General features: G+C 46.8%; 2 protein-coding genes, 1 long non-coding RNA gene and 1 pseudogene across 6 annotated transcripts; 3 read left to right on the forward strand and 1 right to left on the reverse strand.

The window, feature by feature from the left end:
* Positions 1 to 20,175: 20,175 nt before the first annotated feature.
* Positions 20,176 to 20,302, forward strand: LOC145540028 (small nucleolar RNA SNORA70; annotated as a pseudogene).
* Positions 20,303 to 29,430: 9,128 nt separating this feature from the next.
* ETS2 (ETS proto-oncogene 2, transcription factor) lies at positions 29,431 to 50,497 on the forward strand. Of its 4 annotated transcripts, none has more exons than XM_081559128.1 (10): positions 29,431 to 29,856; positions 35,504 to 35,575; positions 38,847 to 38,958; positions 40,183 to 40,302; positions 40,626 to 40,826; positions 42,646 to 42,729; positions 43,935 to 44,159; positions 45,151 to 45,414; positions 47,082 to 47,200; positions 48,280 to 50,497. In XM_081559128.1, the coding sequence occupies exons 2-10, from the start codon at positions 35,504 to 35,506 to the stop codon at positions 48,493 to 48,495; spliced, it is 1,413 nt and encodes a 470-aa protein (XP_081415254.1). In that variant the 5' UTR covers positions 29,431 to 29,856; the 3' UTR covers positions 48,496 to 50,497. The 4 variants fall into 4 exon arrangements, with proteins under 4 accessions (XP_081415254.1, XP_081415276.1, XP_081415246.1 ...); XM_081559120.1 differs by lacking the exon at positions 29,431 to 29,856 and adding an exon at positions 30,818 to 31,072; XM_081559150.1 differs by lacking the exon at positions 40,183 to 40,302 and having other exon boundaries at positions 29,452 to 29,856.
* Positions 50,498 to 52,609: 2,112 nt separating this feature from the next.
* Positions 52,610 to 56,741, reverse strand: LOC145532959 (uncharacterized). Its single transcript, XR_014073728.1, has 2 exons — positions 55,741 to 56,741; positions 52,610 to 54,879 (listed from the first exon to the last, which is right to left on the reverse strand). It is a non-coding gene; the product is annotated as an uncharacterized LOC145532959 (long non-coding RNA).
* On the forward strand, positions 55,751 to 81,474 carry LOC145532957 (melanoma inhibitory activity protein 2-like). The gene is made up of 3 exons (XM_081559165.1): positions 55,751 to 57,058; positions 64,836 to 64,921; positions 81,267 to 81,474. Exons 1-3 carry the CDS (start codon positions 55,835 to 55,837, stop codon positions 81,274 to 81,276), a joined length of 1,320 nt encoding a protein of 439 aa, XP_081415291.1. The 5' UTR covers positions 55,751 to 55,834; the 3' UTR covers positions 81,277 to 81,474.
* The last annotated feature ends 62,385 nt before the right edge of the window (positions 81,475 to 143,859 follow it).

Genomic DNA, 143,859 nt, shown 5'->3' on the forward strand with positions numbered 1-143,859 from the left:
CTTCACCTCTCCCCCCACTGCCCAGTAACCATGGATTGCTCTCTTTCTCTCTGCGTTCACCACTTCTAGACATTTCATAGGAATGAAATCATACAATATGTGACCTTTTGTGTCTGGCTTCTTTTTTAGAATAAAGTTAACCCTTGAAACAAAACGGGTTTGAACTGTGCAGGTCCAATTATACCAGAACTTTTTTTTTCAACCATAAATATTAGTGTGCAGATGATCCTCGGTCAGTTGAATCCATGGATATAGAAATGTGGGTAACAGGGAACCATAGATACAAATAACATCATATACAGAAGGTCAACTATAAATTACACATGAATTTTCAAGTCCATAGGAGGTCAGCACTCTTAACCTCCACATTGTTCAATAGTCAGCTGTATTTTCATCACCTCAGCAAAACTTGGTTCCTATTATTTATCACCTCATTATCCCTCCAGTCCCCCTAGTCTTAAGCAACCACTAGTCTATATTCTGCCTCTATACAATTGCATAAAATTCTCCAAGCCAGGCTTCAACAATACATGAACATGAACTTCCATATGCTCAAGCTGGTTTTAGAAAAGGCAGAGGAACCAGAGATCAAATTGCCAACATCCGATGGATCATCAAAAAGGCAAGAGAGTTCCAGAAAAACATCTATTTCTGCTTTATTGACTATGCCAAAGCATTTGACTGTGTGGATCACAATAAACTGTGGAAAATTCTGAAAGAGATGGACTACCAGACCATCTGACCTATCTCTTGAGAAACCTGTATGCAGGTCAGGAAGCAACAGTTAGAACTGGACATGGAACAACAAACTGGTTCCAAATAGGAAAAGGAGTATGTCAAGGCTGTATATTGTCACCCTGCTTATTTAACTTCTATGCAGAGTACATCATGAGAAACGCTGGGCTGGAAGAAACACAAGCTGGAATCAAGATTGCCGGGAGAAATATCAATAACCTCAGATATGCGGATGACACCACCCTTATGGCAGAAACCTAAGAAGAACTAAAGAGTCTCTTGATGAAAGTGAAAGAGGAGAGTGAAAAAGTTGGCTTAAAGCTCAACATTCAGAAAACTAAGTTCATGGCATCTGGTCCCATCACTTCATGGGAAATAGATGGGGAAACAGTGGAAACAGTGTCAGACTTTATTTTTGGGGGCTCCAAAATCACTGCTGATGGTATTGCAGCCATGAAATTAAAAGACACTTACTCCTTTGAAGGAAGGTTATGGCCAACCTAGATAGCATATTGAAAAGCAGAGACACTACTTTGCCAACAAAAGTCTGTCTAGTCAAAGCTATGGTTTTTCCATTGGTCATGTATGGATGTGAGAGTTGGACGGTGAAGAAAGCTGAGCGCCACAGAATTGATGCTTTTGAACTGTGGTGTTGGAGAAGACTCTTGAGAGTCCCTTGGACTGCAAGGAGATCCAATCAATCCATCCTAAAAGAGATCAGTCCTGGGTGTTCATTGGAAGGACTGATGTTGAAGCTGAGACTCCAATACTTTGGCTACCTCATGTGAAGAGTTGACTCATTGGAAAAGACCCTAATACTGGGAAGGATTGGGGGCGGGAGGAGAAGGGGACGACAGAGGATGAGATGGTTGGATGGCATCACCGCCTCGATGGACATGGGTTTGGGTAGACTCCGGGAGTTGGTGACGGACAGAGAGGCCTGGCGTGCTACAATTCATGGGGTTGCAAAGAGTCGGACACGACTGAGTGACTGAACTGAACTCAAACATATTCAGGATTTTGACTGGGTAGGAGCAGTGATGAACTGCTTTGTTCTTCTTGAGAATTAGGTCATAACAAGAGGGCTATACTACCTACCTTCTAGGAGGAAAAGTTGTGAATTCCTCAAATTAATGCCAGGAGAAGTTGTTATCTCTCCTTTCTGGCAATTCTGAAGGAAAATACAGTCAGCTATTTTTGTTGATATCCAACATGAAATCTAGCTTAGAACCGTGGTGCTCATTCTTCATAATAATAACTACTCCTTTGCTGTATTCAACTACAGCTCCCTTTAAAGACATAAGGAAGGATCTTCTATATACTTATATGTGTTAATCTAATTTAATCTTCTCAACATGTTTACATTTTGTTCTTACGATTGTACTTCTTATGAGAAACTTAAAGCTCAGAAAGGTTAAGTTCCTTATCAACCCTAAATATTCATTGCAAGGACTGATGTTGCAGCTGAAGCTCCAGTTCTTTGGCCACCTGATGCGAAGAGTCGACTCTTTGGAAAAGACCCTGATGCTGGGAAAGGCTGAGGGCAAGAGGAGAAGGGGACAACAGAGGATGAGATGGTTGGATGGCATCACCGACTCAGTGGACATGAGTCTGAGCAAACTCTGGGAGATGGTGGACAGGGAAGCCTGGCATGTTGCAGTTCGTGGGATTGCAGAGTCGGGCACAACTTAGTGACTGAACAATGGGGTCATCTGCCTATTAAGTGGTTGAGCAGAGGTGGAAGTCTAAGTCAGCTGAATAGGATGGCCAGTAGCAAAATCAAGTCTGGGTGCCTCAAGCAAAATAATACATATAGTAGTCAGGGTTTTCTGGAAAAACAAAACCAGTAAGATATATAGTTATAATAGATCTATTATGGGAATTGACTCACACAATTCTTATATTCCCAATTCATATGGGCTGAGAAATCCCACTATATATCATCTGCAAGCTGATAAGCCAGAAAAGCCTGTGGTATAATTTGGTCTGAAGTCCAGAAGTTCTGATGTCCAAGGGTAGGAGAGATGGATGTGCCAGCTCAAGAAAAGAGAGAATTCTGTGTTTGTTCTTTCTGTGTTTGTTCTATTAGGGCCCTTAGTGGATTGGATGATGCCTGCCCATATTGGTGAGGAAGAACCTCGATCACCCTACTGAATCAATGTTGATCTCTTCCAGAAACACCCTCACAGACACACTCAGAAATAATGTTTTATCAGCTATCTAGGCATTCCTTTGCCCAGTTAAGTTGACACACAAGATTATGTATATAAATAAAAGAAAATGTATATTGATAAAACTAACTGTCCAATGGAAGGCTGTAGGAAAGGATAAATTTTTGATATTTAAGCCACTGAGTTTGTGGTGAAAACCACAGCAGATAAGAACACCATCTTTGACCTTAGGGTTGTTATTCAGTCAGTCATGTTTGACCCTTTGTGACCCCAAGGACTGTAGTCCACCAGGCTCCTCTATCCATGGGATTTCCCAGGCAAGAATACTGGAGTGGGTTCCCCTTTCCTTCTCGAAAGGATCTTCCTGACCTAGGGAGGAAACCCAGGTCTCCTGCATTGCAGGCAAATTCTTTTCCATCTGAGGCACCTCTGGACATCTATAAATTATGTATAACTGTGTTTCTTCAACTCCAATCATGTGGGTTTTCTTCTAGTTCCCTTTTCATTGTCGATTTCTACTGTGGTCAGAAAATGTGGTCTGCAATTTAACAATCATTTGAAATTGGTTAAGGCTTTTAGCCTTATTTACATTGAGGTAAATATTCTGTGTGTGCTTGACAAAAACGTAAATCTATATAGTCATGGTTTTGAAACAGGAGGGAAGGGAGCAGGGCACAACATTTAAACAAATGGCATAGCCAGAGGACTCAGCATAAACTGATTAGAACCAAATGGGTCCGAGATGACGGACAAGTTTGACTTTCACTAGACCTTGAGCCTCAGTATATGCTCATCATAACATCAGCAAGCTAACTGACACTCCCACAAGTGCCATGACACTTCCAAGGCTGACCATCAAAGACCAAAAAGTGGGCAGTGGCCCAACTCTTGGAAATCTCTGACCCCTCCCCAATATAATTGGAGTAGTCCTCCCATTCATTCAGTTAGGTTCAGATCAGTCCAGTCGTCTCTGACACTGCGACCCCATGGACTGCAGCACACCAGGCCTCCCTGTCCATCACCAACTCCCAGAGTTTACTCAAACTCATGTCCATTGAGTTGGCAATGCCATCCAACCACTTCATCCTCTGTCATCCCCTTCTCCTCCTGTCCTCAATCTTTCCCAGGATCAGGATCTTTTCAAATGAATCAGTTCTTCCCATCAGGTGGCCAAAGTGTTGGAGTTGTTTTGGCTTCAGCATCAGTCCTTCCAATGAATATTCAGGACTGATTTCCTTTAGGATGGACTGGTTGGATCTCCTTGCAGTCCAAGGGGCTCTCAAGAGTCTTCTCCAACACCACAGTTCCAAAGCATCAATTCTTCGGCACTCAGCTTTCTTTATAGTCCAACTGTCACATCCATACATCACTACTGGAAAAGCCATAGCCTTGACTAGACCATAGACATTCATTAGCCTGTGAAATTATCCAGCCTGTAAACGCTAACCACGCCATATTTCAAGGCTGCACTTGCCTTCTGAGATGGCCCTTACTCTGTTTGTGGAGTGTGTCTCTGTCTAAATAAATCCACTTCTTACCTTCTTACACTTTGTGTCTCACTGAATTCTTTCTGTGACGAGACATCAAGAAACCAAGCTTCATTAAATCCTGAGACCAGGTGTGTGATCTCAGTTGGAAGACCATGAGTTTTGGCTGGGTTTGAGTCCCAGCACCATGGGTTCAAGTCCCAGTCTGAGGGGAATGGTTTCAGGTTTGTGATCCTTCTATACCTGTTGGGCCAGGCAAAGAGACTCAAGAGAGGCCAACTTCCTTGCTACTGCCAGCTAGAAATAGTCTTTGCTTTTCTCACTTCGACAGTCTTTGTTTATTTCCACACACGTTTAGCTGTTTTGGTTATTTTAATCACCACTTTCAGTTGTCTTTTTAACATGTAATGTAGTCTGCTATTTCTCAGTTGATGGTTTTTTTCCTCACTGATTTCCACAATTAAGAATTCACTCCCAACATGGACTCAGCAAAGTCTCTTTGCATCTCCATCCCCCTTACCTCACAGCCTTCTTTTAACCTGGCCTCATGGCAACAGGCATCCTCCCTTCACCTGTTCTCTACACAGTGGCCACAAAGATGTTCCTAGAATGTGAATTTGCTCACCCCACTGCCTTGACCCACCACCTCCAGCCCAGTCCCCACCTCTGAACCTCTTACTGTGTACTTAGGAGATAACAGCTAAGTCTACATGAATTCCATTGTGTTGTGTATAAATCTGCATTAATTCTCAAGAGAAAAGTGAGAGCTTCATAAAGGGTGAAGTTAACAGGATCATGGCTATTTCTGAGTAACAGTTGATGGTACCATCTGAAGCCAGGAATGGAGCGCTGGGCCAAGTGCTAGGGTTCAGATCCACCTCCTTGGCTCCCAAAATCTGACGTGATGGGAACTGGAAGAAAGATGTCACAGTGTAACTGAAACCAGACCTCCCTGGAAGGGTGGCCTGTCAGTGGGCATTATTCATGCATTTGGGGAAAAGCCAGGATGAAGAATCTGCCTATAGGAAGAGGAACTAACATTCAGAACATGCTGGTACTACTTACAATGGTTAGCAGAGGAATGGGGATGGAGCAAGGTGACCTCGAAATTTGCGACAGTTCCTTTCTGCTGTTGTAGCTGCCCTGAGCATCTCTTTCACCACCCACTGCCAGAAGCCTTCCTGGGTCACTTTGCTCAGAATGGAACCTTGCCTGAGGTCAGAGGGCTTCCCAGCTGGCACCAGGTGTAAAGAACCTGCCTGCCAATGCAGGAGACATAAGAGATGAAGGTTTGGTCCTTTGGTCGGGAAGATCCCCTGGAGGAGGGCACAGCAAACCACTCCAGCATTCTTGTCTGGAGAATCCCATGGACAGAGGAGCCTGGTGGGCTACAGCCCATACAACAGCAGAAAATCAAAGATGCTGAGGTCAGGAAGGTCCTTCCTGTGAGGTGACATTAACAGTGAGACCTGCAGGAAGGGTCCTGGTTAGAAAGGAAAACTTATGTCCAGGATTTCCAGCTTTACTGACCAAATGGCTGCAGGGTTCTGGTCTACTACCTTATGTCTGAAATCGTAGATGATAGAAAACTTTTAAATGTAAGGGATTAATTTGGCATGTTAACTTGAATGTGCGTTAGGCAAATTTGGTTCTCCAGGAAAAAGAGAGAGGAACTCCTCTCTGGAAGTTATCAGCCCAGTCAAGTCCTTATCAGAGAGGAAGGCTTTCAGGACTGTAATTCATTTTCACCCCGTGGTTTACATTGGGCATGCCAGAAACATCACTCATTGCTAACCGAGCCGCAGGTTAAATCAAAATAGTTTCTATTTACACAACTTCAAGAATGCCTTCCGAGAAGGATGAAACAGGCTTTGTTCAAAATATTCGCTCCAGCCGGCTCTGAACAAACATTGTCTCATTAATCTTCCCCAGGACAGTAAAGGAAAGCTCAGAGTTTCTTTTTATAAGTAAGAAACAGGTTGAGTGCCCAAGTGGTTATCCACAGCCTGGGGGCTGTAATCTCTCATTTAAAACAGCAGGTTGATTCACACCATTGTCTAATACGATTAAACCGAACACTTAAAAAATCATTTCTGTGAAGGACAGAAGAAAGACCAGAAAAGAATACGTTATGGTTTCTTCTCAGTTTTTCATTTTTATTATGTCCTACTAGATTCTCAAATTTCTGTCAATCTAATAGGTTCTCAAATTAGAGAAGTAAACAGTCCTACAAAAGCATAAAATCACAATGAGGTATCACCTCTCTCAACAAGAAACACCATCATCAAAAAGTCTACAAATGATAAATGCTGGAAACTCTGTGGAGATAAAGGAGCCCTCCTACTATTGGTGGAAATTGTAAATTGGTGCAGCCACTACAGAGAATAGTATGGAAGTTCCTTAAAATACTAAAAGTAGGGTTACTGAATGATCCTACAATCACTGGACATATATCTGGAGAAAACCATAATTTGGAAAGATACATGTACCCCAATGTTCATTGCAGCATTATTTACAATACCCAGGACATGGAAGCAACCTAAATGTCCATCAACACATGAATGGATAAAGATGTGGTACATGTATACAATGGAATATTACTCAACCATAAAAAAGAATGAACTAATGCCTTTTTCAGCAACATGAATGGACCTAGAGATTATCAAAGTGAAGTGAGTCACACAGATGAAACTGAGCAAGACCCTCTGGGGCTCCCAGGCACAGAGCGTTCCTGTGTCTTCCATTCCTTGTTTGCAGGGAACGGACCTTTTCTGAGTTCTGAAGGGCAGATTTCAACAGCTGCTAATCAGGGAAGGGAGGGTGTGAAGAGACAAGGGAGAAGCCACCAAGAGTCAACAGTGCAGTCTCGGGGCAGGTCCTGGTCCTGCCCCACAGGACACACATGATGGTATCTTCGAGGTCTTCACATATCTAAAACCCCCAACAAATGGAAGATGCAGCATTCTTCGTTCCAGAGAGGAGCACCTGAAATCAGAGTAAAGGAAATAGAGAAACTCACCAAGGGATTATTTGAGGCCAGATTAAGGAGTGCAGGCCCAGCACACACCCTAATCTTATCAACACCCTTGAACGATTGCTGCAAAACTCAAAACTGGTCACCAAATTCTCCCAGATAGGACACACGGTTTAGAGGGGCACAAGCCTGCTGTATTTGTTCCCCTTTGCCTGCAAAACAACAAAGCTATTCTCCTCTACTTCACCTAACACTCTGTCTCCGAGATTCGATTTGGCACCAATGCACAGAGGCTGAGTTTTTAGCATCAAAGAGAAACACAAACCTCATATGATACTGCTTATATGTGGAATATTTTTTGAAAAAAATAGACAAATGGAATTATTTACAAAACAGAAAAAGGCTCATAGACATGGAATACAAACACAGTTACCAAAGGAGAAGGGTGAGGTTGGTGGGGGTAAATTAGGAGTTTGGGATTAATGTATACACACTTCTAGGTGTAAAACAGATAACCAACAAGAATGTACTGTATAGCACAAGGAAGTATACTCAATATTTTATAATAACCTACAAGTGGAAAGAGTCTGAAAAAAATAGCTGTTTCTATCAATATATTTATCACTGAATCACTGACACTAACACATCATAAATCAACTGTGTGTGTGTGTGTGTTAGTCACTCAGTCACGTTCGACTGTGACCCCAGTGACTGTAGTCCGCCAGGCTCCTCTGTCCATCGAATTCTCCAGGCAAGAATACTGGAGTGGGTTGCCATGCCCTCCTCCAGGGAATCTTCCCGACCCAGGGATCAAATCCAGGTCTCCCACATTGCAGGCAGACTCCTTACTATCTGAGCCACAAGGAACTCCCAACTATACTTCCATTAAAAAGAGAGAAAAACATAAAATTAAGTCATTTTTAGATGCAGTGTAGTCAATGAAAGCATTTGTGTTTCCTGCATAGATTATGCCAAAACACTGTAGCCTGGTCTATAGACTTGGTGACTGATAGGTAGGTGGATCGATGATGGATATCAATAAGCAGGGTGGCTAACCAACGCACACCGCACCACTGAGACAGGTGCTATGATCTCCATGTTACAGCTAAGACCCAGAGAGGGTCAGTACCCAGGCTAAGTTCACACAGTCAGGAAAAGACAGAGCTAAGATCTGGTCCACGGCAGATCTAATCCACGGTGTCCGGCTGCCTCTCAAGATGCCCCCAACACAGGACTCATGCTTTGTACCATGTGAACAGGCACTGGGTTGTTACCGAATTGAGCTACACTCTAGTGCATTGCAAACTAAAATATCCACTCTTAAAAAATAAATCAATAAATATTAAAAAATAAGCCAGGCTTTGGCGTATTAATCTAAAAGTGGCTGTTCTTGGGCCACAACTAGTTCTTTTAAAGCTGGATCCTAAAATTCAGTTTTTATAGGTTTCTAATCCCACAGTTTAAGCCTGTTCAATTAATGAATTAAATAAGGAGGCCATCAGCCTGATATAGCTTCATGGAAATGGCAGCTTCATAAGTAAACTAGAACCTCAGCCCGTAGATGCCTCAAGGTTCTGAAATCTAAAGCTAAGGACAACCAATCAGAAACAGCTTTGCCTCTCACTACAACCAACCAGTGATTCCCCATCTCTGCCTCCACAGGTACCCTCTACGTACGTATCTTTCTTCTCTGGGGCCTGTGGATGAAGGGCTCCTAACTGTTTTCAGTTTGGTCCTGCCCAATTTGAAAAGATTTTTGCTTAAGGAAACTCAAAAGAATTTAATGTGCCTTATTTCATCTTTCAACGGGCCCCAAAGGTACATGTTAAACAATGATTAAAGAGACAATTTTGGAGGAAGATGGGGAAGGAATTGGGAGATTGGGATTGACATATATACACTACTGATGCCCATGCTCAGTGGCTTCAGCCGTGTCTCTGTGCGACCCCATGGACTGTAGCCCACCAGGCTCCTCTGTCCGTGGGATTTCCTAGGCAAGAATACTGGAGTGGGTTGCCATTTCCTACTCCAGGGAGTCTTCCCCACCCAGGAATCGAACCGATGTCTCCTACGTTGGCAGGCAGGGTCTTTACAGGAAATCCAAAAAGAAGAGGGGATATATGTATGTACCTACAGCTGATTCACTTTGCTGTACAGCAGAAACTAACACAACATTGTAAAGTAGCTATACTCCTATGAAATTTTAAAAAGAAAGAGAGAAAAAGAAGATAACTTAGGTGATACAAACAAATTTCCTTAACCCTTGGTGAAGCGGACAGTCTCCATTAGGAAAATGACAAAATGGGGCAAAAGGCAGGAGGCTTGTACATAATAAGGAATAAAAACCAAGGACCTGAGTGTGGAAGCCAGTGTGGGCTTGGCTCTGGGGAGTGGCTGACTTGAGACGCCGTGTTTCTGGTCAGGCAGTGCATTTACAAGGCCACCAGCTTTATCTGTTTCCATGTGCTGACATGTCCCCCCAGGGCCGGAGCATCTCTGTTTGGGCCCTGGTCATTTCAACAATTCCGAAAGCCACAGAGTTCAGTGGTCAGCGTGGCCCTCCAGGTGAGGGGTTTGGAGGTTCCAGGGGGACTCATGTTATCTTTCCCTGTGAGGACCAAGCCAGATGCCTGGAAGCACAGTTGGGTCATAGTCTCTGCCTAACTTTCCTGAAGCTTTTCTTGAAATTCCTGCTTGTTTTGCATGTCCACCGCTAAGCTACCATTAAAAAAAGAAAAAAAAATTATCAAGATGGGTATTTTCTTATAAACTTTATGGTTTAATGACTTTGTAATACATTGATTTTTTTCTACTGCAATCTGTCCCTGACATTCATTGGGTAAATATTTATGTGTATGTATTTTTGTGCTCAGTCGCTCCATCTTTTCCCACTCTTTGTGGCCTAGTGGACTACAGCCTGCCAGGCTTCTCTGCCCGTGGAATTCTCCAGGCAAGAATACTGGAGTGGGTGGCCACTTGTTGCTGACCCAGATCTTCCTGATCCAGATATTGAACCCGTGTCTCTCCCATTTCTTGCATTGGCAGGCAGATTCTTTACCACTAGTGCTACCTGGGAAGCCCCAGAGTGAATACTTATTGACCATCTACTACCTGCTGTGGAGAAGGAAGTGACAACTCACTCCAATATTCTTGCCTGGAGAATCCCATGGACAGAGGAGCCTGGCGGGCTACAGTCCATGGGGTCACAAAGAGTCAGACAGGACTGAGTGACTGAAGGTAGTTTTTTCAGTTTAATCTTTTACAAGCAAAGTGTTGAAAATTTGAAAAGGGAAACATGAAAATGAGTTATTTTGTAGAGTACAGTGCGTTAAATGTCACCTTAAATTTACTCCAAAGTCTCAGTAAACATGGTAAATATTTAACAATTCAAATTTATGATGGCCGTAAAAGCCTTATCAACCAAATTATTTTGTGATATCAAAAAATGTCCAAAGAAAAACAAGGAACTCAAATCTTAAAATATAGGTCCTTTAGTCAAAGATGTTTGTTGAAAGAATAAACTTCAAATCTCTGGAGCTGCTCTTCCTAATTCTAATAACAACTCAATTCTTTCTCTTGCAGAGCCCCCTTCCCTCATCCCCAGAAGCCCCTGTACCTTGTCCCCATATGGCTGATTTTACGTTTTACAGTCTAAAAGGGGGACAGACCACCCTGAGAGATCAGAGAGATCATGGATGAACATAACAGGTCCTGTGCACAAGCTTAGAGATCCCCCCAAATTCCCTGGACCCCGTCAGCTGGTGCAGGGGCCAGGGGGCTGCGGGGACACCACCTCCACTCCAGGTGGTGAAGTCTTTGCTTGCACAATCCCTGGTGGGCTCATTGAGTGAAGGACAATCCCTGGCGGGCTCGATGAGTGAAGGACACCACATGGACTTTTCTGTTTCATTTCTGTTTGTGTTATCGGTCTTTGATGGGGTCCAGTGACTCACTCCCAACGCAGTCAGGACTTTCTACATCTTGATAACATCTAGATGACTCATGCCTACAACACCTGGGCAGCTCAGAGAAGGCACTATTTGTTCAGACCACACTCCCTCCAAGGGCCTGTCCTTCCAGGAATCGAAATCAAATGGTGACAATTAGCAGCTATGTCCCTACAGTCCCTGAATGAGAGGAGCTGATCCACTCACACTAGCTGGCTGTGATTAAGCCAACTTGGGGCCTCCTGGGACTGAAGTCAAGGTGTGTCAAATACACCTGTCACAGGACATAAGATGCTCTTCTAAGTGTGACCAGCTGACACAGAGCAGCTCATTACCTCTCCTCCTTCCATCAAGATTTGGCTTAAACCACCTCTGTTCCATTCATCAAGGGGGATAATTACTGTTAATATAACGACTCCTCTTACTGTACACAAGGCCACACCTAAAACACACAGACCTTTCAGAAAGCACAAAGGGACGTTGTGCAAACCGGAGCCCAGTGAGATGGATGGACTAGTAAACATGCCATTGACAGCTGTGCTCTGAGGACTTGTATGGCTTACCTTGGGCTGTGGGTGGTCATTGCTTTGGTACCGTATTTACTTTAAAAGTTGTGCCTTCACTTTGAGTGTGATTAAGTACCTAGACATTTACATTGCGTTAAAATGATCAGGCAGCAAATAAACCTTCTGCTGGGAGAGAACCTTGGGCTCAGGTAAGAAGTTGTGCATCCGGTCCTCAGTAAGAGCTACTGATCAGCTGTGAGACCTCAGAAACTCACATTGGGACCCTGTTTTCTCATTTGAAATGAGACTGAAATACACCTGAGTGGGAGTTCTCAAAGTGTGTTCCAGGGTGGCTATGGATCCCTGAGCCTTTTTCCCAGCATCTGTGAAGTCAAAAGTTACATAAATAATTGTTTATTTCACTCTCAATCTTTCACAATTGTCAGTAGAGCTTTTCAGAGGCTTCATGACATGTGCTATTATAAGGGATTGAATTCAGGATCAGACAAGAAAGTCCAACTGTCTTCTGTTAAGGCAGACATTGAGAAGATTCTCGAAAATGTAAAACAATTGCATGTTTCACACTAATTTTTTGTTGTTTTAGAACATAGAGTCACTTTTTATTAAGAAATATTATTCACACGATCATATAACAGGTTTATTGTCATTTTTAAATAAACAAATATTTTCAACACTTTTCTGCTTTGATTTTTGATATGGTAAAAATGTATAGGGGTCACATAAATGAGGAATTTTAGAGTGTACAAGGCATCGTGAGATAAGAGGATTTGACACCCACTGCACTAGATCTCAGCGGTCCTTTGTCACTCGTCATTCGGGTTTCCTTGCCTTGTTGTCCTGTCTTTTCTCTTTACCCATCATGCACTTATGGTCATTTTATTTATTTATATATTTTTGGCTGCCCCACATGCGGGATCTCAGTTCTCTGACCAGGGATCAAACCTGCGCCCCCCTGCACTGGAAGTGCAGAGTCTTAACCAGCAGACCATCAGGGAAGTCCTGCACTTGAGGTCATTTTAATTACTAAACACTTCACTTCCTTGTTATGCTTCTTATTTGTCATGTGTATTCCCTTGCTCTTACATAAACTTCATGAGGGCTGAGGTATTTGTCAATTTTGTTCATTAATGTATCCCAAGCTGGGGATCCCTAAACCTGGGGCTAGCACACGGCAGGCACCTGACAAACATCTCCGGGTGGGAGGAAGAGGGAGGGAAAGGAGACGGGGGAATAACCCAGCATCTGTGTAGCTGACGAGGCAGGTGGCACTATCTCTGTTTTATGGGAGAAACTCGGGCATCGGAAGTGAAGGGCCCCTATTTAAGATGCCATGGTGGTTGGCAAAGCCCGAACTTCTTTTCATCACTTCCTCTGTCCCAGGGCTCTATAATCTGACCCTGGAAAGCAGCTCCTTCCCCAGTAGAGCCCAGGGGTATTTGAGCCCCCTGGAATTGGTATTCACAGAGAGCCTGGGTCCCACTGACCCTGACAGATGCTCGGGTTCCCAGGAGAGAACTCAGCACCCTTTGGAAGAGCTCAGCAGGGAGGCTCGGATCCACGTGGTGTGAACAGATCCAGGCCCTGAAATCTACCGAGAGCCTTCAGAGTTCAGCGCAGTGACACCGGCCAGGCCCCATTCATCAGCCCTGGCTTGTTTCCAGTTATGCTGAATATGTCCTCTGAGGACCACCCGCGGCTTTGGTTCCTAGTAAGTCCGTGACTCAGTAACCACAGCCGTAGACCAGGCCTGGCTGCCTCTTCTGGAAACCTCTGGGAAAGAAGGGGTCGTCTTGCAACCAGCCAGCCAGGACCCTGATATCCACTGAACTGGTGGAGCCCATTTCAACCTCAGCCTCTCCAGCCTGCACATGCCTGCCTGCGACCCCTCTAAAAGATCCTGGTGCTCCCTTCACCCAAGGAGGCTTGGTGGAAGGGGACTCTCCGCGACGGTAAGGAAGTTTAATGTCTCTGGGGAGAAACAGGCAAAACTGACCATTACAGCCCAGAAATTAAGTTCCAGGAGTAGGCTCAGAGATCCAGTGAGGCTACTATATGGACTGTGTGCAAAATAGCAGAGGAGCAGAGTTCTCATGACCCAATTACCTCCTAAGTTCCCCACCTCCAAATACTGTCTCATGGGGGACTGGGTTATGAATCTGGGAGCCACACAAACACTCAGACCATAGCAATGATGATTCAGAAAGCCCTCAGTGCGTTTCAGCTGACTCCTCTCTGTCTTTCCCTACTCTTGGCTGGACCTTGAGGCTCATGGGGTAGGTGGGAGGGTTAGTGGGAGAGGAGGCTGGCAGTGCAAACAAAAGTCATGCCAAGCTGTTTAGGTTTCATTTCAAGAGCAGTGCTCCAACACTTTGGCCACCTAATGTGAAGAGCTGACTCATTGGAAAAGACTGGGAAAGACTGAGGGCAGAAGGAGAAGAGGCCAGCAAAGGATGAGATAGTTGGATGGCATCACCAACTCAACAGACATGAGTCTGAGCATACTCCAGGAGGTGGTGAAAGACAAGGCAAGGCTGGTGTGCTGCAGTCCATGGGGTTGAAAAGAGTCAGACACGACTTAGCAACCGAACAGCAACAAGAGCAGTGCATATCATATATTAGCTCACATATATGGAATCTAGGAAACTGGTATAGATTAACTTGTTTGCAAAGCAGAAATAGAGACACAGACATAGAAAACAAACGTCTGGCTCTCAAGAGGGTAGGGGCTTCCCTGGTGACTCAGTGGTAAAGAATCTGCCTGGAATGCAGGAGATGAGGGCTCAAGATGTGGGTTCGATCTCTGGGTCTGGAAGCTCCCCTGGAGAAGGAAAGGGCAACCCACTTCAGTATTCTTGCTTAGGAAATCCCAAGGGCAGAGAAGCCTTGGAGGCTACAGTCCATGGGGTCGCAAGAGTTGGACACGACTTAACTAACCCACCACCGCCAAGGGGGGAACATGGGGGAGGGAGGGATCGGGAGATCTGGATTGGCATGCATACCCTATGTATAAAGTAGATAGCTGATAAGAACTGAATGTAGAGCTCAGGGGACCTAAATGGGAAGGAGATGCAAAAAAAGGAAGGATATATGTATACGTACAACTGATTCACTTTGCTCTACAGAAAAAACTAAAACAACATTGGAAAGCAACTATACTAAAAAAAGAGAGAGAGAGAGAGCAGTGCAGAGCAGGGGAATAACATAATCAGACCAACAGGTGAGGAAGCACATTGGGCTGCCTGGCGTAGTACTGACTGAGAGGAAGGTATCAGAGAGAGGGCACCTGGTTGGAAATGATCTGGCTGATGCTATGGTGCTCATCCTTGTTAGATCAGTAAGAAGAGGAGGAGGAGACTGAGCGTTAGGGAAATTTCAGAGCTGGAATCCAGTTTTAGGTCCAGATTGATTTGGAGAGAGCAAGAGATAAAAGAGGTTGAGGAATACCCCTGAGCAGCTGGAAAATAGCCTGGGGGAGGGACATATCTCAGGGGTGGATTTATTGATAGTTGAGCCTAAGTCCCAACATCACTGAGCCACCAAAACTACCTCGGACCACGTTCCCTGAGTGTTTTGCCTGGAAAGAGTACATTGCTATCTCACTTTAACTCCTGTATTGGTTGTAATATGTTTCTGACACATTTAAGCATCCTCTTATGTGAAAGAAGAGAGTGAAAAAGCTGGCTGAAAACTCAACATTCAAAAACCTAAGATCATGACATCCAGTCCTATCACTTCATGGCAAATAGATGGGGAAACAATGGAAACAGTGACAGATTTTATTTTCCTGGGCTCCAAAATCACTGCAGATGGTGATTGCAGCCATGAAATTAAAAGACTTTTGCTCCTTGGAAGGAAAGCTATGGCAAACCTAGCCAGTATAATAAAGCAGAGACATTACTTTGCTGACAAAGGTTCTTATGGTCAAAGCTATGGCTTTTGCAGTAGTCATGTATGGATGTGAGAGTTGAACCGTAAAAAAGGGCTGAGCTCTGAAGAACTGATGTTTTCGAACTGTGGTGTTGGAGAAGACTCTTGAGAGTCCCTTGGACTGCAAGGAGATCAAACCAGTCAATCCTAAAAGAAATCAGTTCTGAATATTCATTGGAAGGACTGATGCTGAAGCTGAAGCTCCAATACTTACGCAACCTGATGCAAGGAGCCGACACATTTGAAAAGACCCTGATTCTGGGAAAGATTGAAGGCAGGAGGAGAAGGGGGCAACAGAGGATAAGATGGTTGGATGGCATCATTGACTCAAGGGACTTGAGTTTTGAGCAAACTCTGATGGATTCTTTACGACTGAGCTGCTACAATTTCATAAAAGCAGGTTACATTGGTGGGAACTGATGGGCTTACTCAATTCAGTTCAGTCGCTCAGTCGTGTCCGAGTCTTTGTGGACTGTAGCACACCAGGCACACCAGGCCTCCCTGTCCATCACCAACTCCTGGAGTTTACTCAAACTCATGTCCATTGAGTCAGTGATGCCATCCAACCATCTCAGTGTCGTCCCCTTCTCCTCCCACCTTCAACCCTTCCCAGCATCAAGTTCTTTTCCAATGAGCCAACTCTTTGCATGAGGTGGCCAAAGTATCGGAGTTTCAGCTTCAACATAAGTCCTTCCAATGAACACTCAGGACTGATCTCCTTTAGGATGGACTGGTTGGATCTCCTTGCAGTCCAGGGGACTCTCAAGAGTCTTCTCCAACAGCGCAGTTCAAAACCATCGATTCTTCAGCACTCAGCTTTCTTTAGAGTCCAACTCTCACATCCATACATGACCACTGGAAAAACCATAGCCTTGAATAGATGGACCATTGTTGGCTAAGTAATGTCTCTGCTTTTTAATATGCTGTCTAGATTGGTCATAACTTTCCTGCCAAGAAGTAAACATCTTTTAATTTCATGGCTGCAGCCACCATCTGCAGTGATTTTGGAGCCCCCCAAAAATAAAATCTGCCACTGTTTCCACTGTTTCCCCATCTATTTGCCATGAAGTGATGGGACCAGATGCCATGATCTTAGTTTTCTGAATGTTGAGCTTTAAGCCAACTTTTTCACTCTCCACTTTCACTTTCATCAAGAGGCTCTTTAGTTCTTCTTCACTTTCTGCCATAAGGGTGGTGTCATCTGCATATCTGAGGTTATTGATATTTCTCCTGACAATCTTGATTCCAGCTTACTGGAAAAGCAGAAAAGGCAAGTGTGACAGACGTTATTTGTTCTTCAGTAGGATATTTCACCCAATTCTTAGATCTTCCAGGGCAGTTATACAAAAAGAGTTAATCATCCCTAGGTTATTGTCACCCAGAGGGAGGGTCCTAGTGACATACTGACTGACTCTTAGTCACTATTTGTTCAAGGACTTCCTTATCAAGGTAATAGGTGACTCAATGTGGTTAGTAATGGAAGATACTTTGGATAGGAAAGCTTGGGAGTCATAAAGATCTGAGAGACGGGAATGGTGCCCTGAATTCAGCCAGATTCAGTCATTGGTTCATTCACTGATTTATTCATTCATTCAGTGAAGGCATATTCATCAATGCTTAGAACACATCAGATGTTGTTAAAGGTGCTGGGTCATAGCAATGAGCAAAACGGACAAGGGTCCTGCTCTCCCTGAGCTGTGTTTTAGTTTACAGCAGCAGCTCTGTCCTGGAGACCAGAGGCGAAGGAAGAAGGAGAGTCTGGTGCACAGAAGGACAGGGACCAGGGATTTCTCGGGACCCAGCAGTGACCCTGGTCAATCTCCACCAGGCCACGGGGCTCCCTGTTGGTGTATCTTTAGCTCCTGTCCCGAAATCTATGGGGCCAGACCAGTTCTCTTCCTGACTCAGGAACAGGGACTGGTTCAGATTCCAAAGCTGAGGGGCTCAGAGACCCCCAACAAGGAGAAACTAGGAACAGGAGAACCAAAGACAACCTTCTGTTTTTCTTCTAATCTTCGGGTCATTGACCCCCTCACAACATTATTAACTTGTAATTGACCTGAATTCTAAGCTCTTATTCTTTTTATCTTAATGATGTTTTTCACATGAATAGGAGATGGTGACTCACCTCTAAGATTACACTTGAGATTTCAACTTGTAGTTGTTACCATAAATGCACATTGGCTCCACTGGCTGTAGTGTTCAAGAAAGCAGTTTCATAAACCTCCTTTTCTCATTTTTCTGTAGAGAATGCCAAAGATCCAAGTCACTGCCTAATTCAACTTTTTACTCTTTATCCTATGTTTTCAATGTACTCAAAACTTCCTTACTCCTACTAAGATCCTTCACTTTCTTAGAAAGCTTCCCATCCCTTAACTTCATCCCTGGTGGCTTTTTTCTCTCCTTTCAGCATCTTGTCTCAGGAAAAAAGATTGCATGAATTTCCTGTGGCTTCTGTACCACAAACTCAGTAGCTTGAAAGAGTAGACATTAATTCTCTGACAGGTTTAGAGGCTGGAAGCCCAAGATCAAAGTGTTAGCAACTTCTGTGACTTGGAGCAAGTCATTTAAACTGGAAATAGTACTGCTATCCAAAATAAATAATTTCATAGAAGGTAAGCCTAGGAAAATCATAAACTACTATGTAAACACAAGGTCTGCCACTATTCTGGTTTTCATTGTTTCAGCAATGTACTATACATGACCGCTGAACAACTAAAGATTGAGCTAACAGATGACCCAACAATCCTGCTCCCAGGCATATACTGGACAAAATTCTAATTCAAAAAATACATGCACCCTAATGTTGATTGCAGCACTATTTACAATAGCCAAGACAAAGAAGCAGCCTAAATGTCCACCAATACAGGAATGGTTAAAGAAGACTGGTATATACATACAACGGAATACTACCCAGTCATAAAGAAGAATAAAATAATGCCATTTGCAGCAACAAGGATGAACCTAGAGATTACCATACTAAATGAAGTCAGACAGAGAAAGAAAACTATTTACTTCCTATGTGAAATCTTAAAAATGATATAAGTGAACTTATTTACATAACAGAGACAGACTTGGAGACTTCAAGAAGAAACTTACGGTTACCAACAGAGGAAAGATAGGGCATGGGAAGGATAAATTAGAAGTTTGGGATTAACACCTACACACTACTGTATTTACAATAGATAACCAACAACAGCCTACTGTATAGCACAGGAAACTCTACTCAATAATCTGTAATAATGTAAATGCTAAAAAAACCTGAAAAAGAACAGATGCATGTATATGTATTAATATCAGTATAAATGAATCACTTTGCTGTTATAACTGAAACTAACTCAACACTGTAAATCAACTAAACTCCAATATAAAATAAAATTTAAAAAAATGAAAGACTTCACATAATGTATTTATCTCTTTTTATTGGTAAAACTTTTAACAACTGCATCCATATGTACAAACTAACATTATACTTGTTCCTCAGAAAGGTGACAAAAATTCCTTGAAATTCATGAGTGTTGTTTACCCAACAAATATTTATTGAGTGCCATGTTAGGAATTGTTCTGCAGAAAAGTAGTGCCTGAAATGGATACAACTCCACCCTGCTGGAATAGAATTCATGCAGGAGAAAAACAAACAAACAAACAAACAAAAAGAATTCATGCAGGGGAGAAGAGCTGTTGTTCTGTTGCTCAGTCGTGTCTGACTCTTTGCGACCCCATGAACTGCAGCATGCCAGGCCTCCCTGTCCATCACCAGCTCCTGGAGCTTACTCAAACTCATGTCCATCAAGTCTGTGATGCCATCCAGCCATCTCATCCTCTGCCGTCCCCTTCTCCTCCTGCCCTCAATCTTTCCCAGCATCAGGGTCTTTTCCAATGAGTTGGCTCTTTGCATGAGGTGCCTAAAGTATTGGAGCTTCAGCTTCAGCATCAGTTCTTCCAATGAAGATTCAGGGAGAGTGAACAGGGTAAAAAAGTAAAATGTCAAAGGAAAATTACATAATGACAAGGGCTTTAGGGAAATAAACAAGTCAGGCTGTGTCAGATGAAAAATGGATTAAATTTTAGATGTGGGAAGAGGTTTCCCAGGAGAGGGAAGATCCTGTCTGGTGTTTGGGGGGGCCAGCTGGTGCCCTGAGGACCAGCAGGACTGGGGCAAGAGGAGAGATCTGAGAGATGGAGGCCTCAGAGCAGGGAGGGGATACCAGGGGGCCTCAAGCTCTTCTTCTGAGTCAACGTGGGCCACTGCAGGGCTTCAGCTGAGGAGAGAGGGTCTGACAGATGTTTTAACAGGATCCCTCTGGCTGCTGTTTTGAGAACAAATAGTGTTTAAAAGCCTTTAGAAATAAGTATTCAAATTTGAAAGTCACACTGACAAATCATTTTTAAAATGTCAAATTATATTTGCAGCCAATTAAGCCAACTGTGCTCCATTCCCCATGGGGGCTTGGTGTGCAGTGACTGCAAATGTCGGGTAGTATATGCAGCCTGTTGCCTGGGTGGGTTGCCCTAAGGGACCTTGGAAAGAGCCCTTTCCAGGGGACATTCATGACTGGCCTGCTGCCCTCAGTCCAGGCTGCAGACAGGTATGTGCGGTGCCTTTGGAAAGGCCCAGGGCACAGTGGCCAGGGTCCACACTGGCGAAGTCATAAAGTCCATCCACACCAAGCTGCAGAACAAGGAGCATATGACTGAGGCCCTCTGCAAGGCCAAGTTCAAGTTCCCTGGCTGCCAGAAGGTCCACATCTCCAGGAAGCAGGGATTTGCTAAGTTTAACATGGATGAATCTGAAAACATGGCGCCAGAAAAGCAGCTCATCCCAGATGGCTGAGGCGTCAAAGTGAAAAGTGAAGTAGCTCAGTCGTGTCCGACTCTTTGCGACCCCATGGACTGAACCCTGCCAGGCTCCTCCATCCATGGGGTTTTCCAGGCAAGAGTACTGGAGTGGGTTGCCATTTCCTTCTCCAGGGGATCTTCCCAACCCAGGGATTGAACCCGGGTCTACTCGCATTATAGGCAGATGCTTTACCATCTGAGCCACCAGGAAAGATCCGAGGGGTCAAATGCTTCTCTAATTATGGCCCCCTGGACCAATGGTGGGCCTGCACTCATGAGAGCCTTGGTGCTTTCCCCTGCTCACTCACGCTCACTGCTAAATCCACCTCCCTGTCAAAACAAAATGTCAAATTATGCCAACTGTACTTCAATAAAACTGAAACGAATGAAGAAAGGGATGAGTGAATGAATGAATGAGTAGAATGTCAAATGGTTACTTTTTTTCAAGCCAGATTAGGTGGTTCTTACAGGGAAATAGTTCACTCGTTTTTCTATACAAACACCAAAGTTTAGGGTGAAAATAAAGGAACGAGACACAACCAGCTAGTTTCCTCCAATATTCTCCCTCATTATCGAGCGTGTTCAAGCTCAGAGAGGGAACAGCTTCCTTGATCTCCTCCCCTCTCCCCAACGAGGAAGACCCAGCTGTTCCTGGGGTGGCCCACCGCCGGGACAGCCACTGTGGGAGGAGACCTGAACGCAGCCCTGGGATGGACCATCTGGCGCAGCCCGGGCACCTCCTACCCAATTGGCTTTGCGTCTTCCTCTGCCGCCCAGGCTGGTCCAGGAAAAGAGCATCACAGGTCAGCCCTCTCTAGGCGTGAAAGATGCTATAAGCCTCAATCACAGGCCAGATGTTTCACAGAGAGCTGCCAACAGAAACCAAACAATTGGATATAATAAAATACATATTGCCCATAAAGAAAAATGAAATGCTGACACAGGTTACAACCTGGAGGATCCTTGAGAAGAGTAGGCTGAGTGAAAGAAGCCAATCACAAAAGACGCTTGCTCCTTGGAAGAAAAGCTATTATGACAAATCTAGACAGTGTATTAAAAAGCAGAGATCATCACTCTGCTGACAAAGGTCCATATAGTCAAAGCTATGGTTTCTCCAGTAGTCATGGACAGATGTGAGAGTTGGACCATAAAGAAAGCTGAATGGTGAAGAATTGATGCTTTCAAACTGTGGTGTTGGAGAAGACTCTTGAGAGTCCCTTGGACTGCAAGGAGATCCAACTAGTCAATCCTAAAGGAAATCAATCCTGAATATTCATTGGAAGGACTGATGTTGAAGCTGAAGATCCAATACTTTGGCCACTTGATGGGAAGAGCCAACTCATTAGTAAAGACCCTAATGCTGGGAAAGATTGGGGGCAGGAGGAGAAGGGGACAAAAGAGGATGAGATGGTTGGCCTCACTGACTCAATGGACATGAGTTTTGAGCAAACTCTGGGAGACAGTGAAGGACAGAGAAGCCTTATGTGCTGCAGTCCATGAGGGTCACAAAGAATGACTGAGTGACTGAAAAACAAAACAAAAAATGGTATACTTCTGTTCATGGGAAAAGCCCAGAATAGGCAGACAGAAAGCAGATTAGTAGTTACACAGGACTAGCAGGGGAGAGAAGGGCTGATGGGGTGACAGCTAACGGAAACAGAGCTTTTTTCTGAGGTGATAAAAATGTCCTAAACGTGAGTGGGGTGATGACTGCCCATATTTGTGAATATTCCTAAAACCACTGAACCCTATACTATACATGGGTCAATTTTGCAGTATGTGGATTATATCACAGCACAGGCGTTTATGTGAGTTTGCGTAGTAGGTAGCTTGAAAAGACCAAGTCAGACTGACACAGAGGCCCTGACCTGCTGCCTTGGGGGCAGGGGGCAGATGGCCACCTGTCTGCTGTGTGTTCTGTGTGACAGAAGCGCCCTCTGGCTCCCTGCAAGTGGGGAAAGTCATGGGAGAAATGTCTCACCCGGGACTGACTACATAATTTGCAGAGCCTTCTGCAAGATGGAAAAGAGCCTCTTATTAAAAAAAAAAAAAAAAAAAATATATATATATATATATATATATACATATATATATATAGTAAGGGAATTCCCTGGCAGTCCAGGGGTTAGGACTTTGCACTTTTGTAGATGAGGCCACAAGTTCAATCCCTGGTGGGGGAATTAAGATTTCACAAGTCTTGGGGCATGACCAAAAAAATAAAAAATAAATAAATGAAAATGCAATTTTTTAAAAAAATTTTAAAGTATTAAGAATTCCGTGATGGCACCTGGGACCCGGTCCCCTTATTGTCCCTTTTTCCAGGTGTGGAGGTCGGGAAGGGGTGTGTCCCTGCGAGTCATCTCTCCTTTGTTTTAATAAGTGGGGGCACATACAGGACTGTTTCTTTGCTCAGAGAGCTGGGATACCTCCTGCAGAGTTCTGTGAGAACCTTCCAGAAGCTGAGCCCTGGGGTTCTTCCCTTGACAGCTGAGAGTGGTGAGTGGTCTCTCCTCCTCACCCTCAACCAGAACCAAAGAGGCAAGTTGGAGATGACAAGTCTGGCATTTAGAGGTAAAGCTAGCATTAGTGGTAATGAGAATCAGTGATTTACATAATGACTATAAACTAGAGACACTAACAACTCCATGGGTCTGAAATAGACATAGACACCGGAATTCATAAAAGTAAAGAAACGAGGGAAAATACCTTGCAGCAATTGGAAAGCCATTCCTCAAAAGAACGTGAAACAAGAGGGAAGGAGGCAGGGCACAACCTTTAAAAGAATGACATACCAGGTGACCATACGACATGAACTGGTTAGAATCATCTAGGTCCAAGATGGCGGAAGGTTCCACTTCCAGTGGACCCTGAGCCTCAGTACACGCTCACTGTAATACACTGCTGCTGTTTCGTCACCAAGTCGTGTCTGACTCTTTGCGACCCCATGGACTGTAGACCACCTGGCTCCTCTGTCCGTGGGATTTCCCAAGCAGGAATACTGGAGTGGGTTGCCATTTCCTTCTCCAGGGGATCTTCCCAACCCAGGGATCGAACTCAACTCTCCTGCATTATAGGAGATTCTTTACTATCTGAGCCACCAGGGAAGATAATACATTAGCATAAGCTAAATGACACACCCACAGGTGCCCTGACAGTTCCAAGGCTGATGATAAAAGGCCAAAAAGTGGGCGGTGGCCCAATTCCTGGAAATCTCCACTCCTTCTCCAAAGTAGTTGGAACAATCCTCCTGCTCAATAGCCTATGAAATTTCCCAGCCCATAAAACTAACCACCCCATATCTCAGGGCCTCTGGCCTTCTGAGATGGCCCACACTCTGTCTGTGGAATGTGTTTTTCCTGGAGCTACTTTTGCCTTTTAGGTGGACTGAATTCTGCCTATAGAATGTGTATCTCTCTCAATAAATTCACTTCTTACCTATCACTTTGGCTTTCACGGAATTTCTTCTGTGCTAACACATAAAGAACCTGAGCCTCATTAAGTCCGGGGACCAGGTGTGTGATCTCAACTAAAGGGGCTCAAATTCTAATCTGGGTTTTGACTGGGTTCGAGTCCCAGCCTGAGGGGAGCAGTTTCAAATGGACATAAAATAAATACCTGGTTTTAATGATTATTCACGTGTTGCTTCTGTCACATTCCTGGGCTTTAAAATGCTAATCCAGGTTTTATGTTATCACCAAAAGCGGCAATGTAAAGTAGCCTCCCTTAATCACTGGCTGGACTGCGGGGTGCAGCAGTGACTAACTCTTCGTTTGTGTGAAGACTAGCAGCTCGGTGTCCAGTTTGCAAGATAAATAGTCAGGTTGGTGCTCAAAGCATCATTCAGTCCAGTGTGTACTGTGGGAATCATTTTGTGATTCAGAACACACACACACAACTCTGAAATCCTGTATCTCCTCAGATCTGACTCACACTGCAGACACATTTATTTAGGGATTTTCAATTCTTCAGAATACAACAGGTCCCTCTTACTATTTTTGTTGTTCAGACTTGCCTAGAGCCTGTCATCACGCAGCTTAATATCACAGTGGATTTTGAAGGCGGCTCATATACTCTGAGAGCACTGCCTTATAAGGAAATATGACTGCATCAGGGAGGCAGCGGGGGCAGCTGGCCTGGACTGCGGTCCCAGGTCCACCAGGAAATAGTCCTATGACCAACAGCAAGAAATTGATCTTCCACGGGCTTTAGTTTCCTTATAAAAATAGAAATTGGTCTCACTTATTAACTCTCGTTTTTTTTTTTCCAATTTTAAAATTCAGTGTTTATTCCTCGATCCTGCCACCAAAGGCCAGAGAATTACAGTGAAACCGTGTGTGCCAATGGACGGCATATTGGTATTGATCTGATTCCTTGTTGTGAGTCAAAACCCTGCTTAGAGTGTAGAACTGGACGGTCATTAGACGTGGCCGAAAGGAACAGTGAAATCAACCCTTGCAGGGTCAGGGGAGCCCTGCCTTATCAGTCACAACCTTGTACGTGCCAGGCATTGTTCTAAGAGTTTAAGAAACTTTAACTCACTTAATTGTCCAGCGGCCCTAGAAGAAAAGCACGGCTATTATGCAAATGATGGAGAAGGAAACTGAGGCCCAGATAGTTTATGTAGCTTGCCAGGGTCACAGTTGGACAGCTAAGGAAAGGCTGAGTTGGGATTGGACCCCAGGGAGACTGGCCTATCAAAGGACAAGATCACGGGCTTGCTCTAGGTAGCTGTCCTGCCTTCATGCCCATAGGGATCAATCACAAGGGACCAATTTTGGGGCTCCAAAATCACTGCAGATGGTGACTGTAGCCATGAAATTAAAACATGCTTACTCCTTGGAAGGAAAGTTATGACCAACCTAGACAGCATATTAAGAAGCAGAGACATTATTTTACCAACAAAGGTCCATCTAGTCAAGGCTATGGTTTTTCCAGTAGTCATGTATGGATGTGAGAGTTGGACTCTAAAGAAAGCTGAGCACCGAAGAATTGATGCTTTTGAACTGTGGTGTTGGAGAAGACTTGAGAGTCCCTTGGACTGCAAGGAGATCCAACCAGTCCATCCTAAAGGAGATCCGTCCTGGGTGTTCATTGGAAGGACTGATGTTGAAGCTGAAACTCCAATCCTTTGGCCACCTGATGGGAAGAGCTGACTCATTAGAAAAGACCCTGATGCTGGGAAAGATTGAGGGCAGGAGGAGAAGGGGACGACCCAGGATGAGATGGCTGGATGGCATCACCGACTCGATGGACATGAGTTTGGGTAGACTCCGGGAGTTGGTGATGGACAGGGAGGACTGGTGTGCTGTAGTCCATGGGGTCGCAAAGAGTCAGACACGACTGAGCGACTGAGCTGAACTGAATGAGGCTGCCAAAAGCAGATGAAATTGACATAGGACATTAGAGGCAGTTTTTGACCTTCCATAGTTGCATGTTGGCTGTTTTGAGGAATCTTAAAGAGAAGTATAGAAGCAAACTGCCTACTCTCCAGTAGTATGGGACCACCCTGGGGGGTCGAGTAATGCTACAAGGGTGCTGGATCACCCCAGGTTGGCCTGGATTCTGGGAACACGTGCCAGCAGACGGGCATGAATAGAGGGTACTGCATGGTATACTGGAGAAGGCAATGGCAACCCACTCCAGTACTCTTGCCTGGAAAATCCCATGGACGGAGGAGCCTGGTAGGCTGCAGTCCATGGGGTCACAAAGAGTCAGACATGACTGAGCGACTTCACTTTCACTTTTCACTTTCATGCACTGGAGAAGGAAATGGCAACCCACTCCAGTGTTCTTGCCTGGAGAATCCCAGGGACAGCGGAGCCTGGCGGGCTGCCGTCTATGTGATCGCACAGAGTCGGACACGACTGAAGCGACTTAGCAGCAGCAGCATGATATACACATCGTGTGCCTATCTGCTGTGTGAGGTGAGGGGAGTTGGGGGCGCTTTAAAATTAAAGTTCATCTGTTCCTTTTTAAAATTATTTTTCATTTATTTTTGGCTGTGCTGGGTCTTCGGCGCTTTGCGTAGGCTTTCTCTAGTTGCGGCGAGCGGGGCTACTCTAGTTTCAGCACAGGGACTTCTCAGTGCGGTGGCTTCTGTTGCAGAGCGCATGCTCAGTAGTTGAGGCGCACAGGCTCAGTTACCCACAGGATATGGAATCTTCTGAGACCAGGGACAGAACCCATGTTCACTGCATTGACAGGTGGACTCTTAACCACTGGAACACCAGGAAGTCCTCATCTGTTCCTTGACCCTAATATGCATCAGTAGAATAACTCCTGCCAGACATGACCCAGTGACTGCAAGGTAAATGGTCAGCAAAAGAAACAGGTGATAGAATACGCATGAATTTGTTTCCAGTCCCTCAGTCGTGTCTGACTCTTTGCGACCCCATGGACTACAGCACACCAGGCCTCCCTGTCCTTCACAATCACCCAGAGTTTGCTCAAGCTCATGCCCATTGAATCAGTGATGCCATCCAACCATCTCATCCTCTGTCGTCCCCTTCTCCTCCTGCCTTCAATCTTTCCCAGCATCAGGGTCTTTTCCAGTGAGTTGGCTCTTCATATCAGGTGGCCAAAGGATTGGAGCATCAGCTTCAGTATCAGTCCTTCCAATGAATATTCAGGGTTGATCTCCTTTAGGGTGGACTGGTTGGATCTCCTTGTAGTCCAAGGGACTCGCAAAAGTCTTCTCCAACACCACAGTTTGAGAGCATCAATTCTTTGGCACTTACCCTTCTTTATGGTCCAACTGTCACATCCGTACATGACTACTGAAAAAAACACAGCTTTGACTAGACAGAACTTTGTCCACAAAGTGAATGAATGAATTAAATTATATCTATCTCTAAGTGCATTTTGTCCTCCACTGCCTACCCCCTTCTAGGATTTCCAAAGTCTCACATTTATGTACGGTATTTGCACAACTGTGGACTTCATTTTTACTTCTCCAAGAGCAGGGACTAAGCCTTTACTCATCTGTCTTCTCAGCAGCTGACACTGTGTTTGCTGAATGAATAAATGATACACCTCAAACCATATGACGTCTGTTTAGCTTGCAGCTGGAAACTGCTTCAAACTGTATATTGCCTATTGATTAAGATTTCAAGGTAAATACAGATATGTTTCTAAGGAAGAGTTTTTGTTGTGGTTTTTACAGGATGACTTGGTAAGCTAATCATTTTTAATAATTACGTCTGGCTTCTAAAGAACTCTATGTGCATTTTGCTCTCTAGAAATTTAGTATTTATAATGCATTCATTCTGCTATAATTCCTCTTTCTTCCTCTCTTCGATGAGCTTCCTTCTTTCTTAAAGGAAGAGTTAAGGCTGCTCCTACACTCAGTTTGATATGGTGTATCTGGTCATTTCAGCCCAAGCGCATCCCAACTTTTAATTTCCTTCTAACACCTTCGACTTTTGATCTTGAAGCACAAGGGTCATACTTTTATTGGGTTTAATTCACTGGAAAACCCGATGTCCCTTGTGAATCAAGCCATAATAGTCAATGAATAATCACAGGCTTCAGCCATGCCAGGTTTTAGTTCTGCTGAGTAACTAGGAAATCGACTAATAACAGGAAGGTGAAAAATGTCAAGAACCCCGGTACAGCCCCAGAACTCGGATAAGCCATTTGATTATGGGCCGGTGACCCAGCCAAGCATAGAGGGGGTTAGTTTCTGAGTAGGACCCAGGGTAAGGGGGCTGCTTGGCTGAGCCCCAGGGCTCCTGGGAAGAGGAGCAGGGAGTAGCAGGGGTCTGGGTGGGAGTCAGAGTCCAAGTTGTGTGTAACCTGAGCCTCCTCTCTTTCTCTCTCAGCCGCTGTGCTTTTTCCAGCTCTGCACTTATGCTCCTGCCTAGATTATTTTCTGTAAGTTTTCATGTATTTATATCTGAGAGGGTAGGAATGATTTTTTTTTTTCATATAGTGATGTACATATTTTAAAGGATTTTTCATAAAATGCTCCCAGAGGGGAGCTTGGAAAAAGACATGTAATAGCTACATCATTTTGAACCTCTCTCTACCAGGTGCTGGACAAATTTGCAAATTTGGCTCTGTGTTGAGCTCCCATCACAGCCTTATGACATAGGTGGCATAATCACCCTTGCTTCTATACGGCTGAGAACCGCCGCAAGGTTTAGCCAGTTAGAGCACAAGGAAAGCTGGCTGTCATGAGCGGACTGTCTTCAAAATCCTGTGACCCTTCTTTTGATGTCCTTCTGCTCAGATATGCTGGAAACGCCCTCCTCTCTGAGCTCTTCAAGGAAGAAAGATGTCTTCCCAAAGATCACTGGGTCTCAGGGGCCCTTACCTAGCATTGATATCTATGGACACGGGAGCAGCTGCTATAGACAAGGCAGCCCCACTCTGGGCAACTGAACTTGACCTAATGGCTGTCTTTTCCAAGTTTCTCAGATGCTTTCAGTAGCCAAGGGGGAAAGTCCCTCTATTAGCTGAAACTGCAGCCCGAATGAGTCAGTATTTTCTGGTATAGTTTTAGGGAAAAAAAAAAAAAAAGGTAGCATACTCTTCATGTCTCCATGGTAACCTACTATGGATCTGTATACCACTTATGAAATTCCTTCCTGATCTATCTGTCTATGATTTCTGATCCAGGCCTGAATGTACACAGAGAAGCCATTAGAATCAGTTCAATCTGCTGGAAATATCAATCATTTCTGCTCCTGGTGATTTGAGCTGTATAGATCTGGCCTCTGACCTATGCAATGGTGATTCCTGGAGACCCTCAGGTACCTGAAAACATTAAAGTGCAATACTATCTCAATTATCTGAATAACTCCTGGGTTCAGGGTTGCCATGGAAACCGGGAACCTTGGCAACAGAGAAGTGAGGCCAGTCTCCCTCTCCCTTCACAGCACTGCCGTCTCTGAGATACACAAACTTCCAGTCTCTGGCCTTGCCTAAGCTGAGCTATTTTATTCTACACCCACCTTTGGGAATCTAAATATTCCACCAAAATATTGAGAATCTGATCTGAATCGGAAATGTGCACATTTCTAGCCAGAGACTCAAGTATTTCCTGCTAAAAATGGAAACGGGAGGTACCGGTGAGGGCTTTGACCATAGTTGGAAGTCAGATAAACTGGAGTTTCAACCCTGAATTTCCCATTTATATGTCTTCTGACTAGGCAAGTTATTTGCCCTAAAGGTCAATTCTCTCATATTCAAAGCGAGGACAATGAGGCCTTGGAGAATATCACGGAGGATTAGCCCAGGCCGCTAGAGGTAAAGAACCCGCTTGTCAATGCAAGAGATGTAAGAGATGCCTGTTTAATCCCTGGGTTCAGAGATCCCCTGGAGGAGGAAATGGCTACGCACTCCAGCATTCTTGCCTGGAGTATTCCATGGACAGAGCAGCCTGGCGGGCTACAGTCCAGGGGGTCGCAAAGAATCTGCACGACTAAAGCCACTTAGCACAACCCAGGGAAGCCCAGTCAAGGCTAGTTATCACCAAGGCACCGCTCAACTCTAGGAGCGCCACTCACAGAGTGCGAGTGAGGATTGGGGCGGGAGCGGAGGTGCTTCCCGGAGCAGGGGGACTCTGTGACCGATCGAGGGTCCACTTCGTACCTTTGTCATCTCAGCGTGTTTTCACGACAGAATGCTCAAAATAAAAACGATCGGAAATCATAAGTCCATAAGCATGTCCAAGAATGGGGCCAGAATGAGTCCCCCGGTGTGGACCAAGCCCCGCGGCCACTCGGTGGCACCGGCGCTAGCTAGCTACTCCGATCCTGCCAGGGCACTTTCGGGGGTTAAAGCGGCGGACCCGGGAAAGAAAGAAATCAGAGGAAGACTCTAGTCCTGAGCTCCCGGGACATACACGGCCCGGGGCGCCGGACGTCCGAGGCCCAAGCCCGCAGCGGCCCTGGGCGAGCGGTCGGCGAGCGACAGCAGGCGCGGGGCGCGGTCCGGCTCCGCCCCGGCTCCGCCCCGGCTCCGCCCCGGCTCCGCCCCGGCTCCGCCCCGGCTCCGCCCCGGCTCCGCCCCCGGCTCCGCCCCGGCTCCGCCCCGGCTCCGCCCCCGGCCCGCGCTCCTCCCCTCCCCTCCGCCCCTCCTTTCCCGCGCAGGCTCCCCGCCTGGCCCCCTCTTCCGCCCCTCCTCCTCTCTCCCCTCCCCCTCCGCCCCTCCTTCCCGTCCCGAAGTCCCCTCCCTCCTCCCACCTCCCTCCTCCCCCCCGATACCCGGGCTCCAGAAGAGCGCGCGGCGGAGGGGACCGGCCGGTTACTTCCTCCAGCGGCCGCACGGAGCGCGGCGCAGCTACAGCCCCGATCGCCCCGAGCCCGCCCGCCGTCCCCGGTCCGCCCCGGCCTCCCCGAGCGCCCCGAGCCCTTCCGCCGCCCCCGGCCTCCACGAGCGCCCCACTCGCGCGCCCTCGCCGGTGCGCACCGAGGAATCCCGGGCCCCGAGCCCCCCCGGCGGCTCTGCCCGAAGCGGCGCGGTAAGAGCGGGGTCGGGCCGGGCGGGGTGGCCGGGGTCCGGCGGGGGTCGGCGGGCGGGGAGCGCCCTCCGGCGCCCGCTTCTCTCCCGGGGAACCCAGGAACCGAGTTGGGGACGCGGGTGGCGCCCCAGATCCCCGGGGCGCAGCCGGGGTCCAGGCAGGGTGGCGACTATTTGTGGCATTCTGGGGTCGCGCGTCTAGGATCGGTCCGTTTGGGGCTCTTGTTTCCCCGGTGGCCGAGTGGCTTTGGGGGTAGGTGGGTGGGCGGTGAGCAGGGTTCGGGGTGGGCCCGGCCGTGACGCGCAGAGCCGGCTCCGAACTTGGGCCGCGGGGCCTGGGGTCGCCGAGGCGGCTGGGGCGGGCGGGGCGCGCCGGCTCGTTTCACTTGCTTTTGTTTTAAAAGGAAACGCGGCGTGAGGGTGGGGGTGGCTCCTGCCGGTGGGCGCCGGGCGAACCTGATTTCGCCAGGGGGCTTGGGGGACGCGGGAGAAGGTGTCTGAGGGACCCTGGCGCGCCCTGGTTTGCCGGTGACTTACCGGAGGGCGCCGGGCCCGCAAGATCCGGGGCGCCTGAAACACCTGGGGGACTGCGGCTCCCACCCTCGCTCCCGGTCACCTGCGCTGTCGCGTCCGGGGCCCGGCCAGGGCGACAGGCGACGGGGGCGCGGAGAGGGTCCGGCGGCTCCACCGAGACCCCGATGGGCTCCCCAGGACCTCTGCATTCGGGCCCCTCGGTGCTGGGAGGTGAACGTGGGGAGAATGTCGGAAATCGGGGTATGGGTGCGCGAGGCTGCCTCTATTTTCGCGATCTTACAGGATTTTGGACGAAAGGGTAACAGCGTTTGTGCGTATATGGCTTTTTTTTTCCTTTTTTTAAGCACTCGAGACTTTTGTATTGGCTTGTATTCAATTGTAGGGTATCCTAAAATAGAATTTAACCAGCAGTTTATTTAGAAAGTAAAGAAATGAGCAGCCCCCTTTGGAGATAGGGGTAATTTATTTTAATTTACCGGTAAGAGATTCATCGTGTTCCGTGCAGTGGAAGCGCATGTGCGCTGTCTGCCATCCCACACCGCCACCAATCAGAGAGATAAATCTCTAAGTTAAGGTTTATTAAAATTCTGAATAATATCACAGTACAGTAAGCTAGCGCACCGTGTGTCCCGCAGGGAAATAGTCAAACACTCATTTCTGGGATTAGTCATTCCTCTGCCTAAATTGATAGCTTTCAAAGGGAAAAGAAAACCAATCTTCAAAAGTGCGCTTAGGGTTTGATATTTTTTCTTTTTCAGTTGGCCTAAAATGCAAACCTGTGCTCTGATCTCAAAGAAGCAATCACTTGTTTCCATAAGGGTACTGTTGTTGGGCTAGTTCTACTTGTTTTAAGATTGAACATGTTTGCCATTTACCCATTTTTTCTGTCGTTGCTCAAGAGCAGTGATCAATAGGGCAGCCGCAAAAAGACCTGAATGTGAAACTGACCTAATGGAACTGATGTGGCCTGTTTGGTTTGCTATCTTCACAAACAGTGTTGAGTAGAACTGTTGTTTTGACGCTAAGTCAATGTCTGACTCTGCAACCCCATGAACTGTGGCCCACCAGGCTCCTCTGTCCATGGGATTCTCCTGGCAAGAATACTGGAGTGGGTTGCCATTGGCTTCTCCAGGGGATCTTCCCAACCCAGGGATTGAACCTGCGTCTGCTGCATTGGCAAACAAATTCTTTACCACTGAGCCACCTGGGAACCTGTTGAGTAAAACAGGAGAACTTAAATTTGATTAGTTAGACGTGTTTGCCAGAAACCATTGGTAGAGCACTTTGATTCTACATGGTTTTTACAAAACAAATTAAAAGCCGGACAACAAAAGAATTCTATGTCGTAGCTGGTAATTATATGGGAGTGGTAGACTGCCTTTCCTCTCAGAATTTGTACACAAAAACCAGGTGAGGCTGCTCCGTGGCCTTCCACATCTATTCTCAGTCCATCTCCGTGAAGCTCAAGAATGTGGAATAAAGTCTGCAAGTTGGGAGAAGGAGATGGGTAACTGAGGACACCCAAGATGTCCTTTCATTTTGGCCTCCTGTTTTGAGGCTTGCTGATGTCATCAACAGGCGACAGGGCTTGGTTCATGCAGATCAGTGGCATAAAGCTCTCTATTAAGGAGCATTTTGCATCTGTGAAAAGTCTGGAGCAGGAGCCTAGTCTAATGGTATCTGTGTGTGATCTCTGCTCTTTACTGCTGGGAGGACGGTCCAGGCCTCACCATTCAGGGGATCCTGGCTCGGCAGAGCTCAGGAGGTCGGGCCATAGATCTGGTCTGCTCTGTGCCCCTAAGAGGCCCCCCCGCAGTAGCCCTGTGATCCTGGGCAGAGTCCTGGGGGGTCTCTGTAGCTTCTCTGTCAAATGGCATAACATCTACCTCTCAGGGATGTCAGACTGTTGAGTAAGGTGGCAAGGTGTGGTCCCTCGGCTCGGGCTTAGCCCTCCGCAAGTAGGAACCTACCAGGGCAGTGGTCATCCATAGTGTATATTGATTTTTGATTGTTTGTGGATGACAGGATTCACCAAGTGGGGATTCTGAGCAGACGCAGTCCCTTTTGATCCAGGACAACACCCTCTCCCCAACCCCCATTATTTACTGTCAAACCTTTCCAGCCTGCGCTGGCCACCCTGATAACGACCTGCCGTCAGAGGTTTTTAACAACTCCCCCCACCACCACCCCGGTACCTCAGGGGTGCTTCCCAGGTGGCTCGGTGGTAAAGCATCCGCCTGCCAATGCAGGAGACACGGGTTCCATCCCTGGGTCGGGAAGATCCCCTGGAGTAGGAAATGGCAACCCACTCCAGGATTCTTGCCTGGAAAATTCCACGGACCAAGGAGCCTGGCTGGCTCCAGTGCATGGGGTCATGGAGTCTGACACAACTGAGCGTGCACACATGCGCACACACGGCACACACACACCCAGTGCCTCTGGCCTTCCCTGTGGCAGGGACTCTCCTCCCACACTGCCTTTCTAGCCAAGGGGTGTGTGTGTCTGTATGCTGAGTCGTTAGGAGGTCTGGTTTAGCCATAATGTTGACCATAAAGAGAAAACAAGAATGGACAAACTCAAATGGAGTAGTTACAGGAAAATATGCTGTTTGCCTCTGCTAGTCAGCCTTATCCATTGCACAATATTTTAGTTACTCAAAGTTTTGGTTGAAATAGGTAGCAGCACCCAATGGAGACCTCAGAATGCGCAGTGAGAGGTACCCGAGAAGTTTCCTATTCTAGACCTCCACATCATGGTGCTGAAGCCAGGAGGGTGGGTTACTGTCACAGGGGCTTTCCCAGGGTATTTGAAAATCAGCTTCAGTTGCTTAGTTTTTTTCATCTAATGCTCTGGCAGGATTATCGAAGTACTTTCCTCACTTACTAATATTTAACTTGCCCTGCGAAACAGTAACGTTTTAGGGCCCCAGATGAGTTTTCAGTGGATTACAGCAAATCACAGGTCACTTAGGGAACTGTCCAATTGCAGGTCACGCATGTAGCTCTTGAAGTTTTCTAATAGCCGCAGTTAAATTTGGTGAAGTAAATGAAATTAATTTCAGTTAAACTAACACATTCAGAATACTACATAAACACGCAGTAAACAAAGTCAGTACTGAGATAGTTGACTTTTCCCTAGGAAATCTTTGAAATCGAGGGCAAGCACATCTGAGTCCGCCCTAGTCCAGGGCCAAGCGCTCAGGAGTCACACGTGGTTTTACCCCGCGGGTCAGCACAGGTCCATGGTGAAAGCCCAGACCTTCCAAGCAAGTAAGGCAGGTCCACAGTCGGAATTACTTCCTCTTGAAGAAACAGCTGAGCAGCCCGCAAATGCAGTATTTTGAGCTTGTGTGCTCAGCGCTGGAGAAGCTGACATAATGCAGGAGGATTTGATCTCAAGCTGCGATTTTTGCTTTTTCTGTGCTTCCTGAGCTTGGAGAGGGGAGGGGGCCTCCGAGGTGGGTCTTCCAGCAGGCTTTCCAGGATTTGGATCTGCCCAGGAGCGGTGGTGGCTGATGGCCCTGGAGCTCCCAGGTTGGGCTGACTGCCCCTTGCACGCAGAAGGTGGTCCACGGCCTGGCAGCCCACCTGCCCATAGCCCCCAACAGCTCCAACACCGATGAAAAACAGCCTCCCCACGCCTGTCCTGGAAGGACCCAGGCCCCCAGCCTTGCTCTCCCAGCCAACCTGAAGGCAGCTTTATCTGTGCGCCTCAGATCCTAAGGGAATTCTGCAGACAGCATTATTATTTAATTACTTGAGTAGCATCACCTTTGTGAGAAGAATTCCTGGCATTTGGTTCTGAATGACCTGTTAGGGCTGGAGCACATGCGGGCTTAAAAATCGACTTAATATGTTGCCTCTTTCAATTCTTAATTTTTCTTTCTTTTTTTTAAAAGATGAATGATTTTGGAATCAAGAACATGGACCAGGTGGCCCCTGTGGCCAGCAGTTACAGAGGGACACTCAAGGTGAGTGAACGAGTCTTAATAAAAAACTTATAAAAATGGGAAAACTCAGTTTCTAGGAGTAAAAAAAGCAATTGCGTCCCAGGAGACCAGTTCTAGCTGTGAGACTGGTTGTGTGACTCTGGACTGTTTGCTTCATCTCTCTGGGTCTCAGTGTTTTCATCTGTTAAATGGGTTTCCTGGTATTCGTTTGACTTATCCTCCAAGATATGAAGGAAACCATTCAATTTGTAGATGGTGAGGCCTTTGTAGTTGATTTCTGAGGCTCCTTGGTGGAAAGCTCTATAAATTCTCAAGAGACTGGAACTGGAGGAGGTACCTGTTCTATCCACCCAGGAAGTTTCCTCAAGAGATGGAAAAGAGCTCAAAGAGCTTAGAGGAGGCAGGCAGGCCCGATGCTGCTGCTCCTGCTCCCGTCAGAAGGGTCAGTGCCCGTGGGGTTCAGACAGTCTGTCCTTCCTGGGACAACTGCGGCTGTTTAAAAACAAAGAGAAAAACAGATTCAACAGCCTCCTCCCTCGAAGTAAACATTTCATGTAGCTTCTATCTCACTCCCTTTTGGGAACACTCTTTAGCAACACAAACTGGTATTTCCCATTTGCCTTCTCCAAATGTGACAGCAAGATTTGATTTTTAAAGATGTCTCAGAAGCAGTGGTTTTAGATTGGTAGTGTTTTGTATAATATTGTGTCTCTGGCATGTTCCGCTTTTCGCTATGGTTATGAGGTTGTTTGTCTGATCAAACCCCAGGAGGCAAAAACTGACACAGGTCTTTCCAGAGTATCATGAAACTGATCAAATTTCAAGCCAGTGAGGTTTTTGTTGTTGGTTCAGTATGGTCAGACGTTTTCATTGTGGCCTGGCAGACACCATACAAGAAATTACAGTAATGCTAAGTTTGAAATGACACCTCTAGAGAGAAAATTTCTCCTATAAACTTGAAGAGCTTATGCCCGTGTGATTTCTGGGCTTGGAGAAGAAACTGTTCTTGCTGAAACTGATGTGTTGAAATATGCATTCTATCTTGTCTTTTGACTTCTTGGTTTTAAAGACAGAACAGAAGTGCAGTCTGGAGAGGAAAGGCATTTCTTAGTCACCTGGGCCATCCTTTGTTGTTCAGTTGCTCAGTCCTGTGGGACTCTTTGCAACCCCTTGGACTGCAGCACGCCAGGCTTCCACGCCAGGAATTTTAAAAATCTACGGGTATGTCACCAAAATTAGCATTGCTGTAAGCTGATTTATGCATCAAGATGAGTATTTCACACCTGCATGATTGGCCTCTCCCCGCCCCCCGCCCACCCCCCTGTGGGTCTTGGGAAGTTGGGTATCCCCGCTTTGGGTTTTTTTGGGGGCTGGGCGCCAACGTCACTGGGCCAAGCTCCAACTTCTGCCTACCCTCTTATGTCACATGTCATTCACTGTTCTGCCTTTCTAAACAGAAAGCACACCAACCATTGGATCGGTAAATGTGTTACACACTTTTTAATTGATGACTCAACAAATGGGTCACTGTATTACACATGACATGGGATTTCCAGCTTATGTTGGAAAAATATAGCCGTTCTTCACGTTTTTCTTCCACAAGTTAGGCGATGATGAATCAGGCCTTTGTCTGTTACATACAAATGAGTCTGACAGTACAAGCTCTTCCATTTGTATTTGAAATTCTCACAGCTCCAGGCTTATCTTTCTGTGTTTATCTCTTCCCCTAAATTGTAGGTAGTTTAACTTTAAATCTGTTTTCTTTGGAAATCTTTCCCCTTCATAGATGATGGGAGGCAGTGAGGGGGTGACCTTTTCAATACAGTTTTACAAAATTAAATCTTAAGGAATGTTCTCATACGTATTTTGTTTGATTTTTGTCGTTTGATTTTTTTCTTTCCCTGCCTTTCATCTTAACTGCAGTGAGCTGGAGCTGTCTTGCCAAGGATCATTTTTTTTTTGTTTCTTTTTTTTTCCCCCCTTATTTATTTTCCTTCTTTATTGAAGTATAAGTATAGTAGGGCTTCCTAGAGGGTGCAATGGTAAAGAATCCGCCTGCCAAGGCAGGAGAGTCAGGAGACACAGGTTCGATCCCTGGGTCTGGAAGATCCTTTGGAGAGGGAAATGGCAACCCACTCCAGTATTCTTGCTTGGAAAATTCCATGGACAGAGGCGCCTGGAGGGCTACAGTCCATGGGGTTGCAAAAAGTCAGACGAAACTGCCTGTACACACACATAGTTGATTTACAGCGTTGTTAATTCCTGTTATACAGCAAAGTGATTTGGTTATACATATATATATATATTGGTTATACATATATATATATATTTACACATATATACATATATATACATGTACTCTTCTTAATATTCTTTTCCATTATGATTTATCATAGGATTTTTTTTCTTTTTAATTAGGGGATAATTTTACATTGTTGTGTTAGTTTCTGCTGTACAACAGCGTGAGTTGTTTTCCTTATGCACGCGGTCTGAGTATCTTGCCCGTTTAGCTTAGAAGGGCCAGGTGTTTGGATTGAGGTGGTCTCTGAGTCCCTCGAGGCTCTGTGGTAAGATTCTCTTGGTTTTAGGTTTGTTTGCTTAACTTATACATTTAAATTGATTATGCCATTAAAAGTAAGTTCCCAGTCATTCTGACTCTGCGGTTGATGACAGGCAGGCCTTGATAGACTACACTTTGCTATACTGAGTTTTTTTACAAATTGAAGGCTTGTGCTAACCCTGCAATCTAGCATTGATTGGCACCATTTTTCCAGCAGCATTTGCTCACTTCATATCTCTGTGTCACATTTTGGTAATCCTCGATATAGTTTAAACCCTCTGCTAGCAAAAAGATTACAAAGGCTCAGATGATGGTTAGCATTTTTTAGCAATAAAGTATTTTTTAATTAAGGTATGTGCACAGTTTTTAGACATCATGCTATTGCATGCTTAATAGTGTAAGAGTGACTTTTATATGTATTGGGAAGCCAAGAAATTTGTGTGACTCGCTTTACTGTGATAGTCACTTTATTTCGGTCGTCTGGAACCAAGCCTGCAGTGTCTCCAAGGTGTGTGCCTGTAAGTGATCCGGAGTAAATAGATCCTTTGGGCCACTTGGATCTTCTCAGAAGTCTGCTCGGAGTACCGACTGGTCGATTCCATGCGTGGCTTTATAATTGGCAAATTGAATCAGGGTATCTTGGTGAGGCTGCCCATGGACCACTTTTAAAACAGGTCATTAACTGAGTGTAAATGCCAATGTTTCTGTTTTCTTTTCTTCTTGCCTTTGCAGCGCCAGGCCGCCTTTGACACCTTTGATGGGTCCCTGCTCGCCATTTTCCCCGCCCTAAGTGAAGAGCAAACTCTCCAGGAAGTGCCAACCGGCTTGGATTCGATTTCTCATGGTAATTGGTTACTCAGACTTGATGAATTGAGTGTGATGTCCCTAAGGATCTCAGTTCATAGATGACCTTCGTAAAGGATGCATGTTGATGTCTTGAATCTTTGTATGAAAAGTCAGACAGAGGCTGGCATCTGGGAGAAAACAGTTCTTTTTTATGCAGCTGGTGACTCTGAAATCCTTACCTGCCAGACACACCCCAGGGAGAGGAGGTGCCCTGCTGGGGGCAAACTGCAGGGAGCCCTGCGTGTCTTCTTAGGCCGCTCCAACACTGCAGCCAGCCCAGGCCCCATCTCGCAGTCCCCTCTATGACGCAGACCAGTGGACCTCACAGTGCACCCTACCTTTTCATCCTAGGTTCACGTCCTTAGCTTAGATTTCCCCCCTACCCCCAGTTTCGGGGCAGCAAAGTATTCCTGCTCGTCTTTACCCATCTGCCTTTGTGTTTGTAGTTCTTCATATCAGTGTCCATTCTTTTGAAAAGAATAGCACATCAAGTGATGCCTCTGTGATTACTATGATAGAGTTATTAGTGGGAGACATTCCAGAGATGACTTTGTCGTATGAAGTAAGTGCTAAAAAATACAGCGCAGAAAATTAATTAAAACGCATATGCTTGCGTAAGTGTGCTATCACGTGACAGTCATTCATCATTCTTGAAATTGCTGAGGGAATGCAGAGAAGGTTGTTTTTCAAAAAAATTGACGTCACAGGTGCTAAGTACTATGTGTTCCTGTGACATCTGCTGTCCCTTTGCCTGCAGCTTAGTTTAATGGATGGAAGTTGCTTCCAGATTAGGCACTTACAACCCCTTAAGGCTTTTGGTGAAAAACCACACAACTTCGTCCATTGTCAAAAATGTAAGACTAGCCTGCAAGAGAAACCTTACCTAGGTGATCACTGCTTTATGAAGTTTGGCAAAAATTCAATTCGAGTTTTACTTTGGATTTTTTTTTCAAATAAGGGTAGTTATTAAATTGTAAGAAGTATAGTTACATAATGATTAAAATAATACGTGTATTATTAAATTATAATATATTTTCTCAGTTTTGTTCAGAAACCGTTTTGGTTCATATTAATATTTACGCTCCTCTGGGGAGTGATGCTGAAGACTGAGGATCCTCGTTGTGCTTCCATAGGAGCTAAGACTCCCTGCCCCACCCCCGTCCGTTCTCCTGTGTTGTGGCCGGCTGGAACTCTTAACGTCCCCGTGGGGTTTGTTTTCCAGACTCAGCCAACTGCGAGTTGCCTCTGCTGACCCCATGCAGCAAGGCTGTGATGAGTCAAGCCTTAAAAGCCACCTTCAGTGGCTTCAAAAAGGAGCAACGCCGGCTGGGGATCCCGAAGAGTGAGTGCTGCTTCCCGGAGCCGCGTTCTGTCCTGTGCTCTGCTGGACCAGGGCGTTGGGCCACCACAGCTTGAGATGGCGTCATTTCAGGCGTACGCCTAGGGTATCTTGCAAAGAGGGGCAGAGATCTCTTGAAGCTGAGCCAGTTTTAATTTCGAAACCCACCCCTCTGAACACTTCTTCCAGCACTGCTGTTAGCGCCTCAGCATCTTCCTGGGTATCTGCTGGCTCATCACCTTGAGCCCTGGTGCCCATCTGAGCTCTGCAGGTAAATCAGGAATGCATCTGGCCTCACCGCCTTGCTTTTCTCCCCTCCCTGCTAGATCCCTGGCTGTGGACTGAGCAGCAGGTGTGCCAGTGGCTTCTCTGGGCCACCAACGAGTTCAGTCTGGTGGACGTGAACCTGCAGAGGTTCGGCATGACGGGGCAGGTGCTGTGTGACCTTGGCAAGGAGCGCTTTCTGGAGCTGGCGCCTGACTTTGTGGGCGATATTCTCTGGGAGCATCTGGAGCAGATGATCAAAGGTAGCCGTGAGCGCCGGGGCAATTGTGGTGGCAAAGAGTGATGGGGGAGTTGTGCGTGCGATCAGTGGTGGAGGGCAGACAGACTGAAAATGCCATTGGCACGAGTCAGCTCCGTGGTGGTGATTATAGATTTCGATTCCACTGAAGAACGTGTGTGGGGAGCATTAGCCACAGGGCGGGAGCCTTAGTCACCAAGGTGTTCAGTGTCGCCAGACCTCAAGTCGGAGGCGTACGTGTGGCTCTGATGTCAAGGCAGCTAGGATGCCCGTGTTTGGGGGCTCACATTACAGAGCCTTAAGAAACAAGTCGGCTCCAGCCAAAGCTAGCCTTTGATAAACTGGGAATTTTATAGTTATTTTCCCTAAGACCAAATGGGATCCCACAAAGACTTTTTGTTTTATGTTTATAAACAGATGTAGAAGTAATTGAGGTAATTGATGTATACTTTACACACTGAAATATTGTACAGAAACTGGCCTTCAAGCAAAAAGAACTCTCATGTAGAAAGTATTGATTTAGACCCAAGAAGAGCATCGAGACTAGTGTTAAAAATACATTGAGCCTTACCTGCGGCGAAGCCCTCCCCGTGAGAACATGCCTCTCGCAAAGTATCTCCTTCATCCCTCTCCAGGAGAGAAGGGGAAACAGGAACAGGTGCCTCGTGCAGAGCCCCAGTTCCTGTTTCAGGGATGGGGAATTCCCAGGATGCTGTAGAATCAGCCTGTCTTTAGCCATGCACAAACAGTAGTTATATGTGTTCGGTGCTCTGCTGTCCTTGGCCAGCTTCAGGAGGAAGAGCAAGGCTTACAGAAGGCTGCTCCTTCAGATGGAAGCAGCGCTCAACATACCCTGTTATCAAGATGAACGGGAAACCATCCCAATACGCATTTTGGATAAAAGGAAAAACAACAACAACATTGAGTTAAAAAAGCAAAACATAGGAATCCTTCAAGTTAAAAATGTAAGGAAATAAGCCTGTTGGTAGAATGCAGAGAAATATTTCTCATTCAGTTGATTTTAAACTCTTGAGTTTCAACATCTATTACAGACTCAGCATCTTAAAAAGATCTCAGGGACCCCTACCAGCTCTTTGTAGTTATGGCTTCTGAGGGGAAGGAAAACCTAAAGACCCTTAAATTTTCCCTGAACCTGGACAAGTCTGATCTGACAAGTTTCTGTTTGAATCTGTTGGCATGTTGGACCCATTTTGCCATTTCTCAGTGTGTGTGTCTGGATATGTGGGTGCATGTGTGGTTGTGTGTTTGTAGAAGTAAGTTCACACAGCGAATGCTAACCTTTTCTTTTTTAAAGTTCTTGGACACATGTGTCCCCATTTGGACGCCCGTGGCACTGTTTTGATCTCTCTGTAGCTCTCGCCACCCATGGACACACCTTAGAGTTTGAGGTGATGGGTCAGAAGCATCACCAGGACAGAGAATCTGTCCAGGTCCCTAATTTGCTGTGTTCCCAGCCCCTGCTGAAGTGGGTACTTCATAAGCATTTAACCCTTTGTGGACTACATGGATGAATTCAATATATCATCTAGATCGCTCAAATTATACAATAGAAAATTTAACTTTGCCAATGGCAGCACTAATTTTAGAAGTCTTTTTCTTGTTATTAGGAAAATACGTTGCTGTCTCTAGTACTTTTAAAAGACATAATGACACAAAACATCATTGGATTAAGTATGCAGCTAAAATGCATTTCTTTATGCTGGAATAACCGTAGAACAGTAATTCAGACAGGAACTTTTTTTTCTTGCGTCATTTAAAACCTCTCAATTTGTAATTTTCTGACTCCTCTGTCAATTTTTCAGAAAACCAAGAAAAGACCGAAGATCAGTATGAAGAAAATTCGCACCTCAACTCAGTTCCTCATTGGATTAATAGCAATTCATTAGGTCAGTGCAATGAATTCTGCCCTTGAGAGCTTGGTTCTAAGACTTCCTGTTAGATTCACAAAGGGTTCGAAGCCAGGGTCTAGACCTGCACTATCCCACACGGTGGTCACACTCACAAATCCAGGCCACTGGTCACTTGAAGTGTGGCTGGTCCACATTGAGATGTGCAGTGAGATAAAACTTACACCACCGATCTGAAAGTCTTAATATAAATGTCTCCTTAATAATTTTTAAAATTATGATTACATGTTGAAATGATAATGGATTTCTTGCGTACATTCTAATCAGTCGTATCTGACTCTCTGTGACGCTATAGACTGTAGCTCACCAGACTCCTCTGTCCGTGGGATTCTCCAGGCAAGAATACTGGAGTGGGTTGCCATTTCCTCCTCCAGGGGATCTTCCCAACCCAGGGATTGAACCCATGTCTCTTGCATCTCCTGCATTGGCAGGCAGTTCTTTACTGTCTCTTGGGTCAAGTAAAATGTTCAAACTCATTTTGCCAGCGTCTTTGTAGTTTTCCAGTGGGGCTGTTAGAAAATCTAACATCGCATTGGTGGCTTGTGTTAACCTTTGCATTGGCCAGCGCTGGTCGAGGCAATTTATAACTCAAGGGGGCAGAATGGAGTGACCCGATTGCTGGGGTCAGATCAGTGTAATAGATAAAGGTGGCAGGCGCAAGAGGTGTGTGAACAGCAGTACCCCGTTTGCTCTGAACTTGGGATGTTACAGAGTTCGGGTTGGTGTTTCTGGTGGTTTGACGCTGGTGAGCGTAGCTTATGGTGGTACAATCGGGCATGGGCAGGGTGACTGGAAATGCTCACTTATGGGTCACAGGTTGGATGGCAGATCGCTTAGTTGGTCTGAACCTTAGTTTCCTCGGGAGCCGAAACAGCCAGTAGCCCTATCGTCCTGAGGCTCCCGTGGAAGCACTAGGAATATTCACCTGCAGCATCACCTCTGGGGTCCAGAGGCCGCAGGCCTTTTGGGAAAGGGCCCTGGACTGAGAAGATGCGCAGTTAGATCAGAGGAGGACTCGGTGGAAAAGCTGCCCGTCAAAGCCTCAGCGTGTCCACTGAGGTCTTGCAGAGGACGGGCTGGAGTGGGCGGGTCTGCTCGCGTTGCCTCTGGTTGGAGGCGTGTAGGGTCTCTGGTCATCACGTTGACATCTCCTGACAGCTGTGTGGTCTGCTGTCCTGTTGCAGGTTTTGGTGTGGAGCAGGCACCGTATGGCATCCAGACGCAGAGCTACCCTAAAGGCGGCATCCTGGACGGCCTGTGTCCAGCGTCCTCGGCGCCCGGCACGCTCGGGCCAGAGCAGGACTTCCAGATGTTCCCCAAGGCCCGACTCAGCACCGTCAGCGTCAACTACTGCTCCGTCGGCCAGGACTTCCCGGCCAGCAGCTTGAACCTGCTCTCCAGCGCTTCTGGTGAGACCCAGGCTCCCAAGCTTGCCTGTCAGTGGGGCTGGGGGTGTGATTTCCCGGGGCCACGGTCAGCCGGTGCTCTGCCCCTGGAGGAGGTCAAGGACTGGACTGCCGGGACATGGCCACAGCAGCGATGCTCAGCGAGCTTTCTCCTCGTGCCTGAGGCTCTGGTCCAGGGCCTGGGGGGGTCAGGGAACCAGCAGAGTTCCTGCTTCTGTGGCTGGAGTCCTCCACCCACCCAGTGGGCTGTTGGGGGAGGCAGTGTAGGCAGGTGACAAGATGTCTTTGTGGAGACGAAAGTGCATATTCCCAGGTGTCACAGAGATAAAGAACCCACCTGCAGGGCAGGGGACATAAGAGACCTGGGTTCAATCCCGGGGGTGGGAAGCCCCCCTGGAGGAGGGCATGGCAACCCAGTCCAGTACTCTTGCCTGGAGAACCCCATGGACAGAGGAGCCTGGTGGGCTACAGTCCATGGGGTTGCAAAGAGTCGGACACGGCTGAGCGACTGAACACACTCACGAGTGTGCAGTGGACAAAACTCAGGTCGGATATTTTTCCTTATATACCCCTGGGTGACCACCACCCAGATTGAGATGGAGAGGGTGCCAGCACCCCACAAGGCTCCCTCATACCCTCTCCCAGACGGTAGCACTCCCCCCACCCCCAGAAGATGCTACTGTCCTGACTTTTCTCATCACCCTCTTTCCTGTTCTTGAACTGGATACGAAGCGTTCTCACGTTTGGCTTTTGCTCACATTGTATCTGAGGTCCATGCACATTGCCACCCTTTCCCATGCTGTGTATACGATTTCTCAGTCCTGCCTTTGATGGAAGAGGTGCTTGCGTAGCCTGTTTATTCATAAGAAACAAGCGGCTCAGTGAGAAACCTGAGTGGCTGTGCACTGGCAGGGCGAACGCCTGGAGGGGTCGGTGGTCGAGCCTGACCCTGTGTCGTCCTGGAGGGGTCACAGCCCGTGCTTGTCTCTGCCAGGGAAGCCCAGGGACCACGACTCAGCGGAGACGGGCGGCGACAGCTTCGAGAGCTCGGAGTCGCTGCTGCAGTCCTGGAACAGCCAGTCGTCTCTGCTGGACGTGCAGCGGGTGCCCTCCTTCGAGAGCTTCGAGGACGACTGCAGCCAGTCCCTGGGCCTCAGCAAGCCGACCATGTCGTTCAAGGACTACATCCAGGACCGGAGCGACCCGGTGGAGCAGGGCAAACCAGTTATACCCGCAGCCGTGCTGGCCGGCTTCACAGGTGCGTGCACCCGCCTTGTTTATCAAGGGCGTTTCTCGCTGGACCACCTCGCGTTGGCGCTCCAGGTTTTATGCGTGCGGTGTCATCCTTAAGCCAGGCGAGCTGTCTCCCTGCATCCGAAAGAGGCCACGTGTACAGGGATGTTCATGGTCGCTGAGCTCAGCGTAGTGGGTGAGAATCCCCAGGCTGCTCCCTCACCTGGTCAGTCCTGGCCGGTCCCCAAAAGGAGAGGAGAACAGAGGGGGACACGGGTCTGTGGCGGCTGAAGCTCTGACTCAGCCATGTCCGGAATTTCAGAGACTGTTGCCTAGCCGGGGGAAGGGGCCCAGAGCCGGCCTCCAATAACACAGGGACTGTTTACCTTCTTCTGCTTGTCAAATCCATCTTATTTTGAAGGTTTGTGTAACAGCTATTCTAGGCGTGGACAAATATTAAAGCTATTTTTAGAAGCAGATATTCCCAGTACTTAAGCAAAAATATGAGAATTTTTTTTTTTGGATTGCTTTCTGTGTCCTTAAATGTGCTTTTGTTTTCCTAGTTTGACCATGTGGAGCCACTGGGGATTTAAAAAATACCTGCTTTTAAAAATCCAATAGGCTAAAATAAGAATACGCAGGCATCCCGTTTCTTGTCTGTCCTGTAAAACAAACAGCCGTGGAAATTACTCAGAGACTGAAAATGGCTGTCATTTTCATTCATGGGAGTCAGGGCCTGATCAGAAGGGAAACAGCCACGGTGGAGGTGGGTTTTCACTTTAACATTAGTGACCATCCGTTGCCTTGCTAGCTCTGTGGTTGACTAGGACAGTACTGGGACCCTAGGGCAGCCTAGCATGGGTGGTATTAGCCCATTTCACAGACAGGGAAGCGGGCTTGGAGGATGCTAGCTGTGGTCACTCGGGTCACTGCTGTATCCACGATGTGGTCACCGTGCCTTGGGGAGTGGCCTTAAGGTGAGCTTGTGATCCCGGGCGAGCCACCCGGCCGCTGGGCCCGTTTTATCCCTCTTCATCTTTGAAATATCGATAGTCATACTTTACAAGGTGGCAGCGGTTCTGAATATTAATTGAGAAAAGGTATATGGAGAGCACTTTGCAAAGCATATACCTCACCGAACGGATGTTGAGGCCCTGGCTACTCCCCTAGGTGCCCCAGTGACCACTCAGTAAACCAAGTCGTGGATCAAGCAGTTTAGCCACTGTCATCCGGTCGGAAAGCTACGCGTGGGGTTCCGAGAATGACATGCCTCACTCTGTATTGAAAGGCCCCTTCTACCACCCCCACCCTGTCCCACGAGGTGTTTCTAGAAATAAACCTTGCAAGTTATTACATAAGGAACAATTAAACAGAGGGAGGGATTTTGATGCCAAGGAGATGGTGGCCCAGAATTTGTTTTGTGTTGTTTTTTTTTTCTCCATAAAGACCAAGCCTAGCAATCAAGGGCCCAGTGATCTCTTTTCCAAGAACAGGAGGCGTTGGGGAAGAAGCCCTCACCTTGGGGTCTGGCCTCCTTCCATTAAAGCATCCAAGACTGTCACCAGCACCCAGCCTCACACCTTCACCTTGATACCCAGTCCAGAGTGGGATCTCACAGTTGTTGTTTCAGGAGGGTGACTCTGAAGCCTTGCTGTGTTTAGGAATGTCTAACCCACCCCTTCTCCCCTGCAGGAAGCGGGCCTATCCAGCTGTGGCAGTTTCTTCTAGAATTGCTCTCTGACAAGTCCTGCCAGTCATTCATCAGCTGGACGGGGGACGGATGGGAGTTTAAGCTCGCGGACCCTGACGAGGTACGTCCAGACTTGGGGACTCAAGCCTCCGGCTTCTCAAACCCGATCCCGTCACTTGGGCTTTGCAAACCCAATTCCCCGGGTGCAAGAAACGGGTCCCAAGTATACACAAATGAGAGCACTTCTGCAGGAGGCATTTCTGGCCGTTAGGAGTCTTATCGCGATGATAAACAGTTTACTCCGCTGTACTCAGCGGCCCAGTCGCGTCCGACCCTCTGCAACCCCCTGGCCTGTAGCCCACCAGGCTCCTCTGTCCGTGGGGTTCTTGAGGTAAGAACACTGGAGTGGACTGTGCACACAGCACTGTTGGGCTTCCCCGTCTTGCTCTGTCATCGAGCTGAGAGGCGCAGGCTGTAAACTGAGGCTCTTGCCTGACCATCGGAATATGTCGTAGGAAATTTACCTTTTTCCCTTGGAGGGGGGGCGGATATTGAGCCTCAGTCCTCAGCTGAGGTGGACGGAGCCGTGCCAGCCCGTCTGGAGGGGAAAGCTGAGGGCAGGTCCCCTACCAGCAGAAGGGGCGCCCTCGGTCTCTGGCAGCTGTGGGGTGTGGCGCCTCACCTCACCAATAACCCGGGGCGGCAGAGGCACTGAGGAATGCACATGTCCACGTGGCCTCAATCCTGCTTCAGCAGCTGTGGACATGGTGGTCTTGGAGTGCGAGCCCAGGAGGCAGGGGCACATAGCATTTGCTTTGTCTCAGGACCGACCCCTTGGCTCCCGAAGGTTTTACTGAGGGCGAAGCCTCAGCAGACGAAGCTGTGGGTCGGGGGACCCCTCTCCCTCATCTGCCTGTCCCTCCATCCCCAGATAAATAGCCGGGGCTGCAGAGCAGGACAGCAGACGGCATCTCTGCAGTCCCTTTCTGGTGCTCCAGTAAGCGTGCGTCCAGATCGTCGTCAGGGGAAAAAGCGTGCTTTTTCTTTCTTTCTTGATTTCCTTTCTTTTTTTTAATTAATTTATTTTGATGGGGGGATAGTTTTCTTTACAGTATTGTGATGGTTTTTGCCAGGACGAGGAAGACGCGTGCTTTTTCTTAATTGCTGAATTAAACGGAACTCTTTCCTGTCCCGCCACAGGTGGCCCGCCGGTGGGGAAAGAGGAAAAACAAGCCCAAGATGAACTACGAGAAGCTGAGCCGGGGTCTGCGCTATTACTACGACAAGAATATCATCCACAAGACGTCAGGGAAGCGCTACGTGTACCGCTTCGTGTGCGACCTGCAGAACTTGCTGGGCTTCACGCCCGAGGAGCTGCACGCCATCCTGGGCGTCCAGCCGGACACAGAGGACTGAGCCCGCCCGGGCCGGGAGCGGGGCCGTGGCGACCCGTCCCAGGACCCTGAGAGGCCGGATCCGCGCAGCCGGCGCGTCTCCTGAAGCAGTGGCCTTACTCCATCGGACACCGCGGTTCTTCGCTGAGAGCAGCACGGTTTCTCGCTTCGGAAAGCCTGCTGCCGGGAACCCGCCACTTAAAGATGCTATTCCCCGCGGAGGGCCCAGGGAGAAGGTAGGGGCCGCCGTCCTAGCCCTAGGAGGGCTGTGTGGTGACAGGATCGTTCAGGCTGCTGGGTCTTCTCAAAGGAGCGAGCATGTCATGGACGCACACTTCTTGGATTTTTCTTGTGCCTTTTTGCAGCCAGGAATCGCCCAAGAGCTCTCTTTGGTTCTGAGGGGGAGGAGGCGGCAAAGACACGCTGTTTCAGAAGTTAGTTTGTATATATGACTGTAACCTGGTAATTGTTATCAGAGTCCCCTGACAGACCTATTTAACAGAGACTGTACATTGTAATTTAAAATGATTATATAACTGTATGTGAACATAGGAATGCACATGGCATTTTGCAACGTTCGCTGGTTTTCAGGAGCACTGGCGGCCTTTTGCAAACATTTAATCTGCCAGAGCAGATTAAGAGAAGTTGTAAAGTGTGTATTATTTACATTTAATATGCCTACAGAAATAAGGTCTAAGAAGGTTCATTCCTGTTTTTTTGTTCTGTTTTGCCTCGGGTTATTATCTATGGCAAGGACTTTGTACATTTGGGAATTTTTATAAGAAACTTAATGTTATTATCTGGGGGCCTCTCCTGGCCTCTCTGCTTCTCCTTTAACTGTAATGTAAAAGCTATAAAGCAGTATTTTTCTTGACAGATGGCATATGTTTTCCATTTCTATGCATGCCTTGAAATAAGTTTATATACAAAACTTACTTTATTTTTAAGTTCAATTGTGTTTTCCCCAGCGACTCACCTCCCCTGACCAGGCATTTCCTTCCCAAGCCCCACCCCCACACCCCAAATTATGCTGTATGATTAAAATAAGAATACTATTTTTGGAAATATGCGACTCCTTTTCAGAGATCAGGAGGGATTTATGTAGCAGCTATTTTTACTGCAAAAGTAATTCACTGGAAAAAAAATGTAATTTGTAAGAAAGTTTTATTTTTACTGCAGCGCCATGGAAAGCGAACGTACAGAGCTGAAGGTGTGGGAGGAGGGAAGGCTTAATTAATAAACCTCTTGGACATGAGTGGAGCCTGATTTTGTCCCATCTTGTTTACCTGTGGAGTCTCAGGCTTTCCGGACACCAAGCTGCTCCTTTCTGTTGAGTGTCCACAGTTTTATTTTCTTGCACACAGAAGGCCAGGAGGCAAAGAGAAGGCCAGCAAGATGGGAAAGAGAAGGCGCTGGGGTCGTTCATGTGAAGAAAACGTCTTCATCGTGATGGAGACTTTTGTAGTCCTTTTGAAGGAACCCCTGGCTCAGCCTGTGTTCCTGGCTTTTGTAAAGGATCAAGTTGGTTTCCAAGTCAGACAGTCCTCACTAGCATCGTAGGGGGACCAGTGGTGACGTCTCTGAAGACAAATCCTCCATGTGATGAGACCGGGGAATTGGGTGGTAGGGTGGGCAGGGGAGAGCCGGAAGGGGGACCACTGCGTCTCGTACCCACATAAGACGGTTTGGAGGACTGCTAAGCACAGGATGTTCTTCTCAAGCAAGACCTGTTTATCTGCCGGACAGCTGTTTATAACATCAGCACACATGCGGCTGGGAACATCTTGCTGCTGAAAGAGATCAGCCATCCGCTCGCTCGTTTTATAGGGGTTTGACCGCATGAATTTGCCAGTATTTGTCTGTTTTTATCTACAGAGTTGGCAATTTTACATGGCTCGACCCAAGAGTCATGGAAAATCAAATCCATGGTAAACCTTTGGCATGATAATAAACAGAACTTATATATCAAAGTTTTGTAATCTGGCCTTTTCTTTCTCAAATAATAAAGTATTTTGTTTACCTCACTTCCTCCTTGTAAGAGTCTTCATGCTTCACCCCCTGCCTCCCCCCAGCCGGCGTGGAGGCGGTGGATTCAGAGTGCTGGGCCAGCCCCTCGGTGGCTCAGTCACTCCAGGTCACAGCCCCTTTGAACGACTTTACACACCCTTCCCCCAGCAAATCAGGACCAAGCTGGAACCAACTGTGAACCTTCCTGAAGCAAGTCCCAAAAAGTGTTCCTTAAAGAGAAAGTTTTTCAAGGAGAAATTAGAAAGATTTGGGTATCTTGTCTTCACCTGGGCTTTGGCAGAGACCACAGGAGAGACTTTGGGATGTTTCTGTTAAGAACATGAGGATAGCGCCATCCCTGGTGGTCCAGTGGTTAAGTCTCTGCTTCCAGTGCCCTGGGTGTGGGTTTGATCCCTAGTCAGGGAACTAACATCCTGCATGCTGTGTGGAATGACCAAAAAGCCAAGTAAACAGGATTTTAAAAATCCATTTAAAAGAAGAACCTTAGGATTGGAAGCTTCAGGACTTGTGTAATGGAGGCCTCGACTCCCTGGAGTTCTGACGTAACCAAGATGAGGGTGGTGGTCCTAGGACGCCTGAGCGCAAACTCATTCTTGGACCTCCTTTCCACTCTCCAGAATTAGTGAGGATTCCAGAACCTTAGATGGATTATATCCAAGGTTTGTTGGAGCTGGCTCCCCATGGGCTAACCCAAGCTGATGGTGTGGGCCTCTCCCCAACTCTGCATCAGTGAGGTATAGGTAGCTGGGACCTGGTTAGGATGAAAGCAGTTCAGTTCAGTTCAGTCGCTCAGTCGTGTCCAACTCTTTGCAACCCCATGAACCGCAGCACGCCAGGCCTCTCTGTCCATCACCAACTCCCGGAGTCCACCCAAACCCATGTCCATCAAGTCGGTGATGCCATCCAACCATCTCATCCTCTGTCATCCCCTTCTCCTCCCGCCCCCAATCCCACCCAGCATCAGGGTCTTTTCCAATGAGTCAACCCTTTGCATGAGGTGGCCAAAGTATTGGAGTTTCAGCTTCAACATCAGACCTTCCAATGAACACCCAGGATTGATCTCTTTTAGGATGGATTGACTGGATCTCCTTGCAGTCCAAGGGACTCTCAGGAGTCTTCTCCAACACCACAGTTCAAAAGCATCAATTCTTCGGCACTCAGCTTTCTTCACCGTCCAACTCTCACATCCATACATGACCACTGGAAAAACCATAGCCTTGACTAGATGGACTTTTGTTGGCAAAGTAATATCTCTGCTTTTCAATATGCTATCTAGGTTGGCCATAACCTTCCTTCCAAGGAGTAAGCATCTTTTAATTTCATGGCTGCAGTCACCATCAGCAGTGATTTTGGAGCCCCCCCAAAAAAGTCTGACACTGTTTCCACTGTTTCCCCATCTATTTGCCATGAAGTGATGGGACCAGATGCCATGATCTTAGTTTTCTGAACGTTGAGCTTTAAGCCAACTTTTTCACTCTCCTCTTTCATCTTCATCAAGAGGCTCTTTAGTTCTTCTTCACTTTCTGCCATAAGGGTGGTGTCATCCGCATATCTGAGGTTATTGATATTTCTCCCGGCAATCTTGATTCCAGCTTGTGTTTCTTCCAGCCCAGCGTTTCTCATGATGTACTCTGCATATAAGTACACCTTGGTGGTGCCATGGATAAGAATCCACCTGCCAAGTCAGTGGACATGAGTTTGATCCCTGGTTCCAGGAAGATTCCACATGCCTCAGGATAATTAAGCCAGTGCATTGCAGCTACTGAGCCTGCATGCTGCAATTACCAAAGCCCACATGCTCCAACTTGAGAGTAACCACTGACTGCTGCAACTAGAGAAAGCCTGTGTACAGCAACCAAGACCCACCCAGTGAAGCTGAAAATGAATATACATTTATTTTTAAATGTATATTTAAAAAATCAGCATCTACTACAAATCAGGGCTCCCCACCAACCCTTTTAAGGGGGCTTACATACGTTTAATAGCATATCGCTGATCATCAGTGTTAACTATATTAGAAATTAAAGCAAATTTTAAAATACAACTCAACATTTTTGAAATAACACCTATATTAACATTTTTATGAAAAATGACTTTTTCCAAAAAAGTAACAATGGCATTGTTTTATTTGTTTTCAAATCTCTTTGATGTCTGATTTAATGAAAAAGAGCTGAATTTACATACTGGCTTCTGCATCAATCTGTTATGATACACTTTAAAGAAACTCAGGCCTCACACAAATCTGTAATTGGAACAGGGAGCATGATTTATAGTTGTTTCAGATAACTGGATATTGTTTTATTCTACACCTAAGCTGACACATGGTAGTTTCTTAAACATTAATTGCAGTTGGAATATGAAGCTATATCAATAAACTTAATAGTGAAATTTCATTGGTCCATCTTGCACTTTGAATGAATCTTTTTACCCAAGTGTGATTTTGTAACATGCATTAGTCATCGGAAAATACTGCCTCAAAATGTTGACTCATTTCAACATACACTATAAAATGATCACATTAGTTACTCTCCCCACCAATTTCCCCAGAAAAGTCCTAAGAAGCTATCAAGCTCCCAGTGGCAAATTTTCAAAATTTCAGATTTTCACCTGAGAGCTCAAATTTTATCATCAGCAACAAATAATCTGTTGTTCTTTTGGCACTGACTGACAGGCTCATTTAATTTTCCTTTGCAGAAATGCTTGCCAAATACACAAATCTGAATAAACGTCATTTGTCAGTTGTTCTTCAACTCTTGGTGCTTATGTATGAAGTGGTTAGTTTAGCTTGCAACTCAAGTGCACTCCTCAACTGCATTTCCCAGGAGAGCAAAACGACCTCAGTAGCACCAGATCTTCTGTATATTTTCCATGTTGTTAACTAGAAACTAAAAAGATGTATCTTTACTTATTAAGAAAATCAATTTTTACTGCTTATTCAAGAACATTTTTAAAGGAAACTGGTACTTTTTCCTGTAAGTACCTGATGAAAAATGCTAGTATGGTTTAGTGCTAAGGCTTCAGGAGTTTTAAGTACCATCAGTGCAAGTCAACACAATAAAAAAAAAGAAAAAGAAAAATGAACGTTTTGATGTTATTATAAATATCATTTTGATCCTGAGGATCCCCCTGAGAGGGTGTTGTCTGCAGACCTCACTTTGAGAACTATTCTAGAAAGCGGAGAAGCTCACCCAGAACAAAAGAGCTGGAACTGGGGCAGTGAGGATGTACAGGGAAGAAACATTTTTCTTTTGTCTCTCTGTGTCCATGCTTACAATCTGACCCTTTCACAGCCAGTTTAGATGAAGCATATTTTATTTAAAGCAAAAAGAACAGTCTAATGTCTCCATGACAAGGAAAAAGTTCATTCACACAGGCTGAACTTTGAATCTTTTCAAAGTCTATCAGCACCACTCTTATTTTCCTTGTTCCACTCAAATCCCAAACCTTTTTTATAAATGCATATTTTATCATGACTTTTTTAAAAACAATGTTTTTCCTAACATGGTCAGATCTGAGGTCATAAAGAGATGAGGTGTCTGTGGTCCATGTTGCAGCTTTTCCACAAGGTGGAGAAGAAGCAGAACCAGGAGCTGCCCTTAGGGCCCCCTCTCCCTGAGTCCTGGCTACACCTCATATGAGGGGCCAGAGAGCCCCACGTGGTGAGCGCTCAGGGGATGGGGATGGGAGCTTGGTGGCTGTGGGAGGCACAGGATGTGGCACCAGAGGAGGTGGGCAGGGCCCGAAGGTGGGGCAAGGTGGGCTGCTTCATCACCTCTTGGGAAACATCAAGCAAGCTGGCCGTAGGCTTTTTGTGCTTAGGAGCTAAACCTCAAGTTACCACTCTCCTCCAGTTTTGGGGCACTGGTGTGTGACCCTGGCTGCGTGACTTACTGCATGCCTCAGTTTCCCCTCCATAAAGCAGGGAGTAGGTGGATGATCCACCGTTGGGTTAGGACTGAGGGAAGTCAGTGGCCCGGAGGTTCCACTGGACGCATGACCAAAGCCTTCCAGCAGGAGTCCTGCAAAGAACAGATGGCTTCTGACAGCCACGCTCTGTTTCCAGAAGCAGCGTAGGTTCAGAGGTCAGTGATAAAGCTGACACCCGAACAGAACCAGGACTCAAACCCAGGCCTTCTGTTTCCTGATGCTGCTCCCTTGCCAAGATAACCAGACCGAGTTTTGTTGATGTTGTTGAAACTGCTCCCCAGGACTCCCCTAGGCTTCTGTGACTGCCCTTGGCTTTGAATTTTAAATGACCCAGGAGCCTCCAACCAGAGAATAAATACGGAGTCCTCGGACACACAGCAGCTGGCAGCAGCTCAGTCCTCTGAGTGGATGAGACATTCCCATAACCTGGGCCAGATGTTAATCTGTCTTTCTGTAAGAAAGCGACAGAAGGGTGAGACTCAAGCAGGGAAGGAGGAAACCCCTGATTGTGTAAACTCTTTGGCGGTTCCTGGGCAAGGTTAGAACATGTGATGATGCTTGAAATCTAACTTTAGGGGAGAGACCATTTTTGGTCATAGCTGGTGTGTTGACACCTTTGCAACTGGAAATGGCATGGCCTTTGTCCATGTGCTATGAGTAACTGACCCCTCCTGCTTGCAAAATTCTTGTTCATATGGCAAAACAGCCTGAGATTGCCACACTGGATCCCCGTCACTTGTTCCTGTGCCTATGGCTTCCTATGCTGTGTACATATAACCAGGGCTTAGCACGCACCTGTGTGTTTGCATGGCAGGGAGCCAGCTAGGCTGATTCAAGGTGGACCCATGGCCTGGGCAGGCTGGAAGGACAGAGACAGTAATGGAGGGAAAAGGTTAAATAGAAGATGAATGAAAATATTGTATATAAGCCATGATTCATCTCCATGTAAAGCCCTTCAGAAACAATTTTATCATTTGCTGGTAAACTCCACCAAAAAAGGTCTGGGAGAGGTCATTCATCATCACAATGCAAATAGGACTGGGTCCCACCACTTTGCACTGACTTGCTCTTCTTCACAGAAAGGGGCGTAACCTGGCCCTGCTCTGACCCCCAAGGTTTTCTGTAGGGCCAGGGGCACTAGAGGGCCCCGCTCCAAGCTGAGATCAGCAGTTTCCACCTCCCCCGGGGCCTGTGTAAGTCCTTAGATCGCTCTCTGTTTCAGAGCACTTGGGGAGAACCGTTTCCTAGAACATGGCTGCCCTCCCCTCCCCCAGCCTAACCGATCAGCCCTGGTTGTCAGGCACCTGTTTACCTTGGAGACGGAACACTTCGCAGGGTTCTGAACGGTCTGTTGAGGCCCACAGGACACTGGATCTCAGAGGCAGAGCAGTGGAGCCCTCGCAGACATGGAGGGCCTGCTGCCTGCCCTGGGACCCGCCTTCCAGCTGATGCTGGAGCATTTCTGGGGCACTCTGCTGCCGGTTTCTGAGAGCTGGGCACACGTCTCAGGTCTCCCTGAGTTTCCCTGGGAGATCCTGGTATGTGCTATGGTGCTGGTTCTTATGGTAAAGAGATGGCACAATTTAAGAAGTGTGAAGCTGCTCGAGGAAAGGTCTTCTGCCCACGAGGAAGTCTGTGGGAAATGTAGTGAGAATGCTGGACCAGGGGCTCAGGCTGATGAAGCCCTCAAGCCACGTCGGGTAGAGTCAAGTCCTCCCACGCTACAAACCTTGTGCTTGTCGGCCATGAACGCAAACCCGAGCAGGTCACTGTTTCAGAACACCGTGGACTTCCTGGACAATGCGGGGAACGGCCGGTCTTCTCCGCTTTCCCAAGTTACTGATGGAAAACACACCTTAAAAGCCTCAGCGGATGGTGGAGAACGACCTCAGAAGAAAGAAATGAACGATCTGAACAACAGTGTTGGTTTTCCAGAAAGTCCAGAACCGTCTGACCAACAAATTGAGAGGGAAAAGCAGCGAGTCCAGGAGAAGGAGGGGCTGGGAGGAGGCGCGGAGCCATCCGAGGCCCGAAAGGAGCAGGTCCTGGAAGACAGAGTCAGCCGACGAAGATCCACCGCAGAACAACTGCTGACCATCTTCCCCATCCCTAAGCTCCTTGGAGACTGCGGGGACGAAGGGAACCCAGACGTCCTGCCAAAGAAGGAAGCAGAAAACGGCCATCCCCCTGTCCAGGGGGCAGAGGTTGACCCGAAGGGCGTCACTGACGATGCTGACTGCAGTGCGCCCCTGCCACGCCCCGAAGAGGAACAGCGAGCAACAGCCGGACAACCCTGGGCGGATCAGCAAACGCGGGAAGAGCTTCCGGGTCGAATCACATGTCTCCAGGTTGAGGAAGCGTTCCTGCGCTGTGAAAACTCACAGCTCGACAGTGAGATTCAGCTGCTGAAGCGGAAGCTTCAAAGCCTGTCTGAGATACACGACAGCTACGTGATGCAACTTCACAGGAAACTGTTCAAGGAGGAAGCGCGCTGCTTGGAATCGAAGAAGAAACTCTTCAACGTGTGTCGAGACCTGAACTCCGAGTGTCAGATCCGCAACCTCTCCAAGAAGATCGCTGGAGACGTGAGCAAAGAACTGGAGAGAACCGCTGCCTTCCATCGCCAGGAGGTGCGCGCCTACGAGGAAAGAGCTCAAGAAAGCTGGGTGGCGGCCGTGGGGATGGAGAGAGCGCTCTGGGGGCTGACCCGAGGGAACGCCCGCCTCAGGCAGTTGCTGGCCTGGGTCGAGTTCAGCTCCCAGCTCTCCTGGAGGGGCCCTCATGCTCCTGCTGCTCCACCCGCAGCCCCCAGGGGCCCGGAGGGGTCAAGGGAGCCCCTGGGAAACGAGGCCCCCCGGGGAGGAGGCCCCGCGCCATGAGGACTCAGGGACCCGCGGTCACCTGCAGCTGTGACTCAGCCCAGCACAGCGGGGTCCGGACACTCACGACCAGGACACGACATCTGCGTGTGTTTTCCCTTTTTAAAGTAATTTCTGTTTTTCTCTTTATTTTTAGCTACTGTAACTTAATCCATTGTTATTCTCAAGTAGATAAAGCATTATAGTTTGTAAGATTTTTTCAATTTTTCATTTACATGTATTTCTGTTGAAGTAATTTTGATCTGTGCTGTTTTTTAGTTAAGTTACTATTATTCAATTGATGCCACAATTACTCTTATTAGTATAGCATTATAACTTTATGGTAGTATTATTTAAATATACAGTCAGTAATATAATTCTCATGAATACATAATATCTCCACTGGATATATTATATAAGTATTATATAAGTATTTTATGCAAGTATTATATAAGTATTTTATTTTGGTTTAAATATGACACCCACTATGACATCAGTCATCCTTTAAGTTTGACATGGATGGAAAAGTTTAATACAATACAGACCATTTCTGTATACTATGGCTATTTTAAAAAATCTGAAGAGGTAACTTATTTTTTGCCTTAGCAAACTTCAGTTGGTTTAAAAAAACTTAAAACAACACCACATTCAAACTACATATTTGCCAGTGTACTCCTTCCTACATTCATAGTTTAGTAATAAATTCTTAAGATGGATCCTAAATACACAGATTGGAAGACTTAAGATTTTGTAACAATGTCTTTCTATATAATAACTTTTTCTTAACTTTTATTGTTTTGTTCAAGATAGTGTTTGTCTTTCAACATTCCCAAGGTTTATGAAGCCAAAATTAAAGTTTTCTCCTCAGGGCAAACACGCACACGCAAGGTACAGAGAGATACTGGGCCTATTTAGTAGTTTTGTGAATAACTGAAAATGTAAAAATAGAGTTTCAAAAATGTTAAATGTTTTAAAATAAATAATGAAAAGAAAATGTGTGTTTATATAATTTGTATATAGAAAAAAATATTTCTAAATCGCATGCACAGAAATGAGATTACCCGATGCTCCAGTAAGGTTCCAACTAGCGTGAGCTGGACATGACTGAGCGACTTCACTTTCACACGTTGGAGAAGGAAACGGCAACCCACTCCAGTGTTCTTGCCTGGAGAATCCCATGGTCAGAGGGCAGGCTACACAGTCCATGGGGTCACAAAAGAGACACAGCTGAAGGGACTGAGCACGCACACATGTACTTCTTGCTGTTAAGACATTTTTCTATTTTATGAAGTGAAAACTTTCTTATTGGTGGCAATCACATACACACATGTACACACACATACACAGATATACACAAACACACAAAGACTACAATGCAGGTATAAGACAATTTTGTTATTCTAGTACCTAGGGGAAAATGTACAGGAAAAGGAAAAAATTTAGTTAAAAAAAGAAAAATTAAAATCATACTTTCTCGTGAACCTAGCTCAAGGATGCATCGGCTTTGGGTCTGACACCTGCCACCTCCCTGGGCCAGAGTTTGATCGTCACCTCTGAGTCAATGCACCAAGGCAGGCTCCCCACCAGATTTTCTGGATTTGAGTTCCAACTCTGCCACTTACTGGCTTTGGGTCCCGGGGAAACTTATCCACTTGGTGAACTTCAATCTTTTCATCTGTAAATGGGGCGCTTCTTCATATCTACCTCACAATGTAGTTGTGGGGAATCTCTTAACTCCTGTAGAACTCACAGTCCTGTGCTGGCACTTAGGACATACTGTGACTCCCGGGGGTGAGCTGGTGGAGACCAGGGGCCCCTGCTCAGAATCCTATTTTTAGACATACAAAATTCAGAGGATGACAAATGAAACCAACTGTTGTGCCCTGAATTATAGTTGTGGAAAAGCGATCTACACTTCTTTCTTAGCATTTTGTAGAATAAGATCAGTGTCGGGTCTCATAACTAACTATTACAATTTCGAAGCAGTCTGTCCCACTGAGTTTCCTGCGTGGCCCTTTGCCGCTCTTGGGGGGTGAGCGCGGAGGCGGCGCGAAGCCAAACCCCCAGGAACAGGCGTTCAGGGACACGCCGGGCCTTGCGCCCCGTTACCTGAGCGGCTGCCAGGTGCTCCACCTGTGCGGTGATGGGGGAGGTAGCCGGGAGGGCACGCCCCGTGGGAGTCCACCCCTCTGCCCTCCACGGCCCGCGAAACCTGGGGAAATTTCTGAGCCTTCCCTGGGGACTGTCTGAGAGCAGCACAAGTCCCTGCCCCTAACGGGAAACGTTTACCTGCTTGGAGACCCAGCGGAGATGCCTTAGCTTTCCCTCCTTCCCACGGCCTGCGTCTGCAGCATCCTGTGCATCATGCAGGCGAGGACACTTTACTTGGCCGAAGTATGACAGGGACCCCCAGTGTTTGCTCCTTAAGGTGGGGCTTGGGTTCACCTAGAAAGACCGCCGGGACCCCGATGGGACCAGCTGACCCTGGGGACGCATCTCCGCCTTCCGGTGAACAGGATGGGTCTCCATCACCACCAGTCAGCCTGCATCCCTGGTCTCTGCAGTAGGAGTCACACACACACACCCCCAGTGGGCGTCACCTCAAAACACGCCTACATCAGGGATCAGGCTGGGGCCAGGGGAGCCCACAGTTAGTGTCCTGGGCTTTGGTGAGAGGGGATGGGGAGAAATGGGTTTCTAGGAAGGACTTTAGTACATTCTGGAATGTTAATCCTCTTGAGGGCCAAGTTTAGAAGGTGTTATGGTTTCACTTCACTCTGCAGCAGTCCGCTGCTGACATTAAGGTTCAAGTCCAAAGGTTTCCCAGTCTTTCTTTCTTTCTTTCTATTTTTCTTTTTTATTGAGATACAACACTTCCACTGCAGGTGCTCAAATATTTGGGATCCCACTCAGGGACCTTCAACACACATCTCCAGCATGGGATACCTTCTCGAGCAACATGCAGAACATTCTAGGTCCCAGAGGGCCCTCGTAGTCAACAACCAACCCCTATCAATAATCCCCAACCTGGAGATCACTGCTATATAGACCCTTAGCCCACATGTTACTAAACTTCCTGCGGGTGGATTCAAACACTACATACCTTGGGATCGGCCTTCCTGAGTCTGCACTGTGTCTGTGATGTGTCCTTGCCTCTATAATAGTTTTTTTATTGCCTTGTACCGTCCATCCCATTATGTGAATATACCACATTGATTCACCTCGGGCCTACAAATGATGACCATTTGGGTTGGTTCATGTTTGCGGCTATGGTACTTAAAGATATCATGAGCATTCTCACAAATGTCTCTTGGTGCCCTGAGTCTTCATCTCTCTTGAGTGTACACACACCCAGGAATCCCTGATCGCGGAGGCACATGTGTTTATCTGTAGTGGATGCAGCAGAACTGTCTCCAAGATGGTGCCAGTCTGCACTTCAGCCATGAGTGCTGACGCCAGGAGCCCCAGTTATCCCATCATTGTCACAATGGTCAGGTTCTGGGGTTTTGCCATTCTAATGGGTGCATAAGGGTGTCTTACTGTGGGTTTGGTTTAACATATTCCTCTTGGCTAATAACGTTGGGCACTTTTTCATATGCTTATTGGACTCAGATTTCTTGCAGTGGTTCCTAACCTTTTTGGCACCAGGGACTGGTGTTGTGGAAGACAAGTTTTCCCTGGACTAGGGTGAGGGGTGATAGTTTGGGGATGATTCAATTGCATTGCATTTATTGTGCACTTTATTATCATTACATCAGCTCCACCTCAGATCATCAGGCATTCGATCCTGGAGACTGGGGACCCCTATATTACAGGATCTGCAGATTTTTCTGAAAGGGGCTGATATGTTGATAGCAGCACTATCTACAATAGCCAGGACATGGAAACAACCTAGACAACCAACGACAGATGAACAGATAAAGAAGATGTGGTACAGATATACAATGGAATATTACTCAGCCATCAAAAAGAATGAATTTGAGTCAGTTCTAGTTAGGGAGGGTGGCTCAGATGGTAAAGCATCTACCTGCAATGCTTGAGACCTGGGTTTGATCCCTGGGTTGGGAAGATCTCCTGGAGAAGGAAATGGCAACCCACTCCAGTACTCTTGCCTGGAAAATCCCATGGACAGAGGAGCCTGGTGGGCTACAGTCCATGGGGTTGCAAAGAGTCAGACGCAACTGAGTGACTTCACTTTCACTTTTAGTTATGTAGATGAACCCAGAGCCTGTGATACAGAGTGAAGTTAGCTAGAAAGAGAAAAACAAATATCATATATTAATGCATATACAGGCAATCTAGAAAAATGGTATTGATGAACCCATTTTCAGGGAAGAAACAGAGATGAAGATGTAGAGAATTGTGGACACAGTGTGGGAAGGGGAAAGTAGGATGGATGGAGAAAGTGGCATCGCCATATATACACTATCATATGTAAGATAGATAGCCGGTTCAGTTCAGTCTCTCAGTCATGTCCGACTCTTTGCGACCCCATGAACCGCAGCACGCCGGGCCTCCCTGTCCATCACCAACTCCTGGAGTTCACCCAAATTCATGTCCATCGAGTCGGTGATGCCATCCAGCCATCTCATCCTCTGTCGTCCCCTTCTCCTCCTGCCCTCAATCTTTCCCAGCATCAGGGTCTGTTCCAATGAGTCAGCTCTTTGCATCAGGTGGCCAAAGTACTGGAGTTTCAGCTTCAACATCAGTCCTTCCAATGAACACCCAGGACTGATCTCCTTTAGGATGGACTGGTTGGATCTCCTTGCAGTCCAAGGGACTCGCAAGAGTCTTCTCCAACACCACAGTTCAAAAGCATCAATTCTTCGGCACTCAGCTTTCTTTATAGTCCAACTCTCACATCCATACATGACCACTGGAAAAAACATAGCCTTGACTAGAAGGACCTTTGTTGGCAAAGTAATGTCTTTGCTTTTTAATATGCTGTCTAGGTTGGTCATAACTTTCCTTCCAAGAAGTAAGCGTCTTTTAATTTCATGGCTGCAGTCACCATCTGCAGTGATCTTGGAGCCCAGAAAAATAAAGTCAGCCACTGTTTCCACTGTTTCCCCATCTATCTGCCATGAAGTGATGGGACTGGATGCCACGATCTTAGTTTTCTGAATGTTGGACTTGTTCAGATGGACACATTTCCTGAAAGGAATGTCAGCTCCGTGTGGATGATGAATGTTTGTGCCACCAGGAATTTTTTTCTCCACTGAAGGGAATTTTGCAGCTCTTCCGACTATGGATGATCAGAATGAGGCAGGGGGTGGAACACCTTTTCTGTTGTGAGTCAAACCTTCTTAGGCTGGGCCTTGGCTGACAGGGTATTTGGAGGAAATTGCCTACTTTCCTGGTGGCTTCACAAGCAAAATGATCATCATCTTTGCACTGCAAAACCTTTTTCACAGTTAAGTTCCCCTGGGGTAGCTATAGCTAGGTTAGTAGTGGAGGGGTCGCTTTGCTTGTGGGGTCTCATTTGAGCAAGTGTGATCATCTCATTTTGCAGCAAGAAAAACAGAGGCTCAGAGAGAAATTAAATGACTTGACCAAGATCAGAGATTCAATACTGAGCAACCCCAGTGCTTTACCTCAAAACCCAGGCCCTTTCCCACTGGACTATACTCAGATATCCCCTTACAAAGATTGGACTGGAAGGACTGCAATTGGAAATCTAGTGAAGTTTTCACAGCCAGTGTATGAGACCTCTAGGTCTGGGTTGAGGGGAGGGCGGTTTTCAAAGGACTCATTACTCAGGGCCCCTCAAAGGCTAGCTGCAAAGCTGGGATTAGAACCCAGATTTTCTGGGTCCAAAGCTATCCTCACAGCTTTTTTTCTTATTTAAAAACTTTGAGTGTATGATATTGACCATGATGTAGGCTGCTTAACAAAAGCAATTTATTCTTTGTCTTGTACCTAGTGGTGTCTCTAGGGCATCCATGATGGAGCCACTCCATTTCTTGAACAAATGGATCATAAGAAAATAAGTAGTATGCTGTAAGTGGATTTGGACTTCCCTGTAGCTCAATCGGTCAAGAATCTGCCTGCAGTGCAGGAGACCCGGGTTCAATCCCTGGGTTGGGACGTTCCTCTGGAGAAGGGGATGGCAATTCACCCCAGTGCTCTTGCCTAGAGAACCCCATGGACAGAGGAGCCTGGTGGGCTGCAGTTCGTGGGGTTGCCAAGAGTTGGACACGACTAAGCAACTAACCCCTTGTGTAAGTAGATTGATTTCATCCTGCAAGAAAGTGTTTTTCTAATATTTTGGGGGGTGATTCTGGGTCTTTGTTGCTGCACACGGGCTTTCTCTAGTTTTGGAGAACAGGGAGTTGCAGTTCTAGGGTTTCTCATTGTGGTGGCTTCTCTCATTGCAGAACACAGGCTCTAGGGAAGAGCGAGTGGGCTTCAGTAGGTAGAGTGCATGGGCTTAGTTGTGTTTCCCTGTTAGCTCAGATGGTAAAGAATCTGCCTGCAATGCAGGAGACCTGGATTCAATTCCTGGGTCGGGAAGATCCCCTGGAGGAGGGCATGGCAACACACTCCAGTATTCTTGCCTGGAGAATCCCCATGGACAGAGGAGCCTGGCAGGCTGCAGTCCATGGGGTCACAAAGAGTCGGACACGACTATGTACAGCACAGCACATGGGCTTAATTGCCCTGCAGCATGTGGAATCTCCCTGGACCAGGGTTCGAACTCAAGTCCCTTGCCTTGGCAGGCGGATTTTAACCGCTGGACCACCAGGGAAGTCCCACCATCCTGCAAGAGAGTTTTGATGCTGTTCCTCTCTCTGGCCCCCTCTCAGACAGAGAGGGTGGCTGGATGCCCAGACGTCAGCCAGGACCAAAGGCCGAAAGGAAACTCACGTTACCAGGCCCCTTTTCCTTATATCTTACTGAAATCATAAGCCCGAAATCATTTGTTTCCTTGACAGATCCTCTCATCACAAAGAGATACATAGAAATATGGGAAATTCTGCTTGTCTCGTCCAAAGTGGCTTTAGATGGCCAACTGTTTTTTACTTGCAGTTCTACCCATTCAGAACACTCAGCTCCTTAGGAATGAAGGAAGGCTGTTCTCAGTCCCCGCAGGTGGGGTTTATCAACTCAGTGTATTGCTTATTCTTGTGCAATTAGCAACATCATTTCTGTGGAAAAAAAAAGGACTTTCAGGACTGAATAAACCTATCTGTGTCATTTTCCTAACAGCCATTATGCTTCTTTCTGCCTGCTCTCATTTCATGCTAAACTTGGTTTACGGAAAGTTTGGGTAAACAAAGCTCTTATGAGTAATTAGTATTTAATTAGGCTGAGTTTCATGTCTGTGTGAGTCAAGGCCTCTTTTTCCATCCTCTGGGAAGAATTAAGTATGTCAGGGCTCTGTTTACAGAGAAGGCCCGAAGCGGACTGCCCTGGGCATTTTACAAGTTGTTCAGTGGCTGGACCCCTGGATTAAGCTGCTCGGTATTTCTGTTGGCTTTTGCTGCTGGTGAAAGGCTGAAGACGAGTCACCCAGTGATCTAGGTCCTTCTCTGTGTTTGTCTTACAGGAGGTTCCACAACCCACCAGCATCTCCACCAAGAAGCTTCACCCTGACACAGAGGGAAGGTCACAACGCTGCCTCTGGGCAAAAAGGTCATGACCCTGCCTTTCCCACCATCATCCTATTTCAAAACGAGAATTTGGAGTGAGAGCCTCTTGGCTGACACGCATTTATGCCTCACCTATTTCTCCCAATTTTGAATTATGAACACATTCAAAGACACAGACAAGGTAAAGGGAGAGACAGAGTGGGACTTCCTGCTGGTCCAGTGGTTAAGACTTTGGCTTCCGAAGCAGGGAGCTGGAGACGGGCCATGGAGCTGAATTCCCACATGCCTCGCAGCCAAAAATCCAAAACATAGAAGAAAAAAAAAGAGAAGCAATATCATAACAAATTCAGTAAAAACTTTAAAAATGGTCCACATCAAAAAAATCTTAAAAAAAAAAACACACTCACCAATTAGATTCAAAATTTCAGCCCACCAATTGTCAAAATTGTCCTGAACTGTTTGAAAGTGAGCTGTGCTTCACGTATTTCTGCCTGTATATCCTAAAAGTAAGGAATTCTTTAATACACTAAGTAATACTGTGACAAAAATGATCATTTCATTTACATTACTGAAGTAATTGGTGTAATAGTGGTCATATTTTCTATTATCCTTTTAAAGCTTATAGTATCTAGTGATGCTTCTGTTTCATTCCTGAAGTGGTCATTTCTGTCTTCTTTCGTTTTTCCTGAGTAAGTCTAGCTAAAGGTATATCAATATCATTGTATATTTTTTTTTCAAAGATGCAACTGTGGATTTCATTCATATGGTTATTTTGTCATTTTTCACTTTGTTGATTTCTACTTTTATGTTCATTATTTCCTTTTTCCTATTTTTGAATTTAATTTGCACTTTTTCTTTACTAGAATTTTAAGGTGGAAGTTCAACTCATTTTTAAAAACTGTACCTCACAAGTTTTGCTTGCATTTTTATTCTTATTTAGCTCAAAATATTCTTAATCTCCCTTGTGGTTTCTTCTTTGGTCCATGGGTTACTTAGAAGTATGCTGTTTAATTTCCAAATATTGAAGATTTTCCAGATACTCTCCTGTTGCTGATTTCTTATTAAATTCTGTTGTCATGCAGAGCATAAACTTTGTATGATTTCAATCCTTTTAGAGTTTGTTGAGGCTCATTCTGTGACTCAGCACATGGTCTATCTTGTTGTATGTTCCATTAGCACTTGAAAAAAATGGTTTATTCTGCTGCTGTGGGGAAACATTTTTATGTCAATTACGTCAAGTTATGAATAATATCCTTACTGAGTGTCTGTTTACTTGTTCTATAAATTATTAAGAAAGGAATGCTAAAATTTCCAACTAAAATGGTTGATTTGCCTAGTCTATCAGGCCAGTTCATTTTTGCTTTATTTACTGTATATATAAACATTTAGGATTGTTATGTTTTTGTGGTAAGTTGACCTCTATCAGTATGAAATATTTTTCTTTATCCATGTTCATAATTTTTCTTCCAAAATCTATTTTCTCTTATGTTAATGAAATGAAGTGAAGTGAAAGTTGCTCAGTCATGTCCAACTCTTTGCCACCCCATGGACTATAGAGTCCATGGAATTCTCCAGGCCAGAATACTGGAGTGGGTGGCCTTTCCCTTCTCTACGGGATCTTCTCAACCCAGGGATCTAACCCAGGTCTCCCACATTGCAGGTGGATTCTTTACCAGCTGAGCCACAAGGGAAGCCCAAGAATACCAGAGTGGGTAGCCTCTCCCTTCTCCAGGGGATCTTCAGGACCCTGCATTACCAACTGAGCTATGATAAAGCTGCTCAATTTATTTTGTTTACTATTTTCATGATCTACCTATTTCCATTCTTTTTACTTGTACATATCTTTGTCATCACATTTAAAGTAGGTTTTTTGATCATAGTTTTGTCTTTCTTTTTTTATCTTAGAAGCTCTGTCTTTGGAGTATAGACTATTATGTTGTTGAATTTAAACTTATCATCTTGCTGCATTTTCTGTTTTTCCCATCCCTTCTATATTTCTTTCTTTTGGATTATGTGTATTTTTTTTACTATTCTATTTACATGCATTATTACCAATAAGCTATACTTTTCATGTTTTATTGTTTTTAAAGTGATTACTCTTAAGGTTTATAATATTCAACTTGAACATATCACAATCCACATAGAAATAATATTATGCCACTTCATGTGCAATGTACAATTATTCAAACATTATGCTTCTATTTTTTTCCTGCTATTTGTTATTGTCACATTTTATGTTTCATATATTAAATACATAATACATTTTTATATTTTTCTTAAATATTCAATTATCTTTTAAAAGAATTTTTAAATGAGGGAAAAATTTATATTAACCACATATTTGCCAATTTTTTGCATCTTCAGGGCTTCCCTTGTAGCTCAGTGGGTAAAGAATCTGCCTGCAGTACAGGAGACCCGGGTTCGATCCCTGGGTTGGGAAGATCCCCTGGAGAAGGAAATGGCAACCCACTCCAGTATCCTTGCCTGGAAAATCCCATGGACACAAGAGCCTGGTGGGCTGCAGTCCATGGGGTCACAAAGAGTCGGGCACGACTGAGTGACTAACAATCAATTTGCATCTTCATTTCTTTATTTAGATCCAAGCTGTCGTGTGACTCCAAGTTTCATGTTCCTTTGATACAGAGAACTTGGCTTTTATTATAGAGCAGATATCCTGGAAGTGAATTATTGCAGCTTATGTTTGTCTGAAAAAGATTTTATTTTACTTCCATTTTCAAAAGATTATTTTCCCTGAATATAGAATTACAGGTTGACGAGATTTATCATCTATTTATCTATCATCACTTTATCTCTTTTCCTTCAATATATCATTCCCTTGTCTTCTGACCTGCACAGTTTCTGGCAAGAAATCTGCAGTCGTTCTTCCCTTTGCTCCTTTGTACATATGCCCATCTTATCTGCCTATCTTTTCCCTCTACTTCTAGAGTTTTTCTATTACCGGTTTTCAGCTATTTTATTGTGATGTTTTACGGTATAGGGTGTGTACATGTTATTTTTTTAATTGGAGGATAATTGCTTTACAATACTGTGTTGGTTTCTGCTGTACATCAGCATGAATCAGCCAGAGATGTACATACGTCTCCTCCCTCCTGAACCCCCTTCCCAACCTCCCTCCCCATCCACTCCTGTGCCTTTGTGCTTTTATCCTACTTTGGATTCATTGAGCTTCTGTGAGTATATGATTTTCATCAACTTTTGAGGCATTATTTCTGCAAATAATTTTCTGCTTTCTCCTCCTTCAGAGATTTCAGCTACCATCTTGTTAGAGGGCATGAAAATTTTCCACAAATAATTGAATCTCAGTTCATTTTTTCTCAGTTTTTCTCTCTATGCTTCATTTTATGTCCATTCTGTTGTTATATCCACAAGTTAATTGGTCTTTTCTTCTGAAGTATTAGAATGTACTGTTATTCCTTCTGCTAATGCTTTTTAAATTTCCTTTATTGTAAGCTTCATCTCTTTAATTTCCATTTCAGTTCAGTTCAGTCGCTCAGTCATGTCCAGCTCTTTGCAACCCCATGAACTGCAGCACACCAGACCTCCCTGCCCATCACCAACTCCCGGAGCTTGCTCAAACTCATGTCCATTGAGTCGGTGATGCCATCCAGCCATCTCATCCTCTGTCGTCCCCTTCTCCTCCTGCCTTCAGTCTTTCCCAGCATCAGAGTCTTTTCAAATGAGTCAGCTCTTCACATCAGGTGGCCAAAGTATTGGAGTTTCAGCTTCAACATCAGTCCTTCCAGTGAATATTCAGGACTGATTTCCTTTAGGATGGACTGGATGGACTGGAACTAAATTTCCATTTAGTTCTTTTAAATGTATCTCATGTCTCTCCTCATTATGTTTTCCTTTAAATATTAAAATCTATGTGCAATCCTGATTTAATGTCCTCACCTACTAATTCCATCATCTGTAACTTCTGATTTGCTTCTAAAGATTGGAATTTCTCCTAGTCATTGGAATTTTTTTGGTAATTTTTTCCGGCTACTGTAAATGTTATGTTTTAATGTCTAGATTTTGCTGTTTTTCTGTATAGAGTGATGGACTTTGTTTTGGAAGGAGAAAAGTTACTTGAAGGTCAGATTGATCCCCATGAGCCTTGGTTTGCTAGGGAAGGGCTAGAATAACTTGACTCCACAGAAAGTTCAGTCCTACCAGTATGGTGTGACTGCTCTGGGTTCTTCAATGAGTGGCCCAGGTTGTAACCGAGGACTCTCCACTCTGATTGGTCAGAATTTAATATTACACCTCCTTCCCTGTGTGACTCCAGTACAGCACCTGGCCAGTCTTTGCCTGTATCCACTGTATTCAGAAGCAATCCAGTACTCAGCAAACACCCAAGGAGCCTTGATGCACATTCCTACAGCATTTTTTCCTAGTAGCTCTTTCCCGTTTGGGAACCTGCACTGTGACTTCATCTAGCCCCAGTCTCCCTGAATTTTGATTTCTGTCTCTTCAAGTCATGAGGTGACTAGGCTGTCTTGGTTGCCCCTCTTTCACCTATGGTTGGAAAAATGTCTGGAGTTAGAAATCTGGAGCAATCAAAAGGCTTATCTCTTTTGTTTCTCTGTTAGTTGGGACGATGAGAATGTGAAGTCGCTTCAGTTGAGTCTGACTCTTCTTCAGTTGAGTGCGACCCTACAGACTATGGCCCGCCAGGCCCTCTGTCCCTGGGATTCTTCAGGCAAAAATACTGGAGTGGGTTGCCATGCCCTTCTCCAGGGGATCTTCCTGACCCCTGGGATTGAACCCGCATCTCTTGTACCTCCTGCATTGGCTGGCAAGTTCTTTATCACTAGTGCCACCGGGGAAGCCCACTAGGGACCTTAGATCTATGCTATCTATTGTCTAATGTCCAAAAACAGTTGTTTAATCAATTTTGTCCAATTTTCAAATTGTTTACAGTGAGAGGGTAAATCAGAGCTTTGTCTTCTCTCATGGCCAGAGATGGTTCTCATTATATTTTAACTTCCTCTGCTTTGTTCATTATTTCCTTTGCCATTTTTGTGATTATAGTTGTGTTTCTCCCTCTTTTCCAAAGTAGAGTTGTCTATGTTCTTTTTTGTGTTTTTTTCCAATGAACTACATTTGAATTTATTACGTATGCTATGTTTTTAAAATTTCTATCTGATTACTTATTGCTTTTATCTTTATTATTTTCTTTCTTCTGCTCTCTTTTGGCTTGCTTTTAAACCCTTTTTAATTTGGAACTTCAATTTCTCATTTTCTTTTTTAGTTAATTCTTTTAGCTGAATCTAGGATGGTACTTCATGCCATGAGCTTGAAATTCAAATCTCATGCATTACTTTTTAAATAGAATTTTGTTGAGATACAATTCACATACCCCCAAATTCACCTTTTAAAAATGTATAATTCAGTGGCTTTTCACATACAGTTGACTGTTGAACAATGCAATGGGTAGGGGAGTTGACCCACTGCATCTGAAAATACATGTATAACTTCACAGTCAGCCCTCTGTGTCTGCCATTCTGCATCTGTGGATTCAATCAACCATGGATCATGTAGCTTTATACCACTGAAAAAAAAATCCATGTATAAGTAGACCCACACAATTCAAACCTGTTTTATTCTAGGGTCAACTGTACTTACAAATGTGAGTGAGCAACACTGTTATTTGGAAACATTTCCAGCACCCTCAAATTAACACTACCAGTCTCTTTTCTCCCCTCTTTTAAGCCTTTGGGGACCACTAATCTGTCCTCTGGCTCAATGAATTTGCCTAATACGAACATTTAGTACCAGTAGTATCATACAGTATCTGGCATTTTATGACTAGTTCCTTTCAGGTAGCTTAATGCGTTCCAGTCATCCATATTCATCAAGTGTTAGTGCTTCATACGTTTTTATTATTGCTGAGTAATAGTCCCATCAATAATTGCTTATCTATTCATCAGTTGGTGGATATTTGGGCTTTTCTATTCCTTAACTAGTACAGATAATGATTATATAAGTATCAGTGTATAGATTTTTGTGTAGATATATGTTTTAAATATGAAATAGGTCCTTGAATTGCTGGGTCATATGCTAACTTTATGTTTAAATTTTTGAAAACTGCCAAATTGTTTTCCAAAGTCACTGCCACTGCACTGTTTTAAAATACTATCAACTAAATCATACTTGAATTAAAAACAATAGACAATCAATAAATGTAATTCACTCTTTAAAAAATAAGATAGTACCATCTATGAATGAGAGGTCTAATTTCTCCAAATGCTTGCCAAATTTTGTCTTTAAAAAATTTTAATCTTCCTACTGGGTGTTCAGTTCAATTCAGTTCAGTCACTCAGTCATGTCCAACTCTTTGCAACCCCATGGACTGCAGCACACCAGGCTTCTCTGTCCATCACCAACTCTTGGAGCTTGCTCAAATTCATGTACATTGAGTTGGTGATGCCGACTCATCCTCCATTGTCCATCTCATCCAACCACCTCATCCTCTGTCGTCCCCTTCTCCTCCTGCCTTCAATCTTTCCCAGCATCAGGGTCTTTTCTAATGGGTCAGTTCTTCCCATCAGATGGCCAAAGTATTGGAGTTTCAGCTTCAGCATCAGTCCTTCCAGTGAATATTCAGGACTGATTTCCTTTGGGATTGATTGGCAGCCCAAGGAACTCTCAAGAGTCTTCTCCAACACCACAGTTCAAAAGCATCCGTTCTTCGGTGCTCAGCTTTCTTTGTAGTTCAACTCTCACATCCATACATAACTACTGGAAAAACCATAGCTTTGACTAGATGCACCTTTGTTAGCAAAGTAATGTCTCTGCTTTTTAATATGGTGTCTCAGTTGGTCATAACTTTTCTTCCAAGGAGCAAGCGTCCATTAATTTCATGGCTGTAGACACGGCACCCCACTCCAGTACTCTTGCCTGGAAACTCCCATGGATGGAGGAGCCTGGTAGGCTGCAGTCCATGGGGTTGCGAAGAGTCAGACATGACTGAGCGACTTCACTTTCACTTTTCCCTTTCATGCACCGGAGAAGGAAATGGCAGCCCACTCCAGTGTTCTTTCCTGGAGAATCCCAGGGACGGTGGAGCCTGGTGGGCTGCCGTCTATGGGGTAGCACAGAGTTGGACACGACTGAATCGACTTAGCAGCAGCAGCAGCAGTCACCATCTACAGTGATTTTGGAGCCCAAAAAATTAAAGTGTGTCACTGTTTCCATTGTTTCCCCATATGTTTGCCATGAAGTGATGGGACTGGATGCCCTGATGTTAGTTTTCTGAATGTTGAGTTTTAAGCCAACTTTCTCACTTTCCTCTTTCAGTTATATCAAGAGGCTCTTTAATTCTTCTTCACTTTCTGCCATATGGGTAGTGTCATCTGCATATCTGAGGTTACTGATATTTCTCCCAACAAACTTAGTTCCAGCTTGTGCTTCATCCAGTCCAGCATTTCTCATGTTGTACTCTGCATATAAGTTAAATAAGCAGGGTGACAATATATAGCCTTGACGTATTCCTTTCCCTATTTGGAACCAGTCTGTTTTTCCATGTCCAGTTCTAACTGTTGCTTCCTGACCTGCCTACAGGTTTCTCAGGAGGCAGGTCAGTTGGTCTGGTATTCCTATCTCTTGAAGAATGTTCCACAGTCTATTGAGATCCACACAGTCAAAGACTTTGGCATAGTCAATAAAGCAGAAATAGATATTTTTCTGGAATTCTCTTGCTTTTTCGATGATCCAATGCATGTTGGCAATTTGATCTCTGGCTCCCCTGCCTTTTCTAAATCCAGCTTGAACATCCGGAAGTTCACGTTTCATGTACTGTTGAAGCATGGCTTGGAGAATTTTGAGCATTACTTTGCTAGTGTGTGAGATGAGTGCAATTATGCAGTAGCTTGAACATTCTTTGGTATTACCTTTCTTTGGGATTGGGATGAAAACTGACCTTTCCAGTCCTGTGGGCACTTCTGAGTTTTCCAAATTTGCTGGCATATTGAGTGTTACACTTTCACAACGTCATCTTTCAGGATTTGAAATAGCTCAACTGAAATTCCATCACCTCCACTAGCTTTGTTCATAGTGATGCTTCCTAAAGCCCACTTGACTTCACATTCCAGGATGTCTGGCTCTAGGTGAGTGATCACCCCATTGTGGTTATCTGGGTGTGACATGTATCAAATTTTCATTTAGATTCACGTCTCTTAACTGATGATATTGATCATCTTTTGATCTTTTGTATATTTTCTTTGCAGAAATGTCTATTTAAATGCTTTGCTCATTTTTAAATTGGATTGCTTGTCTTTCCGTTGTTAAGTTGCTAGTGACTTGTATATATCCTGGATATGTGTACTATCAGATATGTGATTGACAAGTATCTTCTCTCAGTCTGTATATTTTGTGCTTTGAAGCACAATTTTTTTTTTCTTTTGATGAAGCCCAATTTATATATGTATTCTTTTGTCATTTGTGCTTTTGGTATTGTAGCTAAAAATTACTGCCATTTCAAAGTCACAAAGATTTATTTCTGTGTTTTCTTTTTCAGAGTTTTATAGTATTAGCTCTTACATCCAAGTCTATGGTCCATTTTGAGTTAATTTTTGTGTGTGTTGTGAGATAGGGTGTCAGTTTTATTCTTTTGCATGTAGATATCCAGTTGTTCTAGCACAATTTTTGAAAAGTCTTGAATCGTTTTTGCCAAGAAAGAAAAAACACTCTTCTAACATGTAAATGAATGACTTTCAAGTTTCATAAAGTCATAGGACATTGTCTCTAGAAACATGCTAACAGGTAACTTAGTCCAAACTTCTTCAAACAAGTCAATTGATTTGCTCAAGGCCCTCCTTGTCCCCATTCTGTTTCCAGCTGATGCATCCAGGATCTGTACCAAACCAGGAATGGTGCAGCTGGTCGACTACTATGTTACAGTCAGAACTGGTTTCTCCTTTTTATCCCCACATATTTATATTTCCACTCAGAAACTGAAAGTCTCAAAATACTAGTGGGTGTAGAGGTTTGTGGCATGGAGGGTTTGGGGAGAGATTGCTGGTAAGACATTTCATTTGAGAAAATAAAGATCAGAACAAGCAGATTCAAGCAGAAGAAGCCTTAGAGTTAGTGTGAGAAGGAACTGTGGTTTGTTTGTTTGCTTGCTTTTTTTAAACACCCTTCTTTGGTAGAGAGTTCCAGAAAATCACTGTATTGTAAAGACCAGTGCTCAAGCAGCAAAGTCACCAATGATGAAGACCGCTTGGATCTGGGATTGTGGACAGACATGTCCATCTATCACTGAAATTTTTAGGGCAGTAAATTTTCCATAGACTCACTCAGATGCCATTGCTACTGCCTTTTAGTGAGGTAGATAAGTTTAGTTGCTAAGTCATGTCTGACTCTTGTGATCCCATGGACTGTAGTCCCCCCAGGCTCCTCTGTCCATGGGATTTTTCAGACAATAACACTGGAACAGGTTGCCGTTTCCTTCTCCAGGGAGTCTTCCCAAGCCAAAGATCTAACCTGGGTCTCCTGCTTTGCAGGCAGACTCTTTACCGACTAAGCCACCAGGGAAGTTCAACTTTTAGTGAGTCTTCCAGAGTGAGTCTTCCAGAATAACGGATGCTGGGAAACCAAAACCTTTACTTAGGAAGAGCCAGGATGGTGTGTGTGACTTAATTTCTTACAGTAGATACCTACATGACACTAGGAGGGTGCAAGTAATACGAGGCAGTGGCCGAGCACTGAGAAATGGGAGGTCTTTGCAAGCAAGGCAGCAGACACACTGGTTCCCCTGGGGCAGCTCTGACAGTTTCTGAAGTCTGATTCCTAATAACTTAGGTACTGAGCAGTGAGTGATGAGACTGAGGCAGTGAGCGCTGAGTGAGGTTTCCTCTAGAAAATTCCCATACACTGTTGGGCACTTCCCATTGCTGCTGGTTGTACAGCAGTCAAATCTCATGCCCTGGGTCTCACTGAGATTCTGTCAGTTTCATAATACCATCTGAGAAACCACTTTCTTTTTTTCCTAACTTTGATTTTTTAATTGAAGGATAATTGCTTTACAATGCTGTGTTGAATTCTGCTGTACAACAATATGAATCAATCATAATTATATGTATGGTGGCTACAGTCCATGGGGTTGCAAAGAGTCGGACATGACTAAGTGACTAAGCACAACACAACAACAACATATATATACACATACATACATACACACACACACACACATACACATACACATATATACATACATATGCATACATACATATACACACACATATACATACACACATATATACATATATAGACATACATACATATACATACATATATATACATATATGTGTGTGTGTATATATATATATACATATATGTGTGTGTGTGTATATATATATATATATATATATAAACTCCCTGCTGGCTCAGACAGTAAAGAATCTGCATACAATGCAGAAGGCCCAGGTTTGATTCCTGGGTTGAGAAGATCCCCTGGAGAAGGGAATGGCAACCCACTCAGTATTCTTGCCTGGAAGATGTGTGTACAAAGGAGCCTGGTGGGCTACAGTCCAAGGAATCAAAAAGAGCTGGACATGACTGAATGACTAACATTTTCATATACATATATATACACTTTCATATGTATATATCTGCCACTATGAGCCTTGACCAATATAATCAGCAATCTCATTAACAATAAAAGGACAGTGAATTCGTTTTTCTGTAGGCCATCCTTAAGTCTAGGTAAATGTCTCTTCTTAGAAGAGTACTTCATTTCTAAAAGGAAAAAAAATAGATATGGTACCAATTTGAACACAAAATTCGAAAAAGTTGAAAGAGGCAACAATCCTGAAGACTCAGAGGAGGATGAAAAAACTTCTGAAAATCACTTATTAAAGACAAAAAAGTTAGTTTGGAGATAGTTTTTCATCTTTGGTGGAATACAAGATGGTGATACCTCCACAAAACAAGATCAAAAAATAACAATTTAGGAACCGACTGTGGTGAAAGAGAAGGAACGATGAGCATTAAAAACAGAAAGATGGTAGGTAGTATACTATGTGAGGGAAACGTTTTTCACCAGCTCCACAAGATTCTCGGGCCCAGTGAGTTGCTGCTGCTGCTAAGTTGCGTCAGTCGTATCCAACTCTGTGCGACCCCACAGACGGCAGCCCACCAGGCTCCTTTGTCCCTGGGATTCTCCAGGCAAGAATACTGGAGTGGGTTGCCATTTCCTCCTCCAGTGCATGAAAGGGAAAAGTGAAAGTGAAGTCACTCAGTCGTGTCCGACTCTTAGCGACCCTGTGGACTGTAGCCTACCAGGCTCCTCTGCCCATGGGATTTTCCAGGCAAGAGTACTGGAGTGGGGTGCCATTGCCTTCTCCGCCAGTGAGTTGGGGGAATAGTAACTGTATGAGAGCTTTGAGGAAGGATCACAGTGTGTGACAAGTGGCCCAGAGTTTGCTCTGCGCCGTGGGTCTGACGTGGTGGACCCTGGCCTGGAGTATTCTGCACACACATGGCACCATCTCCCTGGTGCATGAGTGGGAATTCAGATCCAGTCTCTCCTTGTATAGAGATTGTGGAGAGATGGAGACAGAGAAGTGCTGTGGACGGTCTGGCTTCACCCCGGGTCCCAGGAGGGTCTGAGGCTCATGGTTACCCTCTGTGCCTGTCCAGCTGCTGAAGGTTGGACTGCCCAGCCTGCCCCTGAAGACAGGGCTGAAGCCCCACTGCCTAGGCATCAGGTGGGTAGGGGTCAGCATGTAACGGTCTTCACTGCTCTTCCACAGATTATGGAAACAAGGTTGATGAAAAATAAACATCGCAGGACTTCCCTGGTGGCCCAGTGGTTGGTTGAGACTCTGCCCTTCCATTGCAGGGGGTGTGGGTTCAATCCCTGGTTGGGGAACAAGGATCCCACACGCAGTGTGGCAAGTGTTACTGTCAAGTACATCTAGACACTGTCAGTTTGATTGTAATAAAAAAAATTAAAAAATAATAAACCTCACTTTCCTTAAAAAAAAAAGTAAGATGAGCCAAGACTATAAGATGAGGAAAACAGGCTTGGTGTGAAGAGGAAGTCTAAGGAAACTAAAATTGCAATAACGTAAATATATTTTGCAGGAGCCAAAGACTACAGCATCAGAGCTGATATAATGAAATATGTACTTGATTCTTTTTTTCACCATTTAAACTTTTTATTTTTTATTGAAGTATAGCCAATTAACTATGTTGTGATAGTTTCAGGAGGACAGTAAAGGGCTTCACCCATACAAAGACGTGTATCTACTCTCTCTCAAACTCCTATCCCGTCTAGGCTGCCACATGACATTGAGCAGCATCCCATGGGTTATACAGTAGGTTCTTGGTTATCCATTTAAGTATAGCAATGTTATGTACTTGATTCTTAAATATAAATGTATATAATAGATAAACTCTAGACAAATATAATCAAGAAAACAGGGGAAAAGGAGCAAATAAAGAAATGAGAAAAAAATAAATAAATTTCAAGCAAATATAACCAAGATAAGGCAAACAAGAAATTATATGTGAGAAATTTCAAGGCAAAGAGTGCTGGAGGGAGAAACATACTCAAAAAAATGTAGAAAACTTAACCAAATGTAAAGTATGGACTCAAATCATAAACATGTGGAAGATAATTGGGGAAAGGTGAACAATAAATGGATATTTGATAATAGTAAGAAATTACTGTTAATGTTTTAGGTAAGCAGTAATAGTCTCATTAGCTTATAGAGTCTTTATATTTTAGAGATAAATGCTGAAAGAGCTATAGATAAAGTTATGATGATGGGATTTGTTCAAAATAATGGAGGAGAGGGGACAGTGAGTGAGTCTGTGAATGAGGTACCAAGAGAATAAAGTTGTCCCTGAGCTGATCATTATTGAAATCAGAGGATGGAACATATTGTAAATCAACCATACCTCAATACGATTTCAATAAACAGCTCAGATTAAAAAAAAAAACAACGATGTCAGTAGCACCCACTTTTTAATAGTGGCTTAAATTCACAAGTTTAAAAAAATCCTTAGGGAAAACTAGAACTAAAAGATTCTTCTTTCATACTATAATAATTATACAAACATATGTCCAACATCTTACTAAATAGTGAATCACCGAAGGTATTCCTATTAAAATCAGAAGCGGGGCAGGCGTGGCTGCTTTAAGCATTAGTGTTTCATGTTGCTTAAGATCTGACTCATGTTACAAGATCTGAAAAAGAAATAAGAACTGTAACTGTTGGAAAGGAAGAGACAAAATATTTATTATATACAACCTTAAGATCAGGCGACCTAAACATCTAAGAGAATCAATTCTGTAACGCTTGGAATTTAAAGGAAAGCTTAGCAAAAGAGCCAGATTTTAAAATAAATGTACAACAGTCAATAAGTTCTACACCCAAAAACATCAAGCAAACAGAAAATATACTCTCATGGATGGCAAAGATTTCTTATTAACAGCATGAAGAAAAGAATAAAGCTTGACGGAGATGCAATACAAACATAATGACAGAAAGCACATTAAAAATGGACAAACACGGCCCTTAAATATCTGCGGTGATGTGTGAAAAACATTCTATAAAAAACAAAACTGAATAAACAAAATCTAGAATCCATAAGAGTATATTCACTATGATTCCTTTTTGTAGGCTAGAGATGATATAAATCCCAGAAAAAGAAAAATTAAAAAGATTTCAAGTAAACCTAAGAGATTTTAATAATTTTATAATTATTTTTATTTTAAAATTATTTATAATTTTTAATAATTATTTTATGGAGATAGACTTTCATATCATTTTCGTTTTCTCTTTACTTTTATGCACTATTATCTGCAACAAGCAAATGTAACTTTTGAGGCGGTCCAAAAAATTTTGACTTGTTGAATTGACTTGAGTTTAAAACCAAACAAGTGAAATATAATAAATTTGTTGGCTACTTATAATTTTCAAGAGTCAAGATTATGCTCCTCTGAACCATTCTGAAGAGATTTTCTAAAACATAGGATAATACTCAAGAGCAAAGAATCTGAGACAAAATTCAAATGGATGAGTGGAAATATTTCTCTGACTGTCCTGAGCTGGCCAGTCTGCCTAGAAACTAATTTAGGAATTCAAAATGACATCACTGCAGGTGTTCTTTCAAAGTAGTGCATTCATTTATAATGCTCTGGTTGACAAACCTGGCAGGCAGACAAGAGTTTAAAAGCCTCAGATATTCTCTTTGTTGATGCTCACCATTTTTATCTTCAAATAAAAGTATTCCTACTTTTTCTTCTACCCCTGAGGCTTTGGTTCTTGGTTGAGAAGTGTCTCATAAACTTCAGAAGAGGAGAAAAACATAAGATGATAGTCATAGTCTTCTATTTTGTAAGACTATAAATATTTTAACTTCTAGAAGAGACCACCTATCATGAATACTTCAGATATTCCTAAGTCTTATAAAGATTAACTATTAAGTTTATTATAGTTTCCAAACTGAGGTAGTATATGCCAGATTGGCTTAAAACATTTGGAAATAAATATACTGAATGTTTGCCAAAGGTCAAGTACTGGAAAAGATTAACGTCAAATTCTGAAAAGTAAAAGGTGCTATCAAAAAATTAAATATTAAACTTTACTGAATAATTTTTAAAAAATTCAACAAGTTACACCACTAAGCAGGCAGAGCCTAGCACTTGCTCACAATCCAATAAATATTAATTACCTGCTATTGACAAAGAATGGAGGTGAGCACTGTAGTGAGAAGTAGTAAAATATCTCAAGGAATTTCGAGAGTAAACAGGGGTAAAGACAGGTACAGAGATAAATAACAGAACTCCTACAAATTAACGTGAAACTACAAAAGAACCATTTTAAAAACTGTCAGAAGACTTGAACAGACATTTCACAAAAGAAGATGTATGAAAGGTCAGTAAGCATATGAAAAGTTACTCAGCAGTATTAGTCATCAGAGAAATGAAAGTTAAAACTACAGCTAGATGCCATTACACACCCACCGGAATAGCTAAAATAAAAAAAAAAGATAGACAACGCCAAATGTTGGCTGCAATGAAGAGCAACTGGAATGCTCTTACATTGCTAGGACAGAATGAAATTGTCCAGCCGTGTTAGTGATCTCTTTGGCAGTTCCTTTAAAGTTCAACAGTCGTCTGTCCTATGACCCAGCAATTCCATTTCCAGGTACTTACCCAAGAGAAATGAAAGCATGTCTACAGAAAGACACATGCAAGGTTTATTTACAATAACCAAAAAAACAAATAAATAAATGCCCATCAACAGGAAGAGGGATAAACAAATTGTGGGATATTCATACGGTGGAATACTACTCAACAATAAAAATCACGGATAGGTGCAATTACGTGAAAGCATCTCAAAAACGCTGAGTGACAGAGTCTCACACACACAAGTAATACAACCTGGAAGAGTCCATTTAATTGAAACTCTAGAACGGGCCAAGCTCATCTGTGATGACAGAAGTCGTACAGTGGTTGCCTCCAAGGTCATCAGAGTGGGCCAACAGCTAACTGGAAAGGAACAAACGGGGACATTCTGGGTTGATGGATGAGCTCTACATCTTGATAGAGGTGATGGGTTGCACAAGTGGACAACAGTCCAAAGTTATCAAACAGGCAATTGGCTCCCCTGGTAGCTCAGCTGGTGAAGAATGTACCTGCAGTGCAGGAGACCCCAGTTTGATTCCTGGGTTGGGAAGATCCCCTGGAAAAGGGATAGGCTACTCACGCCAGTATTCTTGGGCTTCCCTGGTGGCTCAGCTGCTAAAGAATCTGCCTGCAATGTGGGAAACCTGGGTTCGATCCCTGGTTTGGGAAGATCCCCTGGAGCAGGGAAAGGCTACCCACTCTAGTATTCTTGCCTGGAGAATCCCCATGGGATTCTGGGGAGGAACCTGGCGGGCTACAGTCCATGGGGTCACAAAGAGTCAGACACGAATGAGTGACTGCTGCTGCTGCTAAGTCGCTTCAGTCGTGTCCGACTCTGTGCGACCCCATAGACGGCAGCCCACCAGGCTCCCCCGTCCCTGGGATTCTCCAGGCAAGAATACTGGAGTGGGCTGCCATTTCCTTCTCCAATGCATGAAAGTGAAAAGTGAAAGTGAAGCCGCTCAGTCGTGTCCGACCCCTAGCGACCCCATAGACTGCAGCCTACTAGGCTCCTCCGTCCATGGGATTTTCCAGGCAAGAGTACTGGAGTGGGGTGCCATTGCCTTCTCCGATGAGTGACTAAGCACATTGAACTAAACGTGTAAGAGCTGTGCATTTTATTATGCTTCAATTATACTTCAAATGTTAAAAAATGTCAGAAAGTGTGAAAATAGAAATAGTAAACATGTGTGAGTTTGCATAGCAGGGACGACTCATCCTTACTATCTTAACTCAGGGTGCTGTGACAAAACACCATGGACTGAGAAGCTAAACAGCGTGTGTTTCTCACAGCTCTGGAGGCTGGGAGCACCGTGGAACATCGCTGAGGAGGAACAGCTGAGGCTTACAGAGCAGAACTATGGTACACACTGCTGCCCAAATCCTACATCGACCTAAGCGGGAATGTGAGGGGAAAGTGCCAATAGATTCCATTTTTGGCGAGGGTCCTCTTCCTGCCTTTGTGCCATGTACTCACAGGAAGAGAGATTAAGTTCTGGTGCCACGTCCTCCCCTTACAAGGACACTAATCCCATCATGGGGACCCCACCCTTAGAAACTTATCTGACCCTAGTCACCTCCCAAAGGTCCCACCTCCTAATTCCATCACATTGGGGGTTAGAGTGCCAGCATATGAATTTAGGGGGAACACAAGCATCCAGGGCACAGCACTTGTTAATGTCATGATAGAGTACAACTCCACTGATAAAATGTCCCTCCGTCACATGAGACGGTCAGGAGCCAGCACTGGGTGATGAAGCCACAGTGAGGCCAGGACTTGAGGGGGAGCAGGAAGCACCTCTGAGGACCATCTCTGCAGGCGCTGAGTCTCAGAAAAATATAACTCCCCATACCTCCTGAACCTCTACAGTAGCTAGCCATTGGAGCATCTGGGGAAGAGGGTTCGGGCAGATGGAACAGCCATTGCGAAAGTCCTAAGGCAGGAGCATCAGACACATTCAAGGAACAAGGAGAAGGAGGGACTTCCTGGTGGTCCAGTGGTAAAGAATCCACCTTGCAAAGCATTTGAGCTAGCAAATTCTCAGAAGGAGAAATTTACATCCAAAAATGTATTCACTGTGCAAGACAGACTATTAGAAACATCAGATGAAGCCACAGAGAATGTCTTCAACGAGGTTTAAAATAACAGAGAAATCTTGCACCCCAAGGAACAAAACCACATTAACTAATATATTCACCCATCATACAGTCACCGCCCCTCAGAATCTAGCTCCATCTGAAAGTAAAGAAGTTTACATTGGTTCTGTGATCCGAAACGAACTCGTGGAAAACTGCTGGAATACTTACTTGCTTCACTAAGATACACCCCTTCAGAGCCTTTAAAAAATTATACCACATTAGTGTATTCCTGGTCAGGACACTTTTGTTGGGACATAGATGATAAAAATGAAGCGTTGCCTTAGAAGAGACTTTGCCCATAGCAGACAAGAAGAAAGGTTAGTTAATTTCAACATGTTTACATCACTGGTCCTCAACACCTTCCCTGCCCTCACATGTGCAAGGGGCAAGACACATCACTGCCCTTCAGCACTGATGCCCCCTTAAGACAGTGTGTTCTTCTAAAGAAGGGAGCTGTGCAAAAAGAGGTTCCGAGGGTCGGGGGAGCTATGCTATACCGCTCCCCTCCCCCACCAGGAGAGTCACTGATTCCCTCAGGGATTAATGAGTCCAGCACCATTTGCTTTTTTTTTTTTTTTTGCTCAGACCCATCCTTCATTCTTCTCTGTATCCCCAACACCCCACGTGACCTAACCCCATTCCCCCCTGCTCCAGCATCCTGCATCCTCCCTTCTCTCCAACTTCTAGCCACAGTGGACTTCTCGTGATTCTTTTTTGCCCGTTTTAGAAAAATTTTGGCTGTGTGGGTTCTTCGCTACACCACGCAGGCCTTCTCTAGCTGAGGCGTGGGCTTCTCTCGTGGAGCACAGGAGGGCTGCCGAGCACTCAGTTACAGCAGTTGCAGCGCTCGGGCTTAGCTGCCGGACTGAGCCTGCATCTCCAGCATCGCAGGGTGGATTCCTTACCACGGGACCACCAGGAAAGTCCCACCTTCTCCTTACTCCTTGAACGTGTCTGATGTTCGCGCCTTAGAACTTCTGCAGTGACTGTTCCATCTGCCTGAACACTCTGCCCTAGATGCTCCAACAGCTAACTCCTTCACCTCTTGCAAATCTTTTCATAAAGATCATATTCTTAGTGGGACTCACCTCTGTCCTCCCAACAAGTTTCACACACTCCTCTCGTGTTCTATACTTCCTTATTTCCAGTGCAGTTATCACTTTCAACATCCCATAAGTTTTACTGTATTTGCTCATTTTATTATATTTATTACCTTACTGTGTTATACTTAACTATTTTGTCTTATTATGTTTCATTGTTTGATGTCTGCTCCCCCCGTGACAATGTTAAGTGCCCATGTCAGGGGTCTTTATTTTAATCACCGACATCTTCTAAGCACTTAGCACCCTACCTGTCACATAGCACATGCTTAACAATATTATCAATTGAATCAGGATACATTTTTTATGCTCCACTAGCTAACATATACAATGACTCTAATGTTGCCATGGTAAGAATTTGTCTCATCTTTTCCTTCCACCTACCCAACCCTCCACTTAGGAAAGACTTAGAAGGACTGTGCTGAACATCAGAGATGAGACTAGTGAGCTGTGTGGTCTGAAAGCCAATAACGGCAAGTGGGCGAAAACAACTGATCCCATGTTTCTCTCTCCAGTGAAATCTGTGAACAGTGGCATCTACACAATGGCAAGCTCTCCAGCCTTGCCCCTTTGCCTCTCTTACCTCAGTACAGCCCTCATTCAGCCAAGAGAGGAAGGAGATGGAGCAGAAAGTGTCCTCCTGAGTTTCTTCTTCTGCTTGGGCTCCAATCAATCTGAAGAGTCAGGCAGATTCATGTCACTGGCATTAGCGTCTCATGTGTGGTGAAGTTTCACCTCACTTGATGGTAAGGCACAGACTCGTCCAGTTCACCTTAAGAGCTGGGGTTCTGTGATTTAGTCCAGGAACCATTTGGGCACAAGAGTGGACAGAACCTCATGTACTACAGGCCCCACAGAGGGTGATCTGGGTGGTCGTTCAGCACGGACAGCAGCTCGGGGTCCCATGTTGTCCTGCTGCCCCCCTGGCATTAGGCGTTCCTGCGTCCTCACTATGGCACTCCCATCAGCCCGAATCCCCTACTGCCCATGGGTCTCCACTTCTCTCTGGATGCCTCCTTGCTTCTCCTTTAGGAACCAACTGACTGATTCCGTCAATATCTCCAGGAGAGAGACCATAACCATCCTTGCTCATTGTGATGGTCCCCGTTTTAGGCTATTATCCTACAGACCCTCACAGATTGTCCCTCAGCCCTCAAAGTGGCCATCCTTGGTTTGGGCAAGACCTTCAACCTTCAGTCTCTCCAAGGCTGGGAAGTATGGTTTGGAACATTGTGATGGTTAATATTATGTGTTGACTGGGTTATGGGCTGCCCGGATATTTGGTTAAACATTATTCTGGTATTTCTGGATGAGATTTTGAGATTTCAAACAGCTGACAGAGTAAGGCAGATTGTCCTTCCTAGTGTGGGTGGCCCTCATGCAATCAATTGAAACCCTGAAAAGAACAAAAAAAGCTGAATAAGCGGGTATGCCTACAACTTCTCTGCTGGTCCAGTGGTTGAGAGTCTGCCTGCTAATGCAGGAGACACAGGTTCGATCCCTGGTCCAGGAAGATTCCACGTGTCATGGGATAACTAAGCCCGCCCACTACAAGTCCCGAGCCTGCACACCCCAGAGCCAGCACTCCACAACAAGAGAAGCCACTGCAATGAGGTGCTCCAGCACAACAATGAAGACCCAGCACAGCCAAAAATAAATGAATTAATTGATTTTTAAAAATTAAAAAAGAGAGAAAGAATGCCTCCTGCCTGAGTGCGTGAGCTAGGGCATTGGCCTTTTCTAGCCTGTATGCTGGACTGAAATATCAGCTCTTCCAGGATCTCCAGCTTGCCAACTGCCGACCTGGGGACTTCTCAGCCCAAATAACTGCATGAGTGAATTCCTTATAAGTCTGTTTATGTATACGTATAGATACATATGCTATAGGCTTCCCAGGTGGCTCAGTGGTAAATAATCCGCCTGCCAAACAGGAGACGTGGGTTCAGTCCCTGGGTCAGGAAGATGCCCTAGAGAAGGAAATGGCAACCCACACCAGTATTCTTGCCTGGAAAATCCCATGGACAGAGGAGCCTGGCGGGCTACAGTCCATGGGGGGGGGGTGGTCACAAAGAGTCAGACAAGAGTGAAGCAACAAAAATCATATCCTGTTGTTCTTGGGAAAATCCTAACTAACAGAGACACACACCCTAGAATAAGAAGCAGGTTAGAGATGCTTCCCTCCCTTAGCTATGAGCTGAGCCTTTGCCTTCAGAAGGGGCAGCTGCGGTGGGTGTGTTGGTCATGGCCTCCGCGTGGTCCTCGTGACTGCATGAGCTGGACAGGGAACCGGTGGGCTTCTGAGTCTCACCTTCTCCCCAGGACCTCTGGGATTATAGTAAGCTCCTGGGGCATGTCTGCTCATTTGCTCAGGAGGCTCACTGCTTGGCCTCAGACATCCAGGGCCCACTCAGGACCCATTGTCCTCATTATCCACTTCCAACAGTCTGGGGAGGGTGCTGACAGCTTAGCACGGAACAGGATCCCTAAAGCACGATGCTGCTGGTGTCCAGTAATGCTCCAGCTCCCAGACCATGGCAGTCAGAACAAATGCCGTTCCTATAGGGTCCAGAATGGATTTTGATAAGCACGAAGAAGAAGGCAAACAGACAGAAAAAGTTACGTACCATGTGATATTGCTTATAGGTGGAATCTAAAATAGTGATATAAAATGAACTTATTTACAAGGCAGGAATAGACTCACACACTTAGAAAACAAACTTGTGGTTCCCAAAGGAGAAAGAGGCGGGGAGGAAGGATAAATTAGGAGGTTGGGATTAACATACACACACTGCTATATATAAAACAGATAAACAAAGACCTACTGTGCAACACAGGGAACTATACTTAATAGTTTACAATAACCTAGAAGGGAAAAGATGGAGGAGGAAATGGCAACCCACTCCAGTGTTCTTGCCTGGAGAATCCCGTGGATGGAGGAACCTGGTGGGCTGCTGTCCATGGGGTCGCATAGAGTCGGACATGACTGAAGTGACTTAGCATGCATGCATGCATTGGAGAGGGAAACGGCAACCCACTCCAGTATTCTTGCCTGGACAATCCCAGGGACGGGGGAGCCTGGTAGGCTGCCGTCTATGGTGTCGCACAGAGTCGGACACGACTGAAGCGACTTAGCAGCAGCAGCAGCAGAAAGGAAAGGAATCTAAAAAAGAATATATACATTACACATGTGCCTGTGTACGTGCTGAGTCACTTCAGTCATGTCTGACTCTTTGAGACCCCATGGACTGTAGCCCTGCCAGACTCCTCTGTTCATGGGATTCTCCAGGTAAGAATACTGGAGTGGGTTGCCATGCCTTCCTCTAGGAGATCTTCCTGACCCAGGGATCAAACCCATGTCTCTTACGTCTCCTGCATTGGCAAGCAGCTTCTTTACCACTGAGCCACCAGGGAAGCCCTGTATATGTAATATATATGTGCTTATGCTCAGTCGCTAAGTCATGTCTGACTTTTTATGACCCTATGGACTGTAGCCCACCAGGCTCTGCTGTCCATGGGATTTCCTCGGCAAGAATACTGGAGTGAGTTGCTATTTGCTTCTCCAGGGGATCTTCCTGCCCCAGGAATTGGATCTGTGTCTCCTGCCATGGTAGGCAGATTCTTTACCCCTGGGCCACCTGGGAAGCCCATATATATATATATATATATATATATATATATATATATATATATATGGATGGATGTATTTAAAACTGAATCATGTGGCTATACACCTGAAACTAACCCAACATTGTAAACCAACCATTCTTTAAAAATTAAAAACAAAATCTAAAATATATAAAATATATTAAAAAGAAAAAGGCAAAAGGAAGCCTAGGCTCAAGACAGCACCCACATGCCCTGGGGCTCCCCTTAGAGAGAGTCATGAGGGTAAACACAGTGACCACATATAAGAAGGTAAAGCAAAGCAACCTTGTAATGGGAAGGAAAGCAAGGAGCCTAGAAGGTTCCATGGCATGTAGCCGCATCCACAGATATTTTGCTTTGGGAAAATTACAGGCACTGGGCTCATCAGTTCAGAAAACGACCTGCGGGCTGCCACACTGTGTGTCCCCAGGGCTGTGCAACAGGGTGGAAAACTGCTTGGAATTAATAGAACTCTTCACTGTTTGCTTTCAGCAAATATTTGCCGAATGCCTACTATGCCCCCCGCTCGGGGGTTAAGAGCAAGCCCCCTCCTGTCAGCGTGTTCGTTTCAGAATCCCGGCTCCACGCTTCACTTGCTGGAAGTGGCAAGGAATTCAGTGCTCTGGGGGACAGGCCTCTACACGTCCAGAGGAGTCGGCTGAGTCTCTGATTCTCTCTGCCATCCAAGAATAAAAATAGAGGCTGATCCATTAAAAGCATCCTGGGAGATTAAAGGATTTCTAAGCCAAAACAAGACCTGAGATAAGCTGCCTACTGTCTACGTGTCAGCCAGGAGGAGGCAGTGGCTTCGGGTCTGGGACGCCAGCGAGTCCGGGAAGTAGCACCCTGCGGCCTGATGAGACTTGTCCCAGGGCCTCTTCCCTCCAGTCCTGTTGAGTCGGGTCGGCTTGCCGGAGAGGGTGGCCGGGCACTTGGGCAAAGCCTTCCAGGCCCCGGTGTCTGGGCCACAGGGTCTCTATCCCCGTCCTTTTTGGCCGGGTCATTTCCAGTTAAAACTGGCTGTTGGTGTTGTTTTAAAGGACTCCTTCACTCATCACAAGTGCTTTTAGTAACCAATCACTCTCCTCCATTGGCTGAGCTTGCATATCTCCCCGCCCCCTAGGAGAACTGGACTAGAATCTTCCTCGGCTTCCACACAGATTTCTTGTCTCCTCAAGGGCTCACCCAGTGTGGCCCAGAGAGGAGGGAAAGGCTGACATGTGCCCCAGGACACCTCCAGAGGATGGAGCTGCGGGGGGAGGGTCTTCCTGTAAGGGGCCACCCCGGTGAGCCTGCGGGGAGTGGCATTTACACACGCCCGGACAGCACATTTGGAGCCCGTGTCCACAGCCTCCCAAACAGCCAACCGTGCACAAAAACGGGGAGACAAATCATACACATCTTTGCAATTACCCCCCGCCCCCAGTTTTGGAAAAGCCAACTACTATAGCGTTTTCTTTAGAAAGAGACTAGATTTGGAGCCAGAGGACACAATTTCTAGTCCCCTACCCTCACCCCCATGCCCTCATCATCCACATGACCTTGAACAATCACCCTGCACATAAGTTTCTGCACCTGCAACTCACGGGACATACTTTCCCTTCTCATATTTACAGGGCTGTCAGGAGGATTCAAATGCTTTCCAAGTCTATCTGGGGGTGGTTTAGTTGCTAAGTTGTGTCTGACTCTTTGTGACCCCATGGACTGCAGCCTGCCAGGCTCCTCTGTCCATGGGATTTTCCAGGCAAGGATACTGGAGTCAGTTGCCATTTCCTTCTCCTGGGGATCTTCCCCACCCAGGGATTGAACCTGCGCCTCCTGCATTGGCAGGTGGATTCCTTACCCCTGAGCCACCTGGGAAGCCTATTCAAGTCTATAATACCAAGTACAAAGGAATTTATTGTTATTATTATTTTTTTTATCACTTTCATCATCATCATCTTTCATTCCAAATGGACAGTTTGACTTTTGCCTTAGGGAAATCGTTTTAAGTAAAAAAAGGACTGTGTTTTAGGAATGTGAGTGCAATGGAAATGGAGGTTTCTGTAACTTTTATCAAGAGGGAAGAAAAGAGCCAGTGGCTTTTAATTAGATCACAAGCGTGGAATGTTCCAGCGGGAAGGGGTCTGAGAACACCATCCCCACCCTCCCCAATGGACAGACCCTCCACGAACTGGTGCTGATGCTGAGAAGAGCTCCTGAGTGCTGAGTGCTTGCTGAGCATCTGCCTTTCTGTCAAGTGTCCTGTATGTGTTATCACACAAACACTCAGAACAGCAGCACCCAGAGGCAGCAGGGACACTAATATCTGTGTTAAGTCATGACAAGATTATATCTTCACAAGACAAGGCTTTTCCCACAGCCCCATGTCCGGAAAGACAGAGCCCCCATGTCAACCCTGGGCTGGCTGTTGCCCCCTAAAGGAATCAGTGGCTGAACACCCTCATTCACACAGGTAGGGACACTGAGGCTCAAAGGAGGAGAAATGACTTGCCCACATCACTCTGGAAACCAGCCAGTCTGAGGCTAGTTCCTATTCCCAGAGCAAGGTGCCTTGGCTATTTGGACCTTCTCAGGAAGAAATTCTGCCTGAATTGGCCTTTCCAAAATGCAGCCCATGTAATGGCCCCAGACTGTGCCGGTGCAGCCATCTGGTCTACACCAGGCTCTTTCCTCACATCAGGTGACCTTCCTGATTGCCTGCGAACCTCACCTTTCCTGGACTCTCCCTTTCTTGGCCCACATGCTGCCCTAGTGACATGCTCAGCGCTGTAAATGAGGGTGCTGTGGCGTGTTCTCAGGCCTTACTGGAAGTGCAGCTATTAAAAAACAGTTCAGTAAACAGCCATCCCAGTCAGTACACGTCAGCAGCCCTGCTCCGAGGCTCCAACGTCAGCAAAGGTGGGCTGAGGCCTCAGGCCAGCCCCCTGCCCCTGTCGGCGGGGTGAGCAGCCCCTAGCAGGCCCTAGCAGCACTGCCCCCTCCCTGGCTGGCTTCTGGAGTGCCCAGATTTCCTGTGGGAAATGACTCCCTGCTCAAAACCAGGACATGGGAATTGTTCCCCAGGCAACCCCGTTCAGCTTAGCAGGAAAGGAACCAGAAAACAGATAGCAATCAGATCATTGAGTCTATGAAGGGCAAGTATACGGATTGGTGGCTGGAGCATTTACTATGTACCTCAGTGACCCCGGGTTCCCACTTGGGATCTCCTTGTCAATTTCCCACAAATGAGAACTGCTTGTTTATCAAAAGCAAGAGGTCATGGGAGGCTTAAATAACAGTGGGAGAAAGAAGTGAAAGCTGATGTTAGCCCTGACCATCTCAGCCTTGTTGGTAACAGACCACATGGATCCCCAGGAGGAGAGGCAGGGTGGGCCTGAGCCCAGATTCCTGGCTCTTCTCTTTCTCAGCTGGAAAGAAAAGGCCTCGGGGAATGAGGAATGGGGGGGGGGGCAGGGGACGGGCAGGTACAAAGCCTGGAAACTGGAGGAGGAGAGCCTGGGAGAGACTGAGGTGGAAAGACCTCGAGTTTGGTGGATGAGCAGCATGCGGACCCTGGAGGGCAGTTTTGGGTGCCATCTCCTGGGTCTTGGGACCTGCTGGCTAGCTCTGCCTTCAGTGGGTTATGTCTTCAGGCAAAGTGAGGGTGAGGGCCCAGCAGTAGGAATCCGGAGGAGAGAGGGGAAGGGCTGCCAGAAGACCCCCTCACTCCCTACACCGAAATTCTGCAGCTGATGTCTGTTTACATGAGAGTGTGAGAACATGAGTCATGCAGGGTGGCGGCACTTGCGTCAGCACTGTTCACACCACGGGGAGCATCTCTGCCCCCCGCCATTCACACCACGGAGAGCATCTCTCCCCTCCCCGCCGTTCACACCACGGGGTCTTCCCTTCCCGCCATTCACACCACGGGGAGCATCTCTCCCCTCCCCGCTGTTCACACCACAGACAGCATCTCTCCCCTCCCCGCCGTTCACACCGTGGAGAGCATCTCTCCCCTCCCCGCTGTTCACACCACAGACAGCATCTCTCCCCTTCCTGCCATTCACACCGCAGGGAGCATCTCTCCCCTTCCCAGACCCACCTGCAGGTGCGCGGGGTCTCAGGAACCCCCGGAAGAGGCTTTCTGTGGAGCAGGGGTTCTAGATGTAAGACTTAGGGCCCACTGAGAGCAGGGATGCTCCTGGACACATCCCAAAGCCAATTTGGTACCAAGAACAGGCGCCCTGTGCTCAGAGCTAGCGGGAACTGCAATTCTGAGCACCACGCTCCAGGCCTGAGGTGTCCATCACAGGTGATGCGGCTGGATCACCCCGGCTCGGCCATGCCCCCAGCGTCTGGCATCTGGACCGGCAGTGTGTCCAGCTCAGTCTTGGGCACACATCTCCATCCCGCACTTGCTCTTAACGATGGCAGGAATCTCCCAGGAGAGCCTGGGCTTCCTGATGTGTGTACCACGTGCAGTCACCTTTAGCATCACTCAGTGCTCCTCTCAAGATTCCTCTCTCTCTGTTTTTGGTTTTCCCAGTTCAGGGTGTCCTCATCTGCTAAGCATGTTGGGACGGGTGATTCTGGTCTCTGAGCTCCCCTGAGGGCCCAGGTGGCCCTGAGCTCTGCAGAACCAACCAGAGCGAATCCTCTAGGTGCATCCTGAGGCTGCGGCTGCCCCAAAGCCAGCCTCCCTCCTTATGTGCAGCCAGGCTTGTCACTCAAGCCCTCCTGGGCCTTGCTTCCCAGGCGGCACTAGTGGTAAAGAACCTGCCTGCCAGTGCAGGAGACATAAGAGATCCCTGGGTCGGGAAGATCTGGAGAAGGGCATGGCAACCTACTCCATTATTCTTGCCTGGAGAATCCCATGGACAGAGGAGCCTGGAAGGCTACAGTCCATGGGGTTGCAAAGAGTTGGACACGACTGTAGCAACGTAGCACGTGTTAGCATGGCAGAGAGGACTGTGGTATCCGAACAATCAACAGTGTCACCACCTCGCCTTGGCCGCCTGGGACTCTGATGCTTAAGGACTTGTGAGTCAGAAGGCACTCCCTTCAGGACACTTGCGCCTACAGAGCTGGACCTGGGCCTCAGGAACGCCGAATCCATCGGGGTCAGTAAGAAATGACCACTGACCTCACGAATGCCACAGGCCAGCTTCTGTATAAGCAAAGCGACCCCCCCCACAAGCCGCACTCCGCCTGGGGAAGAAAGCCCAGTGCGGTGCGGGTGGAGGAATGGCCAACTGTGCCAAATAGAGTGGTTTTCAGATCTGGGACCAGGAAGCGGCCACGCTCTCCTGCCCCTCCTCCCACAGTCCTTAGGGTGCAAAAGGTAACCTCGCCAACCCCAGGCAGAGCGCAGCCCTGACATCTGATGCGTCACCAAGGGCACTTGGCCGGTGTTTCGGGAAGAACCCAGTTTTCACAGTTGACTTCAGATTGCTATGAATCACCCTATCTGATTCAAACGTGGGCTTGGGTGGACATAGAGATAGCTGATTGCCTCAGATTAATCCACCATTGCCTCAGCAGGTAATTTACCTGTGGGAGTTTCAGGGACTGAAAAGAACAATCTATTTGCATAAAGAGTCTAAACGCAGAGTCCCGGCAGGAGGCTGTTCTTGGGCCAGCAGCTCCCAGGGACGGGGAGGACTCCTGGGGTTCCAGATCGCCCCTGTCCTCCGTCCCCCTTCCTCCTCTCCCCTTTCCCCCCTCCCTCCCTTCCTCCCTGGTTTCAGCCACTATACTCCTATTAATACAACCTAAAATCACATTGGCTTTTTTGGCAGCTTAGCCCTGGCAAGACTCTTAATGAGATTTATTAATATTTAGCGTCAACTAAAACTGTTTCGTGGGCTTCCCTGGTGGCTCATTGGTGAAAATCTGCCTGCCAAGCAGGAATAGCGGGTTTGATCCCTGGATCGGAAAGATTCCTTGGACAAGGAAATGGCAACCCATTCCAGTATTCTTGTCTGGGAAATCCCATAGACAGAGGAGCCTGGTGAGCTACAGTCCACAGGGTTGCAAAGAGTCAGGTACGACTTAGCAACTGAACAACAATGGCTAAACTCCTTTTGTACATGGGCACCGTTTGGCCGTCTTTTCCCCAGCCAGGAGCTGTTCTTTTGAGTTTTGGAGCTGAATGCCACACTTTTCTTTATTCCTGTTATCTTTCATCTTTTTTATTTGACCCATCATTCCTTCCCTGTCATTCACTGCAACCTTCTGTCATTTGGAAGCCTGTTACAAACGCCTTCTGCGGCTTGACCCAGATGGTTATTTAAAAAGCAGTTTCAGTTATGGATGTACTTACTCACGCCAGCCTGTGGCCTGCATTTCCCTACCTTTTTCAAACGGTAACATGTCCCTTGCTTTGCTAAAATGTCTGAAAAGGTTAGAGCCAGATGTTAGAGGCTGGGTGGCTCCAGTCCATGGTTTGACGGATGAACTGTGGCCAGGTGAGGTGGAGGGGTGCTGAGGGACCACGCATCTCCCCGCCTGGGGCAGAGTCGACCGTCATGCCTCGGATATTCTAACCTGGGTATCCTTTGCTTATGCGCTCAGCAAACAGACTCTGTGCGGCTTGCACAGAGTCCACTGGAAGTTTCCAACAGTGGACAACAGAAGCCCCTCCCATAGCCACAGCAGTCCATCAGCTAACGAATACACAGACATCATGGACCCTGACCATTTCATGGAATGTTATCCGGCCCTGGACAGGAATGAGGCGCTAACACATGCTGGAACATGGATGAGCCTTGACAACATTACGGCAAGCGAAAGAAGCCAGTCACAAGAGGCCACACACTGTGCCATTCCATTGATGTGAAATGTCCAGGCTTGCCAAACCCACAGAGAGGGAAAGGAGTTGCCAGGGCCTGTGGGTGGAGGTGGAGACCCGGAGGGACAGCCAAGGGCACAGAATTTCTTCCAGGTGGGGGTGGTCGTGAAAATGTTCTGAATTCATGCACAACTTCGTGAATATGTTCAAAACTACTGAAATGGACAACTTCAAGTGGTCTAAAGGGTGAGTTTTACAGCGTGGGCCTTATAGCTTGGGTTCCAGATGGCGGTGCACTGGTGAAGAATCTGTCTGCCCATGCAGGATGTGCAAGAGACCTGGGTTCCATCCCTGGGTTAGGAAGATCCCCTGGAGGAGGGCTCGGCAACCCACTCCAGTATTCTTGCCTGGAGAATCCCAGGGACAGAGGAGCCTGGCCGGCTACAGGCATGGGGGGTTGAGCAAACTCAGACAGGACTGAGCATGCACCCACAATGATGGTTATATCTTAACTTTTTGAAAAGAAGCCACAGGGATCCTTTGCCCTTGTGGACCGTGAGGCAGAAAGGTGAGGGGGCAGTGAGGGGGCGCTCTGGGTGGGGTAGAGCTCCCCAGGCCAAGGTTTCCTGGAGAAGAATTCCGCTGGAGAAGAATTCCGGCGCAGGGCACTGCAGCAACCGCAGGAGGGACAGCAGTGAGCACCCCCGCATCCTTCCCCCTCCCCCACTCCTCCCCCCACCCTGATCCCTCCCCACTCACTCCCCTACCCCCAACCCCTGGATAGTGTCAGAGGAGGACCGCGGGTCTGATGGATCCTTTCCCGGGGCGGGAGGCGAGTGTTGACCAAGGTCTGCAGAAATCAGGACGAAGACAAGCAGCGCTGTGTGTGTGTGCGCGCTGGGCTGGGCGGGGGGGAGGGGAGGCGGTGTTTAAAGAGAAAAAAAAAAGAAAACTCCCCGTCGGTTGGAAGCTAATTCCTTTCACGTTGGCCTGACTGATCGGCGTGGGCGGTGCAGCGCTGCTGGCAGCTGGCCCCGCGCGGGGGCGGCCGCGTTGGTTCCCGGAACAAAAGTTCAAGGCCAAGGCCACGGAGCAGATCACCTAGGGCGGCGCCGCCCCTCCTCGCCCGCCCCACACCCGGCCCGGGAGGGTGCACGCCGCTGCACACACAGGCACACACACCAGACACACACACAGGTGCGCACACAGATCATCACGCATACAGCACATACAAGCACACCTTCCCCTCCGCCCCCCCGAAGCCGAGAGCAGCTATTTGACTTCCAGAGTCTGTTAGGATTCTGCTTCCTCCAAAAAAAAAAAAAAATAGAAAAGAGGGGAAAACACTAAGGCCCCTCTCTCTCCCAGGAAAACCGGCCTCCTCGGCGTCTTGTGTTCTCAGCACAGCCAGAAGCAGTGTTTGTACAGTACTCCGTGTCCTCACGGAGCTTCACCCCGGTATCTAGGTAACTAATCACTCCCTGCCCTGGCGGTGAGCTCAGCAGAGCCCTGGCTCCGGTCTCCTGGAGCACCAGCAGGTCAGAAGGCAGGGCCCAGCTCTCCAGGGGCCGGAGACTTAAGGAAGCGGGAACAGGGCTGGCTGGGGACACCAGGTCAGCTCTCGGGACGCCGCGCCCTCACAGGGGCACGGTCTGCTGGCCTCCGGCCCGGGGCCCCGGGGGAGCCAAGGGCAGGGGCCACAGGCCAGTGGGGCGGACCAGCCCGACTGCCTGGTGCGGCTGTCACAGGGCAGCAGCCACCTGGCCTGGCAAAGGAAGGGCTGGCCGGGTGCCTCCACCTCTGATTCATGATGTGAGTATCAACACACCTGAGTCCCCGGCCTGTGAGGGCCCACAGGGATGAAGCTTTTCTGTCTGAGGACCCGCTCACACCCTGCAGGAACTCACCAGGGGTTGTTAGGATGCTCGTGGGGGTGGAAAAGAGAATTTTTCTCATGCGAAAGAGCTTCAAAGACTTGTGTCTCTGTTATGTGTGTGTTTTCTGGAAAGCTGAACCTGAGCAGCCTCTCCTACCGTTGTTTAGAAGCAGACATCTTTTCCCTCTCAAAAGGGGTGATGGGCAGCAGGACTTGACTCCCAAAGGTCCTTAGGACTGGAAAGACCTGTTGAGATCGGTACCTCAATGAACCTTGCCTGATGGAGGCGGCTTTCTGTGACCCCACCACCACCTGCCAATCTGCACATGGAAAAAGAAGTTTAAAAGAGGAACTGTCCGACTCAAAGGCTGGCTTTTTCTTTATCATCCCTTGGGCTAGCTGCTTGTCCTAGGGCTCATGATTGTTTTAGCATGTTAAATGAAGCACAGAAAAATACACTCACCTCTTTTTTTTAAAAAGGTATTAGATCAAGAATTCTAATGACTAAAGGAGGGACAGTGACAGAAGCAGCTATTCACAGCCTATAGAACAGCTTCAGAAGACAAAAATGAGAATTATTCTGACCAGAATTTCATTTTGAGCCTTTCATTGGAAATCGTACCCATTTTCCTTAAACTAGGATATTAACTAATACTATTTTCTAAATGCTGCTGTAGACATTTTTAGGACCAGGCAGGGAACTCAGGATCCTTTCAAAGACACAGTTAAACCAAATCCATTGTATTTAGGTCAAAGTGATTTGAAATGCTAGCTTGAATGGACCTAGATGGACTCTTGATGAGTGCAGTGTGTACACATTTCCTTCATTAGTAGGTTGATTTACATGTGACAATGTGTGTTGGGTATATTTTTTGGCAGCTGGTTATAGTATCAAGGGTTCAAATTCTCTTTCTGCCATTTATTAGCTAATTAACTCCCTCTGGATTTGGGGTCTCCATCTTCAAATGAACAATGGTAAGTTCCCTGATAGGTAGTTGTAAAGATTCAATAAGAGGTTGTCTGCAAACCCCTGGTTTATAGTAGGCACTTCTCTTTGCCTTGGATTATTTTTCCATTTTAAGTTCCATGCACCTTAGAAAACTCGAAAGATGACTAATCAATTCTCAGGTTTATTATGGAGACAAAAGACCCAGAAAAGCCAATACAATATTGAAGGAGAAGAACAAACTTGGAAGATGGACGCTACTTGACTTCAAGACTTACCATAAACCTGTAGCAATCAAGTGGAGAAGGAAATGGCAACCCACTCCAGTACTCTTGCCTGGAGAATCCCATGGACAGAAGAGCCTGGCGGGCTACAGTGAATCGGGTTGCTCAAATATGACTGAGCGACTCAACCACCACCACCACAGTAATCAAGGCAGCGCCAAAGAATTGATGCTTTTGAACTGTGGCGCTGGAAAAGACCCTTGAGAGTCCCTTGGACAGCAAGGAGATCAAAACAGTCAGTCTTAAAGGAAACCAATCCTGAATACTCATTGGAAGGACTGATGCTGAAGCTGAAGCTCCAACACTTTGGCCACCTGATGCAAAGAAGTGACTCATTGGAAAAGACCCTGATGCTGGGAAAGATTGAAGACGGGAGGAGAAGGGGAAGACAGAGGATGAGATGGTTGGATGGCATCATTCACTTGATGGACATGAGTTTGAGAAGCTCCAGGAGTTGGTGATGGACAGGGAGGCCTGGTGTGCTGCAGTCCATGGGGTCACAAAGAGTTGGACACGACTGAGTGACTGAACTGAACTGAAATTCAGTTAATTTCAGAACTGAAATTAGAAAGAAGTAAAAGGTCTTCCTGGCCTTCTGCTTCATCACCAGGGGAGCACCTCCCCCAATGCAGGCCGAGGCCTGTTGCACCCATTTATAGAGCCCTTCTTTATCTTGTAACGGTATGCTGAGTAAACACTCCTGGAATTAGAACTATGTAAAAGCATCTGAAACTTTGAAAAAGAAAAAAGTACACACAAAATGGAAATACATAGTCAGAACGAGTTCAGTAAACGTTTGTGGAATGAAGAAGTTCTAGCCCCTCACGATAATGTGATGTATTCCACTTTTCCGGAGGGCTGGCTGTAAGACGGTTGCCCCGTTTTAGCTCCTGTGTTAGTATCGGCTGTCCTTGCCCAGACAGGAACTGCTGTTTCATGTCACCTGTTCGCGAGGATTTAGAGTGCATTTTTCAGACCACTTGCATCAGAGCCATCCGCTAAAGCAGTAAGAGTCTAGGCCTTTGCAAACGCCCTGAGCTGGGAGAGTCTAAAGAGAGGTAGTGCCGTGCAGGGCAGTTACCTTCTTTGGGAGGGAGGGGAGAGGTCTGGCTTCCAGAGAGGGGGTAAGTGAGAGCTGAAGTGGGTCCAAAGTCAACGTGATACCCGGGCTCGGGGGTGGCGATGGCGGGGGTGGAGAGAGGCTGGCAGGAGTCTGGAAGGTGGGGGTGGGGGCTGGGGGTGGTGGTGAGGAAGGTCAGGACTGCACGATCCTTATCCTGCCAAGTGAGGGCCTGAGAAGCATTTGAGGGGGCGATGAAGCTATTATTTTAACTTGCAAAGTCAATCAGCTGAAAAAGGCAAATTGTTCCATAATTATATTGGGGGGAGAGCTGAACGAGAGAAGGGCATTTTTATTTCCCATGACAGCAAGTCTACAGGTATCGCCATTAATGGGTCTTTTTTTTAAGGTGGTGCACATACTTTACTTAGCAACTTGGCAGTGATTCTCAAAGGACCAGGAAGAGAAACCGTTGAAAATTTCATTTAAAATGGTTATTTCTGTAGAGCTCAAGTGCAGAGGAGAGGGTAGGGCAGAGAACTCTAGTTTTCTACTGGTTGATTCCGCCCCGCCCCCAACCATGTCTCAGTTACAAAAGAAAGGCATGATTTGTGTCTGAAGAGTTCTTTGCCCCCCACCCCCACCATCCTGGCTGTGTTAGACTTTCTGGTGGGGGAACCCATGACAGTGCATATCAGAAAGCTCCCATGGGAGCCCCTTGCCCATGCCTGGGAGCTTTGGGACAGAAATGAACAAACCAATACACAATGAAAGAAAAATCTAACACCTTTTTTTTAAAAAAATTCAAATATCCCATTTATTGTGGATTTTTTTTTTATTATTAAAGCTATGCTTATAGAATAAAATATAAATCTGAAAAAAATGCTGGGACTGCATCATAAATGTAGATAACTCATATGAATTCAACCACGTGATAACACCTTTATGAGAAAGTCCATTCAAACCTGGCTGTTCCAGGATTACAGTCATGATATCACTTCTCTACGATACTCCTCTTCCTTCCGAATCCCTTCTATTTTTTCTAACCCATTCTAATTTTTGAAATCAGATATTTAAAGATTAAAAGATGCATTGCATAAAAAGCATCTCCCACAATGTCCTCGGCTGGGACCATCACCCAGTGTTCCTCGAAGTGACAGGATGACTATTTCATGTCAGCCCCTCAGCCATCCCCACCAAGGACATACCTCATCCTACAGAACCTTCCGGCAAACCTTCATCCTCCCAAGACTTAAATGAAGGTCTCCAGCAGAAAAGGCCGAGACCAGCAAAGACAAAACCAATCCTAGTTTTCAACCAAGCTCAAGGAGCCTTTGTCAAAGCCAATCAAAGCTCTCGGGGGGGTGGCCAGTCCATTGTGTTGAATTGTCAACTGCCCTTATCAGATCTTGGTTTGTAAGTTCCCCCTGGAAGAAAAGAGGTGCAGAAAGAATCCTTTTGTGCTTTGGAGATTGACTTCAAAGCAGGCCTTGAGGTCACCTGCAGAGATGCCTTAGTAGTCGTAGCAGTAGCGTTAGTTGCTCAGTCGTGTCAGACTCTTTGTGACCCCATGGACTGTAGCCCACCAAGCTCCTCTGTCCATGGGATTCTCCAGGCAAGAATAACTGGAGTGGGTTGCCATTCCCTTCTCCAGGGGATCTTCCCAACTCAGGGATCGAACACATGTCTCTTACATCTTCTGCATTGGCAGACAGGTTCTTTACCACTAGTGCCACCGGTGGAAATTATAAGCAAGAATCAAAATGTGCTCCATTGATTTCACACAGTTGGGCAGGACCCCTGCGTTCAGAATTACCACTGGACTCTAACCATGGCTGAAGCACTGGTCCGCACATGGAGAAGGAGAAGGGACAATGCACGCTGGGGTCTGCTCTGCCCCTCCCACCTGCGGAGGTGTCCCTACAGCCTAATTCCTGGGCTGAGACTGCAGGAGACATGTCGGGTTTACCTGCTACAAACAAATGCTCACCTTGCAGTCCAAGATTCTGGCAAAGGGGATCCTTCAGATTGTCTGGTTTGGCCTTCCTTGGCCAGTTCTTCACTTAGAATTTGGAGACTCTGGGTCTCTGGGTGGTTTTTGATCCCATCAAGGTGGCCAGTACTCAGATCTATGGTTCCAATTTCCATATCCTCTCCTCGGGAGAACATGTAGGAAGACCTACGTATGGGTGGATGATGATAAAAATAATATCAGACGGTATCATTACCAGTGAAATCTGCGGTGAATTGGGTTGTTTTGCTGGCACCCTAGAGCCAGCCTAGAGCGGTGCCTGATTCAAAAACCAAACAACCCAGCAGGAAAAGAATAAAGCAGAGAGCAAGTCAAGTCCCTGGAAAGGCCAAAGGAAAGGTTCTCTCACCACACACAGGGACACTTCTTCCTGCCTTTCTCCTCCATTCTTCTCTGTGTCTGCATTTCATTTCTTTCAGACTCCCTCTCCTGCCCCAACTCTGCCCCCTCTCCTACCACATCCTCGCTGCATCCCCTTCCCTTTTCTGCGCAGCAGTAGTTCTCAAACCTCTCCACTGAAAATCCTACCATCGTCTCTCTCTCCCTCTCTTTTATTTTCCCTATATGTGCTAATTCACTTTCATCATGTCCAGCTCTTTGCGGCCCCATGGACTGTAGCCCCCCAGGTTCCTCTGCCCATGGAACTTCCCTGGCAAGATTACTGAAGTAGGGTGCCATTGCCTTCTCCAGGAGGATCTTCCTGACCCAGAGATTGAACATCTCTTATGTCTCCTGCATTGGCAGGCAGGCTCTTTACCACCAGTGCCACCTGGGAAACCCATTTTTCCCTATACCCAAAACACCAAGACTAACCTGGCATTCCAAAATGGGGTGGGGCCTTGGGGATGGGGTGGGAAAGAGAGTCTAGAATTATTGGTGCCTTTAAATATGTGATCCCTGAAGCACTATCTATACTCTATTGATTACCTATTATATGTTGAATGTGGTATTAAGTTACTGAATTTACCAGGTATCTAAATTGTGCTAGCTGAGGACACTGTTCCAGGGAGATATTCCTTGATAATAGGGTTTGATGATTAAATACATTTGGAAAATGTGTTATCTCTTTTCTGTCTCCTGGAGAGTTCCAGTGCACATTAAATTTCTGATAATTCCTACAGTAAATATGCATATTTGTCGTTGGCTAACCCAGGATTTCCCTAATTTATTTAATCACCAAACTTACCTGATCATGGAAAAACAAGAAGCCAGTGTCAGCAGCACACTTGGCCCACACAGGTCAAGAATGTGGGAGCCACCAAGGTTCACAGTTGTTCTATTGTTTGCAGGTTCTGGAGACGGGCATCCATCCTGATTGACTAGGGTGTTTGTGTTGATGTAGACATGGGCTTGTCTATTTTTAACAGAGAGGTTTTGTCCCCCAGGCATAGGGAGTGGATAAGGATGAGCCAATAAGACAATGCAGTGATGGCTTAAACGCAAGACAAAAATCCAAGATGGCACCCAGTGGTCCTTGTGCGAAGGGAAAGGGGTGGATGCCTTGGAGACCAGGAGGTCAGACCCTGACCCAGCAGGTGACACTGGTCCCCACAGTGGCACACATGATGTCATCCTGCAGCAAGCACACTGAAGCCCTAAATTTAAGCTTGCTCTAGACTTTGGCTGAGGACTAGAAACAAACAAACAAAAAAACACCAGTAAACCAAATTGGTCCTACTGAATGGGATTTATTTTAAAAACTGGCAATGCCTTTCCAAAACCCCTACATCCTTTTGTGTCCTTTCTCACACACCCCCTTCTCCACCAACCCCCACATTTGTCCCTCAACATCATTTTTCCTAAATCAACCAGAGACTTCGCGTGATCCCCCAGCCTGAACCACCCAAGGAATGGTGTCCCCTTAGCCAGGGCCAGCCTCTGATTTCTGGCATTGAGGCTGCCATTTTGAAGAGCTACTTTGAGACCTGTGGCTCCAGGCATTTTGCTGTTTTGCTGTTTGCTTTTAAAACTTCTTTAAAGCAAACCTCAAAGAGGAGAAAACTACTGTCTGAAACATTCCTTTTAGAATCCAGGGAATGACTCACAGAGGCTGTTTTGGCATCTATGCTCCCTGTTGAGTTAATATGATTAGACTCATAAATTCTATTTTTGAAATGTAGACTCTGTACCCTGAATATTCTCCCAGAACAAAAAAAGAAAGGAGGGGGGTAATGATACCCTGTTTACTGACGTGGTATTATGTGCTATTTGCCCTCTTTCTTTTGTCTTTCATGGTCTATTATTTCAATTGGATTAAAGAGACTGGGCAGATTATTCAGTTAAGTTGCATAATGCTTTTTAGAATAAATCATGTCCCTGTACAAACTAATAATATGAAAAGTTCTGTTTTCACCAGGTGTCCGTTGACAGATGAATGGATAAGCAAATTGTAGTTCATCTATTCAACGGAATATTATGCAGCCTTAAAAAGGAGTGAAATTCTGACCCAGGTTACAACATGGATGAACCTTGAGAACATAATGTAAGTGAAAGAAACCAGTCACAAAAAGACAAATATTATATAACCCCACTGATGTGAGGTCCCTACAGTAGTTAGCTTCATGAGAAAGAAGGCAGAATAGTGGTTCCTGGGGGCTGGAAGAGGAGAAGTGAGCAGTTAGTGTTTAATGGGTAAGAAGTTTGACTTGGGAAAGCTGAAAAGTTCTGAAGATAAATGTCATCATGGTATTTAGTTGTTGTTCAGATGCTAAGTCGTGTCCAACTCTTTGTGACCCCATGGGCTGCAGCACGCCAGGCCTCCCTGTCAATTACCCAAACTCATGTCCATCGAGTCAGTGATGCCATCCAACCATCTCATCCTCTGTCGTCCCCTTCTCCTCCTGCCCTCAATCTTTCCCAGCATCAGGGTCTTTTCCAGTGAGTCAGTTCTTCGCATCAGGTGGCCAGAGGGTGAATGTTGTTAATGCTATTGAACAGAACACTTAAAAATGGTTAAAGTGGTCAATTTTTGTTATGTGTATTTTACACGCCCCCTCCCAACAAACAGAAATTTCCCTTTTCTCTGGAGCCGACATTGAGCAAGACCTGTTTCCCCAACTCCCCCCTGCTTGCTTCTGATCTTCCTAACTCTGCTATTCCAAAAATAGCCGCATTCCTGGTTCTCCAGAGCTAAGACATGACAAACCTAAGTCCCCCCTCATCCAGAACGGGTGCAGTTCTGGCTGAGACAGGTGGTATTCTTACACTCTGTGATGGAAGGTCTAGGCAGAAGGAAGGTGGAGCCAGCCTTCCTGGGAAAAAAAAGTCTCAACTGATGAAATCTCATGGCTCCTGAGACATGTTCTAAGTCACTGTAGCCGTTACAATCAGTTAACAGATCCTTTGTTCTTGTGTCATAAATGGTCCGCCACAGAGTGTTCAAAGACATGCAGCTCTCCAGCTTGGCCATAAAATTAACCCTAATCTCCAGACCACTCACTCTGTGTTTTATTTTCAACGGTGTGGCCAGCCCAAGTGTTGAAGCACTTTGTGTGTGAGATAATTTTTGATAAGTCCCCAAAAGCATTGCCGCTCATAATAACAGACTTCTTGATTGCCCATTAAGGGCGACTAACTGGGCTAGCCACAAACCTCAGAAGAAGTATTCTGTTGTTTGAGGTTGAAAAAAAAAAAGATCTTTATTCTTCCCACTCTAATAAAAGTCTTTGAGAAATTCGTTTTTGGAAGAGTCTCTGGCGTGACCACAGAGGTCATAACACCCACATCATATGTATTTTCTTGCTTTCTCTTTAAAGCATGTCACACATTTCAGCATGACATATTAAAAGATATCTACATAATGTTGTGACCAGTCATAACAGTCCAAAAATAATCCCTGTTACATATGTTTTCATCTATTTTGGCTAGATTTGCTCTGAACGTCTTACTTGTACTGCCTTCCTGTCTTTACAATGCACTTGCATGAAATGAGGATTGGGTGGACCAAATACTCAATCCTCAGATAAACTTTCCAAGTAAAAAGCCTGCCAGATGGTTTTCACATGCAGATCGTTCTCAATTTCTTAACTGGGGGTCATTTGGAGTGATTCTAACATACTGTTGGTTGGCTGTATCCCCTCTCCTTCACGCCTCTAGGCAGAGCTATTGATGTACTCTAGGGGCGCAGGGGTTGGGAAAGACGGATAAGAACTCAATTACCACTGGTTTCCAGGATAGTTAGGAAGATCTCTTTCTGGCCAGGGCTGGGGAAGCAGCCATATAATATCGTGCCAATACAGTGCCTAGGGCTAGGGACTAGGCTGGGTCTGGATGTCGACACTTGAGATGTCAGGCTGGGCACCATATTGCACCGGCCATGACAACTAGCTCGTAGTAGGGTAGGTAAATGACTTAGGCGTGGTTATCTCCAACTCCACTCTGTTGATCTTTGCCCGCATTTGTTTGCTGCCCTCCTTGAAAGTCTGGGCAGGAAGAAGTACGAGCTTTCTCCTAGAGGTCCTAGGATAAGCCGCGGGAGAGCCCTTCCCAACGGTGTACACAGTTTGTGGTCCTGGAAGGCAGGAGTGGTTGGAGCCCTGCAGGGAAATAAACAAGCCCGATATGGACCCCAGGCAAAGGCCTCCCTGGTGCGCTGAATGAGGGGGTGGAAATGGGGAGCAGAGGGGTGCCCCTTGCTCTGGGATGAAGGGCAACCGGAAGAAGCTCATCCCAGACTTTCAGAAACTCTGTAGACTGTGAAGAACCAGAAAGGAGCAGGCAGGCAGGGGCTGCCTCTGGCAAAGCTTTGAGCTGGAGCCTCCATTTCTCCGTCTGAAAATAAGGGCAGCGCTATGAAGAAAACAAAGCAAAGTGATGTGCTGAAGAGGGCTAGGAGTGGGCTTTTGTTTTTGTTAACTTTTTAGTGTAGTTGAGTAGCAATGTTGCGTTAGTTTCAGGCGGACAGCAAGATGATTCAGTTATTTAAATACATGAATCTGTTCTTTTTCAAATCCTTTCCCTGTTTAAGTCATTACAGAGTATTAGCAGGGTTCCCTGTGTTATACAGTAGGTCCTTGTTGGTTATCTCTTTTAAATATAGCAGTGTGCACATGTCAATCCCAAACTTCTGAATTATCCCTCCCCCTACCCCACCCTTCCCCCTTGGTAACCATGTAAGTTTGCAGCAGTGGTTTTAGATGGGTGGTCAAGCTACAGCCAAGCTTAGATCTCAGGGATGCCAAGGAAAGCAAAGACACGGGAGGAAAAGCTCTGTGTGGGGTTGAAGCATCATGTGCAAAGGTCCTGAGGCAGGAAGGGTCTGAATTGTTTACATGGGTGCGTGCTCAGTCGTGTCCGGCTCTTTTGTGACCCCAGGGACTGTATGTAGCCCGCCAGGGTCCTCTGTCCATGGGATTTCCAAGGCAAGAATACTGGAGTGGGGTTGCCACTTCCTTCTTCTGGGATCTTCTCAACCCAGGGATCAAATCCGCATCTCCTGCATCTCCTGCACTGGCAGGTGGATTCTTTACCCCTGAATGACCTGGGAGACTGAGGTGTTTAAGGAGCAGCCAAGTACGTGGTTGGAGTGGAGTGAGAGTGAGACCTGTTGGGGCCAAGTTTACAGAAGGAGGGGCCCTCACTCAGAGCATCAGTGAGGAGGGGGACGGCTTCTCGTCCTCTGAGGGCACCGTTCTCACCCGCAGCCCTGAACCACCCAGGGGGACAGTGGGGGAACCATCTGATTCCGCAGCTAAGGACGCGGGCCTCCTGTGCCCCTTACAACAGCTGGTGGGGCTCTTATCTTCTCTGCTAGTACCTCCGTCCACCTGGAACAGTCCAAGCCTTTATCCTCACGCAGCTTATCGTAGCCTCAACAAAGGGGCAAAGCCAGGACACAGGCCATTCTTTCCACCCGTTCTGTTTTCCTTCTCTGTTGGGGGTGATTTATCCCCTAGGAGACACTGCGGACTTTGGAGACATTTTCGGTGGGCACCAAAGGCGGCAGGGTGTAGGGGGGAGGAGGTTGCTACTGACATCTAATGAGTAGGGGGAGGGATGCTCTTTAGCATCATACAGTGGGCATGGTGACCCCTAAGAACAGAGAATAATCCCATTCAAAATGCTGGTGGATGGAGAAAAAGAAAGACCTGCCAGGGAGTCTGCTAAGGAGGATTTTCTTCCAGAAAAAAAATGACCCATAAGAAAGCTGGCTCAGCTCCTTCCCAAATTAAACACCTCCCTCCTTTGTCACACATCGGAAAACTTTATTGAGTTTCTATTTCAGTCTGAGGGGTGGGTTTTCTGTCTGTTTGGCAGGCTTTCTGGCAGAGGCCGGATGTGCCATGGACAGCTAAGTGTGGTTCATAGTGCATCATGAAGGGAAGTCCCGGGATGGGCCAGAGCCAGAAGCATGCGCCAGCAGACCACCCCAGGCTCTGGGGCTGCTCTGAGCTCCCAGAAGCTGGACTGCACCCAGCTGGGTCCTCCCTGAGCGAAGCGCCTGGATGCAGGGCTTAAAGCTGTAGGCATTTGCTGATACCACGGGTTTTTACTTTGAGATTTTTTTTTCCCCCTTTAACTCCATGGACTGTAACCTGCCAGGCTCCTCTGTCCATGGGGATTCTCCAGGCAAGAGTATTGGAGCAAGTTGCCATTCCCTCCTCCAGGACATCTTCCCAACCTGGGTATGAAACCTAGGTCTCCCGCACTGCTGGCAGATTCTTTACTGTTGAGCTACCAGGGAAGCCCAGTCTCAGAGCTGGGAAGGGTTCAAAAAATCCTCCCATGTCACCAGAGCCACCTTCTCCTTTATGGACACACTCTGAGAAGCAGTCTGGTTTCTGATGATTGTCAGGGATGGGGGCCTCCTTATTTCACAGGAAATTATTTAGCAAGAGGTATTATTTTCCTCTTGCCGCTGTGACAAATTAGTGAAAACTTGGAAGTTAAAACGACAGCAGTGCAGGCTCTCAGCTCTTTCTTGCTGTTATTGTTCTGTCGCTCAGTCATGTCTGACTCTTTGCGACCCCATGGACTGTACAGTCCATGGAATTCTCCAGGCCGGAATACTGGAGTGGGTAGCCTTTCCCTTCTCCAGGGGATCTTCCCACCCCAGGGATCAAATCCAGGTCTCTCGCATTGCAGGAGGATTCTTTACCAGCTGAGCCACCAGGGAAGCCCAAGAATACTGGAGTGGGTAGCCTATCCCTTCTCCAGCAGATCTTCCCGACTCAGGAATCGAACTGGGGTCTCCTGCATTGCAGGCAGATTCTTTACCAACTGAGCTTTTAGGGAAGCCCCAACGTGCCATGTAAGGTAACCCATTCACGGGTCCACAGGCATGTTTCAGGGAAGGACATTATTCAGCCCACCACAGGCCTTAAGGTAGAGGGCTGGCACCAGGTCACAGTACTGGTCATCAGCCAGCCTGGAGGACAGGCTCCGTTAGTTGTGGTCAGGGTCGTTAAATCAGGACGCAACCCAATTTGGCAGCCTGTGCATTGGGAGGCTACTCCATGGGGTGTGGTAGATTCTCTTGCAAGGACTTCCCAGAATATTTTCCGGGAGACATTTCCATGTTTGAAGATAGCTTTGGATTAAAGGAATGAAGGTCAAGTGACAAGGGCTGAGCTAGTTAGGGTTGAGCCACGGTCACCCACTCCATTAAAGGAGACAAACCACAGTCAAGCAGAGGGAGACTTGAAAACTCCGGAAGGGGCACCATCCCCAAGACTAAACCAGCTCCTTCCTTCTGAGCTTGTGCAATACTTTGCTTATGGGAAGTGAGGTCACCCATTGCTCCGTCCCTTTTGCCAGAGCACAGCAGGGTGCGTGCAATCTGCATGTGGAGGTTGGACTAAGCTCATTTTCATCCTCCAACCCAGCAGGGTTTTTTTTCCCCCTTAAAAAAAAAAAAAGCATGCCTTTAAAGAAATGGCCCCCAGAACAGTCCCAGGGAACTTAAATCCTAACAAACACATCATTAAACCTATACGACTTCCTTCCAGGACATTCCATCCAGATGCAGAAGATAGTTAAGGCATTTATTTTCAGACCACCCTCATATAGTCCACCGCTGCCCCCTCCCCCCACCCTCCGCCCGCCAACCCCTCATTTGATGAAATAGCCTCCAGGCCAAAAAAAAAAAAGTCATAAAAATCTAAGTTGATGATTCTCTTTTTTCCTTTTTCAATTAAATGAGGGTAAATAGGCAAGATTGCCGGGAGAAATATCAATAACCTCAGATATGCAGATGACACCACCCTTATGACAGAAAGTGAAGAAGAACTAAAGCGTCTCTTGATGAGAGTGAAAGAGGAGAGTGAAAAAGTTGGCTTAAAGCTCGACATTCAGAAAACTAAGATCATGGCATCTGGTCCCATCACTTCATGGCAAATGGATGGGGAAACAGTGGAAACAGTGTCAGACTTAATTTTTTTGGGCTCCAAAATCACTGCTGATGGTGACTGCAGCCATGAAATTTAAAAGACGCTTACTCCTTGGAAGGAAGGTTATGACCAACCTAGAGAGCATATTTAAAAGCTGAGACATTACTTTGCCAACAAAGGTCTGTCTAGTCAAGGCTATGGTTTTTCCAGTGGTCATGTATGGGTGTGAGAGTTGGACGATGAAGAAAGCTGAACACTGAAGAATTGATGCTTTTGAACTGTGGTGTTGGAGAAGACTCTTGAGAGTCCCTTGGACTGCAAGGAGATCCAACCAGTCCATCCTAAAGGAGATCAGTCCTGGATGTTCATTGGAAGGACTGGTGTTGAAGCTGAAACTCCAATAGTTTGGCCACCTCATGCAAAGAGCTGACTCATTGGAAAAGACCCTGATGCTGGGAAGGATTGGGGGCAGGAGGAGAAGGGGACGACAGAGGATGAGATGGCTGGATAGCATCACCGACTCGATGGACATGGGTTTGGATGGACTCCGGGAATTGGTGATGGACAGGGAGGCCTGGCGTGCTGTGATTCTTGGGGTCACAAAGAGTCAGACACGACTGAGTGACTGAACTGAACTGAACTGAAACAAGCAATCCCAGGCGGCTCAGTGGTAAAAAAAAAAAAAAAAAAAAAAATCTGCCTGTCAATGCTGGAGACACAGGTTCGATCCCTGGGTCAGGAAGATCCCCTGGAGGAGGGCATAGCAACACACTCCAGTATTCTTGCCCAGACAGTCCCATGGCCAGAGGAGCCTGGTGGGCTAGAGTCCTTGGGTTGCAAAGAGTCGGGCATGACTGGACAACTGAGCACGCACACAAACAGGCAATAGCTGGTTTCCGAAAACAATCAAAGACATTTTGTTGTTTTCTCTGTTTTGTAGGTTCTGAGAAGTTGTCACCACTTCTTCCAGGTCTATGAGTCCAGTTGATTGCTGAGTCTGAGCAAACTCCAGGAGATGCTGAAGGACAGGGAAGCCTGGAGTCCTGCAGTCCATGGGGTCGCAAAGAGTCCAATACCACTTAGTGTCTGAACAACAACAATGATGTATTACAGTGAGTATAAGACGAGGCTCAAGGTCCACGGGAAGTCGAGTCTTCCGCCATCTTGGGCCTGTTTCTGTCATGTCCTCAAATTCTGGGTCATCCTTTCAGGGACTGCGCCCTGCCGCCCTCTCTCCCGTCTCAGTTGTGTGTATTCAGAGTTTCTTTCCATTCATTCATGGTTTGAATATCCGATAATTTGTCTGGCTTTTGTTAAGTGTCCCTAGGAATGAATTTTGAGCATCTCTTGCAATCACACAACTCAAACTAGAGATGAACAGAGAGTGGGGATACCAGCCAGGAGGGTCTTAAGGGTGTGTGGTTTAAGTGGGACAACCTCCCTAACCCCCAAGCGTGGTGCCAGGCAGGTACAAGGTTAATGCAGCAGAAATACTCATTTTCACTCCCTTTACTAAGGGGCTTCCGTGGTGGCTCAGTTGGTAAAGAATCTGCCTGCAATGCAGGAGACCTAGGTTCAATTCCCGGGTCAAGAAGATCCCCTGGAGGAGGGAATGGCTACCCACTTCAGTATTCTTGTCTGGAGAATCCCATGGACAGAGGAGCCTGGCGGGATACAGTCCATAGGGTCTCAAAGAGTCGGACAAGACTTAGCAACTAAACCACCGACCACCTTACTGAATGGGAGCTTTTTTGTGTTTGAAGTAAGCAGCTTTGACTTGTGGTCTCACAAGGATACTCCATGAACTATAAGGCAGGAAAAACTTGCCCTCCACCCTTTTAGGTGTGATAGCTGGGTCTCTGAAATCAACCAACAGCCGGCAGACTGAGAGCAGAAAAGGTGTTTAATATTTTTATTATTATTATATGCACGAGAGCGTCACGGGGAAGGGGAAAAAGGAGGATGCTAAATAAACGGATGCAATGTGAGTGCTTATATCCATCTCCATAGGAGAAGGGGGAGGATGCGGCCGGTTCAGAGAACAGCAGAGAACGCACGAAAGGTGAAGGTGCCCTGAGAGGTGGAGACGGGAGGTGGGAGAGTTACTGAGGACGTCTGTCAGGGTGTGGTGCCGACTCCTGGTCTCCACCCTGGATGAGGGTGGATCTTCCCTGCTCACGGCACTCCTGGAGCGGGTATAGAACAATTGAGTTCTTTTTGGAGAATCTCCCTTCAGGCAGATGAGGAGAGTTCAGAGGAGGTCTCTCCCTGAGGTGACAGTTTTTCAAGTGGTTGCAGTTCAAAGTCATCAGTATGATTTGTTCAGTTCACTCGCTCAGTTGTGTCCGACTCTCTGCAACCCCATGGACTGCAGCACGCCAGGCCTCCCTGTCCATCACCAACTCCCGGAGTCTACTCAGACTCACATCCATTGAGTTGGCGATGCCATCCAACCATCTCATCCTCTGTTGTCCCCTTCTCCTCCTGCCCTCAATCTTTCCCAGCATCAGGGTGTTTTCCAATGAGTCAGTTCTTTGCATCAGGTGGCCAAAGTATTGGAGTTTCAGCTTCACCATCAGTCCTTCCAATGAACACCCAGGACTGATCTCCTCTAGGATGGACTGGTTGGATCGCCTTGCAGTCTGAGGGACTCTCAAGAGTCTTCTCCAACAGCACAGTTCAAAAGCATCATACAGCGGTATGTTTTGGGGTGACATGTTCTGAACTCTTTCAAAACTGTATTTCTTTTCCTCTGGTGGAAACCTCCGAGCTGCTGTTCATGCCGTCTCGTTTGTGAGTGCTCAGTCACTTCAGTTGTGTCCAACTCTTTACGACCCCAAGGACTGCAGCCCACTGGGCTCCTCTGTCCATGGGCGTCTCCAGGCAAGAATACTGGATGGAGTGGTTTGCCATGCCCTCCTCCAGGGGATCTTCCCCACCCAGGGATGGAACCCGAGTCTCCTGCCTTGATGGCAGGTTCTTTACCACTGAGCCACCTGGAGGTCCCAAGTCCTCTTCCTATATAATTACTAGATGCCCCGTCTCAGGGATTAGCCCACAGACTGCTAAGGACACAGTGGCTTTGGCTTATGTTTATCACTGATGGTGATACTGACAGCCCTCCTTCCTTTCTGTCCCCAGGCCAGGCTGGGACCAGAGAGAGACCATTCGGGAAGAATCACTTAGAGAAAACCAATCCCCGATATTCGTCCTCTGTCTTTCTCTCCCACAATCCCTCCCCAGTCTCAGCTTCACAGAAATGGGCTGGCAGCCTCTCTACATCAGAAATGCGTAGTTAGACCCACAGCGTGTGTGGTATTATAATGAACCCCAGTGAGCTCCCCGTGGATCGTGAGGTCCAGAGCAGTAAGCAGAACTCAAATCCACTGACAGGTCCTTCCTCCTTTAGAGGACCGCACATCCTGAGAGTCGTGAGCGTTTTTAGCCTTAAAAACACACGCACACACACAGTTGTATTTACGCACATATTCCTGAAAACATACCCTTTCGTTTTAGTTGTTTTTCACTTTGAGCAAAAGTTATCAAGTTGAACAAAGTTTTCTGGGATTCATATTTTTCACTCCACGTTTTAAGTTCCCAGATACACTCCCATGGTAGTGAGTGGTTGTGGTGAACTCTTTCTCACCATTCTATCACATCCTGTTATATGATTCTGCCACAATTTGTTCATCCACCGTCTGGCTGGTGGGCAGTGGGTTATTCCTAGGGTTGTGCTATTCCTAACAGTGCTGACTCAAAAGATTCTTCTGCACGTTTCCGATCAATTCAGGCAGAAGTTTCTTATTGGTATGTGCCTGGGGTGAATGTTCAACTGTAGGAGATGATGATAAACTTTTTCAAAGTGTCTCCACCCATTCTGGTTTCCCAAAGAGCAATTTCTTCATCCTTTTACTAATGAAGAAAATAGGGATTCAGTGAATGGAGCTAGAGAAAAAAATGCTTTTCCGTGTGGAGGAAAGGAAACCATGCCGTTGTCTCACACTATCCACACCACTCCAGGGAGCTCGGAGTCTGAAATTCCAGTAGTAAAGTTTGTAGCAGAAAAGGACGATGAATATTCTAATGTGGGGGTGGAAGGATTTCTTAAAACACAATAGGCATACACCATAAATTAAATCAAACCAGTCAATCCTAAAGGAAATCAACCCTGAATATTCATCGGAAGGACTGATGCTAAAACTGAAGCTCCAAGACTTTGGCCACCTGATGCGAAGAGCTGACTCATTGAAAAAGACCTTGATGCTGGGAAAGATTGAAGGCGGGAGGAGAAGGGGACGACAGAGGATGAGATGGTTGGATGGCATCACCGACTCAATGGATATGAATCTGAGCAAACTCCAGGAGACAGTGAAGGACAGAGGAGCCTGGCATGTTGCAGTCTGTAGGGTTGCAGAGTCGGACACAACTTAGTGACTGAACAGCAACAACATAGAGAGGGAGAGAGACCTCATCTTGCCTCTCTCAGCCTCCCAACGGCATTGGACCTTCACCCCACCCTGGGGAGTCAGGCTCTGCACACACACACAGACACAAGCACATACACACACACTCACTTACTTTTATGCGCTTCATATATTTTATCTCTTTGAACCCTCATAACAACCCTTTGAAGTTGGTATTATTACCACCTCCCCGTATTGTGCAGATGACTAAACTAAGGCTCTGGGGCTGAAGTTTTATCTGAAGAATCAGCTCAGGGTGGCAGAACTAAGCTTCTAACATCCTTATCACCCCCAGGGCACTATAGCTTCGCACATCAACTCCAAAAAGGGCAGGCAAGGACCCTCTTGGTGCCCGCACAAACCCCAAGATTCACTTTGAATTACCACATCTTCTGCTTCAAAGGGAGGAGGTAGAGGATGGGAATGGGCTGCTGCTGGTGCCTTTGTCCGCTGTTGGGAAAGGCTCCCCTTTCTCCAGGGAGACTCTGGTGCATATCAGAGCTCATGTGCAATGAGCTCAAGCACATGAGCCCAGCCTCCTGGAATTCTCCTTTGGGTGCCTGGTGCAGTGTGCAACCTGTGCAACTGTACATGGCAGCCCTATGACAGAGGGGAGACCATCTCAGGTGCAGTGGGCTGAAGCTAACTTTAACTCTGGGCTGGTTTTGTCAAACCTGCTGAGGCCATGCTTGGAGCAGCGGAGGTGCCAGGAGGGACACAAGCCAGCCTACTCCCAGCAGCAAATCTGTCACCAACTTTACCGGAAGTGCTCTCAATCTGTCTGTCTGTCTTTCTGTTATTACCTCTCTCCTTCTCCATGTCTCTGTCTCAGAGATTCTATTTAAATTTGTTGCAACAAATAGATGCTATTCTCACATGGGTGGTGTCTCAAAACCATGGAGGATGTTAGAGAAAGCACTTCGTTCAGGCGACCCTGAGCCACGCCTGGGATTGGCCGGGGCGCCGTTACCAGGGCAACACAGCTGCAGCATCCTGCCTGACTCTGCATCAGGCACCACCTTCATTTCTCCCAGTGACACCGCGGGTTATTAAGGCGCCCTAGTTAACTCCGCTTTGGTGTCGGGGCTTCAGCACTGTCCCAGGCACAAAGGCCAGCACCCTCTCTGTGCTGCCCTGTGCCACCTCGCAGAGGACAGTCTGTGAGTCACTTCTTACATTTGGGGCTGTAAGAAATTTATATCCCAGTAGCACTCAGTGAGATGCTGAGACCACCGGTGCAGCCGCCTCCTTGGCCTCCCACAGGGCACAAGGTTCCCTTTATCTTCTGAGACACGTTATATGGTGTAAATATCAATGTCTCCGAGAAGATGATCGGTCCACTCTGAGATGTGTCTTTGCTACAGTGCTGTCACACCTGGGGTTCCAGGGCTGGGAGACTGAGACCAGGGCAGCCTAGCTCTGCCTCCTGGACCCTGGAAGGAGGAGGGATGGAGGCTCGAGAAGGCGGGGAGGCACAGAGGAGAGGCCGTGGGCCCAAGTCAAGAAGGTGCGGCTCCTTACCTGGATCCAAGGGCCTAAGTAGTAAAGAACATTTTTCTTGTCATTAGCTTTTCCTCCCAGCAGGCATGCAGGCAACCGCTGTGGGGCGTGTGCTGTTCCTGCGACAATGACAAGAGAAATCACACATTGTTGTTTCATCCCAAGTTACCTTCACTGCCAGCGCCTCCACACATCACTGCCCATAAGTGCTTCAAAATGATCCTAGCTGTTAGTCCTGCCATGGGTCCAGTTATGATAGAGCATCTTTATCTGCGTGCTGTGTTCCGGCGTGTCCAACTCTTTGAGACCACATGGACTGTAGCCCAGCAGACTCCTCTGTCCACGGGATTTTCCAGGCAAGAATACTGCAGTGGGCTGCCATTTCCTTCTCCAGAGGATCTTCCCGACCTAGGGCTCGAACCCGAGTCTCCTGCATTGGCAAGTGGACTCTTTACCACTGAGCCACCTGGGAAGCCCTATAGCATATATATTGCTGTTATTCATTTGTTTGATAATTGTACCTCAATATAGGTTATTTCCTTTATAACCTATGGTGTTATTCCATGCACTTAAAAACCCTCTTCTGAAAAGCAGTCTATTGGTTTCACAGCCTGCCAAAGTGCCCCTTGACATAAATGGTTCGGGACCCCAGAGAGAAAAATATTCTGTCACTAATGCTGTCTTCTATTATCAGCACTTTTTCCCCTTGTGGAGTCAGTCATTGGCATGTCACTAAGAAGGATACATAGCTATTAATAACTTGTTCAATCAATTGATTGATCAATATATATAAAGTTCTGGATATGTACACATATTCATGGAGGGAGGATTATTTGCAAAGAAAATTAAAAGTGTTATTTATTTACCTCTATTTTCTTTTTTTACCATTCTAGTTCTCAAAAGTCATCCCAAATAACACATATAAATATATATACATATATATACACGTATATATATATATACATATATATACATATATATGTATATGAAAGTGAAAGTCGCTCAGTTGTGTCTGACTCTTTGTGACCCCATGGACTGTATAGTCCATGAAATTCTCTAGGCCAGAATACTGGAGTGGGTAGCCATTCCCTTCTCCAGGGGATCTTCCCGACCCAGGAATCAAACCCAGGTCTCCCGCATTGCAGGCAGATTCTTTACCAGCTGAGCCACTAGTTATATATAAATGAGAAATGATGAAGTTGACTTGGACTTTCTAAAGGGAAAAAATATATATTTAAAGAATAAAACCTAAGTCATGGAGATGATAACACAAAAACTCACTACAGACCACAAAAGTCATGCTTGTTATTTAAATGTAATCCTGTTTCAATTAATTCTACCAAATCAAAGACACCAAAGAAGGATACGCTCCAACTTACATCCAGCGCATGTACAAAATCACGCTACTGGTTCTTTGATTGTTCATGTGGGGAAATAGGCATCAGAGAATTAAGGAGCTTGGCCAGATCTGCCCAAGGCCCTTTAGGAAACCCTCAGCGTGGCTCCCCACCCTACCCATTATTGCGAGGATGTGAACCTTTGGAGTCTAAAAACAAACTCACATTTCCCTGACTTTGCTTATTTTTCATCCTTCAAAGAACAACTGTTGTGCATATACTCAACCAGCATCAGATAAAAGCGCCAGAACCACATCTAATCCATCATCTTTACTTGGGTAGTGACTTAATAGCCACCTGACCGGATGAGTCCATGATTACAAGCAAGTCTGCCACTCAGCACTCACACCACCCTTGGTCGTCAGTTCTAAGAGCCACGTGATGACCAGCGAGTTCATCTGCACAGCCCTTGGGGTGGGGTGTGAGATACTACTTCAACCTGATAGTGGGAAGGCAGGACCATGGAGGCCCAGGGACATGCCCCAGGCCCAGCACACTCATCACTGGCAAGATCTGAATCCGTCTAAGTCCTGTGAAGCTCCCTTCTCCCAACACTCCCCACTTTGACTGTTCAATCAGTGCTGTTGTTTGGTCTCTCAGTTGTGTCTGACTCTTTGCAACCTCATGGACTGTAACCCACCAGGCTCCTCTGTCCATGGAATTTTCCAGGCAGCAATACTGGACTGGGTTTCTCCAAGGGGTCTTCCTGACCCAGGAATAGAATCCATGTCTTGAAACCTTGTCTCCTGCATAGCAGGTGTACTGTTTACCACTGAGCCACCAGGGAAGCCCTTTAATCAATATTATGAATGTGTAATTTACAAACAAATGTATGTATCTTGTTTGTACAGTTCAACGAGCTTTGGCAGATAAAAGCACGTAATGAGCACCACAGTAAATGTATGAAATGGTCTGATTATCCCCCCAATTTTCTCATACGCCTTTGCAGTCAATCCCACTCCCAGCCCTAGGCAACCACTGAATGGCTCTCTGACACTGCAAGCTTGGCTTTCCTTTTCTAGAACTTCAGATGAATGGGATCAAACATAAACTTCCTATAAATGGAAAGCGGGTGCGAGGTTTGCTGAGCGTTTACAGTGTGCTGGGCTCCGGAGAGGTCAGGAGCGTAGTTACATCGATGCCATCTGAAGGTGCTTCTCCCCTCTCAACGGTCCACCCCTCCAGATGGCCGCTGTTGGGAGAGCCTTGTGAAAATGGGAATGAAGAAGCACTGCGGAACTGAAGCACTGAGTTCCACCCCCACTCAGTACTTGGCGCTCCCCACACCTACGTGCACCTGGCCTTTTCTCAGCCTGGTTGCTATGGAATCTTTGCTCCACGTCATCTTCACAGGTGACATGGTGAGTCGCCCTCGGTCCCCAGTGCAGCTCGAGTCACCTTTTCTTATCGTCCCTTCTCAGCCCTCACCTTCCCCGGGCCTTGCAGTCTCCCCAACCTCTGCATCTTGAGGCCCATCTCAGATGTCCAGCATCCCCTTCACTTGAACCATTTCCACCACTGGCTCCTCCACGGGCCCCAGGACTCTGCTGATTGTTGAAATTCCTTCCGTCCCCTTGACATGCCAGCATCTCCGTAACAACAGAACACTGGCATTGGGATGTCCCAAAGGCCAACATTTCCCAGTGAAGGTAAACGAAAGACTCTGGGTGCCTGAGGGGGCTGCCCAGGAAGAGAAGCATCTCGGGGAAGAACAGAACTTGCCTCCTGATGTGGCCAAGTGTAGACTGAGTCCGGCTGTCCCATTTTCCTCCTCAGAAACCTGGGCTGAGACGGTGAGGGGAGCCCTGAACTCTTGGCCTTGCATGGAGCATGGGTGTTCACTGGTGTTCACTGTTGTGAACACACACCTTGTCATGGGGGAAAGTCGATGTCAAAAAAAAAAAAACCTAAGCGAGGCACACCCAGCCAAGCCCTCCTCAGGGTTCACTTTATAAAGGCCTCATCACAGATAAATAAAACCGTGCCCTTTGTTTCAGAGCTGCAATAGTCAGAGTAATTGTAATCCCTGGAACTCGAGGATACGTCATGTTACGTGGCAAAGGAGACTTTTCAGGTGTGATTAAGGTTCACATTTTAAAATAAAGAGATTATCCTAGTTTATCTGGATGAGCCCAGGCTAATTGCATGAGTCCTCGAAAGCAGAGAACTTTCTCTGACTGGAAGCAGAGGAGAGATGCAACAGACGGAGAGTCAGAGGTGCAAGAAATGAGAAGGATTCATCCTGGTTTTCTTGTCTCTGAGATGCAACGACCAGAGACAAGCCTCTAGGAGCTTGGGCAGACTCCTACTGGTGGAAATGAGGAAACCGGACCTCAGTCCTACAACCACAAGGATCCAGGCTCTGTTCAGTTCAGTTCAGTTCAGTCACTCAGTCATGTCTGACTCTTTGCGACCCCATGGACTGCAGCACGCCAGGCCTCCCTGTCCATCACCAACTCCTGAAGTTTACTCAAACTCATGTCCATTGAGTCGGTGATGCCATCCAACCATCTCATCCTCTGGCATCCCCTTCTCCTCCTGCCCTCAATCTTTCCCAGCATCAGGGTCTTTTCAAATGAGTCAGTTCTTTGCATCAGGTGGCCAAAGTATTGAAGTTTCAACTTCAGCATCAGTCCTTCCAATGAATATTCAGGACTGATTTCCCTTAGGATGGACTGGTTGGATCTCCTTGCAGTCCAAGGGACTCTCAAGAGTCTTCTCCAACACCACAATTCAAAAGCATAAATTCTTCTGTGCTTAGCTTTCTTTATAGTCCAAATCTCACATCCATACATGACTACTGGAAAAAGCATAGCTTTTACTAGACAGACCTTTGTTAGGAAAGTAATGTCTCTGCTTTTTAATATGCTGTCTAGGTTTGTCATAGCTTTCCTTCCAAGGAGCAAGCACCTTTCAATTTCATGGCTGCAGTCACCGTCTGCAGTGATTTTGGAACGCAAGAAAATAAAGTCTGTCACTGTTCCCACTTTTTCCCCATCTATTTGCCATGAAGTGATGGGACTGGAAGCCATGATCTTAAGTTTTTTGAATGTTGAGTTTTAAGCCAGCTTTTTCACTCTCCTCTTTTTCCCTCACCAAGAGGCTCTTTAGTTCCTCTTTGCTTTCTGCCAATAGAGTGGTATCATCTGTGTATCTGAAGTCGCTGGTATTTCTCCCAGCAGTCTTGAGTCTAGCTTGTGATTCATCCAGCCCAGCATTTCGCATGACGTACTCTGCACAAAAGCTAAATAAGCAGGGTGACAATATACAGCCTTGATGGACTCCTTTCCCTATTTGGAACCAGTCTGGTGTTTTATGTCCAGTTCTAACTGTTGCTTCTTGACCTGCATACAGGTTTCTCAAGAGGCAGGTCAAGTGGTCTGGCTGCAGACCTGTAGCCAATCAGTGCTGGTCCCATCTCTCCCTCTAGTGACTTGGCTGAGGCCCCCATCCATCATTGTCAAGTCCAGCCCCTCCAGCACCATGAAGCCTGTTGCCTCTGTCTCATCTCCACGTGGTCCTTCACCACCCTCTCTTCCAGCTGAGCAACCTTCTCCCTTTGCTGATAATCACTCTGCACATCGCTTGCCCCTTCACCCTGAAAGCATTTGCCTGGCATCGCTTCTTCCTTCTTGAGGGCTTTGTTCAAATGTCACTTCTCAGTAAGACCTGCCAGCCCCCCTCCCCCAACCACCCTTGCTTTATCTCTCTCTACAGTTTAGCACATGTATTTTCACTTGTGTTGTTTATCATCTGGCTTTCCTATTAGACCAGTTGTTCTCAGGGGTGGTTGATGTCTTTCCAGGGGCCGGTTGTCACTGTCTGGAGACATTCTTGAATCTCACGAATGACCAAGGATGCTACAGTCGTCTAGCTGGTAGATGCCAGGGATGCTGCTAAACATTCTATGATGCATAAGACAGCCCCATAACAGGGAACTATTAGGTCCAAAGTGTCAATAAGGCTGAGACAGAGAAGCCCTGTCTTAAACCATGAATTTCATGAGGACAGCAATTTCCTAGTCATCACTGTGTCCCAGAGCCTGGGACACAGGCTGAAATGTGCTCCGTGGATGCGTTGGACTCAGTGAACATGTTGAGGATTGGTCCCTAAAGCACAGGAAATTCTTGCCTATCCATAATTGGCTGGTCGCTGGTCGCCCATCAATGTCTCTTCCTTCCCAAAGTCAGGAAACTGGGAATCACTTCCAGTTTTCCCTTTTCCTGCTTCTCCTCCACCCCTGGGGACACAGGGGCCCCTCATCGCTGTGCAAGGGCTCCTAGCCTGGTCCCTGGTCTCCATACTTCCAACCTGAAGCTGTGGAGGCAGGTGGGACCCCACGGTCCTAGGAAATGAAGCAAACGATCCCAAGCAGACCCTTCCTCTCTCTTCCAAAAAAGAGGCATCATCTCCCCCTCCTTCCTGGCTTACTTGTCTTTCACATTCAAGAATTCAGCAAGGGAGGTCATTAGATGGAGGTCCCTCTCACGGTGGGAGACAGCATTAACATTTTGCTCCCTCAGCTTGGGGATGACCAGGGTCAGTGCAGCCTGCTTTACATCGGCTGCTTTAACTCAATAAGTGAATGAAGGAGCTGCGAGGTCCTTGCAAGCCAGGCCACACTCACTGGGGAAGCCCGCTGAGCTGAAAACCGCAGGAAGGAAAAGGAAAGAGATTTAAGTGATGAATCTCAAATAGGGGCTTTCTCCCAGAACCTAATGTTCTGAAAAATCTTCCTAATTAGTCATTAATTGGTACATTAGCAGCACCGTGTGCCAAGCATTAAGTGGATAATTCCCATTATTTCTCGAGAGCAAAGTAATATGTCTAATCAGCCAGGGAGAGCGGCCCTTTGCTTATGTAACCGTCGCAGTCAGCCCTCTGCCAGCTCTGCAGAAACAACGCTCCTTTCTGTCTTTGAAGAACACTCCGGAGTCTTCTGTTTCGCCAGCCCCACAGAGAAGCATTTCTATCATTTAGAGCTGGTCTTTGTTTCCCTGCTGTTGGGTCTACACTTTTTTGAGAATGGACTTTTCCTCTCAAAGGATATTTTATTAAGTCTTGTACTCCTGCTGGGGAACTTCATGTTTCCAACCTCTTGGTCATTTGAGGAGAACACGGCAGGTAATTTTAGCATCGCTAATTAGCTCTGCTAAAGAAACTTATTTTACATGAGTATGACTCAGCGCTTAATCATAGCATTTTATTATACTGTCATTACCCCAAAAAAAATAAAACCTAGACTTTATTCTACACTAAAAAGAAATAATGAAGCCATCTGAAAGCTTGGATATTCTATGTAGGCAAAATTGTCTGTATTTCAATATTTCTATCCGATGTTTTGTGTCCAAGGGAACCGTGGTCCATGGAGAGATAGAAATCAGAAGGTTTGGATCTGAGTCCTGGTTCATTCTTGTGCCTACGCACTGTGTCTAGAGAAGGGTCCCTACCCTCCCGGGATCAGCTGGGACCACAGGGATGGGGCAGCCTCTTCTCTGTGGACTGGAAGGGCGTGACCTGTCAGAAGGAGAATCAAAGGGGAGCTGAGATGAGGGGGGTGATGAGCAGGGTGCAGGAGCACAGGGGCGGGGCGAGGGCACAGGGAAGAGGCTGAACCAGCCCTGTCTGCCGCAGCCGGGGGTCCCCCGTGGGAGGAAGGGCCAGGCCGTGGGGGATGGGGACACGCTGTAATCAGAGAGCAGCAAGACCTCTTCAGAGAGGCCAAGAGCACCCTCCTCCATCTCCCTCTCTTCCCAAGCCTTTCAGAAACGGAGACGCTGGGACCAGGAAACAGATGCCCCAGGATCTTGAGGAGGAAAGCGGGACCTGAGCGAGCCTGGACCACTATGGACATGCCCGCACCGTGGGCCGTGTCTGCAGGGCCAACCAAGGACCTGGCTCACTAAGACCTTGAGACTGCCAGGAAGGGGGCGTCCCGGGACCCTGCTGGACACAGCCCCTCCTCTGTTTTTGTGTTCTTCCTGCTCCTCTAACTTGAGCTGTCACTTCCCCTTCCAAGAACCCCTAAGTCCCCTGCAGGCCAGGTTTATGGCCACTGTTCCGCTTTCTTTCTACACTGAGCATCAGTGCACGCCTTACAGCATCTCTGGGGTGTCTCAGACTGTGCCTCACCCCTGACAGACATGCCATAAATGTCAAGAGTTTCTCCTGAGTGATCCAAGAGATGGCTCTTTCCAGATTCCGACAAAAGGTGCGGCAGCCCAGGAGGACACGCGTGAGACCCTGTCTCTCCTAGTGTGTCTGCATCCTGGGCATCTTGCAGGTGGGCTGCCGCTCTCCTCCAGGTAGTTCTCCCCCATTTTAGCCCCCAAAGTTTTAGGTGCTAAATATCTGCAAGTCAAAGAGTGGATGTACATGTTCTATCTGTCAGTTAGGATTTGCTATGATTGGTGTTGTTCAGTTACTGAGTCGTGTCTGACTCTTTTGTGACCCCAGGAACTGTAGCCTGCCAGGCTCCTCTGTCCGTGAGATTTTCCCGGCAAGAATACTGGAGTGGGTAGCCGTTTCCTTCTCCAGGGGATCTTCCTGACCCAGGGATCGAAACCATGTCTCCTGCATTGGCAGGCGGATTCTTTACCACTGAGCCACCAGGGAAGCCCACTGCTAGGGTAACAGCAGTTCAAACGGCATGAATGGGGGGCACCCTTCCCCTGAAAAGCCTGGTAGAAGCCATATAGCTCAGCTCCCCCAAGCTCCATCCATCCTTCCCCTTGGCCACCCCTATGGTTAGGTCCTTGTCTCTTGGTCCAGGTGGTGCCCCAGCCATCACATCTGCGCTCCAAGCAGCAGGAAGGCTCCGGGTGGCTCAGCCAACAGTGTCCCCAGATATGACAACCAAAAATATCTCCAGACCCCGCCAAATGTCCTTTAGGGGCAAAATCACAAACACGCCTCATAGAGACCATTACCCTAAACCCAGTATCAACAATTTCTATGCCTCTAGCTGAAGCACCCTGAAAGATGATGTTGTTGAAGTACTGTACTAATATGTCAACAAATATGAAAAACTCAGCAGTGGCCACAGGACTGGAAAAGGTCAGTTTTTATTCCAACTCCAAAGAAAGACAATGCCAAGGAATGTTCAAACTACTGTACAGTTATGCTCATCTCACATGCTAGCAAGGTAATGCTCAAAATCCTTCAAGCTAGGCTTTAGCAGTGCATGATCCGAGAACTTCCAGATATACAAGCTGGCTTTAGAAAAGGCAGAGGAACCAGAGATCAATTTCTATGACAAACCTAGACAGCGTGTTAAAAACCAAAGATATCCCTTTGCTGACAAAGGTCCATACAGTCAAAGTTCTGGTTTTTCCAGTAGTCATGTATGGATGTGAGATTTGGAAAGAAGGCTAAGTGCCAAGGAGTTGATGCTTTTGAACTCTGGTGTTGGAGAACACTCTTGAGAGCCCCCTGGATAGCAAGGAGATCAAACCAATCCATCCTAAAGGATATCAACCCTGCATAATCATTGGAAGGACCGATGTTGAAGCTTAAGCTCCAATACTTTGGCCACCTGATGCAAAGAGCCGACTCACTGGAAAAGACCCTGATGCTGGGAAAGATTGAAGGCAATGGGAGAAGGGCATGGAAGAGAATGAGATGGTTGGGCAACATCTCCAACTCAATGGACAAAAACATGAGCAAACTCCGGGAGATGGCGGAGGACAGAGGAGCCTGGTGTGCTGCAGTCTATGGGGTCGCAAAGAGTCAGACATGACTTAGTGACTGAACAACAGCAAAGCTGAAGCACCCATGTTTATAAGACCCAGAAAGAGAGGCAGGGCGAGACCTCCTCCACCCGTGGCCAGGAGAGGTGTTTATGGAAGAAGGCACGTAGGATCTCAAATAAAGATTTGGGGAACTGGGAAGAGGGAGGCAGCTCTGCTGACGTCTGAGACCCTGGATCCAGCTGGGCCTGAAGCTGCCTCATTTTTTATCTTTTTAAAAAAATTTTATATTTTTATTTTTGTTTAAGTTAGACAGAACTTTCGATTTCTGTCACTTATACCCGAAGGAATCCTGATCATTTCAACAAGTGTTTAGGTAGTATCAATGCTATGAGGCCCTAGTATCTTTGGACCTAAATGGTCTTACTGTTTTTAATGTCTACTGAGTAACATGCTTTCTAATCCAATATCTATATTTCCTCAGCATGAAAGCAAAGAACAGAACCAAATGTAGGCTTTATTTCTAACTGGAATCTTGAGACATTCTTTGGCTTCTGGTGCGGTACATGTGCTTTCCCAGGTGGCCCTAGTGGTAAAGAACCTGCCTGCAAATGCAGGAGACATAGGGATCTGGGTTCAATCCCTGGGTCGGGAAGATCCCCTGGAGGAGGGCAAGGCAGCCCTCTGCAGTATTCTTGCCTGGAGAATCCCATGGACGGAGGAGCCTGGTGGGCTCCATGGGGTTGCAAAGAGTCGGACACGACTGAGGCGACTTAGCATGCCCGGGGAAAATGCCCCACGGATGGGAGCATGGCTGATGGGCACTGTGGAGCATCTTCATCCAAGAATCGGTGTCCTGTGCTTATTCTGAACCCCGTGGCGGGCCTTACCCACACCACAGATCAAACAGAGACTGTATCACTCAATTAATTTTCTCTGCTTCAGAGAAAGCAGCTAGATTATACCTCCCTGGATAACATTTGTGTTTTCATCTCTTTGCAAGACTTGACTCAACTAATTGAAAGAACATAGGTAACAGGAATAAGACGCGTGGCACTGTTCTTTGATTTTTAGCGAACGTATTATTCACCAGGATTGTCCGTTCAAAAGAGGATTCCCAGGTGGCACAGTGGGAAATAATCCACCAGAAATGCAGGAGATGCAAGAGATGTGCATTGGATTCCTGGGTCAGGAAAATCCCTTGGAGAAGGAAAAGGCAACCCATTCCAGTACTCCTGCTGGAATAACCCTCTGGATAAAGGAGCCTTGGCAGGATACAGTCCAGGGGGTCACAAAGGGTCAGACATGACTGAGTGACCAGATAACAGCAATCCACTGAAAATTGTCCAAGGAGAAGACATTGTCCTTACAAGTTCCACACAGCGTGCAATTCTTTTTTATCTACAAAATAGTAGTATTAGAGGTATTATGAAAATTTTCTGAATACAGAACCATTCACATTAGAGCAATGAAAACTCAGTGCAAACGATCATAAGCTTAGAGACAACTGAAGAACAACTTTTATGTGTGCAATTTAAATATCAGCAGTTTTTAATCAGCCCAGTTGTGTCCCAGAAATGCACCATGACTCAGAAGGTTATCCTGCTTAGGATCTCAGAAATATTTCTTTCTACCTCTGGTTTATAGATGGGGAAACAGTGGAAACAGTGTCAGACTTTATGTTTTTGGGCTCCAAAATCACTGCTGATGGTGATTGCAGCCATGAAATTAAAAGACGCTTACTCCTTGGAAGGAAGGTTATGACCAACCTAGACAGCATATTTAAAAGCAGAGATATTACTTTGCCAACAAAGGTCCATCTAGTCAAGGCTATGGTTTTTCCAGTGGTCATGTACTGATGTGAGAGTTGGACTCTAAAGGAAGCTGAGCACAGAAGAATTGATGCTTTTGAAGTGTGGTGTTGGAGAAGACTCTTGAGAGTCCCTTGGACTGCAAGGAGATCCAACCAGTCCATCCTAAAGGAGATCAGTCCTGGGTGTTCATTGGAAGGACTGATATTGAAGTTGAAACTCCCATACTTTGGCCACCTCATGCAAAGAGCTGACTCATTGGAAAAGACCCTAATGCTGGGAAGGATTGGGGGCAGGAGGAGAAGGGGACAACAGAGGATGAGATGGTTGGATGGTATCACTAACTCGATGGACATGGGTTTGGGTAAACTCCGAGAGTTGGTGATGGACAAGGAGGCCTGGCGTGCTGCGATTCATGGTGTCGAAAGGAGTCGGACACGAGTGAGCGACTGAACTGAACTGAATTGAACCGAACCTCTGGTTTTCTTTGATTCACTCAAGTACAATCTCAGTGCTCTCAGCCAGTGTTTTAACTTTTCTGTTTGTAGTAAAGAGTAGGGATGTTTTATCCAGACACCAACTCGCATTTCTGATCTGGAAAACAATAGAAGTGGATCAGCCAAAGTCAAAGCCTGGTTAATGAAAAACTTCATTAGGAGGGAAAAAAAAATCTAAACACAGTAAGTTTCTGTATGTTTACCATAAAAGTAACCTAGACTCCACCCTGGAGAGTGTACACAGACAGACTGTTCACTGTGTATATTGACCAGTTTTATGAAAAAGCTTTCATAAACATATCCTATTAAAATGTAATGGCCACTTTCTTCCTTTTTTCAGATGGCACATGAAAGGGCTGGAGCCCACCCCCCGCGGAAGTATAGTTTTATTACGGGGGTGACGTATTACTCAGTGGCCCTTGCCCTCTCGGTTTATGGGGCGGCCAGAGTTCATTGCTGGTGAGCATTGACTTCACACACTTGTAAAGCACGCTTTAAAGACTGTCCAGACACAGCGACTCATTAAACATCTCTATATGTAAGTCCGCTTGCCTACATTTTTCCATTTCCTGGGTCACGTTTGCTTAAGAAAAACCCACCTGAGCGTCTTCAGGTCCAAAAGTTAAATTTCAACTCTGAATATGGGGGTTGAAAGGAGAAGATTTCATCAGGATTGAAACAGATCCAGTGTAACTCTAAAAAGTGCCTAAGAATCGCAGATGTCAGGGGAGATGGGACAGGTTTCCACGAAGTGATGCCTGTGTGGGTGGGACCGTGTTAGGTGCAGCGTCCGTTGCTGAAGTCCCCTAAATTCTTCGAGGTTGGTTATTTCTGTCTCTTTTTTACTGTGGAGGCCCAGTGGATCAGGAGCCGGGAGCTTTACCTGGGAATGCAGTCGGGTGGCAGAGTTTCAGGCCTTTGAACGGTCCTCGCCAGCAGCGTGACACTCACCTGCAGGTCCTGGGACAACCCAGGTTCTCATTCAGATGGGGGTTGGGAGGGGCTGAGACTTGGATGTCTCACAAGCCTGAAGACCCTGCTCGTGATGCTGGGGCTGGGACCACGTTTTGAAGAAAATAAAAAAAAAATCCCACCTGTCCAGCTAATGCAGAGCTGGTCACGCCCTCCGGTCTTCAGAGTTCCCCTTGGAACATAAGTACCAGGATCTTCGAAACGTCTGTGGCCAAAATGCCCCCGAGGACACCCGAGCAGGCAGGCAGCCTTGCCGTCTTCATCTGCCAAGTGAGGGCAGAGCACTGTTTTAGTCCATTCACACCTTCCCGCTTCCCAGGTGGCGCTAGTGGTAAAGCACCCACTGGCCAGTGCAGGAGATGTAAGAGATTCTGGTTTGATCCCTGGGTCGGGAAGATCCCCTGGAGGAGGGCATGGCCACCCACTCCCGTACTCTTGCCTGGAGGATCCCATGGACGGAGGAGCCTGGCGGGCTACAGTGCTCGGGGTCAAAAAGAGTCCAACACGGCTGAGCGGCCGAGCACACAGGCGTAGTCGCTTTACAAGGTTGTGGTCATTTCTGCTGAACAACAACGTGAATCAGCCGTGTGTACACGCATCAGTTCAGTTCAGCTGCTCAGTCGTGTCCAACTCTCTGCGACCCCATGGACCGCAGCACGCCAGGCCTCTCTGTGCATCACCAACACCTGGAGTTTACCCAAACTCATGTCCGTTGGGTCGGTGATGCCATCCAGCCATCTCATCCTCTGTCATCCCCTTATACACATATCCCCTCCTAAACTGGATTTCCTTCCCGTTTAGGTCACCGCAGAGTGCTAAGTAGCGTTCTCTGTGCTGTATCACTGAGGTGAAGCTCATTTAGAAATCACTTTAAACAATTCAGGGGCATTGAGCATGTTCACAATGTTGAGCATGAATCTAGTTTCAAAGCATCTTCAGTCCCGAGAAGAATGTGCCCCTCCACCGAGCAGCCGCTCCCCGCCCCGCCCTCCCCGCAGTCCCTGACAACCACCAACTTCCTCTCTGTTCCTGTGCATCTACCGGTTCTAGACGTTCCAAGTAAAGGCAGTCACACATTATGCGGTCTTTTGTGTCTCTCTCTCTTTGCAGAATTCTCTTGAGGTTCACCCACACAGGAGTGTGCATCAGAAAACTTCTTTTTATATCTGAGTAATATTCCATTCCAGACCCAGGGATCAAACCCTGCGAGCCCCCGTCTCCTGCGTCTCCTTCACTGCAGGCGGATTCTTTACTGCTGGGCCATCAGGGAAGCCCCCAGTAGTCCATTCTGAGGGGTTGTTTACTCCTCTGGCCATTGATGGACATTTTGAGTTGTTTCCACCCTTTGGCTACTGTGAATTACAGCTGCTGTGAACACTCATGGGTCAGTATTTCAGTTGCTGTTTTTAATCATTTCAAGTGAAGGCAGACTTTGTTTTATTGTGCTTCGCAGAGACTGCATGTTTTTACAAATTCAAGTTTGTGGCAACCCTGCATTGAGCAAGTCTATGGGCACCGTTTTTCCAACGTGTTTGCTCACTTCATGTCTCTCTGCCACATTCTTGGTAATTTCTGCAAGATTTCAATTTTTTTCATGATTATTTGTTCTGGTGATCTGTGTGATTTCTGTGGGGGGTAGGTCAACCATGCACCCCATCACCAACCCTATAGAGGGGTATGTTGACCACGCACCCCATCACCAGCCCTATAGAGGGGTATGTTGACCATGCACCCCATCACCAACCCTATAGGGGGGTATGTTGACCACACACCCCGTCACCAACCCTATAGGGGGCCATGTCGACCATGCACCCCATCACCAAGCACACTGGGACGGCATCTTGGTTTCCCTCCCTTCTAAACCAGGCTCTGTATCACCAGTTGGTGATGACACAGCAGCAAAACCCATGGATATGCAGAGATGATACAGGTCGTGTCTGCCCCACACTGCCCACTTTTACCTACCAACCATGTGGACGGAGCCTTGGCCAGGAGGGCAGCCTGGAAGGAAATGGACACGTATCCTCCCACCTTTGAACAAAAAATGACCAGTGGAGGCCACGACCTCTCTACTAGTGAATCTGGGTCCCAGTTGCAAACTCAATCTTTTATGGAAATCAACATTGAGGACACGCTTTAGGGTCTTTGGGGAAATGCCAACAGAACACACACATACTATTCTAAGTTCATTCCAGAGATTTCCATTCCTAATTAAGTCTTCATTAGACTCACTGAAGGATCAGCAAATCCAAGAAAGGTCAAAAGAGTTCAATTTTTGAAAAATGGAGAAATTAGAAAACCTAAACTTCCCCCTCTTTTCTTTTTTTCACTTTCCCACATTTATAATAGATTTAGGGGGAAAAAATCCCCAAAACCTGCTTCCTGTCTCAAAACTTTTGGAGAAAGCAATGTCCCATTATCTTTCATGTCAAATAAAGGAGACAAATATATCGGTTACATAGAACCAATCTCTTCCTTCCAAGTATGAATAAAGAAAAGTTTCCATTCTTTTGGACATAACAATAGATGACTGTGTTCAAACTATACACACCGAAATATTAATAATTAAAAATGTATGTCCCCAAGGCAGGAGGCCTCGGTGTGCTCTGACTGAAGGGTACTAATGTCATCGTGGGGGCTTCCCGGGTGGCTCAGCGGTAAAGACACCACCTTCAGTACAGGAGCCACAAGAAACGCGGGTTCGATCCCTGGGTCGGGAAGATCCCCTGGAGGAGGGCATGGCCACCCACTCCAGTACTCTTGCCTGGAGAATCCCATGGACAGAGGAGCCTGGTGGGCTACAGTCCATGGGGTCACAAAGAGTTGAACACGACTGAAACAGCAGAGCAAGCAAGCATGCACGGTGTCATTCATCTTGGCTGCTGAAACTCCAGTATCAGTTTAATGTTCCCAAGAGCCCTGCAAGCAGGCACTGTAATCTCTCTTTAAGGGTGAGGAAACCAGTACTCATGGAGAATCAAATCACCCATGTCAATCTCACTTGTCAATATTCATTGGATCAGGCTAGACGCCTCAGGCCCTGCCTTTCCCGTTGCATTTGAAAGGAGTAAATAAAACACGAAGGCCCTTGCAGAAGAACCCACAGTAACCACCAGCTCTGCCATGGCACCTCCCCTGTGTCTGGCCTCCCCACGTCCTCATCAGAGCCCCAGAGAAGCGCAAGGCTCCTCAGCCCACTCACCTGCCCAGCGAGCCCCCCAGTTCCAAGTGACCGGGTGCCCACAGATGCTGTGCACGCAGGACTCCAATAAGGGACACCTGAGTGCCTTCCAATCTCCTGCCAGTACCAGCTCACCTGCTGGACGAGAAAGGGAGGAAAACTACGAAGCTACTCACTGGGTAAATAGTCATTGTTTATCTTCGGCTAAAAAGGAAAATCCTTCTGTGGGAATAAAAGGAAGTCTGGAAAGATAGAGAAAAAGGGCCCTTGAGCAGACAATCTTGGGGTTGGAGTCTGCGTCTCAGCTTGTGTGAACAAGCTACCCCCACTCTCGGCCTCAGTATTCCTCTCTGTGAATGGGGGTCACGATCAAACCTCACTGTTAAAAAATTATGTTTGTCTGCGGTAGCCAAATGGTGGAAGCAAACCAAATGTCTACTGACAGATGAATAGCTTAGGCAAAACAGGGTAGATATAGAATTCAGTCTTCAAAAGAAAGGAAGTCCTAACATGGGCTCCAACAAGGAGGAGACTTGAGGACAACGTACTCAGTGAAATAAACCGGCCGCAGAGAGACAAATACAAATACTGTGAGATTCCATTTCAATGAAGGACCCGGAGTATCCGATTCATAGACATAGAGAGTAGAATGGTACCTTCCAGGGGCTGGGGAAGGAGGGAATGGGGTGTCAGTGTTTAAGGAACGTGGATTTTCAGTTTCATGAGATGAAGAAGTTCTGGATGTGAAAAGTGGTGATGATTACGTGACAGTGTGAATGCAATTAATGCTACTGAAATGCACACTTAAAAATGGTTAAGATGGGATAATTTACATTGTGTGTATTTTACTTCAAGTTAAAACTACTACTAACATAACATTATAAATCAACTATACTCAAAAATTTTTTTAATTAAAAATGAAGAAAACTACCAGTAATAGCAGGTAATAATGTTTGCCATAGTTCTGTCTTTGTTGCTAAGGAAAGAGGAAAGGCATGCTGCATTGTGGACCCCAACTCATTGAGGCTGTTGATGTCAATCTTGACTGACATAGAGGAGTCCACCCATTGGGCAGAGGGGTTGTTGTTGTTGTTCTGTCACTAAGTCATGTCCAATTCTGGCAACCCCATAAGCTGCAGAATTCCAGGCTTCCCTGTCCTTCATCATCTCCCAGAGTTTGCTCAAATTTATGTCCCTTGAGTTGGTGATGCCATCCAACCATCTCATCCTCTGTCGTCCCCTTCCCTTCCTGCCTTCAATCTTTCCCAGCATCAGGGTCTTTTCCAATGAGTCAGCTCTTCACAGCAGGTGACCAAAGTATTGCAGCTTCAACTTCAGCATCAGTCCTTCCAACGAATAATCAGAGTTTTATTTCCTTTAGGACCGACTGGTTTGATCTCCTTGCAGTCCAAGCTAGGACAAACCTAGACAGCATATTAAAAAGCAGATACATCACTTTGCCAACAAAGGTCCTAATAGTCAAACCTATGGTTTTTCCAGTGGTCATATGTGGATGTGAGAGTTGGACCATAAAGAAAGCTGAGCACTGAAGAATTGATGCTTTTTAACTGTGGTGCTGGAGAAGACTCTTGAGAGTCCCTTTGATGGGGCAGAGGGGAAGCAGGATTAAAACCCTCAATGCCCAGTCCCACCCCAACCCATCAGACTGAATCCTTTGGGCTGTGTCCTGAGCATCAGGCTTTCCTAGAGGCTCTACTGTGTGCTCAGCTAAATGGCACCAAACTAGATGAGACCTCAACTCAACCAGTAGCTGTGGGCCTAAGGCTCACGCATCACCTGGCTGTGAAACAGTGGGCTCACTGGGACCCTTATGCATATAAGCACATCGAATTATATCTTCTATTTAATTCAACCCAAGACACATTTCTTGCCTCCAAACAGCGCTGGCCTCATGGCACAGGACCCTGTCCCCAGAAGACCCGCTCTTGTTCTGAAGCTCAGTCACTATCTTGAAATGCTGAATCCTTTGAGTGTGGAGTCTCCCCTTTTCCTTTTGCTCTGGGTCCTGCTCACTGTGTCCAGTTTCTGCCTGCAAGGCCAGATCCTGTTCTGGGCCCAGAGAAGACAGAGCTGAAAGGTGGGGTGTCCACAAGCGGGGAGGCCACCTTCTGCAGGAGGCAAGGCCAGACCTGCTAGGGTCTCCTGTCCACCACCAGCGACTGACCCTATGAGCCAGGGAGCCAGGCACAGAGTACCCTGTGGTGGAGGCAGGAAAGTGAACCTGGCCATGGAATCATCCTGAACGAACTCCTGACTAATGATACGGTAAAGAAGTCACCTGCCAATGTGGGAGATGTGGGTTCAAACCCTGGGCCTGCAGGACCCTCTGGAGAAGGAAATGGCAACCCACTCCAGTATTCTTACCTGGGAAATCCCAGGGACAGAGGAGACTGGTGGGCTACAGTCCATGGAGTTGGATAGGACTTAGCTACTAAACAGCAACAACAGGAAAGTAAAAGTGTTGGTGGTTCAGTCATGCCCATCTCTTTGCAACACCATGGACTGTATCCTGCCAGGCTCCTCTGCCCGTGGGATTTCCCAGGCAGGAATACTGGAGTAGGCTGCCATTCCCTTCTCCAGGAAACCTTCCTGACCCAGGGATTGAACCTGGACCTCCTGTACTGCAGGCAGATTCTTTACCATCTGAGCCAATGGGGAAGTGCAACATCAGGGAACAGTGACATTAAACATGCTGTACACTGGGCTGCGGAACAAGGCCAGCTATCCACAGAGCAGGCATTCCAGAAGCTGAGGATCCCAGAGCTCCGAGCTCCAGATGTAGGCCTGTGCGAGCTCTGTTTTCACGTTCCCTGGTTGCCCAGCAGCTGGAGCCCCCCAGTTCCCAGTCCCCCAGTGTTCCCAAGTTCCTACAGCTTCCAGACTAAGACATGTCCAGAAACTCGACTAGCAGTAGCCACCATGCACCAAAGGCCTCTTTCATGCCAGGACGGTGCTCAGTGATTTACATAAATTCTTGCAATTAATTCCCATCATAGCTCCATTAGTTGGCAATGAACGGACCCATTTTACAGAAACAGAGGATCAGAGAAGCTAAGGAACTTTCCCCAGGTCATGCAGCCAGTCAGCAAGTGGTTGAATGTGAACTTGAGTCTGGCTTTGGAGTCTGTAAGTTTGCTATTCACTATAATACACTCTTCAGATGAACCGCAAACAATGGCCATGTAGTCACATGCGCAGAGCCAACTCACTGGAAAAGACCCTGATGCCAGGAAAGATTGAGGGCAGGAGGAGAAGGGGGCGGCAGAAGATGAGATGATTGGATGGCATCACCGACCCAACGGACATGAATTTGAGCAAGCTCCAGGAGTTGGTGATGGACAGGGAGGCCTGGCGGGCTGCATCCATGGGGTCGCAAAGAGTTGGACACGACTGAGTGACGGAACAACAGCAACACAGGCTTCAGTGTCCTAAGGCAGCTTGTGACTGAACACAAGCTGAGCCTGTCCGCAGGTGCTGAAGGAGGTCAGTGAGCCCACTGATAAATCTAGAACATTCCCTTCCCTGCAGACCCTTGTGCTGGGCACACAGCTCTCTTAAGGAGAGAAATGAGCAGAAAAAAGAAAAGAAGGGCAATTCTGTAAGAGCAGTACGTGCGGACGTGAATGAAAGCTCTTGTCTTTTTTCTCCAGTCTAGCCAGCTTGCTTTACAAGGCAGGTGGATGGTTTGTTAGAAGTTCTTTTTTAAAACAAAGGTGAGCGTGGACAGCTGCTCTCCAGCTCATTCAACTGAGCAGGGCTATCACTTTTACAACCACACCATAGACAATGCTGCTTTTCTCAGGAATCAGTCTGGGAGCAGGGTCAACTGAAAATGTGTAACCGCAAATAGGCCATAAACATTCTGTTCTGGAGATTCTAAATGAAGGCTCTGCACCTGCTGGAGAGCCCTGGCGTCAGCCCCGGGCCTGCAGCCGGCTGTATGGACCAGCCATCCCTGGATTTCCCCGGGAAAATCCCACTCTCGACTTTGCCACCAGCTTCTTCCTCCTCATTGGTGGAAATCTACTGCCTCCCTCAACGAGTGCCTGGAAAATTACGCGGTCCGTGCCACACGCATGGCTGGAAGAGCACACAATCCATGGTGATCTCACATGATCCAGCCCTTCATCATTAAAAAAAAAAAGCCTGTGGGTGAAGAGGGAGGAAGAACTGTGAGGCCCTGAGGCCCACGATGACTCATTTCAGAGAGAAATGACAAGGCCGTTTCTGAACGGACAGGTTGCCAGGACACTGGCCAACGTCTCCGCTTCGTGCATTCCTGCAGGCTCAGCTTCACTCATTCAGCCCACGGGACCGAGCACTCACGGAGCCCCTGGGTGCTCGGTGGGCGCTGGGGCAGCAGCAGTAGCACAAGAAACCATGCCCCGAAACTCACTCTTCCCCGAGAGCTTCCACTCAGTGGGGCTCAGGGGGGCAGCTGTTAGGAAATCTCCATCATGTGGTGATGAGTTATGGGATAAGCAAAACTGAGAGGGTCATCCCTGGTAGTCCCGAAATTAGGAGTCCATTCTTCCACTGCAGGGGGCACAGGTTCAATCCCTGTGCCAGGGAACTAAAATCCCACACGCCCTGTGGCACAGCCAACAATTTAAAAACAAATAAATAAGGGAATTATGAGAAATAATACTGGGGAGAAGGGGTTGGTGGAGGGGCTGCAATTACACTTCAGGGCAGCCTCAGGGGAAGGTGGCAAAGTGCTGAAGAGGGAGCCATGAGGTTTTCTGGAAAGATGGTCCCTCCAGGCAGAGGGAGGTGAGCAAACAGGCCCACAGTGGGGAAGCTGACAGGGGTCCACAGAGAGCCAGCTGGTCTCCACAAGGGACATGGGAGCCACTGCTTTGTGCAAAGGGCTCATGTTTTAGCAGGTTCACTCTGGCTGCTGGGCAGAGCTGGATGAGAAGGTGGGCAGCTTGAGAGAGGAGGGCAAGGAGAGTGTTGCAAGGAAGGGGTGTGGAATAAGGGAAGTGAGTATGGGCTGATGGGTAGGACTGGGGATGTGATAGGCAGAGAGACAGTTGCGACTCCTCAAGACTGCGTTCTGCCTCCTCACTCCCTGGAAGGCATCCCGACCTGGGGGCCACAGCAGGAAGTCTGCCCAGGGCGTCCCGGAGGTGGCGGGGTCCCCATCTATGTCTGTGGCCTGTGGTGACAGGCACCCAGGCCTGTGGCAACATCCTTCCCAGCAGCATCAGGATTAGGTCACGGTCCTCTGTTTACTAACAGGAAAGGACACTTGGATGGAGGATTCAAATAGCTGGAAATGGGAGCCCTGAGTTGCACGTTTGCCTCTGCCCGTGAGGCCGCCCTGAGCTGCTGGCCCCGGGAGAAGAGCCAGGTACAGACCACGACTTGTAACTCGATTCTTGTTTGCTCTAAAGACTGGCCTTAAAAAAAAAAAAAAGATCATAATTAGAAGTGAGTAAATGACAAGTTCCAAGGTCTTCAAGGGTTTATTGTGCAGGGCTTATCAAAATAAAATAGAGGGTAGAACAGTTCACGTGAGAAAAGCTTTCCTCCTCATTCCCAGACTTCCAGGCTGGCAAGTACTTCTTTTAAACAAGCTATGCACTGATTGCCTGATATGAAGGAGCAATTGAGCTCAAACCTCAATGGCAAGCCAATCCAAAGCAAACATCCTAGCAGGTGCTACCCAATTTAACCTGGTGGGTGACGATTAATCTGGGTTTCACACCTATACCTTGAATAGAAGGCAACTGATTTCAGTGAACAGAACGCAATTCCATGTCATATTCCTGAAGATGCTGCCCTTCCACACTGGAGATCTTTTGGAAGTGACATCAAAATAAGTGTGAGAGGTTTGCCCTATAAAACCTAGTAAAACACCTGGGATGCTCTGAATTGTTGCGTGTAGAGGGCAGTGGTGGTAACCATGACAGGCAGCCGGAGTGGCTGGAGTGAATGTGAAAGTGTGAAAATGCTAGTCACTCAGTTGTGTCCGACTCCTTAAGACCCCATGGACTGCAGCCCACCAGGCTCCTCTGTCTATGAAATTCTCCAGGCAAGAATACGGGAGTGGGTAGCCATTCCATTCTCCAAAGGATCTTCCCGACCCAGGGATCAAGGTCAGGTCTCCTGTATTGCAGGTGGATTCTTTACTGTCTGAGCCACCAGGCTGGAGTGAATGGTGACCCCCAAAAGTTGTCTCTACATCTTAACCCTCAGACCCTGTAAATGTGAACTTATTTGGAAAAAGGAGCTTTGCAGATGTGATGAAGTTCAAGATATCAAAATGGGATCATCCTAGATTTAGGGTGGGCCTGAAATCCAACAATAGATATCCTCATAAGAGATGGAAGACGATGGAGATAGAGACTGGAGTGATGTGGCCGCAAGCCAGGGGATGCCTGGAGCCACTAGGAGAGCCACTAGGAGCCCCAGGAGCGAGAAAGGATTCTCCCGAAGGACCTTCCGAGCAGGCCTCACACTGCTGATACTTTGACCTCAGATGCTGGCCTTGGAAACTGCAAAAGCATCAATTTCTGTTGTTTTAAGCCACCTGATGCTGAGAAAGATTGAAGGCAGGAGGAGAAGGGGACGACAGAGGATGAGATGGTTGGATGGCATCACTGACTCAATGGACATGAGTTTGAGTAGACTCCGGGAGTTGGTGATGGACAGGGAGGCCTGGCGTGCTGCAGTCCATGGGGTCGCAAAGAGTCAGACACGACTGAGCAACTGAGCTGAGCTGAACTGAAGCCACCTAGTTTGTGGTCCTTTGTCACAGCAGCCCTCAGAAATGGATACAGTTTCCAAAAGGGAACACAGCCCTTCTGGTCCCTTGACTTTGGACTTGTGAGGCCCCGAGAAGGTCACCAGCTGAGTCATGCTGAGTCTGAAGTCTCCCTGCAGAGCTGGAAGGTAACACGTGGGTGTTTTTTCAGCTACTAACCTTGCGGTCATTTGTCTTGTTGCAGCAGCAACAAGACACTCACGTGGTTGGATGTCATGTGAGTGGCCAGCAGGTCGTTGGCCCCCCTGGAGGGTCAGGGCTGAACAGGTGGCTTCAGGCTATGACTAGAGCAGTGGAGAATGTCACACAAGGGGTTTCAGGGACCCGTGGACGTTGAGTGCAGAATTGCCAGCCTCCCTTTCCATTTATAATCGCAATCCCAGGGCAAGAGAAGTCGCGGAGGGTTCTGAAGGGCAGAGACTAGAGGATCAGAGGTCTGGGGTGTGATGGCAGTCTTGACAGGTGCTGAAGGCAGCCGTGTCCCCAGAGACTCCGCAAACCCTCTCACCAGCCCAGAGGTCAGAGGCACTCGTGTCACGGCATTTTTCACGGTACTCACCATGACTGATGGCTCCTCACGTCACCCCGACAGTTGTGGGGTGAAGCAGCTGCGACAATGACTCGTTCCTGTGGGATCCCGCCTCCCTGGAGACTTCCCAGATGAGTGTAACGCAGGATGCTGGTTTTTCAATTTCTCAGCGGCAGCTAATCCCCCAAGAAAACCATCTCGCTCCAGATTCTTTCCAAATGAAATTTGAGTCTGCCTGAACGCCTGTTCCAAAATATGTTATTCAGACTCCGGTGGCATTAAGTGAACTGGCAGCTCTCAAAATACTCTGGTAGCTGGATGGAGCTATGTGTTTCATGGGCCAATATCCCGCTAATCCACAGTATTTGCGTAGGACCTAAACCAGCTCTGAGAGCCTCCCCAGAGCCAGATCCTCGGATCACCCAGGGACCCCGTCTCCCCCAGGCAGTGAGGTCCTGTCAGTGTTCTAAACATGTCAGGTTCTTTTTAAAATTTGTTTTTATTGAAGTATACAATGCTGTGTCAGATTCTATTCTACAGTAAAGTGACTCATAAAAAAGTTACATATATATATATGACATATAAGGCTTTATATGTTATGTGTATATATACACACTGTTTTTCACATTCTTTCCCATTATGGTTCATCTCAGGATATTTAGTATAGTTGCCTGGGTTATACAATAGGGCTTTGCTGTTTATCCATTCTCTATATAACAGTTTGCATCTGCAAATCCCAAACTCCATATTGGGTTTAAAAAAAAAAAAATGTTTGAGTAACATCTTTTCCTAGAACTATTGAAGGCAAAAGGAGAAGGGGGCGGCGGTGGATGAGACGGTTGGAGAGACCATGCTGCAGTCCATGGGACTGCAAAGAGTCAGACACGACTGAGTGACTGAACGACATCAAACAGACGGGTAGTGTAAATTGTGAAATCTTCATTACGTGGTTCCAGCCGCACACCACGAGGCCTTCTTGGTGACGGTTAAACTCAAATATTAGCAGTGTTATGCTCTCCCGAGGAATGTGTCCAAGGGAGAGGTCAGGTCCAAGCTGCGGCTTTCTCCTGCTCTGACGTAAGAAGTTGTTCCATCATCTCTGACTTCCCCCACTCACCCTCCTTTCCCAGGTCTCCATCCACCTGCCCGTGGAGAAGGCAGGTTGAAGTTTGGCTGAAATCACAGCCCCTGAGACCTAAGGGCTTGGCGGGTATTTGTGTGCTGAGTACAGCCAGACTGAGTGTTTTCAGAAGGAGCAAAAGAGAGTTTGCCAGCCAAAGAAAAATTAACCTGGGTGTGTAATTGACAGTGGCTAGTCTAACACCTGCTATGGCTTCTGTAGGTATGTTCTGTTTGTCCAGAGAAAAAGTGACAACAAATCGAGGTAGCCATGTGACTGATACTTCTGACTCTGTCTCTGGTTGTAGAGCCTGCTGTGGACCTGAGTCCCCACGCCCCACTCCCACCTCACCCCACCTTCCACACTGAACTCTCCTCCACCAGTGTAACTGGTGCTAGTACTAGACATATGGGCCCCTGGAATACCCCTTGGGTTCATTTTGGTATTTCTTGGAGGGGTTTACTTATAGGCTCTTTCTTCTCTCCGCCTTGATGGTTCCCTAACGCAACTGTAACAGATGACCACAGATGTCATGGCTTAAAACAAGCCAATTCACTAACTTATCCTTCTGGACTGCAGAAGCTCAACAGTGTTGGGGCAGTCGGAGGGCAGGTTGGAAAAGAATATCCGGACACAGAGCATTTCAGAAGGGAGTGGGTTTATTGAGAGCAAAGAGCAGAGATAATGAGGGCACGTGTGCACGCAGACCAGGGAGGGCTGACCCCTTCCGTGGGTTAGTAGCCAATTTTTACAGCTTCAAGACAAAATTCCTGCTGGCAGGGGTGGCATTAGGTGATCGGTTAGGGTGAGCACCAAGGAGGGCATTTTTGCCTAATATGGGGTCAGGGAGCTGGCCGGTGATGATCAGGGGCTTTTGGGGTGATGGCTACAAGGGTGCTCAATCAGCTTCAGAGAAGACCTTGGTTCTGGGTGCCGTTTCTGTGCCCTTGGGGCAGAACTCTATAAGCAATTCGCTTCACTGGGCTAAAACCAAAGTGTTGGCAAGATCTTGTTCCTTCTCAAGGCTTTAGGGCTGAGTCCTTTCTTCACCTTCTTCAGCTTCTAGAAGCCACTGCATTGCTAGCTGGAGACCCTTCCTGCATCTTCAAAGTCAGCAGCAAGACCAACGCTTCCATCGCCACGTCAGCTTTTGTTCACTCTTGCCTGGCTGCCTCACTATCACAGGCACCCTCGTCATCACATTGGGCCCAGACAGGTAATCCAGAATCGTCTCCTCCTTGCCATGTCTTTAACTTACTCACACCTGCAGTTTCTTTTGCCAAGAAAAATGACACAGCCCTTGGGGACTGGGAATCCATGTCCCCCAGATCAGCCAGGACCCCAGCCACAACCACACAGGCCACACACGTCAGAGGAGGGAAGGGGTGGCTGTGGTCCCCTGGTCTGGCATCCCAAGGTGATAGCATGTATGGTCCAGCTCTCCAGAAAACACACACACACACCGACACACACACACACCGCCCAGTAAATGTTCCTTCTCCTGCCTGTCTCAGGGTACCGATCTGGTGTTAAGAAAATGCGGTCACTAGAAACCAAATGGGAAACCCCCCTACCCTGTGCAGTGACTGTCATCCCAGGAAACAAATGCCCACCAGAAAGCTCTAAGGTACCTACCGATGCCAGCCGCCACGTCCGCGTTCTCTAACCTACATCTTCGTGGGCTGGAAGCTCATGCTCTGTGTGTCCAGGCAGCTCTCATCAGAACTTCCTCTAAATCCATCCCCTCTCTGGCCAAGTCACCATAGTCTCTCCCCAAACCATCCTCCTGCTCCCCCACCTGGCCCCCTACACCCCTGCTCCACAAAGCAGCCGGAGTTCATCCCCAGATGTATATCCACTGTGTCATTTGTTGATTAGAAACTCCTGGGGGCTTCTCACCCCATCTAGGGTGAAAGTCAGTGGTTTCAAGTGTCCCCAAGGCCCTGTGATGTGGCCAAGCCCTGCCCACACCGCCCTTCCCTCCAGCCCTGCAGCCCCAAGGCTCCCCTTCCCCTCACATGATGCTCACTCCTGCCCTAGACTTTGGGCCCCAGAGGTTCCCTCTGAGCTGAGTCTGCCTCCAACGGCTGCCCCCTGGCCCATGGTGGAGTGTAGACCCTCCTCATCTCCAGTCCACCCGACTTTGAGGGTCTTCTTCCTACAGAACCTTGTCCCCCAAAGTCACATGTGGAAGTCCTGACCCCAGACCCCCAGAATGTGACTCTGTTTGGGAACAATGACCTTGCAGATGTAATCAGCTAAGATGAGGTTGTTAGAGTGGATCCTAATCTGACATGCCAAGCATCCTTACAAAGAGAGGACCTGGGACACAGACACTGGAATGCTCACAGAGAACATCAGGTGAAGATGAAGGCAGAGGTGGGGTGAGGCCAGCAGACCATCAGAAGCTGCGGGGACAAACCCCCAGGAGGACCCACCCTGCTGACATCTTGGCCTCAGACATCCAGCCCGCACCCGGTCGTGAGATGACACGTTTCTGCTGTTCGAGCCGCCCTGTGTGTGGTGTGTTGTCACAGCAGCCCTAGGACCTGATGCGCCAGGGAAGCCAGCCACCACCAGGGCTGGGACTCCTGCCTTTGCGGGAGATTGGGGGGTGGGGAGCTGGCATTGTCCCAGAGCACAGTGATGGCATCGCAGGAGGGGATTCTGCCAGCCTCCAAGGCTTCTCTGGGGGACCAGGGGCATTTCTAGGAACTTCCCGATTCCTGGATTCCCCCTCCCACGTTTTCCTGAGCCAGGCTCCCATCACCAGCTGCTGGTCCTCATTTTCCTGACAGGGGCAATGGGTGCAGCTCTCAGCGGGCCATCTGATGGCCCAGGCCTCCGAAGCCTTCAGGAAGCACCCGATTCCCTGCCTTAAATCTTGTTCTGCTGCATGTGGCCAGAATGGCTGCCTTTCTGGGGCTGAACCGGCCCACAGCATCCACTCAGACTATACCACCACCCTCCTCCTTGAAGACCCGGTCCACTGTCTTCTCCGTGCTGCTGAGTCTCCCCCTGAATGCTGGGGACACCAGCCTTGTCTGCCTCAGAGCCCCCATCTCCATGCCTGGCCCGGGACTCGGGCTCAGGGGGGTTCTTGCAGAGCACTCAGGGAAGAAGCGGTGAGGGTAGCAGATGCCACCCTAGAAGGCCTTTCTTTGGCAGAAAGATTATTTTGAACCGGTTATTTCTGAGAAACTGCAGGCAGAAGGAAAACTGAAAACAGAGCACAAGTTACCCTTTTGTAAAGAAAATTTAAATTTATAGAGGAAATCTCCATTGACAAGAGTGTCTCTTTGTCTGGAAGAGAAAGCTGATTCTACATCCCAAGAAACTCTTATCAGTGGAGAAGACCCGACTTAAATCTGCAAAACAACCTACGCGTTCATGGCCCTTCTCCGTCACCTCCCATGACCTGCTTTCCTCTCCCCAAGGGCATCTGTCCTCGTCTTCGCAGAAGATGCTATTGGAGGTGATGGCTTGGTCCATCCCGGGGAGTCTAGTCACGTTCCCTGGTCTCTCCCACGTGCACAGGAGGTATACAGCTCAGTACAATTCTGTTCCTTTTCCTCTTGTTAATCTCTTCTAGTACAGCCCACTTAGGCAGGAACTTGCTTTCCCTGAGGTAGAGGGAAAATTACAGTTGGGAAGAAGGAATTTCTAAGTTCAGCTTCTCCTTTAAGAAACTTCCGAAGGCATTTTTAGAACACTTGAAATATTTGAAAATAAAGGCTACAGAGGTTATAGGTTAAATAAATTATGTTTAAGAAGACACTGCAACAACCTAAATATAGAGTTGCCATATAGCAATCCCACTGCTGGGCCTATATCTGGACAACATTGTTATTTGAAAAAATATGTGCACCCCTATGTTCATAGCAGCATGATTTATAATAGCCAAGTCATGGAAGCATGATAAGATTGTAAATCAACTACATTCCAATAAAAACTTAAAAAAAACAAACAAACATGGAAGCAGCCTAAACGTCCATGGACACATGAATGGACAAAGAAGCTGTGGCACATATACATAATGAGATTACTCAGCCGTAAAAAAGAATGAAATAATACCATTTGCAGCGGCAGGAATGGACCTAGAGGTGATCTCACCAAGTGAGGCAAGTCAGACAAAGGCAAATATCAAAGATACAGCCTGTATGTGGAATCCAAGGAATGACACAAAAGAACTTATTTACCAAACAGTCACAGAATCACAGACACAGAGAACAAACGCGTGGTTGCCTCGAGGCACGTGGAGCTGGGGAGTGCTGGAGAGAGAGTTTGGAGTTAGCAGATGCAAACCGGCATGCATAGAATGGGTAATCAACAAGGTCCTACTGTACAGCACAGGGAACTATATTCAGTACCCTGTGATAGATCATAATGGAAAATAATAGGGAAAAGAGTGCATATGTATGTATAACTGAATCACTTCATTGTACAGCAGAAATTATCACAACATTGTAAATCAACTATACTTCGTAAAATAAAGAGATAAACAAAAACAAAGACCCTACAGCTGCTCTCTTTCCTCCCCTGACTTAAAATGGTCATGTTTTGCATTTCAAATAAGAAACCAACAGCTCCAGAACACTGGGAGAGTTTGCTTCTCCTGAAAAAGTCAGGAATAGCTGAGGTCATTTAAGAGTCTGTGCGTCAAGCGTAGAAACTCAACATCTTGACACCCGGGTTGCTGAAATCCTGACTGTGGTCATTTTCAACACCTTCACACACACCCTACTTTGTCTAGCTCCTCACAGGAGCCCTACCCCTCTAGCAAACAAGACATTTCAATTGGAATGCTATGGCTTTTATGAAGAACATAATTGGTGACTTCTAAGGGATAATTTCCCTCTACACCAGTCTGAGCAAACTATGGCCCACCTGTTTTTGTAAATAAAAGTTTTATTGGAATGCAGCCACATCCACTTATTGACACAGTGTCTCTGACTGTTTTCCAGAGGTGAGAAGTTGGGACAAAGTCACTGCGGTCCCAAAGCTTAAAATATTTACTCTCTGGCCCTTTAGAAAACGTTTGTGTACTGCTGCTCTCAACGCACCGGACTGGCCAAATGGCCTCTGGCCCCGCCTGTGGTGTCTGGATGTGGAGATGGCTAGCTGGGCTCATGGGCATCCTTGCTAGGGAGATGGAAGCCCACCCTTCCCAGCCTGTGTGACCTGTTCTGGCCCATGAAATGCAAACAGAAGTGATATATGTGTCACTTCCAGGCTGGGACAGTGACAAACCTGGAGGAATTCGTCACCCTTCCTTCCCTTGTCTTGCAACCAACAAAATTTCAGAGAGTGAGCCAGGGACCCTGAGTGATAATTCAAAGCAGAGTCCCCACCACTGTTGCCCTAAGATGGATTTGTAATGAGAAAGAAATAAACTTGTATGTACTATGCCACTGAGATTTTTAGGACTATTTGTTACAGCAACATAACCCTAGGTTGTCCTGACAGTTGTGAAGGGTCTTTGGGGGAAATAATTTATTTGCATTTTTCAACACTTAAAAGGGTACCCAAAATCTCAAATGGGTATTTATTTATGAACTTGCCCACAGAACAACAACTTAGATCAGCGGTCTTTTTTTTCAGCAAAAGGGCTGTTCATTAGTCCCTCTAAGCACATTAAAGACTCCCCAAGACTCTAGCCTTGCCTGCAGGCCACTGGACTGATAGGAGTGCCTAAGTG

This window comes from Giraffa tippelskirchi, chromosome 2 (assembly GCF_054371585.1).
Source record: "Giraffa tippelskirchi isolate mGirTip1 chromosome 2, T2T-mGirTip1v1.2.pri, whole genome shotgun sequence".
Taxonomy (NCBI): domain Eukaryota; kingdom Metazoa; phylum Chordata; class Mammalia; order Artiodactyla; family Giraffidae; genus Giraffa; species Giraffa tippelskirchi.

Bases quoted from the DNA above. Each gene is read 5' to 3' on its own strand.
- ETS2 (XM_081559128.1), top strand. From the start codon at position 35,504: ATGAATGATTTTGGAATCAAGAACATGGACCAGGTGGCCCCTGTGGCC. The intron at 35,576-38,846 runs GTGAGTGAACGA...TTGCCTTTGCAG, and splicing joins GTTACAGAGGGACACTCAAG to CGCCAGGCCGCCTTTGACAC. The intron at 38,959-40,182 runs GTAATTGGTTAC...TTTGTTTTCCAG, and splicing joins CTTGGATTCGATTTCTCATG to ACTCAGCCAACTGCGAGTTG.
- LOC145532957 (XM_081559165.1), top strand. From the start codon at position 55,835: ATGGAGGGCCTGCTGCCTGCCCTGGGACCCGCCTTCCAGCTGATGCTG. The intron at 57,059-64,835 runs GTGCGCGCCTAC...TTTGTCTTACAG, and splicing joins CTGCCTTCCATCGCCAGGAG to GAGGTTCCACAACCCACCAG.